Raw genomic sequence first — 109237 nt, forward strand, 5'->3', positions numbered from 1 at the left:
TATAGAAAATGAGATTCAGATTCTTTCCACATAGCCTATGGAGCATCAGAAAGGATTATGGACAATCCTTTCTTCATTTCCCCCAATCCCACAGCAGTTCTGTAGTTCCCCTTTTTAGCTCCAGCCTTCTGCAGATGTTGTGAGGTCTCAGTGGATCCAGAAATGTGAAACTGAAGATAACTGCATCTTCAACCTGCAATATGGAAAAAAGTATTTGAGATGTGAAGGTTATTGAAATAAGGAGAAAAATAAGGTTAATAACTGATATTTAATTTGATACAATCTCTTTTTCAGTTTGTCTTTTCAGTTAGTGAACTACTTGGCTATAAGCTTAGTGGAAAGTGGTGCGGGCAATTAGCTCAAAAATTTCAGCAACCTTAAAGCAGCAAAAGTTTTTTAAATGGTTTGCTTTTGATCAAACTTACTAGCATGAAGTCATCTTTGCCAAGAATAGCAGCTGGAAGTTTTAGATTAAAGGGAATTTTCTTCAGACTGGAGGATATGCATAGGTCAAACTAAGGCTTCAGAACAGAACAGGTTCTTTCAGTGCATTGACAACAACTTCCTGACACAGGTCATTGAGGAGCCAACAAGAAGGTGTGTGGCTGTCCTGATACCTATAATACCAGACGAAATGAGTGGGCATGTGAAGGCCTTCACTGCAGTGGTCATGAGATGGTGGAGTTTAGACTATTGAGGGGAGGGAAAAGGGCAAAAAGTGCTACCAAAGTTAGCAGAGCAGACTAATCTCTTCAGACACCTACTTGGAAGAACCCCATGGGTTATGGCCTTGAAGAGAAGATGATTCCAGGACAGCTATTTGATTTTCAAGGATCACATCCTGCAAGCTCAGGAAGGGCTCATCCTGACACACAGCACAATCAAACAAAGGCAGCAGGAGGCCTGCATGGATGACCAAGATGATCCTGACTAAACTCAGGTATGAACAGGAAGTGTATGATAAGTGGAAGCAGGGACAGGTGACCCAGGAGGAATATAGAGACACTGTCCAATCATGCAAGGATAAGATTAGGAAAGCCAAAGCCCCTCTGGAGTTGAATCTGGTGAGGAATGTGAAGGGCAACAAGAAAAGTTTCTACAGGTACATTAGATGAAAGAAGACATGGAAAAGGCTGAGGTGCTCAATGCTTTCATTGCCTACATCTTTAACAGTAAAACCAGCCTTCAGGAATCCAGGTCCTTGAGACCAGAGGAAAAGTCTAGAGCAAGAAAGACTTATCCTGGGTGGAGCAGGATCAGGTTAGGGAGCCCTTAAACAAACTGAACATACACAAGCCCATGGGATGACTTGGGATGCATGCACAGTGCTGAAGAAGCTGGGCCATGCTATTGCAAGGCCACCCTCCCTTATCTTTGACAGACTGTGGTGACTGGGAGAGGTTCCTGAGGACTAGAAGAGAGCAAATGTCACTCCTGTCTTCAGCTAAAGGAGGATCTGAGGAGTTACAGGCTGATCAGCCTTATCAGTCTCTGGGGAAGTCATGGAGCAAGTAATCCTGGAAACCCTTGCCAAATCCATGAAGGACAAGAAGGTGAGTGGTAGAGTCAGCATGAATTTATGAAGGGGAAATGATGCTTGACCAACTTGATGACATTCCACAATGAGATGACTGGCTCAGAGGATGAGGGGAGAGCAGTGGATGGTGTTTGCCTCGACTTTAATAAGGCTTGTGACGCCACCTCCCATAACATCCTCATAGACAAGATAACAAAATATGGTTTAGATAAGTGGACAGTGAGGTGGATTGAAAAGTGGCTGAACAGCCAGGCCCAGAGAGCCGTGATCACTGCCACAAAGTCCAGCTGGAGGCCAGTCACAAGCAGTGTGCCCCAGGGGTCAATACTGCAGCCAATACTGTTTAACACCATCTTTAATAATCTGGATGTTGGGCCAGAGTGCACCCTCAGCAGTTTTGCAGAAGATACAATATAGGAAGGAGCAGCTGACACATCAGAGGGTTTTGCTGTCATTCAGAGGGACCTGGATGAGATGGAAAAATGAGCCGATAGGAACCTCATGAAGCAAAGGGAGATGCAAAGTTCTGCCCCTGGGGAGAAATAAACCAGGCACAAATACATCCTGGCGCCAGTGGGCTGGAAAGCAGCTTCCCAGAGAAGCACTTCGGGGTCACATGCTGAACGAGAGGTTGACGACTTACCAGCAACTTACCTGCATAGCAAAGATGGCCAATGGCATCCTGGGCTGCATTAGGAAAATGTCACCAGCAGGTGGAGGCAGGTGATCCTTCTCCTCTGCTCAGCACTGCTGAGATGCATCTGGAGTGCTGGGTCCAGGTCTGGGCTCCCCAGTACAAAAGAGACATGGACATACCAGAGTACCTCCAGCAAAGGGCCACAAAGATCAAGGTACTGGAGCATTTGTCATATGACGAGAAGCTGAGAGACCTGGATGTATTTAGCCTGGAGAAGAGAAGGCTCAGGAGGGATCTTACTGATTTCTGTAAATACCTGATGGAGGAGAAAGAAGAGGACAGAGCCAGGGTCTTCTCAGTGGTGCCCAGTGACAGGACAAGAGGCAATGGGTACAAACTGAAACACATGAAATTCCATCTGAACACTCAAGAAAGTTGTGGGGTTTTGTTTTACTGTGGGAGTGGTCAAACACTTGAAGAGTTTGCCCAGAGAGGTTTTAGAGTCTCCACCCTTGGAGATAATAAAAATCCAGCTGGACATGGTCCTAGGCAACCTCCTCTACCTGACCCTGCTTGGAGCTGGGGGATGGACAAGGTCATTCTAGTCCTCATGGACTAGATGGTCCCTTCCAACCCCAGGGGTTCTGTGATCCCATGGTTCAGGTGAGTACTACTGCCTTCCAAATTGTCTCTGAACACAATGTGCTTCCATCCAGCCACTAACTCTCTTACAGAAGGGCACTTCTCCCAAGGGAAGATGTAATAATTATTTAGCTGTGCTGGCAGGTGAATTTGCTGGTATTTTATGACTTAACTCAAACCATTTGATGGTGAGGGGCAGATGCTTGAAGCCTGTGTGGTAAAAAGCCACACCCATGCTCCCCAATGAGACTACACCAAATATTGCTTCTAGTCACATTGGCTCTACACAGTTCTACAGTTTTCAGTAATCCAGTCTCAGCTACTGTGTTTTTGTGAACTGTTAAAGTTATGTCATAGTCACTAATTCATACTGCTCCAAATTTGCCCTGATTTCCCCCTAGTGTAGACTATTATTTATCTTAGACCATGAGAGCAGTTACTACAATATACTGCCGTTAAACAGATGAGATTATAGAGTTTTCTTTATTATTGAACATTATTAAATCATTCTTAGACTAAGCTCCCTTCCCACCTTTAATTCATTTTTCTCTCTGTCCCTTTCTCAAATCCACTGTTGTGCTATTAGTATTCTTTTATCACAACTCTCTCTTTCCAGCTGAATCCAGCAGTTTGTCCTCTCCTAATCCCCTCCACCACCTGCTGCCTCTTGGTCTGTTCTTGGGACTCACCAAGCTCTGCTTTGGTCAGCCCTCTGCTAATCTATCTTAAACTTGTTCTCTCTCTCACTGGTGTCTCTGAATTCCTCTTTCTCCTTTTCCTCCAGTGTGCTGGGAGTATATCTTTGTATTGTTGGTTACAGAAAAATCTAGGGTTTTGGGAAACAGAATTACTGTCCAAGTAAATGTTAGTGCAATCACAGCGGAACAACACAGGAATCTTGCAATTTTCAGACTTGATAAAACTGCTAATCAAATAATAGCCACAGAAGGGTCTGTGTCGCTGTCATAGCACCTAGACACTGTGATAAGACAAACAGTATTAATTAGTTTTTCCTCTTCTAGATGTATGGTCTGTTTTTAGAAGACTTGCATCTTTGTGTGAGTTCATACATGTTCATCTTTTCCAAGCAATCATCTCTCATGTTAATAAGTAAAAGTCCTCAGGAAATGAAGCACACTTTATGACATTATGTCTCAGTCTTTCCCCAAACACATCAGACATATATAAAGATATACATTGTACTTCAGCCTTACAAAGTTCTATTCATCTTCTACCAGCTGGAGTGCATGGAGCTGTGCCTGGGGATGGATGAGGAGCCGACTGAGAGATTGTGGGTCAGGATTAAAGGGAGGTCAGGGACAGATGTCATAGTGGGGGTCTGCTACAGGCCACCCAACCAGGAAGACTGAGCAGATGAGGCCCTCTTTGACTGATAGGAGCAGTCTCACGTTCACAAGCCCTGGTCCTCATGGGGGACTTCAACCACACCAATATCTGTTGGAGGGACAGCACAACAGGGCATAAACAATCCAGGAGGTTCCTGGAATGCACTGATGATAACTTCCTTCTCCAAGTGACAGAGGAGCCAACGAAGAGAGGTACTATGCTGGACCTTGTTCTCACCAACAAGGATGGGCTGGTGGGGAATGTGAAGCTCAAGGACAGCCTTGGCTGCAGTGACCATCAAATGGTGGAGTTCAGGATCCTTAGGGCAGCAAGGAGAGTGCACAGCAAGCTCACGACCCTGGACTTCAGGAGAGCAGGCTATAGCCTCTTCAGGGATCTGCTAGGCAGAATAGCATGGGATAAAGCCCTGGAAGGAAGAGTCAGCCCAAGACAGCTGGTTAATATTCAGGGATCACTTGCTCCAAGCTCAGGAGTGATGCATCCCGACAAAGAGGGAGTCAGGTAAAAACACCAGGAGGCCTGCATAGATGAACAAGGAGCTCCTGGACAAACTCAAACACAAAAAGGAAGCCTACAGAGAGTGGAAACAAGGACAGATATCCTGAGACGAGTAAATTGTCTGAGCAGCCAGGGATCAGATTAAGAAGGCCAAAGCCCTGATAGAATTAAATCTGGCCAGGGACATCAAGGGCAACTAGAAAAGCTTCTATAGTACATTGGTGATAAAAGGAAGATGAGGAAAAATGTAGGCCCTCTGTGGAAGGGAACTGGAGACCTGATTACCCAGGATATGGAGAAAGCTGAGGTAACTCAACAATTTTTTTGGCTAAATCTTCCCCAGCAAGGGCTCCAGCCACACTGCCCAACATGCAGAGGCAAAGGTGGGGACTGGGAGAATGTAGAACCATTCACTGTAGGAGAAGGACAGGTCTGAGACCATCTAAGGAACCTGAAGGTGCACAAATCCATAGGACCTGATGAGATGCATCCACAGTTCCTGAGGAAATGGGCAGATGAAGTAGCTAAGCCACTATCCATCGTATCTGAGAAGCTGTGGCAGTCTGGTGAAGCTCCCTCTGACTGGAAAAGAGGAAACAGAACCCCCATTTTTAAAAAGGGAAAAAAGGAAGGCCAAGGGAACTACAGGCCAGTCAGTCTCACTTGTGTGTCTGGCGAGATCATGGAGCAGATCCTCCTAGAAAACATGCTAGGGCACACGGGGAATAGGGAGGTGATTGGTGACAGCCAACTTGGATTCACTAAGGGGAAATCGTGCCTGACAAATTGGGTGGTGTCCTATGATGGGGTTACAGCACTGGTGGATAAGTGAAGATGTCATCTACCTGGACTTGTGCAAAGCCTTTGACACTGTCCCACACAACATCCTTGTCTCTAAATTGGATGGATGGACTACTCGATGGATAAGGAATTGGCTGGATGGTTGCACTCAAATAGTTGTGGTGAAAGGCTCAATGTCCGGCTGGAAAGCAGTGACAAGTGCCGTTCCTCAGGGGTTGGTGTTGGGACCAGTGCTATTTAACATCATTGTTGGCGACATGGACAGTGGCATTGAGTGCACCCTCAGCAAATCTGCTGACGACACCAAGATGTGTGGTGTGGTCAACATGCTGGAGGGAAGGGATGGCATTCAGAGAGACCTGGACAGGCTTGAGACGTGGGCCTGTGAGAACCTCATGAAGCTCAACAAGGCCAAGTGCAAGGTCCTGAACATGGGTCAGGGCAATCCCAAGCACAAACACAGGCTGGGCGATGATGAGTGGATTGAGAGCAGCCCTGCGGAGAAGGACTTGGGGTTGTTAGTGGATGGAAAACTGTGAGCCCAACCATGTCCCAGGCTGCCTCAAGAGAAGTGTGGCCAGTGGGTAGAGGGAGGTGATTCTCCCCCTCTGCTCCACTCTCATGAGACCCCACCTGCAGTGCTGTGTCCAGCTCTGGGGCCCCCAACATAAGAAGGACGTGGACCTGCTTCAGTGGGTCTGGAGGAGGGTCACAGAGATGATCAGGGGGCTGGAGCACCTCCCCTATGAGGACAGGCTCAGAGAGTTGAGATTGTCCAGCCTGGAGAAGAGAAGGCTCCAGGGGGACCTTATAGTGGCCTTCCAGGACTTAAAGGGGGCTACAGGAAAGATGGGGAGGGACTCTTTATCAGGGAGTGTAGTGATAGGACAAGGAGTAACGGTTTTAAACTGAAAGAGGTAGATTTATATGATTTATAAGGAAGAAATTCTTTCCCGTGAGGGTGGTGAGGCACTGGAACAGGTTGCCCAGAGAAGCTGTGGCTGCCCCCTCCCTGGCAGTGTTCAAGGCCAGGTTGGACGGGGCTTTGAGCAACCTGATCTAGTGGAAGGTGTCCCTGCCCATGGCAGGGGGGTTGGAACTAGATGATCTTTAAGGTCTCTTCCAATCCAAACAGTTCTATGATTCTTGCAGAGAAAAGCAATTAACTGGTGGAAAATACCAGTTGTTACATTTTATCAGGATCACCTGTGATCACAAAAAAGGGATAGTGAGTGTATTTGGGATTAGGCTAGTTCTGAAGTCTGCTGTTTGACAGCTAGCCAAAACCACACACAAAGAGCCCTTCTTTCTGAAGGCCAGGACAAAGTCAGTAGTGAGATTTTAAAACATAGCCTTTGTTCACAAGGACTGCCTTCATGAAAGCAGTCTGTCATCTACTGCAACTAGTGCTCTAGTGACTTTCTGATAAAAGCACAATTATGCATCTTCACAGTCCTGATTTGTTCCTCATGAGTCTTCCCACACATCTGGAGGGACACCTGGCTTCAGTACATCTTACTTTTCAAAGTGCAAGTCCCAGTCCCAGAAGCTTGGTAAACGGGATACTTGGTACTGTAACTAGCTAGTTCACCATGTGAACAAAAATTATTTAATTGTCAGAGAACGTGTAAGAGATTTTAGAAGTTCTGGGACCGTCTTTCAGAACGTTCTTTCATGCAGCCCAGTAATTCAAACTAAGTGTCATAATCCAGAGTATGTCTATGCTTGACCATGTGTGAACACTAGTTTTTAGCTTACTATTTTGCACTTGGAGGAGTTTGATCTATAAGGAAAATTAAAGATTAGATAAATGAGGTTTCTGTAAAGATGAACATTCTTATATCCAAAAGTAGATGTCCAAACTCTGTAAGAATGCCATGGTTGTCTCCAAAAAAAATCTTAATAAAAAGAACTAAAGCCTTAAAATCTCTTTTGGCTTATGGGAATACTTACTGATACAGTAGAATACTATGTGAGAACATTAGTACCTCAATTGTTTAGAGTCAATTAAGTAGATAATGTAATTGTATTAAAGGCAGTTTTATTAGGATGCTCGAAAGTGCAGTGTGTCTTGTCCACAACTACATATTAAGACAGAAATACAGCATTATTCTTTATTGTGTACTTAGTGCCATAACAATTTTTTGACAGAAGTGTTGAAAGAAATCAAAACAATTTCCTTTGCTGCAATATTATATAAATTGCACTAAAATTTGACAACCACAATGAATTGAAACACACTGCAAAGAGGCAAGTTTCACAAATCCACCTTGACAAATGATACACGTGACCACACTGTTCCCAAGGAAACAAAGCTTTCAAACAAGTCACATGCATAAAGTGTTTGTGTTTTTCTTCAGAGCACAGTATTGTAGCTAGAACTGCAGTATCATTTCACAAGCAGAAAAATGCTGATGTCCATATCCCCAGTATCCTTCTCAGATCTATGCCGGGATGTCTCTTCTCCCTTTGCACTCCCTGATTTTTCATTCATGATCCACTGTTACAAAGAATCTAACAGAAATTGTGTCCAGCTGGTGAATCAGACAAGTATTTCTATTTAATTCATTAGCGTTTGTTTTCATTTCCTGTTCACTGCTTCACTTACCACTTTGTGGTAAGTGGAGCACGAGTATTCTAAAGACTTAAAAACTTCCATAATAACTCCTTCATGAAAAATTGCTGAACTTGTAGTGATTACCTTTCAAAGACAGTAATGAGGAATATTGCAAAAGACAGCCAGATTCCACACCCGACATATTGCTGGAAGGACACAATCAGCTTCTATAGCACAAATGCCTCCCTTTGGAGGGGGAAAAAAAAAAAAAGTCAAAAAATCAGGAAAATCTAAAGGCACAAGTCACATTGATATGCTTTAAAAGCAGGGGTAAAAACAATATGGGATAACCCCTTCTTTGGGAGCATGTGCAAGTGTGTATACAACACTGCTGCCAGCGTGCACCTGTGAGCAATGGGAGACAGGAGAGGAGGAGTGGTGTCAGGTGAGAAAATACACCCTTTGCAAAGCTTAGTATACAGTCCCTGTGCCTCAGACATGCTCTGTATGTCTCTTCATAAACCAACAAGAAGGTGACAAAGATCCCAAAAAATATTCACCAAGCATGTCTTTGCTTTGCAACTCTTCCCCCTCTCTCCCTAACTGAAATTTCCCCAACCTTTATCACAGCGTTCAAAAACAAGCAGTTTTCCTTTCCTGTCAGATTGCTGACAACATTTGAAGGTTAAGGCCTCTTTCTTCGGTTATACTGTTATCTGAAATTAAGATATTGCAAGTAAAACAAGTCAATACACTACTGTATTTGGAGAGCAATGCAAACGAATATGCTCAATATTATATCAAATTTTTCTTCCCACCCTAGCTCTATCCCCAAGAAAACATTTGAAATCATACAAGGCACAAATGGCTAACATGTTTCAGCAAGGTACTGTCTCTTCCTTGCTGTTCCTCTTTTGGCCCTGGTTTAACAATCTTCCGTGGCTTCAGGTGATGACAGTGGGTCCCTTTCGCCCTGTCCTCTCATGAATCTGAGATATTTTCAGTGCGATTGCTATAAGAGGACTCAGCACAGCCTAAAGAGGAAGAAATACACTGAATTACATAAAGCAGCAATATCAACAGACATATTTATAAATGCCCCTTTTAATTGTAGTACTATATGATAGTAAAGAATTTAATAATAATAAACACTGACACGGCTACAGTGTCTACATTGTCATATTTGATACAATGAAGTACCATGTTGAGCATGTTTTGTGAAGTGTTACACTGGGTATACCTAAGCTATGCAGAAAATAGAAACCAGTAAATATACTATTCTGATAATCTCTCTATGTAACAGGAATTATGGAGCTCTTGTGAAATCTGCTGTACAAAACAACCTAGAAATCACAAAAGTAGAATTATTTCTATTCTGATGAGTGGAAGCCATGTAGATGAGATTTTCTTCCTATACACGCTTAACCTGTGAAGTTTAAGGTCAGAAGGTACTGTAACACCTTAACAGAAATCATGAAAGTGTGTTTTAAGTAATACCACCTATAATTGTATTAAATAGGATAAATTCCAACCGAAGCAGCATGAACTCTCAAGTTTCAGACTAGAGACCTTAGTGAATGGCCATATGTATGAAACTATCCAGATGGGTGAGTGCAGATAACAACTATGATAGTACAATATGAAAACCAAGTAAAATACATTTTTTCAAACGGCAACTGAATCTTCTCTCAGTTAATTAAATGATATGCAAAGATAAACTGGCAGAGCTGAGTTTTGTGTGAAAACCTTCTTTTTGGAGAATCATATATTTGATTACCGGACTAGTAAGGTAATTTTCTGAACCTCAAAGATTTTGCTCTGCTGCCTCTTTCAAATAAACTACATTCTAGCTTTACTCCTGTCAGGTTTAAAAATCAAATCAAACAAACCAGTAATTCTGGAGAGCTTAAATTTACAGATATCTTTTTTATAAGCTTAATATAATCAATACTTTGAATCTGTTTCAGCCACCTAATGGTTTCTGACAGTGTGAGGTGTTTGCTTTATTTATACAAATGGTCAGATGGTTAAATCAAAAGATTAAGGAGACAAACTGTGCAAGCAGAGTCCTGGAGTAACACCATGAGTGCCGCTGATGTCAAGTTTATGATCAAATTTCATTATGTACAAAGTGTGACCAGTGTGACATGCTATTATTCAAAAGCCTCCATATTTGTAGATGTCTGTTTACTGGATAATCATTGAATACAAGACCATTAAAGTCAAACATGCTTAGAGAAGATTAATATACAGAGCACAAATTTGGATCTGTGGGTAAATGCTGCAAAAGTAAATATTATAATGTGCCAATTGATAAGCTCTGGACCATATCACTCCTTCCCTCCAGCAACACGGATTAAGGAGAACTGAAAGAATATGGAAGCATCTGAAGTGCCTCTGGCACTTTCCTGAGAAACCTCTTTCTTATTTAATCTAAAAAGCACAGGAAAATTTTAAAAGCAACCCTACTGACCACCTTTGCTTGACTCTGCTTTCTTAAGCAACAAATGCACTCTGAAGAAAAAAAAACAAAACCAAACAAAACTCTACACAATGCTTTCAACAAAACACAAAATCAAATGAGTTTGTGACATCCATTTACATAAACAATTCAGCTGCTGCTCTTTTGCCAAGCCATTCCAGTTACTACTAAATATTCTTCTTGTAACAACCATGCTTCTCAGCAGAGGAAGTCCTATTTTAGTTTTGTCCTCTCACACTTCAATGTAACTACAACTTTCTTCATTCTGCGGATATTAAAAAACCCAGTAGTGCATCCTCTTTGGAATGGCAAGAGCAGGACAGAATAACAAGGAACTTGAGCTGTATATGCGTTTTTAAAACTCCTTTATCTCTGCACTGAACAGTTTACATTTCAGTTGCAAAAGATAAATTCCAGCCAGCAACCATTTATAGTTAATATGACTCTATAACTTAAAGAGATCTTGGTTTTAAAATATTTTTCAAATGGTTCTTTCGACTTAAGAAATTGTAAAACTTTACTATTGACATGTCAACTCAAAATGGCAATTGCAATCACTCTGTCAGTTAATAATATTTATCTCTTGGAAACTGAGAGATATGGCATGTTATCCTTCAGCTAAAATTTAAGAATTGAAAATTAACAGAATTGACTTAAATCAGAATTTTGCTTTAGTAATAACAGATAGAAGTTATACCTCTAAAAAAATAACTGGTAGGAATGATTATTCATACTAGGAAATACATCAAACAAGCAGATATGTAACATAAGGCAAATAAAGATCAAAAGCCCTTTGCTTGGGAATAATCTGTATCAGAGCTGTCAGAGTTATTATTCCTGCTTGGCTCACGTAGCATTTTTTCTCTATGATCTTGCAAGAAAATTCTGTACAACTCCCCTTCTTCTAGTCAAGTTCTCCGATAAGATTTGCCCCATGATAGATTCAGTTCATCAAAGGCTCAGGCAGGGCTGAAATGTACCTGCTTGCAGTTGAAAAGCTCAGCAGTGTCTTGAGTTTGGCTTTAGAAAATATTTTTCTCAGAATAGGTGGACAAATGTGACTTGTATGTCAAGAAATGCCTTGTGAAAACCCACTATGGGCAGCACTTATGCTAAAACTTGCCAACTTGCATGCAGTTCTGATGCAAAATCATCTGTCCAGACTTTGCCTCGAAAGCTTGTGAATCTTTTCTCTTCAGTCTCTCCCTCAGCCTGCACTGAATTTCCCTCTTGTTAGGAAAACCAAAAGTAGGTGAGTTTTACACAGTCTAGCATGGACATTTTCCATAGGTCCCAAATTCACTTTTCCCAGTCCAATATAAGTCTCAAAACCAAGTTGCCCCATCAGTCTCATCAGTAAAAAGAATTCTGAAGAATATATCCAGGAAAAATAAAACAAAAAAAAGCTCGGAGAATGGCAATACCCTCAAATAGGATCCAAATATTTTAGAGAACACCAACTAACTACAACTCTATTTTACAGTTCTCAAACTTTCGCTCTGTCTTCTCTCACTGTGCTGATCTGCATTTTGCATTCAGCAACACGTCCACCAGTGTTATTTTGGGCTCTCTCAGCTTTACATATACCCATGGAACACTAGGAACACAGGGTCAATTATTTGTATTTATGTCAGTATTTGCAAACACTAAACCATTTGCTCCCTGTATTCTGGGATCACAGGAAGAGGTAATGGAAGGCCATCTGAATTAGCCAGTCTTAAAACAATGTCATACTGGCGACAAAGATCCAGCATCAATCAACTAAACCTTGTGTGACTGTTAAAAAGGCATTTAGATACCTGAATTACTAATAATCAAAATGACAGTAATTACTTCAGAACACACGTTCAGACCTTGCAACAGATTTCTAAGCAGAGCTGGCACAGTGCTACATGTTCCAGAAGAATTCATGTCCCTGGAACAATTGTTAATGCTTCAAAATTAAAGAGAGATAAACAAGTGGGTTAGTACAGCATGGAATCATCAAAGAAGGGCTAGAGTTTAACTTTTGGAGCTCTGTAAAGATAGATGTGCCAAGTGTTTTGCATCTCTGCATCTTCCCACTCTAAAAACTGCTGTCAAACCCCAAATCCTACCTCTTCAGCTGCTTATCTATCAGATTTAGTAACAATTAAAGTAGTTCTATAGTTTGCAAAAGTAGCCTTGAGAAAAACATGCTTGCAGAATACTTTGAAGTCACCAAAAGCTGTAGTTGCTGGGTGGTGTTATTATTATTGTATAAATTACAATAAGCCTTGACGTTTCAGGCATGAAATCCTTTCCTCTCCTAACACTTAAATTCATTTTCAGTCATTCTCTTTTTATCATTTAAACATTACACAGAAGGTTGCTCAAAGAGGTCAGGGTAACTGAGACAACTATAAGTCCTGGAACAAGGACACAATTGAGAAATAACTCCATCCTTTCTTACCTCCTCCTGCTCCCATGTCATTTTCCCTTGCTTTATGTGACTGCTTAAAGCTGCTTTGTAGCCTGGGCAACAGAATCACTATCACATGAAATAAGGGAAAGAAAAACAAAGGCAGAAGAGAGGGGCAAATCCCCCAAAAAACATGTCTTGGTAGCCTTACCTATTAGAAGGAGCTTTTCCTTTGGCTATAATGTACTTTAAAAGTCAAACCAATACACAACAAAGCAAGACTAAAGTGATGGAAGAGACACAAAGAATGGACTAAAACAACTACGAAGTGAGCTCAGCACTAAGATCACACAGCCTGGCACCACAGCTGTACCTCCTGCAGGGCTTCTGCCATAAGGGCTCAACAAACAGCTCCGCTTAGCGTGCCTGCTCTGGTCTTACATTCCAAAAAACAGAAGTCTTTGGAAAGGTTTATGCTACAGCCACCCATCCTTGAAGATCGAAGCAATGTGGATAGCCTGGTTCATCATGGAACAAATTGGATTGGCTCTGTAACATCCACAACACTGGTAGCATTCACTTCATTACCAAAAAGCAGCACACTCACCATGGGAAAAAGGAAACTGACCTCTCTACTCTTGTGCATGGTCTGTCTGCTAACTCAAATAAAATTACAGTAAAGGTCAGGAGGCCAGCTGTTCTGCCCCCAGCAATAGAGAAGGGCAGGCATGAGGGGTGAAAATACAGGAGGAAAATGTAAACTGAGTGATGTATGGAAAGATCTATGTTTGCAACAGATTAGTTCTTTTCTAGTGTATCCAAAGTGCTTTGAGTGAAGATTAGGTTTAATGAACTCATTTCCTTGATTCATGAACTATTTTATAATTACTGTCACATGAGGTATTTTTCCTATGCTCCTTTCCAGATCCAGCTGATTTAAAATTTGTTCATTGTACGGCTTTAGGCAGAATCAGGAGCTAAATTATCTTAAGAGCACAAACATGCTATGTTACCTAAGAGTGTGATCAAACAAATCTCTATATCCAACATCCCCTTAAAGAAAATCTTATGGATTCTAATAGTAAAGGCAGAACTTCATATGATTTCTCTGAACCATAGTATGTTTTAATAGCCAACCAGAGCCATGCTAAAAGACCCAATGCTTCAAAAGTAAATGAAAAGGCAATAATTCTCTAGCAAACTGCACTTGTGCTTTTAAGTGTCTTGACAGAACCATACAGAAACCTTTAATTTTATCCTGAAAATCAGGGTTTTTTTCCTCTGCTACTTGCCATTCAAAAAGTGTTTCAGAAATTCAGTCTTTGATGATCAAGACACTTTCTATCCCAATTATTTTTCTTTTGATTGGCTTGCCCTTTTGGACAGAAGCACAAAGAAACAACTCTTGCCCCAAAATCTTTGCTTGGCCGCTGTTAATCTAATGATTCTGTAGCTCACCAGCACACAGTTCACTAGACTTTGGCAAAAGTAATTGCAGCATTTGTGATTCACTGCATCCCATTTAAAGAGTGCCTGATATGGACTGCATTAAGTCTATGACAATGCCTGTTTATTGCTGTTGCAATTCACACAGTGAATAACAACATATTGTAAACAGATCTAGTTAGTCCATATTCAGAACAGATTACTCACTACACTATTCCCAGGGCACTTACCCTGCAACAGCAGCACAACTATGTTGTTGAAGGATTTTCAAATAAAACCATTCAAAACAACTCTGCATAATGAGTCATTTCTTTGTATATGAAACCCTGTTTGAACCCAAGTTCAATAATATATCTAGGTGGCTAGACAAAGGACAAGAAGATATTAATCATGTGTCAGGATCTGCAAATAATGAATAATGAGCTGATCTATAAAATGAGGCTATAAATGAGCCTAAAGGTCAATAAACTTTTATTTTAGTACTTCATGCCCATTTAACACATCTCTAGACCTTCCATCTGTGTTAAATTTAGGACAGCTAATAACTCTATTAAGTCTAGAAAAAAAAACCATACTAATGCATAAAGGTCCAAGATTTCAGAGAGAAGTCTGTCGTTTGTTATAATGAACTGAACTTCCTGAAACTGCTAGTTGGATGCCTATTTGACTGGTTAAAATTAAAGATACTGTCTTTTAGGGAAATGTTCCAAGTCAGCTGGAAAGGAGTTTTCGCAGGAATTCACAATGATGAGGGGCATCACCACTGACAAGGAGTATCAACAGAGTGGTCTTCCATTCTAAGGGGAACATTTCAGTTTTAGAAAAGCATTGAGCATTGTTTTCAAGACTTTGTTTTGGAACTAGATTGTGTCACCACTATAAATTATGCAATTTTAAAATGCTCACATTGAATTGTTTTTAATATACTTTGCAGACAGCATGGTGGTCATTTTTCCTTATTGCTCCTGGTTTTCATTCCTATTGATACTGGCTTATAGGAAGAACTGAACTACTCACACAAAAAAAGTAGCCACTCCTTATCTACCAGGTGACCATGAAGCCACTTCTGTCAATTTCCTTCAACAGATCGTTCAACAGCCAGAAGCCACTGCTCTTCACATTTATCTATGACCTCGGACTTCTAACTATTGGCATATTTTACTACTTTCCCTTGGACTCCTGTGTTGTTGATCAAGCAGTTGTCTATGCTGAATTTATTCTAGGTGGAAAGTATTACCAATTAATTGTATGAAAGACACTACTAAAATAAGATTTGGGTGACCCTCACATTCATTAACAGCTACTGTTTGACCTACATATAAATTGGAACAAAAGGTCCTTCCGAGCCTTGCTTCAGTCTGGTTACAAGAATGCTCTTACTGAAGCTCTAATGTTTCTGAAGGAAAACATACACTTAAAGGCAATAAGGCCTGAAAATCAGCTCTTCCTCTAAGGCTCATGCAGAGTTACCTGCAGTTACACAGTACTGAAGCACAACAAAGTATGAGGAGAGCTTCACTTGAGCACCACTCACTTGAATGGCTCCCTGGGGCAAAAATTAAAAGGCACAGCTTCGAGCAGTCTCAGTAGTGCTTCAAAGTATGTTAGGCTTTCTGTTGGGTATCAAACCAAAGTAGGGCCTACAGTTAGCACTCTCACAGTAGCTGAACGTGGATGATATTGAGCACTGTTACAGATCTTTGTCCAAATTTTATTGTGAGCAAGGGTTCCTCAGAGAACAGCCCAGGTTACAACGGATGTCAAAAAATCACCTGGTCCAATATTTTGTGGGAAAGGAGTTATGGTCATCCACAGAAGTACAGCACCTCTAATGTGAATGATTAATTCTGTCCACCTCAAGTGAACAGTTCTTTTTAAAAGAAATGTATATATTGTCTTTACAGTAAGTCTCAGTTAACACAATGCATATTGGAAGGTGTGGTTCAGATTTCTGCTTATCTGTGGAAGATTCACCATCAGCAGTTCACTGTCAAAGAGAACAGAAGCAAATTAGAAAAACTGAAAACTGCTGACAAATTGACTGATTAATTTTGGAAAAGGCTTTACACAACTTCTTTAGGTTAGTGCTCTTTAAATAACCAGTCACTTATGAATACACTGACTGTGTCCCTATTACTGAAAGTAAATAGGAAACAAAGTACTTAAAATTTAAAATCTGTCACAGCTCTTCTAGATGTTAATGTGTCAGTATGAATCTCAAAGCAAACTAAACAATAAAGGAATTACAGTGTCAAGAAAATTATGCCACCTCTCCCCGGCAATGCTGTTTTCTGAAAAAGGAGTTTGCTATTCACTTTTCAAACTTTTCACTTATTCAAATGTTCAGAAATTTTCAGTTATTTTTGTACTAACATGAGGATCTCCTGAAATCAAGTTTACTTACTCCCTTGAAATCCACCACCTGCTTGTGGGAAAAAACCTATGACCTTGCAGGTCCTAATGCCCTCACGTTGCTGGCAATGTATCCAGCCAGGGCAAGGAAAAAGGAGCCGTGGGAACTGTGCAATACTATACTAAAGAATTTATTGCATTAATTGAGATGAAACTGCTATTTGTCCCAGGTTTTGTGCACATGGCAAGAGATGAGGAGGCTGTTTACAGTATTACATATTTCCTGAGGCAGTCTGAATGTTAAAATGTCTATCTGCACTGCATGAATGCAGGGAAGTGCCTGCAACAAGTTTAAAGGCAATGATGTTTCTACCCCTGGAATTATCTGTTCACTAGTGAGTATCCTGTAAAACAGCCAACAGTGTAACAATCTGACAGGTTCTGGTACATGTATAGGAAAACACCTTCCAGCCTTCTGTCCCTGGGAATAACAGAACTTTTTGGTGTCTAGAATAAAAGACCAGACACTGAAAGCCCTGAGGGCAGTGACAAACCCTACTGGCCCTGCCGAGTCTCCCCTGAGGACTGTCCCCTGCACCCTGTCCATGGGCTAACATTTCGGTCTGCCCCAGTGGGATTAGTTCCTGTCTGAGCTATGCCATAGGAGTGCCTGTCTCCAGACTCATCTGTGGCTCTGCTGCCCAAGTGGACCTCAGACCTGTGCTATAGGTAGCTTTTTTCCTGAGGACTCCTTGGATGTACATTGTAGCTTGTCTCCAGTTCTTACTTTGACCCTGTCTCCTGGATGGACCCACACTGTTGCCTTGTCTCCAGCCCTGTCTCTGGGCCCATCTCCTGCCGTTCCAGATGGACCCTGAACCTGACCTATAACTTGTCTTGTCTGGGATGGTCAATGAAGCTTGTTACCAGAGCCTTACTCTGTCCACTCCACTTGCCTGCTGTGGGACTGTCCCCCAGACAATGAGGGCATTGCCTGTGGTCTAGCTGCTCTGGGTGCCTGGCTCCTGTCACCTCATGCAGTCCCATTCTTGCTGCTCCCTGGACAGAGTCTGTGTTGCTAGTGAGGTCACAACATCTTGCAGTGGACTTTATGCACCTCTCTCAAGCAAATCCATGCAGAACAGAGATGAAATGTAACAGTAGGGCAGCACATTCCCCATTTTCTGAGGATAACCTCTGCTCCTTCAATCTAGTCTCTTCACAGGTGGAAAATTCACGGAGAATATTTGCTATTTTCCACTCATTTAAAAAAACAAGTGTTAAATACTGGGCATTGATTGTAGGTTACCTTAGGAGACACACAAGCCTAAACTTTGCCAGCATGTCACTTCTCTCACATTGCATACCTTGTAACAAGTAGAACAATCCATTGATGCAAAAAAGATTCAATTTTAAAAGGCATGTTCTCATTTAGCTAGATGAATGCTGCAAGTATATGCTTTACTGTTTTCCAGTATTGTTTGTTAGGATTCATTAGACAGGAAACATGTTCAGATCACACTTGTTGTGACACATACCAAAAAGCTACTGTAAGTCCACTGCAAACCCCTAAAATGAACTCTTACGTCTGTCTCTTACCATGACTTATTTTCATTTCATCTGCGCCTTGCCTACATAGCACAAAGAACCATACTTAAAATGGTCAGCTTAATTGCAACTGATAAACAATCTGTGCTGTAACAAAGTTTGCCATAGCTGTGGTGCACTGACCTTGGCTACCTGCCAGGTGCCCACCCAGACACTCTATCACTCCTCTATTCTTCACTGACCTCCGTGTCTGCACAGTTGTTTCTTCCACATAATTCTCACTCCTCCCTCCCTGCTGCTGTTGTACAGCTTTTTTCACCCTTCTTAAATATGTTATCACAGAGGGGCTACCAACATCACTGATTGGCTCAGCTTCAGTCAGTGATGGGTCCATCTAGGAGCCATCTGGAACCGCCTCTGTTCGACATGGGGGCAGCTTCTGGTGTCTTCTCACAGAAGCCAATCCTGCAGTTCCTCCAATACCAAAACCTTGCCACATACATCCAATACAGTAGCAAGTGCAAATGGGGTTGTAGAGTGTTCTTCCTTGGTCAAAATGTATTTATGACCCTGCTGGCTGACTAAACCTGGATACACAGAAAAATGGTAAAATTGCTAAAAAACGGTCCTTTACTCTGCCGGAGGCTTAACATTATAAGTATTCTATCCAAGGAGTTACTGACGATGCAAACTGTTACTTTAAGAAAAAGCAAATAAAATTAATAGATCATATCTGCAGGAATGGAGTCTGCAACATTTCTGGAAAAACTGAAGCACTCTTCATGACTGATAGACAATTGTTTAATAGCATAAGAAACTTCACAGAATCACAGAATCATCAAAGTTGGAAAAGACCTTGAGGATCATCTAGTCCAACTATTGTTGCCAAGTTTATTGGGGGAATCTGGTGAAAAAACAAAGTCAAACATTTACCTAGGGTTCAAATGTGTTTGACAGCTTTTATGTTTTGGGAAATTTGCATTTGCATTCCAGTCATGAATACACAACTACATGGGACTTCAAAGTACAGGTGTTTGATTTACTGTGAGCCAAATGCTTATCCTCTCTTCCATGAAACATCCTTAGTCCTTTCTTGTTGTGTATCACAGCATGAGGTGTTTTACTGAGAAAAATCTGAGAGTTTGAAATGTGACTTATTAATTGAAGGCATCTGCTGGACTATATGGCAACTTGCTCTCAACATTCACTCTTCTCAGGAAAGAGTCTGGTTATGATATGAGAATTCTCAGACAGCTGCAAGTCTCTCCCTTACAAGGAATCCCTACATTGTTTAGACTCTGACATCCATATTTCCTAACTATACTCTCATCACGAGGAATCTCTGGGATGCTGTAACTAAGTGATCCCCAGATAACCTGCTTGAAAAATAATTATCTTTTTAAAAATATTTTTCTATAACTCAAGATTACAACACTTGCAAAAAATGAGCGAAAAATTTAAATTAGCATGGCTTCTCTTAATAGACTAAAAGTCTTTGCCCAGCATTTATCACCAGGCACCTCAGCCCCTGATATTCCTGTTGTGTTAGATATTACACAAACACATATTAAAACTGCCGGTCCTGCCTCAAAGCATGTACATTCACATGGCTAGGAAAATCATCCACAAACACAGTAAACAGGTCAAAGTGGTGAGTGAGCGTTCCTTCTGATTAAAGATGAAAACCTGCAGTCATTGGTGCACAGAGAAATGCATTACTTATTGACTTATTACAACACTATTCCATTACCTGTGGTTCCTTATTGTGTTGGCTAGGATCCTTTTCATAACTCTCTGCATAGATTCGTAGGGTAGCTCTCACATGGCTAGAAGCACTCATTCTGAAGATGAGCCTGGAAGCATCTGAAAAAATAATCCGCAGCCCCTATGGAAGAAGAAGGAGCAGCATAAATGTAAGGTGAAAGTACCTTTGCAAATCACAGTTCATTGCTTTAAAATAAAAAGTGAAAAGAATCACAGTATCACAGAATCATCAAGGTTGGAAAAGACCTTAAAGATCATCCAGTCCAAACATCAACGCAACATTAACAGTTCCCAACTACACCATATCCCTCAGCACTATGTCGACCCGACTCTTAAACACCTCCAGGGATGGGGACTCCACCACCTCCCTGGGCAGCTCATTCCAACACCTAACAACCCCTTCTGGAAAGAAATGCTTCCTAATATCCAGTCTAAATCTTCCCTGGTGCAACTTGAGGCCATTCCCTCTTGTCCTATCGCTTGTTACTTGGTTGAAGAAACTCATCCCCAGTTCTCTGCAACCTCCTTTCACGTAGTTGTAGAGGGCGATGAGGTCTCCCCTCAGCCTCCTCTTCTCCAGACTAAACAACCCCAGTTCCCTCAGCCACTCCTCGTACGACATGTGCTCCAGACCCTTCACCAGCTTCGTTGCCCTTCTCTGGACACGCTCGAGTAATTCAATGTCCTTTTTGTAGTGAGGGGCCCAAAACTGAACACAGTCATCGAGGTGCGGCCTCACCAGTGCCGAGTACAGGGGTAAGATCATTTCCCTGTCCCTGCTGGCCACGCTATTGCTGATACAAGCCAGGATGCCATTGGCCTTCTTGGCCACCTGGGCACACTGCTGGCTCATGTTCAGCCGGCTGTCAATCAACACCCCCAGGTCCCTCTCTGACTGGCAGCTCTCCAGCCACTCCTCCCCAAGCCTGTAGCGCTGCTGGGGGTTGTTGTAGCCCAAGTGCAGCACCCGGCATTTGGATTTACTGAAGCTCATCCAGTTGGCCTTAGCCCATCGCTCCAGCCTGTCCAGGTCTCTCTGCAGAGCCTCCCTACCCTCGAGCAGATGAACACTCCCACCCAACTTGGTGTCATCTGCAAACTTACTGAGGGTGCACTCGATCCCCTCGTCTAGATCATCAATAAAGATGTTAAACAGGAGTGGCCCCAAAACCGAACCCTGGGGGACACCACTCGTGACCAGCCACCAACTGGATTTAACTCCGTTCACCACAACTCTTTGGGCCCGGCCATCCAGCCAGTTTTTTCCCAGCAAAGCGTGTGCCCATCCAAGCCACGAGCAGCCAGTTTCGCTAGGAGAATGCTGTGGGAAATGGTGTCAAAGGCCTTACTAAAGTCAAGGTAGACAACATCCACAGCCTTTCCCTCATCCAATAAGCAGGTCGTCCTGTCATAGAGGGAGACCAGGTTTGTCAAGCAGGACCTGCCTTTCATAAACCCATGCTGACTGGGCCTGATCATCTGGTTGTCCTGCATGTGTTGTATGATGGCTCCCAGGATGAGCTGCTCCATCAGCTTCCCGGGCACCGAAGTCAAGGTGACAGGCCTGTAATTTCCCAGATCATCCTTCTGACCCTTCTTATATATGGGTATCACACTGGCCAAAAGAAGAATCATTTGGATGCAATTCCTCTTTCCCTGTAACTTTGGACAACTCATTTACTACTCTTTTTCTGCCCTCTAAAGACTAGAAATGATCTTGTGTATTCCCTCCCACTCCTCACAGAAGGACTCTCTTAATGCTGTTTTTATTTTCTTTAACTGATTTGTTCTTGTTCCGCGTGGCAGAGCACAAAATCAATGGCCTGAGAAATAGTTACAGATCAGCAAGGATCAGTGGCCTAAGAAATAGCTACAGGATCCCAGGATCAAAAATCAGTTGTCAGCAGTGAATACAAAAGACAGGATCAATTGCTACCCCTCACAGATCGTGCACCAATATCTGATTACAAGAATTTCAACAAGGATGTGTAGTACAACTTGGGAAACCTAACTTAAGGTGTTAATTAATTTCAACTAGACTAATTAATGCATATTATCTATGTGTAGAATAAAAAGTATTGATTATTAACTGTGAATTTGCTCTTCGTTCTCATCTTCACCTCTCTTTTTCCTTCCTCCTCCCCGCTTTTGTACTGTATATATGAACACATTCTTCTACAGACCACAGACCATATACCTGAATCCATAGTCAAAAGACTTTCTGTACAGGAAGGCCATTAAGGCTAAAGGACTAAATTGCACAGTCAGTAGTTGTAGTGTTTCAATGCTCTACCTATTCTGCACTAACATGCAGTCTAGTTCCCTTTCTGTAAAAGGTACCCTTAGGCTAAGTGCTGCCTCTGCTGCATGTCACTTTTAGTCGTGCTGTTGGCAAATGCTTAGTGCATAAAGTGAGATCCTTGCTACTTTTGTTGAAGGGGCAGTAAACAATTTAAAAATGAGAGAAGAAAATTAAGAGAGAAGCATTTTATTCTTCCAGTTTTATCAGCAGCTTGAGAAGACACTGATGTTAGCAATACAGTGCTTCAATATTCTAAAGTATACGTAGAAATACTTGTTTCCTCAGGCATATGCCAAAACATCTTCAGGACCATGTAAACCATTGTTTGGTTGATAATCACAGAACCATAAGTTTGGGTTGGAAGGGACCTTAAAGATCATCTAGTTCCAAAACCTCCTGCCATGGGCAGGGACATCTTCCACTAGACGAGGTTGCTCAAAGCCCCGTCCAACCTGGCCTTGAACATTTCCAGTGATGGGGCATTCACAACTTCACTGGGCAACCTGCTCCAGTGTTTCACCACCCCCATCATAAAAAATTTCTTCCTTATATCCAGCCTGAATCCACCCTCCTTTAGTATAAAACCATTACTCCTTGTCCTATCACCACAGGACCTGCTAAAAAGTTTGTCCACATCTTTCTTACAAGCCCCCTTTAAGCACTGAAAGGCTACATTAAGGTCCTCCCAGAGCCTTCTCTTCTCCAGGCTGAACAACTTCCACTCTCTCAGCCTGTCCTCATAGGAGAGGTGTTTCATCCCTCTGATCATTTTCGTGGCCCTCCTCTGGACCCGCTCGAACAGGTCCATGTCTTCCCTGTGTAATGCCCATCAAGACTAGGAAATATACAACAGGAAAACATCCCACATGGATAAAGGGTTGGAGTAGACAGCCAAAGAGATATTTTCCATCTCCAACTTTGGCGATGCCATGAAACTTTTTTTAGCTGCTAGTATGGTTTATATCTTAACATTTATCAACAACATAAATCTAGTAGTCTCAATAGGTACAGTGTAACGGACAAACAAAAATAGTTTACAATTCGGAGACTGAGCTTTAGAGCCTGTTTTTCCAATATTTGCTGTTAAGCCAACTTTGGAATGGGATGGCTGTAATTGATGCTGATGGGAGTTTTGCCATTGATTTCAGTGGAATCAAGATTTCATCTTGGATACCTAGAATTATACAGGCAGTTTGTTACGATCTGATCCTGTGAGCAAGGGTTGTACCCTGCTGATTGCTCATTACACTTTATGACAGTGAAAATAAAGGAGATAAATTGAAGAGTTTCACAGTTCTGGGTATATTTGAACAGTTGTGAAACCCAGGATCACCATCTCAAAGTACTGAACATCAATGTCAAACAGCTTTAAGAGAGAAGGCAGGGAGTCTAAAATACCTGCACAAAATGAAAGCATGAACATCAGAGCATGTGTCTTCCTCTCCAAAGACTAAATGGGCATTTTACATGCTCCTACCAGGCTTAGCAACTCCCACAATGACATGACCAGCAAGACCACTTGAATACTCTTCCCAATACTCCATGTTTTTCTGGCAATAACAGCAACAACAACACATTGTTACTTGGTTTAGCACATCTGAAGTCTCACCACTCATTAAATTACGGTCTTTGGAATCAAACGGATTTATAAACACTTCCCATAACTCTTCCCATAAATTTATGACACAAAAATGCTTCACCAAACTACAGCACCTGTAGCCAGTTTGATGTTACACTTAATGGCACTTGGGATGTTTATGCAATGCATATAAACACACAACCAGCATTCAGACAGTCCACTGCACTATTTCTGAGCTTACTATTTTATGCATTTTGCATTTCTCAGGGACAAAAAACTGACAGTAGTGATTTTTAAACATGTATGATGACAGCTAATATTTGTCTGTAAGATTAGGATTCCTGCCATAGAGCTGAAAATACTCTGTAAAAGGGAATTACAGAGACACAGTGGCTGTACTCCTTAAAAACAATAATCCTAAGTGCAGGGAAAAATCATATGCTAAGGAAACAATGGCTTTTAAAGCTGGACTGTCAAAGTCAACTTGTAAAATCACAGTATTTGTACCTGGAGATTTAGTTTAACTAATTTTTCAAGAGCCCAGCAGCAAAACACCTGATTTTTGACTCTCCCTTGGAAACAGTGGTTTAAGCACTAGCAAAGCTCTTCACTCAGGAAGGCCACAGAAATTAATGAGAGATATTAAATTTTCATATTCCTCACTGTTTCCTGGAAATTATACCTAAAAGCCATGAGTTACAAAAAAATCCAGCCCAAAACACTGCTACCAAATAAATATGAAAAAGCATTGCCTGGAGAATGTGTAAAAGACAAAATCAAACAGGTTTTCCCTGCTTGCTACAGAAAGCCCAGTCTAACATAAGAAAATTTTACTTTTGGACATTTTTGAGCTTTTGGGGTCTGCAAGGTCAAAGCAAGCTGGTGAAGTTGCAATTAGCCTACTTACTGTTTGTCACAATGGTATTTTTATGCCTGACATAAGCTCTGTTAATTTAAAGCCACATATTTGCTATGTATTATATAGAAGGTGTTAGCTCCATGAAACATAAAATTTTATATGCACAACTTAGAAACAAATCCAAGTGGAAAAGAAAGAAGAGTAACACACTGAAAAGCCCAGAGGACAGAATAACTTCCAGTTTTAATAAAATAGGATGCACTATTTGTCACTAGAAAGAATTATGCTTTCTTATGGGAACAGATTCATTTTTTTTTCTGGGAAGAGCAGATGAAAAGGTTCTGTACAGCTCCCACACTGAGCATCTGCAGATATTTATTTTAGGCAAATTGGGCCTGCTAATGGACATTAATGAGCTGTGTGGAAACTGAAACAAAATTAGGTTCCATGATTGACCCACTGGCTTTGAACCTGATATGATGGAGATGGAGCTTCACAGGGATTTCTCTTTATACATTACAATCCAGTTAATTGTACTAGTATCTATGAAGCACTCAGAAAACTAAACCTACTACATATCGTACTAAGTAGTTTGGTTCCCAGTGGTTTAAGATTTTTTTAGTTACTAATTTCGTAATTAAATAAATAATAATACATTAGCATAATAAGTTAGCATGAACAAGACTAAAAAGCAAAATACCTTAGTATTTTGAAAATCATTATTAAGGTATAACGGCAGGGAGTAACACCAGTAGAAAATCTACCTAGCAGCAATATATTAGACATAGAGACATATACATAAATTAGGAGCATGTAAAATGGCTACTCTTCTACTTCAAATACTGGCATTATCACAATTTTTATTTGCTCCTCTATGGATCCTTGAGTTTCCCCTTGGCATAGCAGTTTACACTCGCTACTCTGACAGGAAATACCTTATTGCTGATACTCAACTGAAATATCATTCTGAACAGAGAATAATTTTTCCCTTATCTCTAGAGAGTTATCTGAAATAACTTTTTTCCAACTTTTCCAATTCCTGTTTCTTGACTCTTGCTCAAACTGAAATGCAAAAAAACCAAGACTACATGCAGAGCCCTTTGCATCCCAAATCTAACAAAGGAGCAAGAAAACATTAACAAACTTCTAATAACAAAACTCCAGAGTTCTATTCTGTGAATCTCAGAATGTAAGAACACATCATTAAAGAGCTCAAAGTTAACTGTTATAATGGGCAATTGTCAACCTTCTAATTCAAATTTCACGCAAAAATGCAACTGGTCCCATTTCTGGCTTACAGGATCCTCAGGAGCAGCACTGTTAATGTGCTCATGTGCCCAAAGGCTAACACAATAGGACTTTAAAAATTAAAACAGTCTTCAAGAACAGCAGAACATTTAATTTAGTTTTATGCCTCTTACTGCACTGTGAAAAACAATATTCATGGATTTCAATAGAATTAATTAGAAGCTACAGATTGGGCATATTGTTTGCTGCCTATTTTGTTATTGTTGCATTTGCTTTCTGAACCTGCTGTTTATTTAACACTGATTAATTAACATGTAACCAGCTTCTCATTCATAAGACATAGTGCGGTTAGTTACACTGAATATAAATCTCTCTTCCCTACCTACTGGGGAACAAAACTTTGAACAGGTTCCTGAAAGCATAGCTGGAAAATCTGCATGAAGCTTATGACAGTCACAAACAGGCATCTGCATTTACATGAAGAGCAAGCTACCTGAGGAAAATGACAGCAGGGAACTGTTGTTTCATTTGCATGGATCAATGTCCTCTCTTATTTTATTCTGCTTGGAGAAACCCACTGAGGCTGCAGACACATGAAGCTAGGAATGTGTCCTTGCCAAAAGACAAACTGGTTAAACTGTACTCTCAATAAATACATGCTTCTCCCTATGAAAAGACATGCTTTCTGGTTTTATGGGCTCACTTTCAGAGTCCATCCAAAAACAGGCCAAGTCACGTTTCTTTGTTCATGTTACATAATGATATGATTAGCAATTATATTCCAATTTAGGACAAGGGCTTTGGATGAAAATTAAGGGAAAGAAAAGTGCACTGAGAATTCTCAAGTTGTTTTTTAAAAGTACAAAGGTCACAAGTCTGCCATGCCTGTAATTTTCCAGTGGACTTGGATATGACAATATCCTCATATCTTGTTTCAGTAGTAATATGCACAAAGGGAGTAGCTTAGTGGCAGGTGGGCTGCTTATATTTTCTGGATGCAATGATGAATAGAAACTACAAAGACTGAGCAGAATGGCATGACAATAGTTTTAATGGCCTGTAGTATCATTTGCTAGGGTCTGGTCAGGTCAAGTAATTTACAAACCAGAGAAACTAGGACAATAAAAATAAACAGCATAAAATCAGAACACGTTTTACTATGAGTCACAGCTCATATTCAAGATGTTTGAATATACATTTACACCTGGCAAAAGTACATGGTTAGTTTTGAGCACATCATGAGTTTCAAAACACTGAAGGATCAGTTTGAACTGCAGTTCTTGGTAGCTAAGGAATCTTATTACAGACACAGCCAAAGAACACAGAACCAGTCATGTGGGCTTGATAAGTCAAATGTGCCCACATATGGTGCAATCCACTAAAGTCTTCTGTATGTTATCGGCTACAACAGATATAGTGCCTTAATCATGCAAATCCCATGGGTCACCAAGAGCAAGAAAATTTTAACTTTTTTTTGTAATAGCAAGTGGAGATTTCAGATTGAAAATAGAAAAAGACTGTCTTTCTACATGATATTTTGCACTGTTCAGGAAAAGAAAACCCTCCCTATACACGCATCGCTGTCAACACGGACTCCATCCCCTCCTACATTCTCTGTGACACTACTGCCTCCAGTTATGCACAGCAAGTGCAGGCTAAACCAGAGGTGTATTATCTTATCCAGATCAAGCTAATCTTAAGTAGGAAATGCAGTACCTATCAGAGCAAAGAAAACACCATCCTACAAATAAATGGAGAGGCTTGACAGATGAATGTTAGAAACAACACTGTTAGAGACAATGTGACAGTTGCAAAACTTTGGTACATGATCACTACAGCCATACCTGTCTTTTGGTCACAGTGCCATCCACAGGATCTATGTACTCAAAGCTGTCTGTTCTTTCCACACTGTAGATATTGTTACCCACAGCAAACTGCTGATGGCTGAACGATTTCTCAGTGATCAAAGCTTCCAGGTCTCTCATTATGAAATATGCTGTTCTGGGTTCCAGTGCTTCATAATCAAACCTTGCACATATATAAAAAAAGTAGAACCAAGAAGTAAGTCTTGAGAAAACAATTTCCTAAAACTTAATACACTCACAATTAGCAATTTATTGCTTACTTCAGAAATCACAGGTAGACCACTGAAGTACTGATGGCAAATTAAAACAGCACACGCATACAAGTCCTGTGCAATGTGACCATTACATGTGTGTACCACACTACACTGGCCACCTAACTCTGAGTCAACAGAAATCACTTAGAAGATGCATAGTTTCTGAAGTAGCATAGAAAACATCATCGATACACAGCTAGCTTTCCAAGATTAAGGACACAACCAGTGCAGTGCTCAACAGCCGAGTGAAATAGAGGAAACTTTGCTACAAGTTTCAAGGAACAGCTGTGTGCAAAAGACCTTACAGATATGTGAACTCCTCTGGATTAAATGTATTCTGAGAGAAAGAGAGAGGCAGAAGCTAAGATGTAAATGACAGTTAGAATTCACCCTTTTGAGACCCTAATAAAAAAGAGTAACTGTTCAGATCTTTGGAGGAGTTCTCCTAAATTAAAAGTAGGCATAGTTCCAAGTCTCACTAAAACACTGTCACTCGTAAGCACATACAGGAATAAATGCAGGAGTAAATCTTGCCGGGATCTTGATTTTTTTTTTTTTAACACCATGCAACAAGCTATGCCTACAGATTTCACAAGTAAATAATTCAAATCTTTCTGCCATTCAAGATCAGAAAATACAATTACTCATATACTAGAAGTGACATATAAATGCTGCTCCTTCAGTAAGTAAATAACTTCTGCTGCCACTTACTCATCAGAAAACACCTGCCTACAGAACAGTGGCAATCTGTGACAGATTTTCATTCTGTGGACTCAGCAAATGCACACCTAAATGTAGCTGAACACAGCTAAACAAGTCATGGCAGTAGCAGAACTGTCCTACCAACCGCCTAAATTCCTGTGCCTCTTCCTCATTTTTCTCACCTGCAGTAGTAGTGCCGGCCAAATTTTGCCCAGTGATCCCGGACAATCTCTTCCACGCTCTGCTTTCGAGCTCCTAGGATCGAAAGCCAAACTAGCACAGCCCATAGTCCATCTTTCTCTCGAAGGTGATCAGACCCTAAAGGGACATACATAAAGCAAATTACTTGCCATCACTGCAAATCAGAAAACAAGGTAAAAAGGCTGAGCAAATGTCTCATTTAACTTTGTATGTCACATAATGGTAATCAACAATACTAACCTCAGCAACTCTGGTATCCTTCAGATGGACAACCAGAACTAATGTTTAATATGTGATTTATTTATATATGTCAAAGTCCGTACTCCTAAGGTTAAATAAAAAGATGTACAATTATTTGAATAGAAAAAGCAGTAGTAGGAAAACATTTTTAGTCATGATTCCTACTCCCTGAAACACAGGGTGTTTTCACACTTCTGGTGCTGTCTCCCACAACTGGGCTAGATATGCAAACCCCTAGCCATGAACCAGAATGTTCTGGGTTATGTGAGTCTAATTGAACAGCATGTCCTTATCTCTGCAGATGTCAAGTTGCAGAGAAAGAATTTTCCCATTCCATGAAAAATGAAGATTTCCAGAATGTTCATGGCCTCCCATCAGGATGAAAAACAAGAGCCTGAAAAAGTGTTTCTGGGACAAAAAACCCCAACAAATCAGAAAAGAGTACTTTTTCTCCTTTCTGTATTTCTCCATACCTCTCAGTGGTAAAGCTGTTTGGATGCTCAGATCTAAATCCCTTCCTAGGTTTATATTTATGAAGAGAGAAATCAATCCAACAATGGAGACTATGAACAATTTTGGAATACTCCACAGAATTTAGCACATACTCTCAGATATGTGAGGCACAAGTTCAAGTCTATTATCTGAATTTAAAAGAGCACAGACTTGATCTTGGACTTCTCATGTCCAAAGCCAAAATGCCAACTTAGAGTAATAGGTCGCTCTGCAATAGACGTGCAATGTATCTTAAACAGAAATATTTCTATGAAGCTAAACTCTACCTGTTAAAACTGGAATGTATCTATAAGAAAAAAGTTTCAATAACACCAGTATTTTCTAACAAAACACTGTTTCATGGGAAGGTTCTTGGTCATTGAACCAAAATGGTACAGTGAAACATGGATAGAAGAATTTTTGGAAAGCTCTCTGTTGTGCTCTGAGACTTGTTCTGGCATGGCTTAAGCTTCTAAATCTCTCTGAAGAGGGATGAGTGTATACATGTATCATTCTTCTAATCCATTTAGCAGCTTTAGCATATGCTGTGTCCTTGAGTGTCCTTCAGGAGGAAAAATAGATTGTTGCTTCCCTGGAAGGAGAAAGCATTGGAAGAAAGTAAGCCAGATGCAAAAGTCAGGATGGAGAAGCTGGAAACAACCCAACTGTTCCAGAATCAAAAGTCACCAATTAAAAATGTTAGCCTGATATGAGTCAAGAAAAATAATCCTGTGCACCCAAGAAGCATCTCAGTTCATCATTCTTAATCCAAGGAAAACTGACAACAGGGATTTCTCAGAATTTGTTTATTCCACCTTTTTTATTTCACCAGCATATCCATCAACTGGGTTACTATATGCACATATGTTGTTCTATATATTGCCCTTCTTTCTTCTAGCAAATTAAAATCTGTTACTGCAACTTGGTCAACTCTGGTTTTCATCTACTGTACCATAGGTGTCTTTGGTGTCTGTAGGTGTCTTTGCTCTCTCTCTCGCTCACTTATTCCTACTGCCCAGCTGACATGGTAGAAACACTAGGGAGGGAGCTTGTTCTGCTGCCCCAGTTCAGCTAACACCATTCTTCTTTGCTTTATAGATCCACTACCTGCTGCTGTGAATCTGCAAGAGGCAGAGCTGCCCTACGCAAAGTGATCAAGTTAAAGGTGCCTCGCAACTATGCATATCTGAGACTGCAATAATAATAGTCCTCCTGGCCTGCTGAGAGCTCTCAGCAATCCCAGGATAATTCTCAGTGACACTTTTAATTGAAATATCCAAGGCATTAACGAATTCCAGACTGTTGAAGGAGCTGAAGCAGAAAGAGACAACAGAACAGAGGAGTCAACAAATATTTTTCTGATTATCCCATTATATTTAATTTGCCATTGGTAAGGGAAATTATAATAACTGCAACTACTCTGACAACTTATTTTTTAGTTTATTTGTCACATATTTCTCCATAACAGTAGCAAAAAGTTATTTTTTACTACTGCAACAGTCAATTGCTGTGGCCGAACTCAGAGTAAACAATCTGGGTAAAACTCTCAAAAGTATGTTCCCATTCATAAGGAAGTACTCAGCTTAAACAGGCTTAAACTGAAGTAAATTCTTGAGAGACATAGCCTGAGAAGCAAAGTAAGATCATGCAAAATGTGCATATTATGATTGTTCTGATATTGTAAAGCTGTTGGGCATGCAGACTGTCTTCTACACGTCTAACTTATTCTGTATCTGACATTTCCAATTCCGATACAGACAGTGAGTCCTGACAGTCATATGCTTGAAGAAAATGTAATTGTTTTTCCCCAAATTAGTTATCTCTGTCTGTGTTCTGTAAATGTGATTTTAAAACAAAAATGTGACTGAAGTGACTATACAAACTGACGGTAAATCACTTTGCACGCACTTTGAGTCTTACAAGCTTATCATCCAGCAAACTGAAACTTGATGATATTTTAGGCAAATGGAGATTTAGGGGCATTCTGATCTGTTCATTTATTCAAGTTAATGAGATTATTTTAGATTTGTGTTACTGTAACAGATACCACCACAGAGCTCTTTTAAGGCTTTCATTCATTTCAGCAGCAACACATCTTTATATTCTCCACTAGTTCGTCTTCTTACATAATCTTGCAGGAGAAGGCAGACGTTGTTAATAGCATCTGGAAATTTAGAGATGAAGCATACAAATTTATGAAAGATGTAGCAATTACTGAAGTGGCTTAAACTGCAGAAAGATAAATCAGCCACATAGCGTTCCTAATCCTGATTAATAGTTTGCTGATGAAATTTAGAAACTAATTGCTGCCGCTGACGCCCTTCTCTGAACTGTGTCCTGGGCATTCGTCATGTAACCAGAAAGCTACTAACCTCATCTGACAAGCTCCCCACACTGCTACAAAAATGGAAGAAGTTTTTAAAGCACTGGTTGAGCTCCAAGATCAGCTGCCAGAAAACAAGTCTGGGAAACACAGCCCTATGGGATGTTTTCAAAATCTTTTGTCCTTTTATAGCAGAAAATTTGGTTTTATTTACTTGCCAGAGCAAAATCCCTTATGTTATAAAACCAGGGCTCTGTATTATTTGGAAAATCCAGCTGGACTGGATCACCTGGGTACACAAGCGATCAGTCTCCAGTGCTGTTCGGTTAGTTTGACAATAGAATGTGGATCTGTAAAACTCCTTTCTCTTGCACAGAACAGCAAGTTTCCTACTCCGATCAGCTATGTGGTACATTTCTTTCAATATTCCAAGCTGAAAGCTAAAGAGGTGCCAAGTTTCAGTTCCCTAAATAGATATGATCGTGGGGAAAGCTGTAAAATTTATTCAAATGCCCAATACTGGCAGAAACTTGTGAGGGTCACACAGTTTAGGACATTACTAAAAGATTTGCAATAAGGTAAATATTTATTGCTAAAAACAGCTCGCATCACTGAAGTATTGGTCATCTACAGACCAGACTGCGTTTTACAAATAAACCTCCTGGCATATGAGATATTTTCAGACAGCTGCATTGAATTGAAAGATGATAAGGAAACTGAGGCAGGGAGAAAAACAAACTTTAGGCATCATAGTCATTGCATAATTGCCCTATAGGCACTGTCATGATTCATTTACACAGCAACTACACACATGCTAAGGAATTTAAACCCAATGCTCAAGTTGTCTGGATGCCCATGGGATTGAATCTTCAGGGTTCATATTAGCCTTTAGATGGCATTGGCTAAAATGGGAGGTCAGGAGGCTTTCTCCACTGAAGTGCTGCAAGTACAATAAAGCTCATCTGACCAGAGCATGCTGGGATGGACAAATTAAGCACTGCTGCAGAGCAGCTCTCCACGATGTCTGGCAAAATGTTGCTCAAGCACCCTTAGAATTCACAAGGGACAGAATTTATCAGGAGTCTCAGGAATTAATGATAGGACAGGAGAAGCAGATTAAGACAGGAATGCAGAGGGTACTACGAATGCAGAGACTGGTCTGAGGTCAAGAGATACGAGCTGCAAAATCGGAACAGAGACTACAGTACAAAATGCAATTGGTTTAGGGCCCTACAGAAGGACACAAGCGAAGGAAAAAAATGAAAAGTAAGAACAAAGAGAAGTTAGAGGAATTATCTTGCCTACCTAGAAGAACAGACAAACTCCAGAGGCCCTTCCTTGACCTCTGTGAGACACCTGTCCCTCTTTCCCAACTTCAACAACCATCTGATACTCAGGGTACTAAAGTCAGGCCAACACAGGTTACAATGCCCTCGGTATTTCAGTATTTCAAGCCATGAAACCACTCCTCTTGATTGTTATATAACTGATCTACAGGGCTAAAAGTCCACCAATGCTTAGGACAGTCTGCTTAGCAAGACCTGAACATGCCTTTTCAATGTGCCAGGGAAATTTGATGTTTGGCTTTTTTTATAACTGCACCATAAAATTTTAATGACAAATATCCTCAAATGAGACAAGGCTTCTTCTAAGTGACCAAAGATTCTTCCCTTCTCCCTGAGACAGAAAGCATCTGCAGGAGTTGTACTCAACATCACCAGATGAAGATGGTCTAGGAGCCTTACTTCCCAAGCAGAAACAGGCCTGAGGCAGTGGTTTGTCATGGCATATGGCACACAGAGGCCACCCCTGCCTGCTTTACACACAGGAGCTGCTGCACTCCGTGGGCTAAGATATCTAGACATACTTCAGCCTATGGGAACTCACCATCAAACTCCTACATGCTCCTTCCAGTCAAAACCCACACTTTGCTTTCTTCAACATAATGATGAAGGCAAGAACTTTTTCCAAATAATTTGGGTGTTAATGAGGTCATACAGATGTCTCAAGACCCACCCAAGTTTCATGGAAATATTTGGTTTTGGATGAGCAGGAGGAACCAATATTTAGAGGGTAGGGATACAGAACTGGCTTAGTGAAAAAAGCATGAAAAAGCAGTGAGAGTTGAAAACTCCCCAGTTCAAACCTCTCATGGGCAGATGAAAAACACACCACAACAAATGGCAGTACATTCTGAAAGGTACAAGATCCTCCTGCCCCTCTCTCCAAGTTAGAACTCACTCAATGACCTTGCAGAACACCCTTGGAAAACATCTGTTCAAAAGATGCATTCAAGGCCATACAAATCTGTACCAGCCACATCAATTAAGCCAACGTGTCCAGGTTGCTAATCATGAGACATTGGTTCCCATTAACAACAGAAGGAAAATAAACATTTGTTATTAATTTAAATTCTCTTATTTTCTACAGATAGACACCCAAAGAAATTTAACACATTTTTGGTTCTTCCATCATAGTCCATTCAGACACTTACAGACAGTTAATGACAGGCTAACATATAAACTGGCATGTCTATGGCTTAAAGGTATCCTCATTTTTAAAAAAGCAGCATTCTGCTCTAATTGACCTTAACCAACAAACTTCATACTGGACTTAATCAAAGCAAAATGAAATTTGTAACCAAGTTTTACTTCATGATAAATTCTTTTCTATGAAAAGCTGTAGCCAATGTATTATACACCAAAATAAAGAACTCCATGGAACTCACATCAAAATATACAATAACTTATTAGCCAGGCAAATGGTTAAGTTATTCTGATATGTCCTCATTCAAGAACACTTCTAACATAACCCTACTAATAAATAAAAATAAGAAAGAATTTCTGTGCCAGAATCCAGGAAAGAAAAAAAAAAAAAAAACCCCACTGTGAAATTTATTCAGTTTTTCTCATAAACCAAACCCACATTTGTACAGATTTTCAGACTACCTATTTTAATTGTTTGCTCTAATGCTTCCTGTCAGTACTGAATTCATGAGGGCTCAAACTTGTCTTTCATTCTGCATTCTATTGTTTGACTGGTTCTCGGGACAGGTGAGGGAGAAATACTTAGTAAAAACATAGATGCCAACATATAACTGAATTTCTTCTAATGGTGATTTTACCTAAGTTATGGTAATTGTGATGTTCCAAAAGGGATGCCTGCAACAGGTCTGGTTAGACATACCATTATCTCCTACTTTGTACACTGAATCACAATACAGACAAAACCCCTCCAAATGCTGTTGCAGTCTGAAAACACTGTTACAGTGGAACCAGTGAGACCTTCCTGCATTATGTTCAAGTCAAAAGAGAGTGCCAGGCACCTCCAAAAGCTGTCTGGGCAGTGATAAGATTGCCTATGGCTTCTGAATGTTCATCTTCCACATTTTTCATACCTCAACATACTGGACACCAGAGTTGTAGGAAGACCCTCAAGATGGAAACAACTGACTTCTCTGTTCCAGTACAAGACAGTGTTAATTTGCTGATTCTTTTGGCTTTGACTTGAGGCACCCAGGAAAATGAAGAGTTGTCATTCAAAGTCTGTGGAAATCTTTTGATTATGTATTACTTACCAGTTCCAAAGCTTTCCTCTCCACAAAGCGAGCAACGTCCAGAGTCCATGAGATTGGAAAAATATCTCCATCCTGCTGGTGTCTCATACACAGGAACCTTCATTGCTTTTGCCACTCTGGAAAAGACACAACAAAACATCACATGAAAAGACACTACTTTTTTTACATATGGCCCGAGATCAGTCGAGAAATCTAGGTCTTGCTACACATCTCCTGACAGCTGGGCTATAAGTGGAAAAAAAAACAACAGAACAGTTAAACAGCACCATTCAAAACTGATCCTTGTCTTAGAACTGACTTCAGTCAGAACACAGGTATGTTTATACACTAAGTGTAGTATTTTGGAAAATGTAGGACCTCAGCTCAACAGGCTTTACCAGTATTTTCCTCTCATTATTGGGCAAGAAACAATTATAACTAGAGACACAGAGTTTTGTTACACTAATATTTTAATGAAAGTTAAAGAATCATGTTGAAGTACCTTCCTTTACAAAACACAGGTGGCCAACACCAATACGCTTGAAAGATACTTCTGTTCGTACATTCAAAGCCAAGACAATACAGGAATGTTTCCATGATGTTTCCATCTCCTCTAAAAAAGCTTTTGCAGTCTCAACCTGAGTCTGAACTTACTTTCCCCGTCTCCTCTGACACACCTATATGAAATACTCCCACTAGCTGGCTGACCTGCCAGTATTTTCAAGAACCAAAATAAACCACCATATAAGCTGGATGTGCTTTCCCTTCTCCAGGTTGTTAACTGGTAACTAACTATTACTGTTATGAAAAAAATCCTTTCCTGGACTGAAAAACAAGAAAGAAGAAAAAACCACAAATCCTCTAAGGAACCCAAGCTGGGATTTATGCAGAATTAATATCACTATTCTTCTTGTTCCTAATTATATTACTTGTTTTCATTGTGTGCCTAGGATTTTCAGAGCCAGCTTTTTTAATATGAAAAACAACACTTGACATATAGTCAATCAATCTGACTGACTAAAAAGGACCTTACAATCTCCCTAGGACTGCTGCAGCAATCACACCCAACAAACATTTCCTGAATTCCACTCCCACAGAAGAATACTTGACATGAGACGATTTACATAATTTTAACTGCAGTCAAGCCCAGGCAAAGCAGTTCAACCAAAGCAGGATTCAACACGCTTAATACAATCCACCTAGAAGTTACATGTCAAGGCGAATGCAGTCCCCTCTCTGATCAACAGACACACCTGTTTTCAGACAGTCCATCACTCTGTTTTTAAGTAGACATGTAAGGTAAATGGGATGAACTGTCAAATATGCAAATACTGACCCTTTCAAAACCTGGTACATAAATGTACCTAAATGACAGTTCAGCCCTTAAGTACTCTCTCTGAAATCTTTAAATTGTTAATAAGCACTGGTATTATGTCTCCAAATCCACTTTTATTTTTATGCAATAAACATCTGTTGCTAAGTCTCCTTCTATCCAGCCTAGGTGTTCATTTGTGTACTTATACATTACATTACCTTTTTTGAATAAGATAGAGTAAGAATTGCTGATGCTTATTTGAAAAGAGCTAAAGACGTACCCGGAGAAAAAAATATTATCAAAATGTTTAATCCTAAATTCAGTTTTCATGTCTCTAGTTTAGAGGCAGAGGCAAGTGTATAGTTCCATGTGTTTATACAGCACTACCTGTATCATTGGCCCTTAGAAATGCTGCCGCGTAAAGGAGGTGTCCTGGTTTAACCAGGATAGGGTTAAGTTTCCCCAGCAGTGGGGGGGAAGCTCTAGCCGGGTTATTCAGATACCATGCAGATGTCACATCCTGGCGCGAGCGCGGGACAAGGGGTTACCGCGTGTACTGTGGGATTTGCTCTGTTCCCACTGCTATATTGGTAGATATTTTGCTCTGTTCATTGTTATCATTGTTACTGTTATTGTTATTGTTGTTGTTTGTTGTGTTGCTATTGCACTCTTGTATTAAACCTGTCCTTATCTCAGCCCCGGGGCTTTGTATTTCACTCCCTTTGTGGGGGAGGGGCAGCGGCCGCGTGGTCTCAGACCCCGGCAGGGGCTAAACCATTACAACTTTGGCGCTCAATGTGGGGCTGGAGAAGGCTGAGATAAGGACAAAAGGAGGTGTGTTAGAGCAATCTGTTACGTGTAATTTTTTTTCTGTTTCTATTTGCATTTGTTTGATAAGAAACGTCTGCAATGCTGACCAACTTGCTCGCATGGTGAGGCTGGATTAATCCTCATATCCACTCTGTGCTCCTAGTACTGGTGTTTGTTCTCGGTGGAAAATGTATCAAGGGTCTTGTTCTGCTCTACTGGTTACTGTCTGCTTATAATGGGCTCGTATCGCTGCTTGTGGGGTTGAACCAATACCTGTTTGCTGCCTGGGCTTTTGTTTGGGGTCTCACCCCCTCTATGGGTGAGCCAGGGGAAGAGATTCTCTCGGTTTCTGAGAGTTTCAGCTATCCCTGGAGCACCCAGGTCACTGTGTTCGTGGTACAATGCTTTCTGAATGCCTGCCAGATCTTGTTTTGGGCCATGCGGTATTTCTCCAACAATAGCACCACCCGGAATCCTGCCCTGAGGACAGATAGTTATAAATGGCTAGGTATGTGGGAGAAGATGGGCAAGTGCCTGAGTCAGTGGTCACCCCCAATGCTTTGGGATTTCACTCCCGAACAAATGCAGAGTCCTGATAAACTGGTGGAGTGTTTGGAAAAGGTGTGCTGCCAATCTGACAAACCCCGGGAGATGCAGCTCGCTGCGATGTGCTGGGGGCTTGCCCATGCTTACCGCATCGCCCTTAACACTGATCACTGACCTCAAGGGGGAGAAAGGGCTGCAGGGTCTGAAAGTGAACCTACTGGTACAGCAGCTGGGCCAGAGGGACAGGCAGTCCCAATATCAGTCACCCCGATACGGACAACCAAATATACCAAAAAATCCCCTCGCAGTGTACGGGGTGATAATGAACCAGGCCCATCACGAGAGCAGGAGGAAGAGCCGGAGGTAATCATCCGATCTCTATCCCTGAGTGAATTGCAAGATATGCAGAAGGATTTTAGCCGCATTGCAGGTGAGCAAATTTGCACCTGGCTGCTCCAATGCTGGGATAGTGGAGCTGCTGGTTTTGAATTGGAGGGGAGAGAGGCCAAGCAGCTGGGACCTTTAGCCAAGCAGGCTGGTATTGACAAGGCAATAGGGAAACAGGCTCAAACCCTCAGCCTTTGGAAGCGACTCCTGCTCGCTGTGAGGGAGAGGTACCCCTACAAGGATGATTCTCTATGTCGGTTAGGCAAGTGGACCGACATGGAGAAAGGCATCCAAAACCTCAGGGAAATGGCTGTGATTGATATGATCTATGGTGATCTGAATGATGAGCGGTCACCAATGGATCCAGATCAGGCCCCTTGCACACAGTTGATGTGGCGGAAGTTCCTGCAAAGTGCACCAGAGGGACATTCCAAAGCATTAGCAGTAGCGTCCTGGTGGCGAGACACCCAGACTCAAACAGTGGACGAAGTGATTATCCAGCTCTGACAATATGAGGGAAGTCTCCCTTCCTCCCAACATGCTTTGGTTTCAGCTGTAGAGGAACTGTCTCAGAGGCTCCAGAAAGTGGAAGTGTCCTATGTTCCACCTGCATGGGCCAATGTCTCAGCTATTAGAAGCAGGCGCTTCCCCACCCAAGAGAAGGGCAGTGGAAGGCACACACCACAGGGCACCCTGTGGTTTTTCCTCCGTGACCATGGGGAAAACATGAGAAGGTGGCATGGACAGCCCACTCCCGCCCTAGCTGCATGAGTACAGCAATTGAAAGGGGAGTACACCATGAAAGGGGAGTCTTCCAAGAGAGACACAGCTCCAGTGTCCATTCGGAAATCCCCCAGACAGAATAGAATGGCCAACTCTATGCTTGACCCTCTTGAGGGGACCAGGAAGTCATTCTTGCAGGAGTCACTCTTAGATCAAGTGAGTGATGGTGAGCAGGATTAGAGGGGCCCTGCCTCCAGCCAGGTGGAGGAAAGGGATAATCGGATTTACTGTAAGGTGTGGATCCGATGGCCTGGCACACCAGAACCACAAGAATGTAAGGCCTTGGTAGACACTGGCGCACAGTGCACCCTGATGCCATCAAGCCACAGTGGGGTTGAATCCATCTGCATCTCCGGAGTGACAGGGGGGTTCCAACAGCTGACCCTATTAGAAGCTGAAGTAAGCTTAACTGGGAAGGACTGGCATAAGCACCCCATTGTGACTGGCCCAGATGCCCCATGCATCCTAGGTATAGACTACCTCAGGAGAGGGTACTTTAAAGACCCAAAAGGGTACCGGTGGGCCTTTGGTATAGCTGCCCTGGAGGAGACTGAGCAACTGTCCACCTTACCCGGCCTCTCAGAGGACCCCTCGCTGGTGGGGTCGCTTAAGGTTGAAGAGCAGCGAGTGCCAATTGCTACCAAGACGGTGCACCAGCGGCAGTACCGCACTAACCGAGATTCCCTGGTCCCCATCCATCAGCTGATCCGTCGACTAGAAAGCCAGAAGGTGATCAGCAAGACTCATTCACCTTTCAACAGCCCTATATGGTCAGTGAGAAAACCTAATGGTGAATGGAGACTGACCGTGGACAACCGTGGCCTGAATGAAGTTACGCCAGCGATGAGTGCTGCAGTGCCAGACATGCTAGAGCTCCAGTATGAGCTGGAGTCGAAGGCAGCCAAGTGGTACGCCACGATTGACATCGCTAACACGTTCTTACATTCTTGCATTCACTTGGAGGGGTATCCAGTACACCTGGAATCGATTGCCCCAGGGGTGGAAACACAGCTCCACCATTTGCCATAGACTGGTCCATACTGCACTGGAGAAAGGTGGGGCTCCAGAACACCTGCAGTTCATTGATGATATCATTGTATGGGGGGACACAGCTGAGGAAAGTCTTTGAGAAAGGAAAGAAGGTAATTGAAATCCTCCTGAAGGATGGTCTTGCCATCAAGCGACAGAAAGTTAAGGGGCCTGGAAGGGAGATTCAGTTCCTAGGAATAAAATGGCAAGATGGGCATCGCCACTGGAGGTGATAAACAAGATAACAGCCATGGCCCCAGCAACCACTAAAAAGGAGACTCAATCTTTCCTGGGTGCTGTGGGGTTCTGGAGGATGCACATCCCAAACTACAGCCTGATTGTGAGCCCTCTCTACCACGTAACCCGCAAGAAGAACGATTTTAAATGGGGCCCTGAGCAACAACAAGCCTTTGAACAAATTAAGCAGGAGATTACCCAGGCAGTGGCCCTCAGGCCAGTCCGGACAGGGCAGGAGATTAAGAACGTGCTCTACACCGCAGCCGGGGAGAATGGCCCTTCCTGGAGCCTTTGGCAGAGAGCAGATGGGGAATCCCGAGGCCGACCTCTAGGCTTTTGGAGCCGGCGATACAAAGGCTCTGAAGCTAACTATACCCTGACTGAGAAGGAGATACTGGCAGCGTATGAAGGAATTCGAGCTGCCTCAGAAGTGGTCGGCACTGAGACACAGCTCCTCCTGGCACCTCGACTGCCGGTGCTGGGATGGATGTTCAAAGGAAAGGCTCCCTCCACACATCATGCAACAGATGCCACGTGGAGTAAATGGGTTGCGTTGATAACACAACGGGCTCAAATAGGGAACCTCGACCCCCCAGGATCAGTAGAAATGATCATAAACTGACCAGAGAGCAAAGATGCTGGGATGTCACCAGAACAAGAGGTGACACGTGCTGAGGAGGCCCCACCATATAACGAGCTGCCAGAGGAGGAGAAGCGATATGCCCTGTTCACTAATGGGTCTTGCCGCATTGTGGAAAAACTTCGACGATGGAAGGCTGCGGTGTGGCATCCCACACGAGAAACCACTGAAGCTGTTGAGGGACAAGGTGAATCGAGCCAGTTCGCAGAGGTGAAAGCCATCCAATTGGCTTTGGATATTGCTGAGCGAGAAAAGTGGCCGAGGCTCTATCTCTACACTGACTCATGGGTGGTGGCAAGTGCCCTGTGGATGTGGTTGCAGCAATGGAAACAGAACAACTGGCAACGCAAGGGCAGACCCATCTGAGCCGCTGAAGTATGGCAGGACATTGCAGCCCGGGTGGAGAACCTCGTTGTGAAGGTGCGCCGTGTGGACGCCCATATACCCAAGAGTCGGGTCACTGATGAACATCAACACAACCAGCAGGCAGACCAAGCTGCTAAGATTGAGGTGGCTCAGGTGGACTTGGACTGGCAGCGTAAAGGTGAACTGTTCATAGCCCGGTGGGCCCATGAGACCTCGGGCCACCAAGGCAGAGATGCAACATACAGGTGGGCTCGAGATCGAGGGGTGGATCTCACCATTGACACCATCACAGAGATCATCCACGGATGTGAGATATGTGTTGCAATCAAACAAGCCAAACGGGTGAAGCCCCAGCAGAATGAAGATCGATGGATGAAATATAAATATGGAGAGGCCTGGCAGATCGACTACATCACACTGCCACAGACCCGCCGAGGCAAGCGCCACGTGCTCACAATGGTGGAAGCAACCACTGGGTGGCTTGAAACTTATCCAGTGTCCCACGCCACCGCCCGAAATACCATCCTGGGCCTTGAAGAGTGAGTCCTGTAGCGACACGGCACCCCAGAGAGGATTGAGTCGGACAACGGGACTCACTTCCGAAATAACCTCAGAGATGCCTGGGCAGAAGAACACGGCATCGAGTGGGTCTACCACATCCCCTACCACGCACCAGCCTCTGGGAAGATCGAGCGCTACAATGGACTGTTAAAAACTACATTGAGAGCAATGGGGGGGTGGAACTTTCAAACACTGGGACACACATCTGACAAAGGCCACTTGGTTAGTGAACACAAGAGGATCTGCCAATCGAGCTGGCCCAGCTCAGTCAAAACTTCCACGTGTTGTAGATGGGGATAAAGTCCCTGTGGTGCGCATGAGGGACCTGCTGGGAAAAATGGTCTGGGTTAGTCCTGCACCGGGCAAAGGCAAACCCATCCACGGGATTGTTTTTGTTCAAGGACCTGGGTGCACCTGGTGGGTGATGCAGAAGGACGGAGAGGTCTGATGCGTACCACAAGGGGACTTGATTGTGGGTGAAAACACACCGTGAATTATACTGTGCTTTTGTTAATTTTTCTTTGTTAATGCTAGTTGCTAAACGGCAGCTGGATGTGATGCACATGGTATAGAATAAAGAGGTGGATTATGTCCTGGTTTAGCCAGGATAGGGTTAAGTTTCCCCAGCAGTAGGGGGGAGCTCTAGCCGGGTTATTCAGATACCATGCAGACATCACATCCTGGCGCCGAAGCGGGACAAGGGGTTACCACATGTACTGTGGGATTTGCTCTGTTCTCACTGCTGTATTGGTAGATATTTTGCTCTGTTAATTGTTATTACTGTTATTGTTATTGTTTGTTGTGTTGCTGTTGCACTGTTGTATTAAACCTGTCCTTATCTCAGCCCAGGGCTTTGTATTTCACTCCCTTTGTGGGGGAGAGGCAGCAGCCGCGTGGTCTCAGACCCCACCAGGGACTAAACCACCACAGGAGGTTATACAGTGCAGAGCTGAACGTGGTTTTGGCTGGCTTTGCAAAAAAATTAAGAACATAAAAGGATTTAATCTCTGTGTGACAGTAACCACAGGCTGGGAACAGGACAGAAACTAGAAAACAATCAACCAGAAAACAATGGCTAACATGTTGAAGAGCAAAGCCAATTCTCTTGAGGTAGCCTAACAGTACAGCAGAACTATCTCTGCTTGCAGAAATGTTCCCATATCCTGGTACTGGTTTTGCAGAAGGAAAACCTTTCTCTTTCACTTTTCTGTATTTCTCTAGTGTGGGGATAAACAGCCTTGGACAGACCCATCTCGACCAGCACCAAAAGCTTCTAGAGGCCGTAATGGTTTTCAAAGGTTTCTGTGCATTAGGTTAGCACTGGAAATATTGATTGTGTCAGCATTCTGCTTACTTTAAAATAAGCTTTTCAAACAAACAAAATATAATATAAACATATACATACAAAGTATATAGTGAAATATCACAGATTGTTCCTTGCAATATTTTTTTGTTCTTGACTCTTAAGACTTTAACAAAGTAAGTAAGTAGAAGTACACTGAAAATTAACCATACTCTTTTTTAATTGTCATTTTACTGAACTAAAGAATCATCACTGGAAGTCTCAATAAATGCAGAATGTGTCTTTATGCAAACTATAGACATTTAAGGTGAATGATCACACCAAGAAACACGAGCGCGGTTCCCACAGGAAGATGCAAAAAATTCTCAAAGCTGCAGACTCAGAGAAATAATGCGCTGCATTGGATCAAACAAGTAACAATGCAAACTACAGGAAAATAGACTCAGAGGAAGGAAACTAATGTTCTGTAACTGGGAAATTACTACATCTTCAAAGGGAAAACAGATATTAAATGCAGGAAGCGGGAGGGATTTTTAATGTTCCTACATCTACATCTTTCTAAACAAGAAATACGACTGGTATGACGTCAGTGCAGAGAAAGTTTAAAAAAAAAAAGTATCTTTATTTACCAAAACTTTTTTTTCACTTTACATTCACCAATCTGCTTTCTTACAGACAAAATTACAAAATCAGAGCTTTCAGTCACTGCTACACCAAGTAGACAGATGTTTATATAAAAAAAGTGCCAGATGAGACAAAAGGGTAGCATCCCTTGTGGACCAAAATTTGGAAATGAGTTTCTACGTACCACTGAAGATTTCCAGCACTACCTAATGCAGCATATGACCTCATGACAAGCTTGAAAGATACTAAGGTAATATTTTCTTCAGCTAGGCAAATAAATGCTTAGGATGAGGGTTTATGGAACTTGTAATTCTGCAAGGACAATTGCTGGTGAGTCACAATAAAGGTTTTTGTTTTATCTATAACAGATCACCATTAATTACAATCTATGATGTTTTTAGTGATGTACCTTCACAGGGCAGTTCAAACAAGTATATACAGAGAGAGCTTTTTAAGTTGTTTTTTTTTTTCCTGTACATTTACACCGCAGTCCCTAAATTTGGGGAGTTAGAAATGGAAAGTCAAGTGGTTACCACAAAGATTTTGTTTTCTATATGAGATCTCTTGGTCAGACAGGATACTTCTTCTCTCAGAAAGTGAGTTTTGGAACTGATGCTACAAAGAGCTTATATCTTGCAGAGGTCTCACTCATAAGAGTAAAGTTTGTATGTCCTTATATATATGTATAGCACATCATCACCAAGATACTGATGCAGTAGTGCTCCTATAAGGGCAATACCTCAGTCTCTGAGTTCACTGGGTGAAGGTGTTAGCTGTCAAAGGGCTCAACCTTGTGGATGGAATATACTTCCAGAGCAATTCAAAACAAAAACTGGAAAAAAATATGCCATATGAATAGGTTCATTCTCCTAGTCTATTTGAAGTAAAGGCATTCTATTTATGTCTAACCACACAGTTGATATAGCTGTGTTTATATGTTCCATGAGTATGAACTATGTAGAAGGAATACAAAAGAACGTGGACATTCTGGTTCTTGTCACCTCAGACATTTAATGGGATTGACTTCAAACGGTATTATTACTTGCCTTCTTTCAGCGTAAGTGCTCACTACATCAACGAGATTACACAATAAAGTTTCTTCTGTCTGTGTGTAGCACTCATTAGCTCTTGGTAGACTAGGAAATGGGGTATTTACACTTGAAGCTAAACTGATGAAAATCACCTTAGTTATTCTGCCCATATCAGAGCTAAGGGTATTTATGTTCCCAGTATGCTCAAATACTAATTAAGGAGAACAAAAATAAATCAGAGTGAACTGTACTTTTTGCAATTACACACATTATTTAAATTTAATTATTATTTTGCAAACTTTTAAAAAAGCAGGAGCAGCTTTTTCTAAATGGGGAGATAATAAAGTGAGTTAAAATAAAAATATACATTACTGTAAGGTTATATAGTTAAATTTAACTTCCTGCTGGACAACTTCACTCTCATTTTTATTTTGAAGAGCTAGTCTCACACTACCTATACTGACTGCACACTTTTTATTAAAACATAAGGAGAACACACACAATGCAACCATGAGAAACAGTTTGAGTTCTTTCATCACCAGAAAACAGAATTATTGGCAAGTTTAGTACCAACACAGAAATGATAAGACAATTCTTGCACGCTACAATAAGTCTGACCAAAGAATGAGCTGGCCAGTTCATACTAAAGGTAATAATTAACATAATAATAATCTCCATAATGAAGATCAGAATTTTTGAAAATTTCCTGTCAAAAAAAAGATATTAATTCCAAAATTGCTCCTGAAAGCCTTAACAGATTAATGTGGAAAACTTACCTGTTAGGCACCAGGCAACTGGACTACTCATTGTATAGCTGCACATCTGAATATCCCAGATCTTTTTCCTTATACTTTATAGCCATATGTGTGTAACCCAACTAGGGAAACAGAGGGTACAGGACTCTTGATAGCCTAAGTGATCTTCCTTGCAATTATAGTAAAAATATCATCCTGCTTAAACTGTGTAAAAAAGAAAGCTTTCCTTTGAAAAAAAGTTCTTTTATTTAACAGGGTTAAAGGAATATCCTTGTGATACCTTTCTTTCAGTTCTCCACCCAGTGGAGACAACAGATTATTTTTCATAGATGAGCTAATAAAGCAAAGTGGTCCCAGAGGGTATCTCCCAGTCACTGCGATTTTGGACTAGCAAAACACCACTGACTTCAGTAGAATTACCCTGACTTACATTAACAAGAGCCAGACGGAAGTCTGCTCCAACTTGTTCTCTACAGTGCCACAAAAAGTCCTGATGAATACACATCATTCAGATACAACAAATGGCCTGCAGCAAGCTGACTTTCTTGTGCCCAGCAAAACTTTTACAATTTCTGAGAATAGATTGGCCAATAAAACAAAACTATCCTGACAAAGTCATGATGCCTGTTCACCACAAAGATAAAGGCCACAATGTTGGGGAAAGGGCTTTCTTTGACAGATCTCATGAACTTCTGCATTGTAGGTGAAATGATGGCTACGGTAAACTGCAGCATCACATCCATTCTGGAGTTTTAACTTGGAGGTACAAAGAGATATTAATGAAAGAATCACTAAAGAAGTGGCTGTTGCATGTCCTTGTCTTTCTTCTCTTTATCACCTGCAGGTATCAGCTGCATGTGTGAAAGATGCTCACGGACACCTGGGTGAGCAGGCTTCAAAACACAGACTGGTGTTTCATGGACACATATTTTTTCAATGCTACTCCTCTCTGTGGAGCCAGTGCCGAGGTAGACAAGGTGCTGTAATTTAGAGAGCAAAGAGCCTGATTCTTCAGAAGACTAAGACTCTTGGGCCCTAACAAACAGGAATTGAAGGAATCTGTGGGACAGACATGTGGGCCACTGAAGGATAGTGTGTGGTAGCAGCATTTCACAAGAGATCAAACCTCTGTAATTGTTTCTTTCAGAGTTACTGGCTATAGAAGAAAAATGTTTCACACCGGGTCTTCTAAATCTCTACTTAGCCACTGAAGTAGACTGTGTTATCTAATCTCTAGCTGCTAAAAGCCTCATTTGATTAAAATAAAATATGCTTCAGGCCTTAAAAGACAAGACTACGGCTTGACTGAAACTAAGAAAATCACTTTTCTTCCCACTTGTGTAGTCTTTCTTCACACAAAGAATGAAAAATCTTTCAAGTAAGAATCCGCATCTGATTTACCAAGAAAATAATTTCTCTAGCTGAAAATAAGAGTCTCCAAACAGACTAGCCTTGGCATACAAATGTGTTTTATTTGATATCTTACTGCCTGAGATGCTTCAAAATTTTTGTAACACTCTGGACACTTCTCTGGTCAAAACAACTGACCTAATGATTGCCTATGTCAATTTTTCCATCCCTTTATTGGAGATCCTGGTTTTGCTATTCTCTAACCATATAGTACAGTCTATGCCTTGATGGACTTACTTAAGTGTACTTGAAACCAGACCTAAAATTTCATGGGTTCACTCTTCTGGAGTACTAAGATGACATCCAGAATTGAACCCCTATCATGCTGCCACAGTTTCTTTTACATCCAAGCATTCGCATTAGTTATCTCATTCCCTTTCCAACATTCACATTTCTTTTGTAAAGAATTTTTTTTTTAAACTTTATTGAAAATTTAGACACAATGTTCATTGCCTTTTTAGTCACTGAGTCCCTATCCCATTCTCACTGCATGATGTTTCCACTTGCTCTTTCTGTGGTCTCTTCTTGCTGATGCTGAAGAGCTCTTTGCTACTTTATTTCTCAACTTAGGAAGTCTAATTCAGCTCACCTTTGGTCAGTTCCCTCTTCATTCTAATTATTTCTCAAGATGCAGGAGCCATGAGCTAAATGGTTTTAACTTTTTTCTTCAGTCTCATCTGTAAGTCTCTCCTTTTTAGCTATGCAACTCCAACAGCCTGTGAGAAATTCACAGCAGTAGCAATAACAGCACCCAGCACTGGCACCAACTATAACGTGAAATGGATGTTCTGCTTCTGGTTGTTTTCACTCCGTCTGCACCACCTTCCCTTAAAAGGCTTCGACTGCATTTTGTGCAAGGAGCAGAACTAAAACAACAGCCACCCCCCTTATATGGTCAAGTATTACAGTGTTACTCCTTCTCAGTCTTTAATTTATTAAGCAAAAAGCAATGGAATGCTAAGACCTCACACACAACACACATAGCCAGGACATATCACTAAGATAAGATGTAAACAGCCATGGCTGGCAAAGAGGCTGTCAGGAGCACAAGGCAGAAAAAAAAAACAGTGGACAAGTTCCATTTCTTTCTGCTTTCTCATACGCTGCATCTCACAGAGAAAGATCATACTAACAGAAATCAATAAACAAAAAGCATCTGAAGCCACTTGAGTTACAAAGGATCTAAAAACATATGGCTTTTTTGGTTTTGCTAATTCCTCATCCCTACAAAGTTTTAATTCTAAAACACTTCTGCAAGTGGACTAAAGGTACCAGTGTTCAGGAGTAGTTTCTGTCTTGAAAACTGGTAACTTCAGGTGGATTTTTTTGGCTGACAATAGTTCTGAGGATTATGGTGGCTAATAACTGCAGAAATAATCTCCTTGTTAAAATCTATTCAGGACAATTTGAGTTCCCTTTCTATCAATGGAGACTCCTGGCACTCATGCAATGTAACTGCAGTGCCAACTAACTTTTCCAATATTCTCTCCTGCCTCTCAGTCTCACATCGGCCTTTCCCTGTGTTTGAAATCTTTCAACAGCAAAACCTAAAAATTATCCCAGCAGAAAGGCAAAGTCCTACAAACACAACCTACCTTGCTCATGCCTTGTAACACACAGCAACATACATACTAGAAACTTACTTGAGCTATATGGAACACATTCACGTTCAGCACAATCACCACTGTACTCCAAGAACGTGAACTACTGTGTTGAAGGTCAGCCCCTTGGCTTTAAATTTCTAAACCAAACAAATTTAAAACTTAGTATCTCCCTTTGGGCTGTTCAAGTTCATTGGACTTCTGTCTCCTGTAGGAGCAGACTTGAAAAGGCTTGCACCATCACAAGGATAGTTAAAACGCTCACCAGGGAACCCAGGCACATACACGCAGTGAGGCCTTGCAGTTATTCACATTCCTTGTTGACACCTATAGGCCATGGTGTGAACACACAGCTCAACATTTCATACCATCAAGTTTTCTTGCACGCAGACTCTGCACTATCTCAGTCAAATGTTACAAGCACCGTAAGCAGCATACCAAAAAGACAGCACTTTTTGAAGTACTTGAGACACTTTACAAAATAATGGTAAACTAATTTGTGTCCCAATACCAACAGGCAACTTTCTGATTCAATCCTGGGGCTAAAGCAAATTCACACGCCTAACTTCATAGCCAGCTACAGATACAGAGGAGCACTGCAGAACTGAAACACATTTGTAAGTAAGCCAACAGCTGCAGCACAGCTCTGCCTCAGATCTCTGACAAAGGGCTGCAGAATGCCTCTGCCTCTTCCTTGCTCTTCAGAGAGTAAGTGGTCAAAGTAAAAATAGCCAGCACTGCTCACTGCCGAGTCTGCCTTCGCCTTCAAAACTAATGTGATAATCCTGTCCACTATGGGCAGGAGGAGCAAGGATACTGTACTTTACCCTAGTCTTCCTAATTTGCTGTGGAGCGAACTGCCACTGATGTAGAAATCACGGGTGAACAGGGACAGTAAATGCACCTTTAACAAATAGACAAAGCAGATGGCATGCAAAGCTGTAATTTTTCACCCCATATTTACAGGTGCTGCAAGTAGGTAATTGTCATAGTGATCAAGATATGAAATTACTGCCAATGTTAAAACCATCAATATTATGCATGTTACTTACGTATTATCACAGTGACATTGTTACCATACCCAATTTATGGGCACTATGAGGCGTTAAAGAATCTTTTTCTGAGAATTTAAATCAGTTTTAAGAAGTTGCGCTGGAGAAGACCTCATACACAGGCTTAGGTTTTAAGGCCTTGAGTACAGCTTTGGCTTATAAGTTCCTCTCTGAAGACTGATGATAACACAGAGTCCTATCAATGAGATTCCATGGGAGAAAAAAAGCTCTGAAGAGCTAAGTGCTTAATTCAATTTAATTAAAGTTTGTACGAATGGAAACTAAGAACTTTTCAAGGAAATACAGCATTAAAGAAATTCCACCATGAAAAAGTGGCTTTATCAGAAGCCTCTCCTTCAGACAGGAAAGTGGCCACTGAGCCTACAACATCTGTTTCTGCTCAGCCAGACTATCATGGTATGGACAGTGCTGTCAGCATGAAGCACTGTAGCTAAGACTACAAAACACACAATTCTTTGCAGTCTCCAGGAAAAAAAATTAAATGCCCTGTCAGCTTTTAAAAACATCTCAGCACTTTGACAGACTTTAGCATGAAGCCCATGTTCAGAAAAGAATCAGAAAAGGAACTCAGCTGCTAGACTCTAATCTTTTGCATAATAATAGTAAAATTAAATTGAGTAAATACTGACTCAGTCGTGTTTGCTACGAGTAGAGCTACTAAAAAGCATTTTCTTGAAATTGCTTTTAATATTAGAATTCACCTCTAATAAATACATAGCAGCTCAAGAGAAAAAAAATTCTTCCTGTTGTTTTTTAAAAGAAAAATTAATTTAATCTTAATGAGAAACCTTTAATTCCAGAAATAATTGTGCTCTTATTACAGGCAGTTGGAATCAGATCTTAACATCAAGTCACATCTAACTGCTAGAAATGATTTTGATACTTTTTACTAGGAATTAGTTGAGTGTAAAACTGTTTCCAAACTATTAATAATTTTACCCTTTTGAACTCCTCACATGGCCAACACTTCTTTTTTCTTTCTCTCCCATTGAATGATACAAGTCAGAATGAATCCGCTGTGTTTAATGCAGACTGTCACCCTGAATGCCTGTATCTGGATGGAGTTTGCTAAGAGCAAGACTTTATTCTATACAGTTATTTGTAATATTGTCCTTTTCTGCTGTGTGTGAGGGAAAACACACACATGATGGGATGAGACAAGGAGCAAGTCTGCATCAATTCTCAGGTGCAGCTCCACAAAATCTGTAGACCAAATTTTTGTAGGAGGAGAGGACTAGAGTGATTTAAGTCCTGCTGAACACTCACCAACATTTGGCAGCTCCGAAGGTGCAAAGGACAGTAAAACATACACCATACTGTGCAGCTAAGCATGGTTCAGGGATCTATAACCGCACAGGGAAGAAGCTATCTGTTAAGCAGGAAGCAGTCCGGTCCTATCAGCGTGGCACTGTGCCCCATTGGTTTGTCTCCTTCCGAGGCTGGGTTTGGTGCTTTGCTAGCACAAACACACAGGCAGCGGGACTCTAAACAAGATCTCCACACTGCTCTGTACTGTACGATGTAGATATAGGGGTTTATCCAGGCTTCCATGAAAAACACTGCACTGCGTGAAGTAGGCATGTTTCAGGCTTTGCTGAAATACTGGCCTGTATTTTCCTTAGCTGAAGCAGAGTTCAGAATGTTCACAAGCTTTATATGATTTCAAACTACAGTACCGTCTGTGGACACACAACCCAGTCTTCTGAGTTGTGCTCCTTCTATTCCTTTCACCTCCATGTCTTCTGTCTTTCATCCCTGCTCCTGCATGCCACCCATGCTGAGAGTTACAAAGAGAAGAAACTTAGAAGGTTTGTGCTAGGGGTGGCTGACTCAGTCACAACACAACTTCAGTTTCTCCTTTACAGGACAACAAGTATTTTATACAAGGGCTTAGTGCCAACAAGTAATGAGGATAGTACATAATAAAATGGGGGAAAAGATAAAACATTGAAGTAATGGAAAAACTAGTACGTTGCGCAAAATCTCTTTTTTCTGTATTCTATACTCATTTTTTAAAATAAACTTTTACAAAAGGCTTTCGTATTTCTATTCAAATCTCAGGGGATTCTCATGAGTCCAAAAAGTTAAGTGTACTTAAGTATTTCACTGAACTAGTGCCAAGAGGCAAAAGTCAACTATTTTGCTTTATTGACTATTAAACATCCATTATAAAGCAAGACTAGTTATCTGTACTGTAAGACCCGTTCCCAAGAAATCTGCTCACAAATCCAGTACCTTGCAGACAGAAATACTGCTTCTTATGAAGAGAAAAAAAATTGATGCCAAGGTGGATAGGTCTGTGTAAATAAAGATAAATTGGAAGGTTTGTTGTTTTAAAGGGAGGGAAGAAGTAATTTCAAAGTGCAAAAATGGATGTGTTCATCCTCTTGCTTCTGACTTCTCCTCATTGTGTACATCCATATCGAAAAACAGGATGCTGTGGACACACCCTATAAAGCCCAACCTTTCTTTAGTGTAACTAAAGCTAGCTGAGATGTTTGTCTGTGCTGACACTATAAATTGCATGTGTTGCTCCTGCCTAGCCTCTGCAGACCCCTCTAACCAGAAGTACCAACAGGAAAAGCCTGTCCTTCATATGACTTTATTTGATCTTGTACTCAAGGCTCATCAAACACATTAGCTTGACCAGGTATCAGTCATCACTAATAAATGAACTGTAGCTGAGATGGACTCCAAAGCTCACGGGAGGAAGGCCAGTTTGTCAGACCCACATAGGGGAAGAAAACCTTCTAGAATAAACAGTTACTGAATGTTAGAAAATTATGACTCACGGTGGCTTTCCAACAGTCTCCGAAGTCACAGAGTGATGTTTAAAAGATCCGAAAGACAGCTGGTTAAATAAGGAGCGTGTAAAACAGCTCTCCTGAAGTTGGGGCGTGAGCAACAGGCACAGGAGGAACTTAGTAGACTCCTTGCCCACTTTATCTCAGGTATGGGAATACTCTTAGGCATGCTACAGCATTGCCAAGACTCTCATCCATTCATTAGTAGCAAACTTTTAATGTGCTGAATGATCCATTTGAAGCATTTTCAAAAACGTATTGTCAGGCTTTCCACAAGTCTTTCCACTGAAACAAAGAACTGACTTATCTGGTACAAATAACACAGTGCTTTGAAAACATGACATGCATAGCTTGATTCATCCTGCATTTGATGGTGGCTGTAAGGATAGAAAAGGAAGGGTCTGATTGTTAGTTTAAGCTACAGTTAAATATTATTACAGTAAACTCATCAGGACATTCTATCAATACTTCATTTCAGTGAGTTACAAAACCCTAAATTCACTCTCTAATTATGCTGGCTAAGCGATACCCACCATAAAGACAATTTCTGCAAAGGACCAAAGTCAGATTTCAACTGGATGAGGAGTACACAGCTCACAGACTGGTAACAATGTCAGTAAGATACTAGAATTGCAAAAGCAAGCATGAATCAGACCTCTTAAGCATTTCTAAATGATAGGAGCAAAAATAAACCATGTTTGTACAGAGCTTTCCCAAAAAGAAGCTAAGAGACCTTTAGGTGTACCCGAGAGGGAGCTGATTCGTTTGAACAAGAGGAAGTAACCTTACAGATCTATTGGCTCACAGTAGGCCTCCTCAGAACGTACAGACTCATCTGATTTTAGACCACAATTTCTTGTGTTTCTGAAGAACTATCTAAACAAGATTCAGGTAACTATGAGGGGTGTAGAATTAGCTCTTGATTCTGGAAGACTCAAGAGTTGGTGCACAAGGGCTGACAACCAATGCTGCCTGGCCCACAGAGGAGCTATACCTTATGATCACATCATGCCCAGTCTTCCCTAAGAAATCAATCTTCACATGGGAAGAAAAATACTGAGAAAAATATGACACTGAATGATTGCAGAGGTAAAACAATTCAGCAGACTACCCCAGCAGTGAGTGATCAGCCAGTCAGGAGCAGCTGCTAAAGAATTTAATTCTACAATTTCCAAATAGATCCATGACTAAGTTAATTTCCTAACACAACCCAGCAGTAAGCGTATGGAGGCATTTTCTATGCCTACATTATTCCTCTCTGGAATCACAGAAAGATTCTGTAGGCCAGCCAAATCACCTGTAGTGACTGCACATTGACATTAAGTAAGGAGGGTCTCTAGCATACTACAGGAGACTCACAGCATGCTGTGAATCTACCCTCAGAGGAACAGTAAGAGTTACTGTAGAAAAAGAGATAGGAAGTGGCATCTTTAGCATGCCAACCTAGGACTCTATCCATAGGTACAAGTTCTGTCAATCTTGGGATGGGGAAAGCAAATTTTGCCACAGTATTGTGGTGTTTGGTGGTAGAAAATAGTCAAAGCATAGGGTTCCTCTCTCACTCTTCCTACATAGAAAGTACACAGTAAAAGTTAAAAGGAAATGTGAAAAACTTGAACAAAATGGAAACAAGGAGTAAACAACAGCCAGGGAACTGAAAACCCCTTAAGTGATATGAATTACAATGATTATGGATGCCTCTTAACCTAGACTACCTATAATTATTAGTAATGTTTTGACATTTCAATAAAAGGACATACTGAGTACCAGGAACATACTGCTGAACTTTGGTAGTTAAGAGATGGAAATAAATACCTTCTAGAGCACACAGAGCACAGGTTTCCATGGTGCTGTAGTCCTACTCATACCACACCTGAGATCCATACTACCAAACAAAATAAACAAAAAAGAGCAATCCTTTAAGGAAATTTACAGGCTGTGGCTTCATCCACACTGTAACATTTTGGCAACCTCACGACATTGTTTTAGTAGTAATAAATGCTACTTGGACAGCAAAACCCCAATGAGTTTCATCAACAACAAAGTCCATACTTCCCAGAAACTCAAATCAGTGGTATAACTGATATAAGTGACAAAAACATGAAAACTCTTACGGGTCTCCCAGTCATATAAGCTAGGGTGAAAAAAACTATTTATGCATTACAGTTGCAAGCTATATATATGGGAAATTACTCTTCTTCAATATAAATACCACACACACATCCTGTGTATAATACGCAAGTTCATGAAAATGCCATCCCTGTCTCTGAACTGTACATTTCCAGGAACCCAAACTTACAAGTTTGAAAACTTCTAACAAAAAGTATTGCAGTAACTAATGTTGTTTTCAACTGTTTCTCTGGGTTACAAATGTATTGGAAAGCTTTGCATAAGATGCAGTCTGTGTAACTCTTTCTAATTATGGGGTTGTTTTCTTCAGTGTGTGGGATGCTAACAGGTGTACTCATCATGATGTTCCACACCAAATGCTGTTCTCATGTTGCTTTAGTCATCAGTTTGAGATTCAAATCCAAAATGCATAACTTCGCACTCTCTTTTGTAAATGTTTCAAGAGTCAACTCCCAAAGGAAATATAACCTTCAGGACCGAGTGCCTGTGACTCCCTGCCTTGTGTAAACTTCATTGGCCCCTTCACACAAGCTCTAATAGAATGACTAGAAACAGCTGTTGACATATACAGTATATAGATATGGCTGTGCTAAAAGTAAGAATAAAGCAAGAGACAAAAGCTGCTTTGCTAAAGACAACTAGCAAAGACAAGCGTTTCTAGGAGTATACAATGAGAGAGATGTGCTTTGGCAGCAACATAACACAACGGAATTTTGTCTTTCTCATAATAAAACCAGTTGGCATAGTGCTCAGAATCCCTGTGAGGTGAAATTAGAATCATAGAATCACAGAATATCTCAAGTTGGAAGCAATCCATAAGGATCACTGAGTCCAACTCCCTGCTCCTTGTAGGACTACCTAAAACTAAACCATATGTCTAAGAGCATCATCCAGACGTTCCGTGAACTCCGACAGGCTTGGTGCCGTGATCACTTCCCTGGGGAGCCTGTTCCAATGACAAATTGCACACATATGTACTGTAGATCCACACAGAACCTGAGGTTTGATTGCAGAGTTCATAGTATTAATGAAAAGAAGTCCAACCATCTGGCAAGCATGTGGCCATGCTCTCCAGAGGTACTGCAGTAATCCCTAAGGTTATTCATGCCCTTCCTGGCTGAGACACAGGTATCACTTTTCATTACTATTTCAGCATCCGTATGCCTATAGGGTAAGTTAACTCCTCCTTGTCAGTAAATTAAAGGACAAAGGGAATGGATGGCAACCAGAGAGCTGGAGCACCTCCGTTATGAGGACCAGCTCAGAGAGTTGGGGTTGTCCAGCCTAGAAAAGAGAAGGCTCCAGGGAGACCTTATAGTGGCCTTCCAGGACTTAAAGGGGGCTACAGGAAAGATGGGGAGGGACTTTATGAGGGGAGTGTAGTGATAGGACCAGGTATAATGATTTTAAACTGAAAAGAGGGTAGATTTAGATTAGATATAAGGAAGAAATCCTTTCCTGTGAGGGTGGTGAGGCAGTGGAACAGGTTGCCCAGAGAAGCTGTGGCTGCCCCCTGCCTGGAGGTGTTCAAGGCCAGGTTGGACGGGGCTTTGAGCAACCTGGTCTAGTGGAAGGTGTCCTTGTCCATGGCAGGGGGGTTGGACTAGATGATCTTTAAGGTCCCTTCCAATCCAAACCATTCTATGATTCTGTATGATTCTTGACAGCTTCTCTGTAGGTACAGGCAGCTGCTGTTAGGTCCCACCAAAGCCATCCTTCTACAGGGTGAACAAACCCAGTTCCCCAGTCTCTCCTTATAGGGCCTGTGCTCCAGCCCCCATCTGTCTTGGTGATCCTACATTGAACTCACTACACTTTACTGGTATCTTTCCAGACACAGTATCTGGAAGTGGTTTCACAAGTGCTGAGCAGAGAATAATCACTTCCCTCACTCTCTGGGACACATTCATTCATAGAGCCCAGGGTGCTGCTGGCCACCTCCAGTTCCAGGGCACACAACTGGCCTTGCCCAGCTCACTGCCCACTGGGGCCACAGGCTGTTTCTGCAAAGCTGCTCCTCAACCCCTCTGTCCCCAGCCTGCATCACTGTATAGCTCTGCCTTTTTAGGGGCAGGATTCAAGGTTTGTCCTTGCTGAATTTCATCAGATCCTTGTCCATCCACTCCTTCCAACTGTCCAGGTTCCCCTGACTGGCAGCTCTGCCCTCCAGCATACCAACCGGTAGCCCCCCAATCTGGTGTCATCTGCAAACTTGGTTAGAGTGCCCTCCATCCCCTCCTCCGAACCACTGATCAAGATGTTGAACAGGACAGGTCACAGAACAGACCCCCTGCAGTACCCTGCTTTTCATCAGCTCATTAACTGATGGGCCTTTAGCCTGACCACCAAACCAGATTTTTACCCATCTAGTTGTCCACCCATCCAAATCATAAAGTCCTGAGCTGGATACAAGAATAATGTGGGACACAGTGTCAAAAGCCTTGCTAAAATAGCAGTAAATGACATGTGCTGCCCTAACCTCATCAACAGATTCAATTGTTTTATCAGGCAGGCAATCAAGTTGGTTAGACATGATTTATTCTAGTAGCTCCCTAATGATGCCATGTAGATTCGGATTTCCTTCCTTACACTAGTTCTGCTTTTCCCCTCCTGCAAACTGTTCTGTGGATTTTAGAGAGTGAGAATTAGTAAGTGGTCTTTGTGGTTGTGATACTTGGCTGGGAAGGGAAAGGAAGAAAGCAGTTTCACAACTTTATGATAGTGTTGGTAGAAACAGAGAAAATTTAAAAAGAAGAAGAAGAAACTATAATATGCCATAGGAATACATTGTTACTACAGAATCACAGAGTGGTTGAGGGTGGAAAGATCTTAGGCCTCTTTCACTTCCCCACGAACAGAAACTCCTCCAAAATTTATCTGACAATTTAAGTGACTAAGAGTTAAAGCAAGATCTGTTCTAACAGGACACTCAAACGTCTTCAAATGTTAAGTACCCTGGCTTTGTCACAGTCTTACAGAGATCTTCTTCAAAATATCCAGAATGTAAAGAAAATTTCCTGTCTGCTTAACTGGTAAACAATCTAAGTAACTTAGCAGAAGATTATAGTTTAATACACATAAGAAGTAGAATTTTAAACACACTGTTTTGAAATTCTGTGCCAGAAGTTTTCTTTGAAATCAGCAGGAAGCCTTCTCCATGAGGGTCACCCATTTACAAAAAATCCTTTGATGGGAGAGGTTGCTCTTGGGCTAATACCAGCTGTGCTGGCCAGCACAGGCAAAATGTGTTCAGACACACTAATCCACATGGGAGCCTTTCTAGGTTGAAGCATAAAATACGACTGCGTGAGTCCTTGAAAGAAAAGGGGCCTTTATTTTAAACTTTCTTTTGGTAGTCACCAAGCTTTCTGTAACTGACTTGCTATAAACTTCCTCAGATTAATTAAAATGCTTTTGGACTTTTTTATCAGGACATTTGTAGGAATTCCTGTTATTTATTCATAACTGAGTACTTTGAGATACAAGACAGATGCAGCACTAAGAAAAGAGTGAACTTCCTGTTACCAAACATCTGTCTATTGCACAGTGCAAGGCCTGCTCAGAATGTTTTGGAAAAAGTTTATTTTTCTCAGGTAGTTTTTCACATGTGTAATATTAAGCCCAGACAAAAGTCTGTTTGTGAGAACTACCAATATATGTATTTCTTACCAAGAGACAATCAAGTTTACAGAAAAATATGTCCCACCAAGCACCAAATCTTGCCCTCTCTAATTCTGATGGACAAACAGACTGCATTTACAGCCATTTAAGCTGGAAACAGAGCACTGAATAGTTTTCAACTCATCTTTTCTTTTTAAATGAAGAGAGCTTTCAATACACCTTTCTGTACTCAGTTCTGGAAGTTGCATATTGCACGAACAATGAACATTCTCATTTTAGGCTAAGCAGCCATACTGTCTGCTCCAGGCACAGGCCAGAATACAACTATGAATGAGAGTAAGAGTCATACGTTGTGTAAGGCTGCTCTGCAGCCTGCCATTCTTAACAGGGATCAGTTGCCTTCAGGCTCAGAACCAGCCAGTGAATCCCTCTCAGACACAGAAACTAAGTTGTATGCCAAGTAAGGTACTTGGTAAGCCAGAGGACTGCCTAGCCTCTCTTGCCATTCATCCATAAACAACAACACAGAGTTTTCTACTGATATTTCACAGGACACTGACATGTCTTCTGCCCTCTTCCTCATAAGCAATGAAATGCAGCCACTGAAGAAGACAAGATACAGTTATCAATTAATTCTGTCCTGGAAAGTTCAAAAGTATGTAATATATTGAGAGAGGTTAACTGTCATCTTCGGCTGAGAAAGTCTCTGAGAGTCTGACTGCTGCTGTCCTGAAAAGTGTTCAGAATAAACACTCAACCCACAAACATTCAGAATGTGGCCTGGCATGACCACAGTGGGCAGCATGTTTTCATCAGTGCAGGCTAGGATAATGAAACACTGGATAACCAAGAATACAGCAGGCTTGCAACAGTCAAATATGCCACACTATACTAAAGCATATCAAATCCAGCATCAAAGAAAACACAAAGAAGACAAAGGCAGCTCCTTAGAGATATCCTTGAAAGTATCTGCAATGCTAAATCACTTCCACTACTTAAAAAACATTCAGGGATGAAAGGATAACAGCTAGATTACAAACACATTGTAGAAATAAAACTAAGAGGCATAGCTAATGAAAGGACATCAATGTCTTGTAATGACATTTTTTTTTTTCCACAAATCTTTTCAAGCATGTCATATCCATATAAGTAAAACAATTAGCTGCATAACATATTTGAAAGCTGATACTGAGAAACTACCCTTCTTCATTAGACATACAAGTATACAGAGGACATACATGGCTATTTTTAATATTGCAATGTTATTTAAAGTTACAAATCCTGAACAATTTTGCTATCACAGTGCTCAACAACTTTGTGTTACACTTCAAATATGTTAAATTATATTCATGGTTTTAATCAATTGTCCTTCTGCAGCATCCCAGAACAGAACTTGTCCTTCTGCTCCATCTAATTTAAAAACTGCTTGTACGTGACATGGACTCCATTTGACAGAGGTGTCTTAAAAAATTCACAGCAAGCCTGTTCCAGGTAAGAGAAAGTGAGACTGATTTATTCTACTGAAGGAAGATAAAAATCGTGAGGTTTTAACTGGCATAACTTGAACAAATCACAGAGTGAATGCAGTATCAACCATGTAGAAGGATGTATTTATAATCTGGACAAGTCTTTATGTTGGAAGAATCCCTTACAATTCAACAGTGAAGGATGACCACATAGAGAAAGAAATGCACAGCCACCTATCCTGCTGCTGGCACAAACTTCTTCATTAAAACAGATAATCAACAATACAGAAGAAAAGCAGATAGTTGCAAAGAAACAGTAAGCTAGATTCACAAGACAAGACAGACAAAAAAATCCATGTAGAATTTCTAAGTGAAGAATTCAAGGAAATAATCACAAAGTCACAAGTGGAATGTGGTATGCTGTTTTCCACAGCCAGAGGTATATGTTTCTGTAACTGCTACTGCCCGTTAAACAGCAATAAAATGCCTCATCCATTAGTTCATGCAAAAACTTTTTTCAGTGTTTACAGAGGAAAGACTAAGCTCTACAGGAAGGAGGAACAGAAACACACTGGACAATTCACCCCTCAACAAAAACATATAGGAAGGGTCCAGTGCTTCAAGAGTAAAAAAGATCTCCTTGGGTCTGCATTCCCTAGTTGAGACCTGCATTTAGACCACTGACTCCCAAGAGCATTGCCCTTGCTGGTACCAGGCCCTGAGAACGACTGGCAGAGGAACACTCAGCCCTTCTTTCTTCACTTTCCCGCCAACCTGCATCAATTTTTCTGCATAGCTTGACTTTGACATAATGCAGTACACACTAGCCCATCATTCAAGCTTCATTATGCCCTTGTGGTTTCCTTCTGTAGTAACTGTGGTTTCAATGTCAAAGAGAAATATTCATTATCTGTTAGTGGAGATAATTAGCTCCTCTAGTGCTTCCAGGTAGGAGTGAGAGACAAAAGCAAACTAACCTAAGCTGAGAATGAAGAGAGGACCTCTTCTTGGGCAATTTCTCTGAAACAGCCAACTCTCTCTTTGTTTCCTAATTCTCACAATGAGGTAAAAACTCCTGGAGCAGTGTTGCTCCTCTCTAAGCAGTAAGACAGAGCAACTCACCTGATAATGATGTTTAAACAGAAATCCAGCCTTTACCGTAACTGGGCAAGCTTTGCCAGGTAGCTGGGCACAATAATTGTAACAAGACAGTTAGTTGAATTAATACTTTTCATTCTGTCTTTGTGTCATTCACTGCTGCTTATAATGTTTGGGGCTCCTGTCCTAAAGAAATGAGCATACAGAGGTACACAGAAGGTAAAGGAGGAGGAGGCAACAGGGGGGAACAGGAAGATCAAGAGAGGCAAAAGGAGGCAAGAGGAGGAGGAGGAGGAGATGGCAACAGGAGGCAACAGCAGGAGAAGTAGGAGAAGGCAACAGGAGACAAGAGAAGGACAAGATAATGGGAGGCAAGGATAGAAGGAAGAGTAGGTGGAAGAGTTTGAAGAAAAGGAGGAGAAACTGGATGAGAAGGAGACAGGAAGAGAGGAATGGGGGAAGAACACAGGAAGGTGAAAGATAAAAAAGAATGAAGATTAACAAAATCAGGAGGAAGTGTTTAGCAAAAGAATAGAAGAAATGAAAGCTGGAAGAAAAAGAGAAAGAGAAGGAAAAAGGGAAAAAGGAGTAGGAGAAGGGACAGGAAGACCAGGGTAAGTAGCTGGACTCGATGATCTTAAGGGTCTTTTCCAACCTAAATGATTCTATGATTTAAGCAAAGCTTCCTGCTGTGCTTCAGACAAAATGGACGCCACTCTAAACCAGCATTGTGAATTTACAAGTTTCTTGCTGTGTGGGTCAGCCTTCTTCCTACACCCAAGACAGCTTATTTAGAGCTCATCAAATCTCTGCCCTTCACTGCATGAAAACATTTATTTAACAAGTCAAAACAGTCACCATCACTGTAGGCCCCCTTAAAACCTGCCTCTAGCTGACCAGATAGCAAATGGACAATCAGCTGACAGAACACTGATGTGTCAAAGTTGCATTAAAAGATGGGCTACCAGATGTAAAGTGGCAGGGTGCGGCACAGTAAGGTGCTTAGATTTGCTCAGGGTAAGTATAATCAGAGCACACACATGATGTTGAAATGACCTAGCTGTAGAAACGAGGTATCAGATAATGCTAGCCACAGCAGTATTCTCTCAACAACCCTCTTTTCCCATACCAACTTGACTGCTATTTTCCACACCCACCCAGCTTTATAATTCCTACAGAAACAGTTTTTACAAAATGAGAATGACAAGGGGTGAGTAGACCATTAGCTAACATCTCAGTACCTCCTCTCCTTTCCTTTTGTGCCAACATCAGATAAATCAGAATGCAAGAATATGAAAAAGAATAGTTTGTTGAACAGGTACACAGCTTTTCTTTCCCCGCAAGAAAAAGAACACCAACCTAAGAGTACATATCAGCAGAGAACTGAAGTTTGGAGACGTACTGCCACAATCCTGTTGATGTTGGAGCACATTAAAGCAGATGTTTCCTGTCAGATGTTACACCCTCCCTACAGTACATACTAGTATATTCCAGCAGTCACTTCAAGCAAATACACGTAAATGTTAAACATCTTGAGTGAATTCTCTTGTAATCCACTGCTCCATTTGTTTAATGCTGTATTCCTAAGCAACATTTAAGAGTCCTCTAAATTATTACTTCCTTCTGTTTAACAATGCACTGTGAAAAATTACTAAACAACACATCATCATGCACAAAAGTGAAATCAGGTTTTCTAAATCCTTTATTTCAAGTACTATGTATGGTGGGGTTTTTTAATAGCTAAGAAAAAGCTCTAGTTCAATGATTTAGGCTAAACTGTGGCCACACAATATGGATTAGCACAGACTTCAGGGTAGAGAGGCGCATGACCTCAGCAGATAGTAGCCAAGTGGACAGGAATTGATCCAATTCCCTCACGTAACAGCTACTCTTATTACCAAGGTCCAGAAGAGGGCCAAAAGAGACAGTTGGATATACTACAATAACAAGATTCATTTTGTAGACACAAGTCAAATTCCACCTTTCAGACAACAGCGCTGCTCTGATGACTAGAGAAGTGTCACCGCAGAGGCACTGTGGTTAACACCATCAAATACAATGAAGTATTTCTAGCAGAATTCATTTTTCTCTCAAGAAAAAAAATTAAGGATGTTCACATGTAAGATTCTTTTGACCACCATTATCTCTGTTTCCCTACTCTGGTAACATCTGTTGGGAAGAGATTTCCAAGTGTTTTAATTTTTTATGGAGCAGTGACTGCATTATTAAATCCTGGTTGATGTGCTTGAAGTCAGCATTTCCTAACTTCTTCAGGAAGACTAACAAATAGAATGTAAGTTTTCTTTTCTTTTCCTAGGCACTATTTCTGCTATCCTACTGCACCTACAATTACAAATGTTGCCATGTCCTTTTCAATCATCTTTAACACAGTTTCTCTATTTCTAGTCTTGGAACAACAAAATACAGAAAATAAGGAATATCAGCACTCAATAGCACAGTAGAAATATTTTTTTAAATGGTCTGTTTATTAGGTGTGCTTTTCCTTCCCTTGTTAATCAAGGGTTGTTCTTATTCTTGTCCATAATATTACATGACGTAGATACCAGCTGGCCTGAAAGTCCTTTTCCTTTATTTATTTCTTCTAATTCACTAACAAAATAGACTTTCTAAAGTATTTTTAAACAACAATTCCCATGGAACTAAACGGTACTGCACATGCATTAAAGGCCAAATTATGACTAACTTACACTGTCATACTTCAAGATTAAATCTAGCGAGGTAAGTGGGACATGTCTAAGAAACCCATGGATGTAGACTGGTATGAATAAGAACAAAACCACTTAATCTCTGTCTGTAAGACAGTCTGCTAAGCATCTACTACCTCAAATGGAATAAATACTAACTTGAATGAATGACAATCTAGATATGAGAAATATTTAAGTATTTCAGGGATTTGTTTTAGATGTTGTACTGGGTGTACGTGGCAGGGTTTGCTGGGGTGAGCTGCAGGGGTGGCCTCTGTGAGAAGAGGCTGGAGCCGCCCCTGTGCTGGGCACCAACCGGTTCCAGATGGCTCCAACAGACACACCATAGGGCACAGCTGAGCCCAGCAGCCAAGCCAGTGGCCCCTCCAGGAAAACATACTTAAAAAGGGCAAAAAGCTGCCCAGCAGTGAGGACTGAGGAAGAAACAGCCCTGTGAACACCAAGGTCAGAGAAGAGAAAGGGGGAGGAAGAGCTTGCTCAAGGTGCTGGATTACCCTGCAACCCGTGGAGAGAACCACAGTGGGGCAGAAGGATATTTCCGGACAGGAAATGCAGCTGGTGGAGAGCTCACACTGGACCAAATTTTTCCCTGAGGAACAGCAGCACATGAGGAAAGCCCACATGATGGAGCAGGAGAACAGTGTGAGGAGGAAGGAGCAGCAGAGGAGAGCTGTTATGGACTGACCCCAACCCCATTCCCCATCCACCTGCACCACTTAGGGAGGAGGACGTAGAAGAATGAGGGAGTGAAGTAGAGCCTTGGGAAAAAGGACTGGGGAGAAGGTGTTGGTTTAATTTGTGAGTTTTCTGTTTCTCACTATCCAAAACTATTTTAATTGGCAATAAATTATTTTTTCTTGAGTATTTTGCCCATGACAGTAACTGGCAAGTAATCTCCCTGTCTTTTGCTCAACCCATGAGCTTTTTCATCCTATTTTCTCCCCCTGTCCTGTTGAGGAGGGGGAGTGAAAGAGTGGGTGAGTGGTGGCAGCCAGCCAGCCAACGTCATCCCACCATAAATATTTGGATGCGTATTTTGATGTTCATTTTAGAAGCTTCCAACATAGAAGCTTATAACTTAGACGCTTCTAAGCATTGGTATAACTACAAATAGTTAATAGTTGCAAAGATGGCAAAAGCCAAGCAGTTCTGGAAAGTTATGCAAACAGGACAGATTACAGCTAATACCAGATGATGATCTGTAATGTTTCACTCAAAACATTTTACTTATTTCATGAAAATCACTATTTGGAAGTTCACTAGGATTTATTTCATTAAGTCCCTTTTGACCAATACCCACAAGCTTTCACTGTCAGATGTTTCACTCACATTAACAATTCATACTTTCTACTATAACTAGCACTATGTAACACAAGAGTCTTCTAATGACAAGAGTGAGGTGAGGGATGAGTGGAAGTCTTAAGCAAGGAAGACCCACCCTCAGTAGAGAAGGAACACCTTGGGGAACACTTAAGTAAACCAGACATACACACGTCCATGAGGTCTCAGATGCTGAGAGTCATTTCAAGGCCATTCTGTGTTATCTTCAAAAGGTTGTGGCAGTTGAGGGAGCATTCTGAGGACTGAAAACAAGCAAACATCACTCTTACCTTCAAGGGTGCCAAGAAAGAACATCTAGAGAACTATAAACCAGGCAGTCTCACCTTAATCCCTGGGAAGGTCATGGACAGACTAATCTGGAAATCATTTCCAAACTCATGGAAGACAAGCAGGTCCTCCATGAGTAGTCAGCATGGATTTATGAAGCACAACTCATGACTGACCGATCTGATAGCCTTCTACAATGAGGTGACTGGCTCAGAGGATAAGAACAGAGCAGTCTATCTTGACTTTATCAAGGCTTCCAACTCTCTCTCCCATTACATCCTCACAGACAAAATGACAAGACATAGAATAGATAAATCAACAGTGAGGTGGATTGAAAAGTGGCTGAATTCCAATGTTCAAACGGTTGTGATCAGCAGCACAAAATCCAGCTGGAGGCCAGTCACCAGGGGTGCCCCTCATAGGGACATACTGTGGCCAATACTGTTTAACAATCTTCATTAACGATCTGGATGATACGAGTAGAGTGAACCCTTAGCAAGTTTACACATGATACAACACTGGTAGGAGTAATATAGCAGAAGACTGTGCTCAGATGGACCTCAACAGCCTGGAGAAACTAGCAAACAGGAACCTCATGAAAGTCAATAAAGGGCAATGTTGCCAAGCCCTGCATATGGGGAGGAATAATCCCTGGCATCAGTACATACTGGGGGCCAAACAGCTGGGTATCAGCTCTGCAGAAAAGGACTTGACGTCCTCATGGACCAGGAATTGACCATAAATCAGCAATAAGGCCTTATGGCAAAGGCCAGCAACATCCTGGGTAGTATTAGAAGAGCATTGCCAGCAGGTGGAGGGCATTCAGCCTTCCTCACTACTCAGCACTGGCAAGACAAAATGTGGGGTCCTGAGTCCAGTTCTGAACCTACTGAAGCAGTTCTGGAAAAGGCCCACTAAGTTGACTAAGGGATCAGTGAATCTGCCAATACTCAGAGAGGCTGAGATGGGATTGCTAAACCTCAAAGCAAGAAGGTTCGGGGAGGAAATCTTGTCAATGTGCATAAATACCCAGGGGGGGTGGGGGCAGTAATGAAGATAGAGCCAGACTCTTCTAACAGTGCCCAGTAACATGACAAGACCCAATGGGCACAAACTGAAATTCAGGAAATTTTGTTTCTACTTACAAAAAAACTTTTTTACTCTGAGAGTGGTGAAATACTGGCAGAGGTTGCCCAGGAAGACTGAGGTCTCTCCATCCTTGAAGATACTCAAAACCCAAGAGGACATGGCTCTTAGCAACTCACTCTAGTTGACCCTGCCTTGAACCAACCAGGGTGTTGGACTAGATAACATCCAAGCATCCTTTCCAGCCTCTACTATTTTGAGATTATTTCCTTCTTTTCTGCCAGAATTAGTCATAGTACAGTTTTTAAATTATTTTTTATGTTTTCTTTCTAGTGCATGAGCTTGAAGCATGAGCTTTATAGGTAGATATACAAAAGGGTTCTGTGACAGTTGTCTCTGGAACACATAAAACCATCCATTAGAAGGAAATAAAAGGGATCAAGAAAGAAAAAAAGCAACAGATTTAAAGCATACACTAGTAAGCTGTAACCTGAAATCAATTGCAGGACTTAAGCAAGCAGTGTTATCCATTCTTTTCTACTCAGAGCACAAAATATTTTTCTTCCTGATTTTGTTATATTGGAAGTGAGACATGCAGCAGCAAACACAGCAAGGATGCTGCCCCTCACACTAAACATGCTGTCTGGTATCAGACATCACATTTTAGAAGAAAGGATTTTCCTTCCTATTGCAAAGTATAGATTGAGGTTTCAGAATTTTAATACTAAACATTACACTGGTGTGCTAATTCTACATAGAATTGTTCAATTTTTCTTTTTTCTTCTTGCATCATTGTATTGGGAATATTCTTGTCCTTCCAAAAGGCTTTCTTTTTTTTCCTTGCAAGCTCACTAGTCAGTCCATGAGAATGGAATCATGAATGCCTTACGCATATTCTTTTATACCCACTGTCCCAGTGTAAGATTTCATTGACACTAGTGGAACTGTTCCTTATGTTTATAGATACATGAAATTGGAATTCAGTTCAACATAAAACCTATTCTGAGAATCAGCCTCTCCATTAGTCACTCCTTCAAGCAATATATTGGATTTCAGACAATGACATTCTACAATTTTACTGAAAAATACCTCTTATAGACAACCATCTTTCCTGGAAGTTCAGCAGTTCCTTATGGTGGGCTTCACTGGGAATCCTGGAAGATACGATGGCTCAGTAATTCATGCAGTGAACCTCTGAGAAAGGTGTTTATGATACTCCTTACTGTGTTCCAATCCGTGTAGCCAGCCAACACGTAGGAAAAGTGACTTGCTTAAGATGAACTACTGACTGTGATTTCAGGTCTAAGCTGGGTTCTACAATGAGTGAGTTCAGCACTGACACTCATAAGTTAAGCAGGTTATACAATTTTGGCTACCAAAGCATGAGAATCTCTGGACAACATTATGGCATTTTCACAGAAAATTAGAATTCAGGTAGTCTGGATTGTCATGCATGTAAATGAGTCACAAAAGTGACCAACTTTGAAAACATGTAACTTAAATCTTCAGGAAAACAAAGAGAACCACAAAACAAACAAACAAAAAAATATCATGTGCTCTGGATACAGATTGCAAACTTCATAATAATAAATATTTTTAAGAATGGCTGGAAAAATATTTACATCCTTCCATCATTATCAATTGCTCATGTTTATTTAATAGTGAGTCTTAGCTCCACAGAACTAAATAAGGCAGTAATCATGAGACCATCTGTGCTCCAGAAGGTCAAGTAAACATTGTCAAGAACATAATTCAAATAGTCAGAGTGTTATTGAAGGGGAGTTCAGTACATTTGTACTTTGACATATTTATGGAACTTTAAGAAAAGAAGACAGACAAACATATTTAAATGTCAGTGTTTCTTCAGGTCTTACAGGAATGCAGATATCCTGGGGTTTATATCCAAAATGAAGGTCTATTTATGTTATATAGTAAAACAAATATAGAATGTCTACTTATTTTATATAGTATTTCAATATAATGGTAGCTTTCACTTAAACAATAAGATTTCTAGATCTCTAAACAGAATAAACAAAATACAGAAAACCCTGACCTAACAGTATTTCCTTAAACTAGACCATCTACCTACAAGTAAGAAATATTCCCCTGAAGATTCTGTCAAGCATTAGAGGAAGCTGCTAGCTCTGAATTTAGTAACTTTCAGAAATTTCCTGAATAGGGAAGCACCCTAATATCCTTGCTTCTCAAAGAGCAATCAACCTCTTCAGACAAGCTACATTTCACTTTAAAATTACTGTTTCCTGATTAGACACATTTAACAGGGGCAGCAGATCATTCCTGTGCTAGTAAAGCTATGTAACCAGATCAACACTGAGACGCAATTGACTCAGTGAATGCTCTTTCTACACAGAATGTGTAAGGCAATAATATTTAGCTTAATCCTCTTATGCCAGAAAATTTTACAGAAAATTTAGGCCTGGATGGGACTTGTTCAAAATTCAGCTGCTATCACAAGATGAATATCCAGCAAATCTTTTAAGAGCAGATACGACTTGTCAGAAATAGCTTTAGGTATACTTTTAACCTGCTTTGAAACTGGGAATGGCTTTCATAACTGCCTTCAGTCTGTTGTGGGACATTTTTTATCGTAACAGATTACATATTTCAACAGCTTAAAAGAACAGGGGGGTTTTGTCTGGGTTTTTTTTTAATGCTTGTTTACTACTGAATTACTAATTTATCCGTTTTAAACTTCCATGACTTTCATAAGAAGGGCTGCCAGATTAGGCTGTAACCCGTTATTTACTAAGAAAAAGAGTAAAGTTATTTGGAAAGGAAATACCAATTAAGTGTGTCTACTCTCAAAAAGATTTAACCTATTTATTTCTTTTCCAGGCTGAATTAAAATATTTTCATCCAAGTCAGGTTTGGTAAAATTAGTCTAGATAAGATCAAAATATCGTTGAAACTAGTTAAAACAATAAATCACATAAAGACTGTGAAAATTAGAAGCTCTTATCAAAAGACTTCACAGTTTTGGAATTGCTGTGTAGTACAAAATAGAGAGATAACTAGTATAATGACCAAGGTGATACAAATAAATGTCTCATCTTACTTGTCCAGGGCTGTGCTGGTAGGCATGCTCCTGCCAAATCCTCGGACACCCATCTGACAGAAGTATGGAATGCAAGACAGATTGGCCGCAATTATAGCCAATGAATCTGACGCATTAACAAAGAAACCATTTTGGCCAAGGATCATGTAGCGGTCCTGGAGAAGAAAAGAAATTCAAAAAAGCATCTTAAATTCCATGTTTTGGGGAGTGGTAATTTCTTTTATTAGATCCACTGTAGGTAGAGAAAAAAAGAACACACTTTGGGTTGCTCGCACCCCTCTTTGAGCAGAATAATGAATTGGCATCATCCTGGCACATTTATAATCTTGCTATCACACCATCACTCCCTCCAGCCTTGCAAATCAAAGCTCCATCCAGATGTCCCTAGCTTCAGCCTCCTACATGACACTTCAGTAGGTCTGTTTCTGCCAGGGAATGCTTGTGTAGGAGAATCTTTTTGCAAATGGCACACACTATACAGTGAGTAGGAGGGTGTTTTGTGTTTACTGACAACACAAAATAGCTTCTGTTCTTCAGAACCTTTTCATCTTTCTCCCACTCTGTTAGGACAGAAAATTGTTTCTGTAGTCCTTTGTTGTTTATAATGCTGATAATATGACATGAAAAAATTAAAACAAACAGAGATTATGATTCAGTGCTTTATTTTGCTAAAAATCCCTCAATTTATGATGTTAACCAAAAAGGACTTAACTAGTTAAGTTACCTCCTACTGTGACAAGTCCTACTATCTATATATGCTGTTTCTTTCTAACCAGGGAATAAAAGTGTTACACCAGTATAAGATAAAATCAGCCTAATATTTAAAGAATTCTAATTCTACATTCAAATCCTGCTCAATTTGCAGTCATCTGCAGAGATGGATTACAACATATGTGTCTGATTTATGGGTTGCAAATGCTATTATCTGTACCTGAAAGTAGTATCACTTTCAGCTTAAAGGGTTTACTGAAAAGCAAATAAATTATACTTATATGTCCCATATCTGACCCCAGACAAACAACTATGGTGAAACTTCCAGAGAGATCAAAATACTTACTCCGTCAGCATCAAAAGCGGCTCCAAATCCATACTCGCCACCTCTCATGGCCTCCAGCAAGGCAGTTGCATACGTTAAATTGGGATCAGGAGGCTGTCCACCAAAATCCTCAAGAGGAATACAGTTTATGGCAGAATTTGCAGGAGCTCCCAATTCATCACACAGGATTCTTCTCACATAAGGTCCCATAACTGTAAAAACAGAAATCTGCCATGTAATCAGAAAAGCATATGCTTGACATTCAAATTTTTCACAGCACCATGGAAACATACTTCCAGCAATTCTATACATCTGTCCTAGCAACAAAACCCAAACTATTATTTCACAGAGGAGTATGTGATTGTCCCTCCAGTAAATAATCAATTGGCAATTCAGCATTAAAAACAGAGTTCTGCACTAGTGGAAGTGAAAAAGTAATCACTGAATGTTGAAAGAAGCAAGTTTTGTTTACCTATTATTAAGTAAAGAAATTACCATACACATAGAGGATTTTTTTCTCACTAGAATAAAAGTAAGATGCTATTCTGCATGTCCTGGAATGCAAACAACAGTTTATCACATAATAGCGAGGAATGTAAATAGTAAGGGAATACAAATAGGAAATAAACTTACCGCAACATTCCAATTCATGTTAAAATTGTGACATGTTTGTCCACCAAAGAATTTTACCACATTTTAGTTACTAACATGTAGACAATAAATAAAAACTCTCTCAAAACTAACTCCAAAGTAACTTCTTATATGGTCAACTAAGATCCCAGTTCATGCTATTAGATATCGTAATTATTATATGCATTCAGCTGCTGAATGGACACTAACAACTGACTGAACCCTCTGCAGCCCTGAGACAGGTGTGAACAGGTCCCTCAGAGGTAAAAAATTCATGATTGATTGCTCGCTCTCTCATACTCTCTCTTACTCCCAAATCTTGCCTAACTGGAGCAACTGTAATCCAAGGTAAAACTATGTGAGAAACTTGTGTTCAATAAAATCTAGACACTAATTCTGTAAAATATACAGTAAACAATGATTCAGGTTCTTATCAAGAGTGGACTCCTGACAAATTACTCTTTTCCATGCTAATGTTAAACTGTCAATGTCTACAGGCATAAAAGCATATTCCAGCGGTGCAGAACTAAAACAAACTTTGGAAGGCAGTTTGTCCAAGTACACATGTGGTCATCTCTAACGTTCACTATATTGTGGCTAGTGACTCACTTTTGGCTAACGCATCTCATCCAGAAAGTCTTTTGATCTGATGCCATCAAGAGAAGGACAAATCCCAACTATCTTTGGTAGATTACTCCAGTGGTTACTCACTGTTACCCATAAACATGTGAGCTACATTTCAGTTTGAATTTGTCTGGACTCAACTTCTCACTACTGATTCTTTTTGGTATTTTTGGGAATTTAAGACTGAGAAATAATTTTTCTGCAGAAAAAAAATAAAAACTTTTTCTGTTGTATAAACAAATATTCTTGTATACACTTATTGTATGTGTACTATTATAGTATGGCTACTTCTCCTCCAAGATAGAAAGTCATAAAGCCAATTCTCTATCACCTTGTAAATAATGTAAACAAACTCAGTCCTTTAAAATTTTTGGGATACATCGGGTTTTCTAACCCTGTACCAGAGTATGCATCTTTTTGACCACATGTAAAACTTCTCAGCCTTCAGTTATAGATCTGGAGATCAGAGCTCTACTAACTAGTTGAGTAACAATCTCTCCAGTACTGGACATGACAGGAGACAGTACCTTCCTCACTGTTCCTCTACACTGTTCAAGGACACCATCTGCCCTTTTGCCACAGCCTTGCAAAAGTGGGTGTTCACACTGACTGTAAGTCCACCATAATCTTTTGAACAGTGACTATCACAGTGTACTAGATAGTTTACAAAAGCTTTGTAAGTCTATCCAGCTCCTTTATCAGTCTGGTTTTGTAATCCTGTTGAAGAACGAAACCTGGTTGGTTTGATGGAATTGGTTTTCCATAAGATAATGTGGAACAGCATTACCTACATTCTTATCCTTCAAGTCACAATCCATAGAAATCTTTATTTGTATTTTCACGATGTAGCCTAAGATAGATCTCATACTGATCTATGTTTCTCCAGGCGACACAGCTTATAATTTTGTAATATTATCACTAACTTGGTCCCCTTGCTGTCTTTTATGACACTTACTTTCATCTTGCCCCCAGTACACTGAAATTTTTTAAGTTAACATTAGTGAGACAGAAGTCCCAGGCAACTCTTTAAGGACTCTTGGGTGCAACTTATTCAGCCTTAAATAATTTTATACCGAATTTACTCTTAGTAGAGGCTGCTCTGTAACCTCCCTGGTTACTGCACACTGCAAGATACTTCATCATCCTCTCATGGCAAGATTACCTCATCCTGCTTGCTTCCAAATGCAGGAAGAAAATATTTACTGGACACAGTATCTTCACTTCTTTATCAAGAAAGATAAACCTCTTTACCTAATAAGGGACTTAACACACTGTTAAGATTGCCTTTGTTACTAGTATAACGTTCCAATTCTTTCTTATTACTCTTAACCTTACTAAAAAGTCTGACTTTTATATGCTGTACCTTTACTGGGAAACTAATGCAGTGTACCATCTTTACTGGGAAGCTATTGCAGTGTACCTACAATTTTGTCCTGATAGCAACTTAAGTTCATACCTCCATTCATGGCATCAATCCTTATTTTAATCTGGTTGGGTCCGGTCAGCAAATTTCTGATCGCATTGAAGTCAAAGATACTTCGAAGGAGATTGAGGTAGATATCCACAGAATCTACAATTTCCACTAGAAAAATTGAGTAGAAAAAAATTACTACAGTTCACACATGGGAAAACATCTCTTTCAGCAAACTTCAACCAGCCATGCACCTCACCTAAAATGAGAGCATGCAACCTCTACATAATATGAATTTGCTCTGAAGCCCACAGAGGCAAAGTCAAAGACTTACACTGATTTCAGTGTGCTTACCATCAACTTTTAAGCCTTGCAAAGATCAACAGTTTTGCCTGCTAGAAGACTGCAGAGATCATGTAAGTTAACAGTTCCTATTTCACTGAGAACATTCATTAGAGTACAGTATATCAAAGTAAAATCTTATTTATCATTCACTAAATCACTGAACAACTTTTCAAGCTGAACATGTTTATTCTCAGAGGATGGAAGATGTCCATACTGAGCTGAAGTCACACGTTCTATTCTTCTAACAGTATTTATCTGCATTACTCCATCAGGAGAGACATACAGCCTTTTCTCCTCAGTTTCAGCAGCTGGAATATTTGTCTTCAGTTTGCTGTCAATCTACCACTATACTTTTGCATTTTATATCTCACTGATTTAGGAAAGTCAGGCTCAGATACCACATCCAGTTTTCGCTAAGGTCTTGCTAATTTGAATTCTAAATTCATAAAAGCAGAAAGCTACAATTTTTCTAGTTCTTTTGGATGTAAAACATTAAAATGAATTAATGAAAGCAAGTCTGTTGTAATGAAAGCTGTTACCAAACAACTGTCAAAAGCCTAGCTTCTAAAGTCATCTTGGAACGTATTACTTTCCCTGATTAAATCAAAAAGCATATGTTACACAAATGTCTTTTTATCAGGTTAAATTAGTATCTTGAAATATTTTAGTTACAATTTAAATTATTACTCAGAATATCAGCCAGTTTTTCTCAGAAACAGTGACACCCTAATGGTCTTCTTTAGGATAACATTAAAATGACACGGACATTTTTTGAGCCTGAGAAAAACGATTAGAATAGATTGCGACAATACACTTGAACAGAGAAACAAAATAAAGATTCACAAGGCTGAAAAACAACCTGTAAAATGTATTTGAAAGTGAGTTAATTCTATGGTATATGTCAGAAGTCTCAAGGATTCACTAAAGTTACATTACTGCATATCTTCTATGCAGTGTTCTTAACAATGTTTAAGTAAGCTCTAAGCTTTACACATATGAACAAATGCCTCAAATTCAGTGGAGCTGCTCACACATGTTAAGATGAAGTGCATGTATGATTGAAGTCTAAAAATTATTTTATCTCCTGCCAAACTCCACTGGTTTACTCTCAGTTGCTTCAACACCTCTGTAGCCTTGATTCACATGAGTTAGTTCATACAACTGAAAAAGTAGAAGCTTTAAACACATTTTCATTTAGAAAAATATAATTTGGAGAAATTTAGAAGTTGAAAAAGCAAAATCTAAAACTGTGACAGTCATATGATTCCAGAGTGGTGCTGGAGCTGAATTTCCTTTGCTTTTTGTTTGCCTAAAAAGCTGAGCAAGTTCTTTGCAATCAAAAAAATGTCATAATTTAAGATTTTTAGATTTTTTTTTTTAAATCAAAAGCTTTATTTATCAGAATGTACTTTGTCTCAAAATGTAATTTTCTGGTGGAAAATAAACTGGTTTTAATTCTAGGACATCAGGAACAAGAAAGAGTTCTTGAGGCCACACAGGCTTTTACAGTATTTGAAATACTGCCTGGACCCCTTTTTTTGCTTTCTGACTCCTTCAGGACAAAATGGCTGTGCTAGCTCATTTTAAATCAAGTGTAGGAATAAAAATATTCACATGCATAAAACTGAGCATGTGCTTAAGCACTCCCTTTACATTTGGAGTCACTGGCTGTATAGTGCCTTACACATCCCCCAACATTTCAGAAAGCGTGAGCAAAGAATGAATAAACTGAGAATCTCATGAACTTTTTTATCAGTTAGACTTCCATGAGCAAACTATTTGTAGTTCAAAAATGTTTGATTTGGTGTTTATCTACTAGCAAGCCTAAGCACATATATCTGGCAAAGGTATTTGGCTAAATGATAAGGCCTGATGCACTTAAAAGTCCGTAAGTCACCTTCCTTATGTGCAAAACAAACCCAACACTTATCTATACTGCCTAATATTTTGAGAACTTGTAGTAAGGCATTTTGAAGAGTTAAAGTTCTGTTTAAATAATTACCCATTACCATTCTGCAGCAATTCTAATATTTACAATCAATGGATGTAGCATGCATGAAAGAACACATTGATACCTCGGAAAGGTTTGAATTTGTTCTCCAGATCAAATTCTTGTCTTCCTAGGCGTGATAAATCAACTCTGAGATCAGGACAAATGGCATATTCCTCCAAGGTTTTGCTGATTTGATAGATTTTATCTGAAACTATATCTGGAGCAGGTCCTGTAAGAAAACAGAATGTGCTGGGTCATTTTTTTTTAAATCAAGGTTCCCTACTTAAAAAGTGAGTGCTCTAGCAAACATTTTTCTGAATATATTGGAGTTATTAAGGAATAAACGCAAACAAAGAACTATAGTAAGTGAAGTCTGTTCTTTCAGTGTAACACAGGTTTAAAACATTTTTTGAAAAAATATAGCATGGAAATACAGTGTGTTACTCGCAACACTTCGATTCACATAGAGTATTTAAATGAATCATTATCCACGACAGGAGGGATGAGGGAACCAAAAAACCCACCGCCATCTTTCTTTGGGTTTATTGCTCAAAAACTGCCATTTTTTTACTCTACACGGAATCTCAACATGTATAGTAAAGGAAAGTCTGTCCTTCAGCAGTGTTTCTGGTGTTTCATAGGGCTTTCTGTAAATGCACACTTGTGAAGGTGACATAGCTTTGTGTTTCAAATCATTTCATTAGACATAATTATCATTGTAAAAAGTCTTAGCAGTTTGACAGTGATGTTCTCTTGCTGTTTTCCTCCAATGGCTTAATGAAACGTATCTTTGTTAGAATTCAAAATACCTTAATTACTTAACAAGCAATTACGACCTGGAACTGTTATGTCATTCAGAAACAGAAATCACATCTTACTTGTGCATTACTTTTAGTGCTAAATCCTGAAGATTGGCTCTATTTTTAAAGATTTACTTTAATCAAATAACAGTTGTAGGCATGATGCAAAAATTACCAGATGAGCTATGCCATATGTAGTGCAAGAGTTGAGTCTGAGTTACAACAACAGTCCTTTCAGGCTTATCTGACTCTTCATTGCTTATATTAAAGCTACACTCCCACTCTGAAAAATACTTCCTTTATTCCCTTTTATGTGCTCCCCCTCCTAATCCAAAGCTTCTGTCTTTTCAGTGCTAACTTCCCACTACTCTAGCAATGCTGCAATATTCAGTGAATCTTTGCCATGTAAATTAGTGTGTTCCATCTCAGATGCAGTGTACCAGATGGTCCAAGGCAATACGCTAAGCAACAATCACTTAACTCTTCATTTGGCTTAGAAAATGACTTCTTACTCATGTAATCTAAACCCATCCATGGGTTTACATGTGAGGACAGGTTTCATCAGTTCCAGATCATCCTTGATAGATGGATGTATTGTCTACTGACACTTCCAGCTAAGGATATCCCACAGCATCGCTCTGCGTTCTCTCCTACAGCTAAAGAAACAAACTGCTTCTGCCTGACCTGGATGTGCAAAACAGACTAATCGAGAATGCAGAGCAACAACAGCCTTCCCTAGGAGGTTGTCATGGTGCCTAACCACTCAGTTCAGAAGCCTTGCCTAATCCTTAACCCACATTTTCTCAGCTGCAACTGAAAGCAACTACTTTTCATTTCGTCTCCGTTGATTATCATAAATAACAGAACCTTGTGACCTGTGCTTGAGTGTTTCATATTTAAAGCTTAATAACCTGTTTCAATTTTCTTTTAAAAAGCAAAGCACACTAAAAAGAATGCCCCACCAACTGGTACCCATTTATCAAACAGATTTTAGGTGTACGTGGTATAGTAAAGTTTACAGAGTGCTAATGCATCTAATGGTTTGGCTCTGGTATGTTTGTGCTGTGACCCTGGCTTTCTCACTGCCTGACCTTACACAGTCTCTTTAATCTCTCTTGGATTCAAGCCTATTCAGTTTATAAAATCACACCGGTTTAACCATGCACGTTTTTCAATTAAACAAGGGAGAGACATTTCCTCCTCAAGTTCTCCCACCTTCAAAATGGGGAAGGAAACATGATTTTAAAAGCACTTCACTTTTTTCAGATGGAAGGCACTCCACATGTGTGAGGTATACAAGGTGTCAGCAATTGTCACCATGATGTTTTATGTGTGTACACAGATCTATAACATAAAACATACGTAATGTATAACACACCTACATGTGTTAACTTGCCAATTTTGGAAAACAAGACATTAGCTATATACACAAATTCCATTATTCAACAGCAAAATTGCAATAGTTAAAACGGTACAACCCTCTCCCTGGATAAGAGCAGTTATTTCCTGGGTAAACATAAGAAGTGCTTTCTTCCATACAAGACAATGAGTTATACTGCTTACAGCACTTCTGAAATTCCATGCTTTAAAGTAAATGCCAAGACAAGCAACACAGAAATATGACCAAAACAGAGCTCCTTCACAGGCATCTTTATAAAAGGATCAGAACTGTTACAATGATCTGGCAGACTACATAAAATGATATAAAAATGGGATGGCAAACCTCTTGTTTACAGAAATCTTACAGCTACCACAGGGACTTCAGTGAACATTTAACACCTATTGTACAGACCCATGTAAATAAATACAATCCTATTACTGGAAAAAAAAAAAGCATATGTTCTTCATAGTTTTAACAGAATAAATGAAAAACACATAGTTAAAGTCAGCTAGTCATCCTCGTCAGAATATTTTCATCATATCAAGATGCAATGTTGTAATGTGTTACTAAAAAAACCTACCTCCATTGGCAACCTCAAACTTGACTCCAAACTCTCCTCCAGGTCCCCCAGGACTGTGGCTAGCTGTTAGAATAATTCCACCAGCTGCTTTGATCTTTCGGATGATACATGAAACAGCAGGTGTGGATAAGATACCATTCTGTCCAATAACCAATCTGCCAATCTAGGTGGAAAAAGAAGTCAAAGCACTCTGAGTGGTACTAAACTTCTGAAAATTAATAAGCAAATACACACACATATAGGTATACATGTATAGGATAGAAATTGTGAAGTGCTAGTATGTACTTACATGTAACCTATGTAAGTATATTTCTCTGCAAAATAATGAGTTGGTGGCACACTAATCTGGAGTGCTGACAAAAAAGTTTGTACCCTGGCACATTTAACTCCGGTGGCCTGTGTACTGACAGTAAAGCAAGAACACAGCCAGAGTAGTGATTTGCAAAGCTCCCAAGCATAGCACTGGGCTATGATCCTGCAATCAAAGCTTTTCAGGTATCCCCACAAACCAGCAAATCCCCTCAATATCAATACAGTTGAGGGCTGACTGTGTGGATGAAGTTTGCAGGGTTGGGTCTTTAACTAGCGTAAAAGAGAACAGCAAGCAAATTGCCTTTCGTGGAGCAGCCTTTCAGTGCAATCACAAATTATCACTACGTACAGGACCTGTCGAGTCACATCTCTATTACCAATACACTCCTGGATGTCCTGCCCTATAGAAAGCATTGCTCTTTCTTCAGCCATCAGTGACTCCTTGGCTATTGCAGATGAAGAGGGTATGTTTCCCAGGGCACAGCTGAGCATGGGAAGTTCCCACCAACCTTAAAGTAAAAAAAGCTTTCAGGTGGTGTTATTAAACACTGACTCAATGTGTTTGGTATTATGTGCAGCTCCACTATAAGGTTCCAACTTCAAACTTGTCCTCATCTCCTACACAGATACTACAGTTTCAGCTCAACATAAACAATCTAGGCGCCAACCAGAAATGTATTTACAAAGAAATATGAAGGAGTTCCAGTTCCTAGGAAACAGGCAGATACACAAAAAAGCAGGGGAGAAAGGGAGGTTAGTGTCACAGATGAGAACTGAGGCAGCTGCATATGGAGCTTAAAAGGATAGTGCCAAAGTTTGGGGTTTTTTTAATATCCTCACTTAAAAAAACAAACAGAAACACACACACACACACCCCACTATTGAATAGTAGTTTGGGAAGGAGTGGGGCAGGAGGGAGAGGCAGAATACTGAATCCTTCCCACTCCCCATCTAAAGACTGGGAGTTCAACCTCAGACTTCCTTCTCTAGTTTGAGGGAGACTTGACAGCTCTACTCTGTGTGGCAAAGCAACAGCAAGGAGGTGTTACTGCCTGCCTCCTTTCTGTAAAGAGCTGTTCCTTCAAATACAGATGACTTTCTTCTGGGTCCAGAGCTTGTGTGAGGCCCTTACTGGTTATTTAGAAGTGGGGTTCCCAATAATTTCAGAAAAGCAAAGAAAGGATTGATAGATGACTTATTTAGCCTGTTTTTGTGAACTGTTTTAATAAAAAAAAGAAAATTTCTACATTGAAATGATCAACTTCTAAAGTAAGCACAAGTTACTTTTTTGCTAACCCTCACAAAGCACGAACTATGGCTAAGCATTTCTCTTTCACTGAGAATTACAAGATCTGCTTTCAAATTTAAAAAAAATGTGCAGAACAATGCGTTCTGTTAACTGCGATTTCTACCTCAAGATCTGATGATAGGATGATTGTCTACCTGGATCTCTTTTCAGTTTTTGCAGATGATTTTGAAGCCTATGGTTTGTTGCTAGAAAACAGGAAAGCTATCAAAATTGTAAGTAGAGTTCATAGAAAATTTTCAAGGTTCATTTGACTTGCTCCTGCTACTACTGGGAAAATGTTTTGTTTCACTGTCTTCTCCCAGGATGGAACAATTTTGAAGGAAATGAAAAAAATAAAAAGAAACAAAAAAATTTTAATTTCTCATTTTTCTACTGTAATGAAAGTATTTTCCAGGGAAAACAAGTATCCTTTCCGGTAGAAAAAATGCAAATCAGCAGAATCCACATTTTCTGTTTCAAGATATTAGTTTAAAGGAGCCCTTCCACTGACATGGCCAGTTGGTGAGGGTGGAGTGTATATACGGTTAACACATATACCACACAGCTGAACCTCATTTCTGCTCATTTCAGTGGTATTAAACAATTTTATTTCCTACTTAAGCCTAACAATATGGTTTCATTAACCTACAACTGAATGATTAAGAGCAATACCATCTTCCTTGTTATAGAACCTGACATCAACTATAACATAAATACCTTTGATTATGTATGTGGAACAAAAGCATACCAGTGAATACAGTTTGCCTTGAAGAAAAGATCAAATGTTACACTTGTGCACTGTGACAGCATTTACTTGTGAGGCTCTGTATCACTTTCTGACTTGATGTCTCTCATGCCATCCCACTCTTGCTTCTCCCTGAAGGTTAAACTAAGCAGTAATTTATAGCACATGTATTTGTAAATCTCTCAATTAGTCATAATTTACAGACCTTAGGAGCAAAAATAAGGGTATATTTCTTCCACTCCTAGCTCCAAGCCAAGTGAAGCAGTTGATTAAATGTTGTTTCACTGATTACAGAACAAAACTGGTATCTCTCTTACTGATCACACTTCTTCACAATTATGCAATGTTCTTCCCATCTTTTACAATTCCTTTAAATCTCCAAATGTTACATTTACATTTTATTTACTCAACTCTTTTGAATACTAAACTACTTCAAAAATACTTTCTATACAATGCTACTTGTTACAACAGAAATGCAATTCCTACACTGTGGAACAAAGAAGACTTTTTTTTTTCTTTCTTTTTTTTTTTTTTATACGCAGGAGTGTTTCCAGTTGTTGTGGGCTGACAATTGACAGACACACTTTTACCTCAGAAAATGGGTAGGGTAAAACTCCATCCATCAGCAGAGGCACTGAAATCACTAGAAGCTCTAGCACGTGCTTTGCACACTTTTAGCATCAAGCTCAAGAAAGAAATCTTTCCATTAGCTACATTTACTGTTTTATTTAAACTAGTGTGTGTAAATAATTTGAAAGAGAAATAGAGATTTTTTTCTGAATTTGAGTGCGTCCTTTTATGGCTTCTTTTCAGTCCATGAAGCAGCTTTTGGACAACATGCCATGTCTTGCAAGACTGTTGTATTTATGCTGTCATTTAATCACTACTGCCAGTTGAACTGAAGCATTAGAAAAAACACAAAACATTGGGAAATAAACTTTAACAAACTCTCTTCCAGTCTATAAAGCAGTCTATCCATGTACCTTTATTATGGAAAGAAAAGCATGATGAAAATAAATACTGAAAATATTTGTTTCAAATATTGTCTCTGCCTTTTTTAAACTATGAAGCATGTAGAAAGCTAAAGCAATGACTCAATCTTCCAAATACAGCTGTCAGAAATGGGTGCCAGCTCTCGGAACAGTATTGTGTATGGGTAAGTAAAAGGAAGATGACAGAAATCACATTTTGTAAAATGCTTGAAAACAACAACATTGAATCTATCTTGAGGTACTCAAGAATAAATGTATTTATACTTGCTTACAGGCTTATCATGAGCATGTGTTCTCTGTACTTCTAAACCTGAACGAGCGAGGTTTAGATTTTTGCCTTCATGAACACCAAAACTTTTTTTTTAAGTAAGTAGAATACTTAGATTATTAAGAATGCACAAATTACCTGGCACTATCTCTTCACCATGTTTTTACTCTTTTCCTGTTCAACAGACGTTGCACAAACCAGCTTTCCCATTTTTCTGGATGCTCAGTATTAATATGAACAGGAGTAATTTGATTTGCCTTCAGCATTTGTCACAAGGCTATTATTTCTATACTACCTAGAAATTAGTATGATAAATAATACTTCTATACTGTAGAAATACTGCAATATTTAGTATTCTAAATGAAGGATGTTGAAAGTGAAATTACATGAATGATACACAGACATTTCATTTGTAGTCACTAGTGCAAAGAGCTTCACCTTATACGAAGGTCTTCAGTGGTTCTACGAAACTCCCCAAGGACAGTGCAGACCTTAGATGTGTACACATGCTACCAATCTTTCTCTGCGCTCTGCATTTCAATGACAAGAATGCACAGCCTCAGCCTCTCTTGGCCCAGAAGCTGTTCATATTTTCTCTGAACCAAACACTGAACTGACATTTAATTAAGTTTAAGTAATGAACACTCAGATTTACAGACTTCTCACAATCTGGGCTAAAACAGTAAGCAAATAATGTCCATGTACTGACTTGCAATTAACGTTCCAGTGATATCCTTCTGAAAGTCTTGGACAGTTTCTAGCATGGAAAGATTACCTTTGGAATTCAAAAACTTGCATGGCTACGAGATCACAGGCATGTAATGTTTCCTAATACTGTGCCCCTACGCCACGTTCTATTTTGTCACTGCTTTTAGTAGCAATAGCAGAAACAAAGACCGTGATCCTCAGCAAACTGTAACATCTCAAAGAATAGTCACCCTAACAAGTACTTTAGAAGAACATTTTTATGCAATGTTACCACTTGCAGCTGTGCATTTTCGGACGACTCAGTTGATTATCATGGAGTCACTTAATACTTTTTTTTTTAATTAGTTTTCCCAGTAATCTCTCACATGCCTCAGTCAATTAAAACTTGAAAGAATATGAAGCAAGCAGATTATCTTGGACAGCATGGGGCTGTGCCTTCCTATCTTTTACTATAGTATCCTAAAGACGACAGAGCACTACACTCAGCATAGAAGCAAATATATCAGTCACACAGGTCCAGGGAGGGAGGGCAAGATTTGCATGGAAGACCATGGAAAATAAAAACAACATGGTATTATAAAGCAGACAACTGGAAAACTCTTTCATCATCTCAAACTTCTACAGCATTAATAGCAATACTCTGTGATCTCTCTCAGACGTTGCTACGACTTTCCATATTCAGAGTACGATCATCAGCTTCTGATCTGCCACTGAAACTCACACATAGCAGCTTCTCACTTAAACCAATCCTAAGCTTTGCAACAAAAATAAGACAACACATCCCCTTGATGGGTCTAATGGAACACTTACATTTAATTTGTAGGACACTACTACTGACAGGACACAGGCGAAAAGTGAAATAGAACATCAGACACTTTCCTACCAACCCACTTCACAAAAATGCTTGTTGCAACCTGAAATGGTATAGGACCTGTATCTGGCTTTCCTCACACTCCCTCATTCTCCCATGACATGCAGTCCCTTAACCAAATGTGTTTGCTACAGCCCCAGCTGTGTGACCCATTGAAGGGTGACCCTGGGTAGCCACCTACAGGAGCTGAACAAAAAGATTTGGTGGAGCATGTGCTGGTTACAGCTGCACAGCATGGACTAGCCTGTAGCTGTTGCCACCAGTGGAAGCCCACACAGCCTATAGCTGTGGACTGTGTACCTGCAACCCCAAGCTGGAGGGCTGAGTCAGAGGGACTGAAGATGAGAAGGCGGCAGGGCAAGCACTGGCAGCTGACTGGGCAGGGGGCCTCATCTCATTCCATGTACTGGGGCCTATGCCAACTGTGTTAGGCTGTTAACACAGGGGGAATGCGGGGTGAGTCACCAATTTAGAACAAGGGGAACCTAGCAACTCTAAAGGGCAATACATTTACAGTTGATAATAGAAAATCCCTTTTATTTTTGTACTCAGCAGGCACAATTAACCATAACACTCGGTATGTGTCTTCCAGGAAGGAGACTCAAGTTCAGTTTATCAGCACTATGTGGCTATCCCTCTCCTGGCACTCTGGGGTGGCTAAAGGTTTTGAATGCAACTTCAAGGCTTCCTCACGTTTCATCCGATCCTGCCTACACCAGCTCACTTCTTTCCTTGTGATACTGGCTACATGCCTTCTAATGACATTAACCTCATCCAAAGAGAGAGCTCTCTGCCCTCAGGAGTATTCCCTTCCTCTCCACTTACACAGCACAGCACTAAACAATGCCTTCAGAGAGCTTTTGATATTTTCTCAGACATATTTTAACAGCCGCAGAATAAAACAGACAAACACTATTCACTAAGTAAATGTGAGGCTTATGCAGAAACCGGGGTGAGGCTAAGCAGCTTGAGTATGGTAAAGAGAGAATGGAGCATTAGCACACGGAAATGGGAAACCTTTTCAGTATCAGTAGCACCTCACCAGCTGGCCTGCTGAATTTGTGAGGACTGTCGTTAGTCATTAGTGTCATGGTTGAATTCAGGTATTTGCAGGAACTGTAAGCAGAAAAGCTTGGGTTTTGGCTTCAGAAAACACTAAGGAGAAAATGTGTTTCCAAGAACTTGCAGTAACTTCAGAAAAGGGAAGCACTACTACAGGAAGGTACCAGAAACATGTCAAACTGGAAATCTCCTGAGGTCAAAAACACCTGATCTTCAAGGGAAACAGAGCAAAATGGGGAACAAGACAGATGCAGCAGGAAAGAGGCAAGCTGACAGAAAAAATTAGTCAGGAAGGAGTCCTGAATGTAGCACAACCAGGCTGACAAGCCCCCAGTCCTCTAAACCCTAAACTTGTCTTCCTCAGCACCTCAGTCCTTGTGGCCGTAACCCACTCTGTAGCTCCTACCAGCGTGCAAGGGCAGGCAAGCACCTCAGCCTTGGCAGGGCAGCTCTTGCTTTAGCTGTTGCTGCGCTTTATCCCTCCTGGTCAACAGGTACAATTCCAGCATCGAGGCTTTCTCCACGAAGCTACATGGGGGAAGGGGTCGGAGTGCATCACACCTCCAGGCCCTGTCCTACCTTCCTTGTAATGCCCCACACACCAGCCTGCTCCCGCTGCTCTGCGTTCGCTCCCTGCACGCTCGCTGCTGCAGATGAAACACCACCACTACCCTCACCAGCATTCCCCTCACCAGCCGTCCTCATGCCCTGGGCCACATAAGCCCTGGCCTCTACCAAGGCCCTGTACGAACAGTGAGTTTGAAAGGCAGCCAGCCCGTAACACAGCCAGTCTCTACGAAATCTCAGGTATCATCTGCTTGACAGTATCAGCATGGTGAGAATGTACTTTAGAAATAAATTTAAAATAACTCATTATTTATACCAGGCTGGCGAATCCATATAGCTTGTATGTGATGATAAATCAGCAGTGAAAATTCAAACACATATGGAGATTTGTTTCAAAGTTGAAAGATCTCCTGGTTATAAAACCGCACTGCATTTAAAGAATGAAGCTTTTGAAAAAAATAAGAAAAAGCAAATTCACCACAAAAAAACACCCTTATAGAATTATGTCACTTCTTTTACCAGATCTAGAGAATTAATTTAGCCATCATAATGAGAGACAGCAGCTTCAGCTCTGCTTTGAGGTAGAGACTTCAAGCCTACACGAGGTACTATCTCCAGCTTTCTGTACATACACACTGACACATGAATGCGCATCTATCAGAAGACACCAGTTTTTTTCCAGAGTTCTTCCGTTTTCAAAACCACACAAGAAAAGCTGTAACCCATCTGATCACAGAGGTATCTGCCACTGGTTTCTTCTTGCATTTCATAATTTGCTCACAAGTGAAAAATAGAGAACAATTATTTTCTTAAGACGCAGCCAAAATGCCGAATTCCTCTTGCTCCAATAACACCATTTTCCTTAAATATTTTTAAAGGATCCCGAGCATTACATACAAGTCTGACACCTTCGTTTCCCACATACTTATTTTTAATACTGCTACATTTCCTCCTGCAGAGCCAACCGCGGTTTTAGCTCCCACTCCTGCCCCAGACTAAAATAGGCGTGAAGCAGGGCGGCGGGGCCAGCAGCCTCCTGGGGTTACCACGACCGCCGCCGTTACACCTAGGCAGCACCCGCCACGCCAGCGTCCAGCCGCTCCGCCTGAAGGACGGGCGAGCCGGCGCCGGGCGGGCTGGGGGGGCTCCGGGCGCACCGGAACACCGACCCTCGCCTCGCTTCCACCGGCCCGTTCAGCGCTGCCCGCCTTACGGCGCCGAACCGCTCCCGGGGAGGCGAGGGGGCACCGCGGCCCGCGGCGGGGCGGGGGCGGCCGCGGGGGCCCGGCCTGCGGGAAGGCCGCCCCGGGGGGATGGCGGGAGGGCGAGGGGGCCCGCTTACCCCGTTGGCCGCGGCCATTTGGACGACGATCTCGATGGCCGTCTTGCTGAAGTACCTGCCGTCGCTGCCCACCACCATGGTGCAGCCCTGGCGGTCGCGGAGGTCGACGGAGGAGAGGAGGCTCTGCACGAAGTTGGGCAGGTAGTTGCGCTGGCTCTCGAAGAGCCCCGTGGGCCGCCGCAGCCCCCCGCCGCCCGTCGGCCGCTGGTCCTCGTAGGGCGCCGTCTGCACCGTCAGCACTGGGATGGGGGTCCTCTCCATGGCCGCTGCCGCCCGCCCGGCTGCAGCTCCGCTGGGGAGCGGCGGCGCCTCGCGCACGCTGCTGCCGCGGCGGCGGCGGGGAGCGGAGCGGCGGCGGGGAGCGGAGCGGAGCGGAGAGGCGTCTCCCTGCGGCGGGCTGCCGCGGGGCCGGGCTCCCTCACGGCAGGCCCCCGCCCCGCGGGGCCGGAGGCGGGCCGGCGCAGCCCCCGGCGGCCCGCCGGCTGGAGGCCGGGGCCGCGGGGCAGCTGGGGCGGGCACGGGGGGATGCACCGCCCCTTCCCCCGCCCCCCGGCCCCCCGCCGGCGCCTCGCCGCCAGCAAGGCTGCCCGGGGCTGGGCAGTCCGCAGCCGTTCAGCGTGCGGCGGCCCCGGCCAAAAATAACCCTGGAGGGCGAAGCCGAGTGTCGCGGTCTCCTGCCAGGGATGTAACCGGAGGCGGGGGGCAGAGGGCGAGCCAGCGCGGCACACTTGCGCGGGGGGATCACGCTCTGTCAGCGCCGCAGCCGCCCCGCCGGCCCCCGCCCCCGCCGCTGCCGCCCTCCCGCAGTCGCGGACCCCGAGCGGCGTGAGGGACAGCCGGCGGCCTCTGCTCCGCGCCGCACCGCCAGCGCGGGGACGGGGCAGCACCCGCGCGTAGCAGAGAGTCGGTACGCGGGCTGGAGTGAGACCGGGAGGTGGCCCTGTCCGGTTTTGCAGGCGAGGGGACAGGAGAACGGGCAGTTAAAGAGCGAGCGAAGTCTTTCACTACTGAGCCTCAAGCGAGGGGAATCGATTGTGGGCCTGTTTGGGGGTTTCTTCTGTACTGTGTTGCTCGAAAGCAAGTTTTTTTGTGCGGTGAGCAAGCTTACAGAGAGGGCTCGATTTTGTTTTTTTCTCACAGCAGGAGCTGAGTACTACAGGTAGGGTCTGGTCTGATTATAGGACAACTGATCATGCTGGTGTCTGTCCAAGCTTACTCCCTGGAAGACCAAGCAACCCTCTGAAAGTGTCTTTCCCTTTGAAAAACTGTAATGATGTGGGGAGACAGAGTTCATTGACATATGTGTTCATTCTGCTTAAATTAAATGTAGAGGTGATGGCACTGGCAGTTGCGAAGATGCCTGATTTCCCAGTATAAAAGCTGTGTTTACAGATGCCTGTGACTGTCAGGCATCAGCTGAAACCTTCCATCCAAATGCTTGTTTTGCACTGGGCCCACAACAATATTTTGCTGGAACAACTCTGTTGACTGGAGAGTTGGAAAAAGTAGTCGTGTAACCTAGATGTCATTCTTGTGCTTAAGAAATCCCTGGTATAGACCTGCACCTGAGCAGACAAAAATTTTGTATGGCATTCCTGAGGTCTCTACGAAGGAATCTGCTCATAAACTGCTCAGAAGCACGATGGAGCGTCACGGCTCAACAAGACAACGCGCTGGGAGGTGGCCAGGCAAACATGGGGTAAAATGCTTTTGTCTGTTACATAGAGCAAGAGCTCCTTAAGAATCAGAGTCATCCAATGAATGGTAGCCAGAGGAACTCGGTTACTCGGGGTTTTGGGCCCTATTTCTGGATACTCTGTAGTGGACCGTAGCATACAGAGTATGACAGTTTAAGATACAGTTGTCTGCTACTCATTTATCCCTTTGGCAGTGACTTCTGCCTTCGCAGTAGAACACTATACATGCTATGGTAGGGAAGGCCCAACACTTCAGTTTAAATAAACTAATCCACTGAAGCAGATACAAGAATTCTAGCTCTCTTGAAGGAATACCTGTATACTGGGCCATATACTCAGGCAGAGGGCCAGAGCAGATACAGGGAAGCAGTAATACCTTCTGTCTCTTTTCTTAGACCTCCTAGTCAGTAGTCTCATTTGTGGCTTCCTGTACTGATTCAGAATGCATTTTAAATAGCAAAAGGAAAAATTCTGCAGTATGCAAATGCCAGTTCTCACATCCCTAATGTAAACATCTATAGATGAGGGTGTTACACCTTAAATAATTTTGGGCATTGCCAGTAATGACGCCACAACATATAGTCTGCATTAGTGAAAACTGAAATGGAATCAGATAACTGGTATCTACCACAGCAAGTATCCAATAATGAAACAGCAACAAGGTTGAGAACATTAGAAAGAACGGATGGTAAGTTCCAAATACCAAATAAAGGAAAACACATGACCTGAGTAAGAAGCAAAGTGATAGTCTTCAAAAGAGACAATTGACTGCATTTTTCATATGGATAGGGGAAATGTGTTTAGCCTTTGGAAAAAAATATATCTGTTTGAATCAGTTTTAAAAACCCTGCAAACACTGACATTCCCAGAATGTACATTTAAGAGGGACATCAGTGACAGTTTTCCAGAAGTGTTTGTCTTCACCCCTATCATTTACATAAACAGTGCTGAAGAATAAAGAAAAAGTCTGTTTTGCAGTCTTTTCAAGCATCACCTTGACACCAGGGGTGTAATGGGTTGTAAAGAGCACTGTAAATTTTTTTATCTCAAACTCAGGCTCTGCTTGAGGTAAGTCCAAGCAAAAGGTTACGTGACTCCTCTTTTACTGTGATTCCTGTAATAATTTGCAAAACTTGGGTTCCCAAAGTCATGTTATTTCATTAAAAGCTCAGGTTTTGTTTTAAAAAAAAAAAAAGAGAAACCATGAAAATTTACTAGCCTTCACTGTAGCAGCACAAAGCATGAAAAAGTTAATGTAGAGAGCCTGAACATTCTAGGACAAAAGAAACAATTTTTGACCTTTTTTTTAATAAATGCTTCAATTTTCCAGTTCCTGGATTCACATTACGTTGATACATTTATACATGGGGAAGCGTTTCAAATTCCCTTTCACAGCAACACAAGTCCCAAAGGCAGTTCTGCTCTCAGCAGATTTCATTGCAAAGTGGAAGTCTTTGTATATGGTCAATATTGCAATGCATTAAGTGATTACTGCTATCTAACAAAGGAATAATTATCGATATGGGATGATATTAAAAGCCTGGAATGCCTTCTTGGAAAACACAGCTAAATATATTCTTAGTATTACCATAGTGTGTTGTGAGTTAGTTTTTAAAGGGCTGTTAAAATAAAAAAAAAAAAGTGATAGGATACACGTTAAATTTGTTCCATTTCCAAGTAAAACAATTAGCTTTCTGACTGCCAGTTTTGCAAGCTTGGTTTGACATATGCTGTCTAGTTCAGGAACATTTTCAACCCTTACTTTGATTATTAGAGCTTTTTAATTCCTGAGCCTTAAGATGTTTACCATAACTCATTTGTCTTGTGCAGCTGACTGAGGCAATATTAATTACTTTAAGAGCCATCATTTTTGTGTTTCCTCAGCTTTTTTTTCCTTGTACTGGTGCCTTTCTTTGTCCATTTAGGTCCAGTTTTTTCATTCACTGAGCTGGGCATTGGGTTGTTGTCTGTGTTGACTCAAAGGAAAGAAATCTGTCCCACAGCAACAGAAGCCCTCTGTAGCCACACAATTACTCCTGATTCAGTTGACCTGGTGACCAGAAGTGTTCCCTCTGCAAGATGGCAGAAACTACTGATGGATCTTCTTAAAGATGGATTATGGAAGACCAGACCAGCTCTGATTTGATACTAATATACAAGAAATTGCTGTAGACCTGAAGCTGACTTTCTGTTAAGGAAAAATCTTTTGTATTGGCTTGCAAATGTTGCGGCACAACTGTACCAGCACCATTAACTAAGCAAGTTTTGCTCCTTCAGTTGCACTACTAAGTTAACAATTCAGTGCCAGTATAATATCTGAGTGTTAGACAGAAACATATTTTTACAGTTGTTTCATACATTATGTGTTTGTGATAGAAATGTGGATACTCAAAATTAATTCAGCCATTCCCCATGGTGCCATGTTTTGCATTTCAAATTCTTGTTCTGCCACTGAACTGGATTTTCCAATTTCTCTTATAGTGCAGTTATCATTTGAAGAATGGTGTACAGTAGTGCTATTATAAGATGAAGATTGTTAACCAGAGCTATTGAAAAAAGCAGTTTACAAAAAGTTCTAAAAATAAAATGTTAGCTTACTAAAACCACTCAAAGAAAATAGCTAATATCAATTAATGTATTGTTTTGCTAATAAAACCAAAATACTTTTAAATCCCAGTGCTTCCAACTCAGACATTTCCTACTTGTGAGTACTTTGTCTTGCAATGACTTTGTTTCAAAATGTAAATTACTTAGGAGTTTAAAAAATTAAAAGAGAAAATAAAATTGAAAATTTTGTAGATACTTTGACTGACTTGATTTGTCTTGTCTTTCAGTTCACAAATGAAATATTTTCTATGAAAGATGTTCTATGTAAGCCTTGCTACAACGTTTAGAAAAGGCAGAGAAAGTGTGTTTTATACTCTTACAGGAAAAATCATTCCCTTGTAGCAGAGCTTATTGAGAAGTAGTATTTATGATCTGGTGGATACCACAACCCAATGAGGTTGTTTTCTGGAAATTACACTTAATCACTAGAAAAGGTTATATTTCACTAGAGCTGTAAGTCTCTAATTACTGTGAAACGGGGTGATTGTTCTAAGGAACATTTTCACACAAACTTACATGCAAATTGATATACAAAACCCAAACAGAAAAATTCCCTGAAAGCATAATTCTCATAATTGACAACTGATTTACTGCTATGTCAGCAAATTGTGATGTTGTATAAGTCAGGTCTGACTTACAAAACTGCCTGTTACTATCCATCACATTAGGAGAACAAGGAAGGAAGGGACTGAGGAAGGGAGGAAGGAAGATCACCAATCATTAACCTAACAGAGAAAGCAACTTTTGTAAAATGAGCATCCCCCAAAATGCCCAAAGAGTCAGTTGCAGAAAGTTTATTCAAATAGTGCATAGCAGAGAAAATCAAGATAAATATGCATTTCAAAACTCTAACAATATGCCTACTGACATTAGTGCTTTGGTTATCTTGGAATCACCAGCAACTTTTCATTTTCCAGCGTTACTGTCAGACCAGTCCCATCATTCTTGTTTTCAACAGGTAGAAATACTCAGGCAAGCACATTGAATGCTAGACCACGAGGTGTTATGCAAAGGTATGAGCAACAGATCCATCATGTGATGGTTCTTGCCAGTGTGGGGAAGAAGGAGAATCTGAGCATGGACCCAAGCAACCGTCTTTGCCCCCTGCTCTAGTCCTGCCACAGTTAGTTCAGCAGCTCCATTGCTGGTCTAGCTTCGGCTGCCAGGACTGGAACGAGCAGGAGAAGCAGCTGACACTTTAATTCTCCTATCGCCTTAACAGCAGCTTGGAATGTGACTCACCAGCACGGGAGAGGAAACAAAATGTAATTCCTGGGAGTCGAAGTAAGCCCTCTCTCTGGCCCTGCAAGGGGGTATGCAATTCTTCTCCTCTCAGTATGTTGCCTCACTAGCGAGAGCACCATTCTACTTATTTACACAGCTTTTTCAGATCCGTCACCTGTTATGCACTCCTGTAGATTGAGGGAAATAATAACAGATGTGTTAAAGTCTTACTCCACATGCTAGGTTTGCTAAATGGCTGTGTAGACCAAAACAGCCACGGCTGTGCAATGGCTTCTGCTGGATGTCTGAAATCCGGGATAGAGTGGATATGCTTCTACACAATTTACAGCTTCTCATTAGGCAGCCTGTCTGGATTGGTACAGGGTGAAAAAGGGGTGGAATAAATGTTGTATTGTTAAAAAGGCTGTAATTAATATATGGTTCAAGTTTTTCCGGTATTGTTCACTAACCCTTGTTTAACAGCTGCTAGATTCAATCATTCCAATAAGCTGTAAAATTTGTGCGATTCTTTGGACATATGCTAACCACCAATATTAGAGGAGTTAGGGCATCTGCAGAGTGCATCTTCTGGGAAGAAAGTCTGTATTTTTCACTTGAGTTCATGTTGCAATTTATGTACAGATGTAAGATTTTTTTTTTCTGTGTGGGAATTAAAAATAAATTAATACCAGAAAGTTCAAGATAGAACGATGAGCCATCAGCACATGCAATGTTTGTTGCTGTCATTTAATTAAGGACAGATTGGGAAGTAACATGATTCAAGGGTGGAAAGAACTATGATGGGGATGAGGAAAGGAAAGGCTAGGGACAGGAAAGACCTACACAGTCTAGTGGTCTCCTCTCTCATGGGAGGAGAAGGCAGTTGGAGAGGACACTCTGCAGTATGAATCTCTGCTGCTACCCCATAAAAATGACAGCTTCGATGTAGTTAATGCCCAGAAGGAATGTAGCAGAGATGCAATCCCAAAAAAGCAAAGATATCTGACATCGATCCCATGTGAGTCCTTCACAAAATCTGGAAAAATACTTAAGACATCTGAAATACTAACATTCTCAAATATTAACATTTTGTAATTAACTAGTTAAATTCCTGCTCAAGAAGTGACAGATTCTCTGAGTACAACACAAGCTCTGTCTAGAAGTGCTGAATATGGAAGGATGCTTCACACCCTTAGTTTTGCCTGCTGTCAAGATATTCATACTCTTTTTCTAACTGCAAATAAGTAAGTTAATTAATGTTACTGTACATAAAATTACGTGTGCAGTTACCAGAGTCTTGCTAGACTGTGTGATGGAAATAGACATACTCTGTTTAAGAAGTTGTTTGTACTGCCAAGTAAGCACCATGTCATCAAGGCCTGATTTAGCAGGAGCTTATTCCATATACACTATGGAAGCCTTACACTTCCATTTATGACTATTTACCAATTATGTCATGAGTTAAGAGTGGAAACTTTATCCCTATGATTGGCATACTGGCACATGATATGCAAAGAATAAAACAACCTACGAACTGGTCCTACTGACACAGAGCTGCAGATTTCACATCTGATTTTCAGAGGTGTGTGAAATAGGTACTACCACTGCATCCAATGAGAGTGACACAAGACTAGGCCCTCCAGGCTGTAATGCTCAGATAACATCATGTTCTATAACCATGACAAAATATGCCTTACAGATACTGCCAACTGCATGGCCTCTCCCACGTGATCACCCACTTGTGCGCTGCGGAATCCTGGCAGACGAAATACTTCATGATCTGAAGTCCACTCCTTACAAGGTAGCACGTTCTCTATGTATGCTCATCCTTTTCAGTGGTGGAATTACTTAGTAAAATGAAAATCTCAACTGAGGCACGATGGTCTGATCCTGGGAGCTGGGCAGTGGTGATACAGAAGTGAATCATACATTCCAAAATATATCCTGGCGATCTATCTACCAGCCCTAGGGATGCTAGCTAGTAAAGGTAACAGAGAAAATGCTGGTTTTCTTGCTGTATTAACAAAGTGGTGCATGAAGCAGAAACTGAATTTATAGTTCAGATCTACTGCCCATCCATTTAAAAAGCCTGGGATTTTTATCATTAAGTCAAAGCATATATACAAGGTTTAAAAATGCAGAGCAGGGAATGTTCCTCTGACACCCCTTCTGATAAATAAACACATCTGAAGGAAGATACACACTCGGCATAATGATTGTTTGGTACAGGGATTCTTTGTCTTATCTATACCAGCTTCTACAACAATGTATCAAAGTAGGAAAAGCAAACTGTCATCACCCCTGCTCTGAGTCACAGTGTCTCTGACAAGGACTCAAGACTAAAACCATTCAGGGCAAAAATGGAAGAAGAAAACAACATGGAAAAACAACCTGGAATGTGGAAAAAAAAAAAAGATATTAATACCAGTTTTCTTTCCGAGTTTTTGGGGAAGTCACAATATATTTAAGTCCCTCAGTTCACCAGCCAAGTTCACTGGCCTTTTAGAAAGCACTTTGAGACCTAGGGATTAAAAAGCCCTATTTTAAGAAAGTGTCCCAGACAGAATTCCAGTGATTCCTTAATAAGTGTCAAAGCACTTGGGATTTTTCTCTTTTTAAGAGTTCCCCTCTCTCATGTCAAGGGTCAAGTCATTTTTCAGCATACATACTCTAAATTCTAGCTGACAAATTGATTTTGCCAGGAGACTTATTTTGTCCTCTGACTATAGCTGATGAAAAGAAGTAAAATTTCTTACAGCAATATATTGTGTCTGCTAAACAACATCCCGGCATTCAAGTGGCTCTGATTGTTTCTCTGGCCATCAGTGAGCTTAGATACACACAAAAACGGTACCTTAAATTGATAAAAATAATCCAGAAAGAACCATTGACTTTAAGATTCAGACAAAAATGAGTCAAAGCTATAATTTCAAAATGCCTCAAGACATCTGCAGCTGAGTCCTGATTTGCGGGTGAGAAGCCCACCAACTGCAGGTGCCTCCAGCGATGCAGAAAGTAGTCGAGCAGCGCCTCCTTCTGTGGGCATGTCTGATCTAGCTTTAACCAGCAGAGTCTGCTCTTTGAGGGTCTGTCCACAGGGATACTATGATTTATTTTTCTCTTCCATAACCTGCCATATCCTCTGGCTCATCTCTGAGAAGTTCGCTCTCAGTTCTCACGACTTGCAAGCCAGAAAGCATGCTTAATTAGGGATAGCCATTTGGATGTATGTCTTTGGGCACTTGCAGTCAAACCACCCTTTCGGTTTTGGTGTGTCTTCTGCTCCTGGTCTTGTCTGACCTTTCATCTGGCCTCAGATAAATCCAGGATAACTTCAGATTTTCTTATTTAGATTCCATGAAAGTGTAAGTGGAACAAAAATTTGATGCACTCTGGAAAATGAGTGTAGCTGTACTTGGCAATTGCAATAGAAAGTTAGCTAAAATAAAATAAAGTACCAATTGCAGATGTAAAGTAGGGCATTTCCTTAAGATTGCCAGAGACACTGAGTTAATGTATCCATAATGTATACCTGCAGCCCACATCTGGGTTGAAGTCTTTAGACCGTACTGCTACAGAAATTAACCCATCATGGAACTGGCTTGAACAAGTCTATCTTATTTATACCACAATGCTTTTAGAGAAGTAACATGCTGCTTTATTTTACAAGTTCTTTTTCCCAGGAGATTCCCCTTGCACAGAAGTGGAGGGCTGTTTCTACCTACCACTTTTACCAAGGGTGCTGATTAGACTTGTTATTGTTGGCCTTTGTCTGTTGCATTTTACTTTGAATCAGATTATGTCAATGATGCCACTTTCCTTCCAGACTCTCCCACAGCCACATGATTAACCAGCAGCCACCCTACAAAAGCGATGGTTTCCTGGGGTTTCTGGACCTTTATTTTTGTTTTTCTCCAGTGTTGAAGCTAGCCCTGTCTTAATACAGAACAATTCTGGAGTGATCTTGGTCCAAAGTTTACAAGCTTGTCTTCCAGCCTTCCTAAGATCACATTCAGGTGGGAAGTGCTGGAAACATTCTTGAAAAAGTATGACAATTTAACTTTCTCCTTTATATTACACATTGTTATAATACAGATAGTTAAAAAAAGGTTTACATAAACTTGGTAGTGCATTTTTGTGGACCCCACATCACTTTTTCTTAGTGTTATCTCTTAATCAAGGGTGTATTATGGCATAGCCTCATTTCTTATCCATCCTACCTTTTCCCAGAAGTGCTGTAGGCATCCTTTCTGCACACCAACCCTTGGGCAGAATGCAGCATCTCAGGTTTAACGTTTGTGGTTTTCCGCTGCATTATTGGACAGTCCTGTCCACAGCATGTACCATCTAACAGCGGTCAGTGTAACTGCCTTTAAATGATGCAAAGCGGGAGTGCCTTATTTGACAGTTTTTCAAGGAGTATAAATTGATGCAGCTTTATTGATATCTACAGAGCTAAACCAAGCAATAGGAGCTGTAACTCAGCACATCATGCATATAGTATATTACAGATGTGAATGATACAATGTGAATAATACCTCAAGATTTCATGTGTCACTGTCCGACACACTGTAGCACCAAGAATACCTGTGGGGGGTAAAAAAAACCCCAAAACCTATAAAGATAACACTCTCTCCACTGTGTTTGAAGAAGATGATTAAAGTTATGGCTCTTCCTCTGGTGGTGGGGGTGGAAAGCTAAAACTTATCTTCTCAGGGACCTTTGACGTCATCATTCAATCTTGCAATCATGTCACCAAAGTCCTTCATCAAAAAAATGAAGTCAGAAGTCTTGCAGTTTTAGAAGAAAGTGGAAAGCATTTGACAGGAAAAAATCTCAGTATGATTTTAGACTGAACCATCAGTAAAAGGATATAGGCTTTTTATTCTTCCTAAATCCTCTCCTTTGCTATCTGGAAAAGAGTATAAAACCAAAATCAGTTATAGAATTTCCTAGGAGAAAACTAAAACTGCATTGTTGCAGAGCTAACAATTGCTAAAATAAATGTTACCACTAGATGACAGCAAATACTCATTTTCTGTGACATTTTCTTTCACGTGAGTGGCTCAATTACTGGAAGGCAAAAATAAGAAAAGAAATCCTGTGTTAAGAAACAAATTCTTTTCCCCCTGGAGATGACAGTAAAGTTCTTCATTGAGTAAAATTCACTTACTGGGCTGTAAAGTTTTTGTTTCAGTCCAGTAGCATGCTTCTTCGTAGACCTTGTCCTCTGAGATATTAGGCTTTCTGATGTTCTTGTTTGCAAACCAGAACTCCAGCAACTGTGTCAGTTTTGATTTTTGCTCACCTTCCTTCAATTCCTTTAAGGCAGATGCTGATCCCACAGGGATTTTTTCAGGAACAAGAAACAGAATTTTTACAAAGCAAATAAAAATATTATGATTAATACATTTTGTTTATTCAACCTATTATTTATAAGAAACCTGATTTAGTTGAAGATGTTCCTGCTCACTGTAGGGGGGTTGGACTAGATGTCCTTTAAATGTCCTTTCCAACCCAAACTATTCTATGATTCTATGATTATGATTTGACCCTTCTGGAAAACACAGCCTTAATGTCATATCAACATAGCCTTTGTTCAAATAACACCCAATACACTGCTGGCAGCTGTATCGGTGTAAGGAAGGCGTCAGAGTTTCTCAAAAAACAAGCAACCTTAAATGGGAAACAGGACTCTACTTCAGCTAATTAGCCTTTCTTTGTATTAGGTAAGGAAACACCACAAAAAGTATATGTAGAAGAAAGGCTTTCTGAAGAAAAAAACTGTAGAAGAAGGGCTTATTGTAAGGCAGACACAGTTTTGGCAACTAGAAGAGTCAGCCACAAAGATGCAGCCTTCTCTACTTGCCTTCTGCAAAAAAGAGGTGTTCTTAGCAGAGGGAAGTCAGCCCATAAGGCAATTTATATATAGGATAAAGTAAAGTTAATTCTTAGGAAAGCAGAGCAAATTAACCCAAGCAGATTTGCCTCACACTTGGATTTCTAAAGAATAGTTTTCTAATAAAACTGAACATAAAAACGGGTGCTTTTAAAGTTTTTAAATTCAGATTTCCCCCCTCCTCAAAGTCTGCTGTCACATATGAGGTTATTCATTCCTCAGCCCTGTAAACTAATCAGTTCGACAGCAGCTAAACTAAGGAACTCATGAATATCAACACTCAGATAACTTTAAAAGGTACTGTATAACATATATGACTTTCATGGAAAATATCATAGAGGAAAATGTGGAAATGTGTAAGTGAAATTGTTTGAAACCTCAAGGACTTCATTCCATAAAACCCAGAAATACTTCAGAATTAGCAATGAATGTGGACAGTCATAAAATAGGGTGACACAGTGAGTGTTGCCAGGGATGAAGCAAGGGCAGAAGAAAGTGCTGGAGGCAGAAATGATGCCTGCTTCTGAGTGCTAGCACAATATTTATAATGATATGCTGATACTGGTCCTAGCTTACTCCCTAAAAAGCAAAAGAGGCAACTGTGCTGCTGAAAGTGCTAAACTCTGCTGGCTACTGCCCTTGGCCGAGGCTCACTGCCCCAGGAAGGGAAAAGCCCTATTCTGGCAATGGGATGACTGCTCTTTTTACTCAGTGCAAAATCCACATCCTGCATGAGTTGTTGTGGATGTTATTACGCTGGACATTACTATAACATGTATTGTCCCTCTGGACTTCTGGAGAAAGAATTTTTGGAGGTATTTAATAATGTAAATCAAAGAGAATAAATGCAAACACCATGGGTTTACAACTTGATTTTTAGTTCTCTGCTGCTTCTCTTGCACTTGAGGTTCCCAAACTGTTTTACAAAACCATTGTACACAACTAGTAATCTGACAACAGTTGTCAGCAATTCCTAACTGGTGGGTAATTCACAGAATCACAGAACTGTCTAGGTTGGAAAAGACCTTGAAGATCATCCAGTCCAACCATCAGCCCAACATTAACTGTTCCCAACTACACTATATCCCCCAGCGCTAAGTCAACCCTACAATCACATTAGACTCAGGACTAAAAATGCCCCCTTGGGAAACACTCAGCCTTGCAGCACACCACAGCACAATCTCTTCTCCTATCAAAGGACTTGGGATGCCAGGAACAGCTCTCACAACAAGAGATTCCCTGTCCCAAGACACACAGCTGTGTTCTGGCCTTCAAAGAAAAATATTTGACTGCCATTACATTGCACAACCGTTGGCACATCGCCTGAATAATAAACACTAATTTGTAATGGGCAGAGGTTTAGCTGCCCCCTCAGCTGATGGTGAGTGAGATACAGGGATAGTCTCCTTCCTCCTCTGGAGAAAAAGGAACAAATTGCTTTACTAGAAAAAGTAGTGCAACTACAAGACTTAAGATCTTAATGAAACTGTCACATAATTTTATGTTTAGAAAGTCTGAGAGTCCGTTTCAAGTAAGTACAGAAAAGAAGTGCAAGCGCTTTCTTTTCCCTGTGATGTGCCGTCCCTTGCATATCCATAAGTCTTACAGCTCAACTGAAGTTTTGCATTCGGAAAAGACTCAGACCCCGGGGAGACAGCACAAGATACAGACAAATTTATTAGGTATCAGTCTTATCCAGACATGGGATCTTGGAGCAAGTGTGAAATACGTATGGGGCATGCATCTCAGGTGTGAAACATGAGACAGGTGAGGGAGATGTGCCTGTGGGAGAGCACTGTGTGCTCTGGAAGGAGAGGAAGAAGTAAATATGGAAGGTAACATGGTGTGTAAAATGCAGTGCACCCAAGTAAAAGACAGCAGGTGCTTACAACCAGCATTTCATCCTGGTGTCACAGCCGATGCCTGGCCGCTTAGGGATGACTGTTACCATCTACTCCAACAGGCTCTGAGTACACAGCTGCAGGGAAGGCTCTGAACTTGTAAACAGACCCCTTGCTCACCTCCACCACCACAGACATCCCAGGCAGCCAGCTGGGACAGGCAGACCCCCCACCCTAACCCATGGCAGGGCCATGCACCCCCCAGCCTGGGGTAAGTGCAGAGATGCTGCTTGCTTCACCATTGTGTGAAATGTCAGGCTCCAAGGTAAAGTCTGGGATCATGCCGGTGTGGTGCCCCCTCGAAGTCAGCACCAGTTAACCCTCTCTGTGGGCAAAAAAGCCCTTCAGGTAGAGCGCCTGACAGACATGACCACGTTGGGTTGAAATACTGAGGTTAGTGAGGCAGAAATGTGTGGTCTGCCAGCTGAGTGCTGAGACAGCCCCAGGAGAAACTCAGGAATGGAGAGGAGGACCCACCGTCTCCCCCTGCATCCCACAGTTAGGGGGTATCACCCACGGCAGCTGAACACTGCAGTGGTTGAAGTGAAGGGGGAAGCCAGCACCACTCACAGCCAGGGTGTGGAGATGAAGGATAAATCTCCTTCATGGAAACAAGGGTTTTCAGGAATAGGTACCGATCATGCAATTAACACTCAGTTACATGAGCTAAATTAATGTTCTGCAGTAGGTGGACCTTATGCCCCTTGTTATTGGGCAAAATGAGTATCCTGGGAATGGGTACTCTGAAAGGACAATCTTGGGTAGCTAGCTGGAGAAAATGGGAAATCGGTAGGCCTCCCATTACAGGAAAGATGATTTGCCACATGATTAAGCCTACAAATATAGTACAAATAACTCCACCCCTGCCTAATAGCTAATATTATCCATTAATACTCATCAGTATAAGCTACTTGCTCCTGCTATAAAAACCTGTGACAGAATTAACCATAAAACCAAAGCAACAGGGTATTATAGAAAAAAAAGAAACATTCACCATATGATAGCCTAGGATGGGCCGTTAAAAAACCTATTGATTATCAGGGTTGATATAAAAAAGCTGCCCTTTCCACTGCCTCTGTTGCCAGCATTGTCGATATAGTCAACACAGTAAATTGACATGCTTTTCTGTGGATGGGAGTGCCAGGTATAAAACATATGTTCTTTATGATACAAGAGCAAGACAAAACAAAGTCTGCTTTTACCCAGGGTGCAATATAATACACCTTTAACCGCCTGTCCCGAGGCTTTAAACGCAGCCCTGCCATTGCCCTTAGTGTGTTTGCTAAACAGCTGGAATCCACCATCCTCCCACCTGAAGTAACCATTTCTCAATATACAGTTGATATCTTAATTGAAGGTCCAGATAAGGAAATAGTTTGCCAAACTGTTTTTACGTACCTGATGTACAGGAGGGCAGAAAACTGTCAGGATCTGTTTCAGCAGAGATACAGAATATTCTGGCACGTTCTGATAAAGGTGTTTTGGACTTTACCCAGGTCCTGCAGGTTTTGGAGTCACACATGTCAGGTGTCCATATTCCTGCAAGACCCCTGTGCGATTTGCTGAAGAAAAACACAGTGTAGAATTGGGAACAAAAGCATTGTGAAGCATCCAGTGCTTCAGAAGATTACATTTTTACTTACCAGTCTACAGGGCCCATCTTCTCTACCCGCCCCTTTACACTACTGGATATCAATGAAAGTGATGGCAACCAGAAGGGCAATGTAAAAAGGATTGCCCTACTACCGCTGACTGTAAATCCTGGCCAGGCTCCCTCTGGGAAAATGTTGCTGGTGCTGTAGGCAGGGCTGCTGCACTGGGCTGGTCACTTGAGAAAGAGGAATCAAGCTCTGTCCACCCACTGCTGATGATTTTAACCGGTGAGATGTTTCTCCTGGGGCAGCACAGAAATCTACCATGCAGCTGTATGGGGGAAACACTGGGAAAGGATTTGTGCTATAGGGAAATCTGGGAACATATCCATAGGACATCTACATGCCCACACAAACAAACAAACAAAAACCTCAGAGGAAAGTGATATCAGACGATTGATGGTTTGGATGAAATAAATGGTGGGGCAGCTTGGCTAGAAAGGGGCTACCTGGATGCCAGTATGCTGCTTCTACTCCCTCCCAAGAAACACACTCTGTCAACAGGTCACAGTTTAAGAACAAAGAAGTGCAAACCTAGTGTGGCTGGGACGGAGTGCATGGATTTTCCACCTGCAGTGGAAAGCAGACAACAGTGGGAGGGACTCTAGTCCCACTTCCCAGTGGGAATCCCACCATGGGGAGTCATATGCCAGCTAAACCAGTGACAAAACCCTGTGAGAAGTCCCATGCACAGGGTTCATGTCAACAGCAGTACAAAATCCTGTTAAAGCTGAGGTAACCCCCCTTACACACCCCTGAAGCTCTGGAGCTGAGGTTGTGGTTAAACATGCAACTTGAGGTCCCCCAGGTGACCCTTGTTTCACAGTGGAAAAAGGCGGGATGCTGCTGACACCAAAGGCACTAGGTCAGCCATAACTTGGGCTTGCATTATGCCCAAGACCTCCATGTCCTATGTCCAAGTTTTATTCTCTTGCAGGAAAATGTGGAGATACCTGATCACTGTGGGAACATGGTGGTTCAGGCATAGCCCTGAAACCAGTCTCCTGCGGGTTCACCTTGCCCGTAGAGCAGCTCAGGAATTGAAAATTAACCACAACCCAACTTCACAGACACAGTTAGACTCTGCTCTGTTACTGGTGTCTGACAACATGTCTGTGGTAAGACATGAGTATATGACAATGGTTTGCAGGCAGACTATCCACCTTCAATACTATTTGCTTCAAAGGCAATATACATTTTGGACCTGGCAGCATTTGTCATTGTAATGTGATGTGTTTTTGACAAAAATACCAGAAGAGTTAGTCAACCTCTCACACGACTGAGCAGAAGGTCATATTTTGCACCATTTAAAACCTCAATAACAATTGGAGTAATCTTCACTATCATAGAATCATAGAATAGTTTGGATTGGAAGGGACCTTTGAAGATCCTCTAGTCCATCCCCTCAATATGCTATATATATGCTATATATGCTATATAACTCTCTCAAACTAAATAGCAAGGTTACTCAACATCTGTCTGAAATTGAAAAATGCTTTGGGGAAAGAGAACTAAAAATTAGTATTACACTGATTCAGTTAGCAGGGTGGAAACTACCCTTATTCAGCATCATCAATATGATGGTGTGGTGGTACAACCCCCACCTCCTGGGCTGCTCGGTGATCGGTGTGATCCCCCCCGCCCCAGGCCGCACACCAACCCAAGATGGATTGCAAAAGGCAGCGGACCAGAGCGTTAAGGCCCTCCCTTAACGTACCTGGCTCCTGCTTCCCCTATCTCTTGGGAATGGTAATGACAATCAATCACCTCCTGACAGCCTGGTACAGGGGTCATGGCCCAACGGGAGTGATACCAGAACTTCAAAATCTAACAAGTTCTGGGCCTGCGCAGCTGGTGGAAGTACCAGAGTATTTCCTCATCAGAGTTGAGCTGAAATGGAAAATTACCTGATAAAAGTCAGTTATCTCGGACCCTATAAACAGCGACCCTAAGTGAGACCCTTTGAGCTCTCCTGGATCACAACAGGCTGCGACCAGCACCTCCCCTGCGCTGGGACACCGCTCAGGCTTCTCCAGGTTTGAATATCATCTGCGCACAAAGGTGACAGAAGGCCAGGGTGAAGTCAGACTTCTTGACTCTCAATTACCGCCTGCTGAGAAATAGCAGTGCATTGCGAGTATTTGCTCCAAACTTGAGAAGAGGGAAATCTTAACTATAGGCTAGCCTCTTCCATCCACCTCTCTACCCATCTATGTGTTTAACTACGCACATTTACCTTTACAAGTGTGGATATTAATACATATTTAATTGGATATCCAAATATTTGCCTGCTGTTTGTATCTGTGTGTGTATGTCTTGTGTTTTACATATATACATACATACTTTGACTCAGAATACCCGGTAGTAAGTTAGTGTGAATCTTGGCATTGTTGAATCTGCAGTCAAGTCGCTATTTTAATCATATTTTACCAAATGACTTTGTTAATCTTTAAATCAATCAATCATTAAGTGCTGCTAAAATTTAACCTTTGATTTACCTCACACCATTAATGAAACTTAAATTGTTATTAAATCATAACTATGTGAGATACCTTCATCTGCAACAGATGGCTGGTCACCAAATGCTACAACTGTACTGCAATGGATGTTATAACTATGTTAATAATCATTGTATTGTTATCTGTAGTAACTTTATTACTGATTTGTTATCTTAAGGCTCAGATAGTACATATGAATGAAATACTAATTCACATTAAATCACACACCAAAGTATTGTAAATTTCAATGTTTTCCATTATACATATGCTCACTCTCACAGTGCACAGGCAAGAGGGCTGGTCATTCACACAACAGATTAATGAATGAAGCTCACAGTGCAAAAATAGTTAACAATGGCTAAATGTTGGTCTGAGCTGAGAGACCAAGGGATCAGTGAGCCTCTGCAAAAGCAGGGCCAGGTAAAGGCCAGGCAGGGTCTGGGCAGAGGCTCCATGCTCCTGAAGCTCAAGGAAGAGTGGATGAGTGACTAGATGTGGCTGTTGCAAAGGAAGCTCTATGTAAAGGACCCAGAGCATGGTCTTGGGTCTTGATAAACAGCTCATCAGAGGCTACTGGACTTGGACAAATAGTTTGCTTTATTTTTGGATCTACATCTTCTAAAAAGTATGTTGCTAAAGTATGTGGAAAGCCTCGCCCACCACAGAGGTGTGTTTCACCTGCAAACATGGTGGACTATCCTTAACCTGCCAGGCAATTAGTTGAAAGTCAGCTTCCAAGGCAGTATGAAGCACAATCCTCCAGGGACTGCCACAAGTGTTGTTTGGTGGTTACCCTGGTAAACGGAAGCAGTCCTTCAGCTCACAAACTCCATACCACAGATACTCCTAAAGCATGCAAGAAGATTTAAAAGATTTTGAAATTTGCAATATTTATCCTGAATTAGCTGCTGTGAATAATGGGCATTTTTATGATAAAATCAGTAATTGATTTTGTATCTAAAAAAATCATCTTGCTGCAACAGAATAGATGACCATAGACACATTGCAGAATACTACTGTCAGATACTCCATGAACATGTCAACATCTTACTTTCAGATTTATTTTACTTTATTTATAATAAAAAAATATACAATCAACCCTGTGAATTCATTTTAAAAATTACTGACTTGATAGGCAAAAAACTTGACAGGAAAAAAAAGGAAAGTCATAGGTTCTTAGGTCAAAAAAAAAAAGCAGTTATATGATAGCTGATCTGACTTTCCTGCACATTACAGTAAAACAACCTGTCCTATCTCTTCCAGTAGCTCCAGGAATATGATGCCAAGGAATACAATCCATGAAGTATATTCTAGAAGGATAACCTCTTTGATTTAAGGACGTCAGGTAACTGAGACTCCAGGTTGCTTCAAATAGTTAAAAATCTGAAAGAAAAATTCAGCTTTCCACTGCTCTGAATGTGTCTAGATCCAGCTGTAGCCTTCAGCTCTGGTTGTGACCTCTCCTGCTAGACTAAGAACACTTTAATCTGTGAGAAGTCTTTCACAGTGGTGATTAAAATAAGTGACAAATGATACAGGGGGAAAAAAAAAAAAAAAGCAAACCCAAAAAGAATAGCATTAAAAGGGGAAAGCAAACTAAATATAGAAAGTGCAAGCCTTTGGGTGATTCTGATAGCTAAAGGCTACTTCTAGAGCTGTGACTTAATCTTAGTTCCTAGCAGAAAAAACAGACACCAGCAATCTCAAGGGGCGAAAAAATATCTCATTTCTTCAGCAAATTGAAGAGTTTTCCAAAGTATATTTTAGCACCAACAGACAGGAGGAATTTTAATCTACTTTCACATGTTCCCTTTGATAAGTCTAAGTTTTTGTGCTCTCTTCTGACAGAGAGGTTCCAGAAGACAAGCTGGTTTTAAAAAATGGCACCTGCTAACAATGCCACTAAGACAATTGTGCATTACAGTGAATTAAGCTATTGTAATGCAGACCATTCCTTTCAGCTAGCACAGTTAAAAATATTATCTTTTTCAGCCAAGTATTACCATTCATCAGCTGAGGTTAATGCTCTTATCAGTCAATGCAAACATGATTTTCTCCACTGCAGTGTCAGACCAGTCTGATGTTCAGGACGACCTGACCTAACCGTTTTGACCTGGCACTGAAATCCTTTAGGCAGCACTGGCTGGAGCCCTTCTGCAGGCAAGATGGGCATCTCCAGGAGAGGAGCAGTAACTATTCACACCATGACAGCTTTTTTCTTTTTCCCAGAATGACTGTGTCAGTGCATGTTAAGAAAATGTGCTGAGAGAAAAGGAGGAAGAAGGATCAGCTGGGAGAAAAGGGGGAGGAAGGATCACCTGGGAGACTTGCTGGTGCACGTCAGCCCTTCCACCTGAAGGCTGCTCTGCTCTGCTGACACTCACAGGGTTTAGCTGTACAACAACCAGGCCCCTTCACCCTGTTATAACGTTATAATGGCATTACTTTGTTGTACATTGTTAGCAGCTAACTGTAGTGTTGGGTATTTTTAAAAAGCTTTCTCCATAAGGAAAGACTCAGTGCTGTGATTCTGAGCAACCTCTTGTGAAAGAAAACAAACTTCTGCACTGGACAAAACAAGAGAACTGTAGTCTTTCCTGTTGCATTAACTGAAAATGAAATTATAAAAATACCAATATCATAGTAATTTTAAGAGTATAAAAAAGTTATTATTTGCTGCTCATCCCTATTAAAAAGAAGTTTCAAACAAGAACAGTACAGAGAAAGTAATAAAGAAACAAATTCAGAAACTAACTGTGCTTGTAGATAAACAGATTGGAAGGATGAAGTTGAAACAGATGCAACAGATCGAAATCCCGTTAAGAGAGCAATGTGAAACTAGCAGATATTTCAGACTGAGTGAGAACAATAAGATCATTGGGACGCTCCATTATGCTCGAAGACTGGAAGCAGTGCAATAAAACTACATTTTAGACCAATACTTACAAGTAAATACAAGTGGTAAGTGTTTTACTCATCTCTTAACAAGAAGTATATGTCCCAGACTGCTTGATGCCTCATCTGTCACAGCCCAGTTCTTTTCCCAAAATTTCCATGGATGTCCATGGATGCAGGACTGAGACCAAGGTGCACAGGAGCCCCGGCGCCTCGAGGGGGCTGCCTCTCTGAAGCTGCTGGCCCTAACTAGGCTTGGACTTCCTCTTTGCACCGTTTGCCTGTGTGTCCGTGGCTGGAAGAATGGAAGGACTGTATGTAGGGCACTGGGATGGGAACGTAACTATGTCATCCTGCAGTATGGCACTGCCACTGCTAGCAACAAGCCATAAGCTTTGTACTGAGTGTGCAGGGCCTCAGGGCTGACGTTTGTCACACCTGGTCTGGCTGATCTTTTCTTGACCTGCCCGCAGCTCTCTGTTACTTGGTTTACCTGTGACAGCAGTTTCTCTAACTGACCAGGTGTCTATTGCTAATTTGTTTTCCTTTTTTATCCTTGTATGTTACAACCATAGCTTTTTATAGCTAGCAGTAACAAGTCACCATTCTGTGTAGAATGAGAGATTTATGGCTGTAACATGATGCAGAAACACATGCCTGACATAATATCAGTGGCCTTGAGAAGTGGAGACAAGGATGTGGTGTAGAGTACAGGCATGGGGTGATGAGAGATTGGGCACAGGCTTAGCACTGGGACTCACTGCTATAAACAATTCACCCATGGTCAGTTAAAACAGTACAGACCTGGACCTGGATAAAACTGGGTTTAAGGGTAAAAAAAAAAAGAGAACAAATGCATGGTATCTAGGATTTGTGAATGTATATAGTAAATCGGGATACAATGTGGAGCTGTAGAGCAGTAAAGAAAGAGCAAAGCATGGTAGCAAGCATACAAAAATGATGGATGTGAGAGGGAGGAAGAAGAAAAAAATGGACACTGCTCGGGCCGGTGCTCCCAGTAGCAGGGAAGTGCCCTGGGTAGAGGTGCGGATGCCACCGCTGTGGGCTCTGCAGTGTGGCTGGGCTGATGGGGACGGTGTAGTAGCAGGGTGGATCATGGGGACAGCAGGTGGCTGGGATCCCAGCCTAACCTGTCGTGTCATCTCTGGCCACATCCTGCCCAGGGGGGATGGGACGGGACATGAATAACAACCTGCTCCAGTGTGCTGGGGCGGGTGGGGAGGGAGGTCATTATACTTGAGGATCAGAAAGTAAGAATCTGGTGAAAATCTAGCAACTATCAACTGCTTAAATTTTAAAGGGCATAATAAAACAGAAAAATTAAACTCCACCCATCTCCCTAGGTAATTCCTGACAATTAAACATGACGGGTGATATAAACAAATGGTACAATGGAGATCACTTCTGTCAGAGTTTAACAGAGCCTGTAAAAACATGTGGAAAGTAGAATACAGTGGAGAAGATGCTCTTTTGGAAAGACAGTTTCTGTAGACATTTGATGTTCATGAGGGTGCAAAGGTGATCAAATTATTGCAATTTGCCTCTAGGAAAGAAACTCCTCTGACTCTGCTAGGGAAGAAAACGTGTAGGTTTTGTTGATGAGATCGATGGTGAGCACGTACCTAACGCTTAGTGTGGCTTGGAGGCGGGGAGTGAAGCGTCATTATCCTGGCAGTTATTTTAGCTTGGAAGCAGGCCCAGATGTGGATGGCTGTCCCACAGGCACGATGGCCACCATTTCCTCCTGAGAAGGTGCAGCTCGCTCGCCACTGCGCCCTTCTCGGGACCTCTATGGGGAGAAATGCTAATGCTTTTTCTTACTACACCCTCCTCACCCCCTCTGAGCATCCCTTGGCCACCCCACTGCCCACGCCACTGCAACCCCAAGACAGGGCTGAGCAGTGCCTGCCTGCTCCCTCAGGCCTCCCACACAACCTCACTTTAACAACCTCACTTTAGTTCCAGTTCCTTGGAGAAGGCCATCCTTGATATAACTGCCAGTAACATAAATACTGAAAGCATCCAGCTATCAGTTCACCAAGAGCAGATTTTAATGGAGCTCTTGTCATTTACCTTTCATCCTCTTTCCATTTTGGCATGACGCGTCCCAGGCTGGACACACAAGGACAGACCAGAAAAAGTCAGTTATGTAAGTTATGTAAGTCAGTT

At 41.2% G+C, this 109237-nt stretch overlaps 1 protein-coding gene across 1 annotated transcript; it reads right to left on the reverse strand.

Annotated features, from left to right (window-relative positions):
- Positions 1 to 7507: 7507 nt before the first annotated feature.
- Positions 7508 to 87087, reverse strand: PGM5 (phosphoglucomutase 5). The gene is made up of 11 exons (XM_074856716.1): positions 86675 to 87087; positions 78520 to 78682; positions 75841 to 75987; positions 73466 to 73591; positions 70777 to 70967; positions 69720 to 69874; positions 35655 to 35770; positions 29004 to 29139; positions 27845 to 28028; positions 19999 to 20133; positions 7508 to 9074 (listed from the first exon to the last, which is right to left on the reverse strand). Exons 1-11 carry the CDS (start codon positions 86933 to 86935, stop codon positions 8985 to 8987), a joined length of 1704 nt encoding a protein of 567 aa, XP_074712817.1. The 5' UTR covers positions 86936 to 87087; the 3' UTR covers positions 7508 to 8984.
- Positions 87088 to 109237: the final 22150 nt, after the last annotated feature.

The sequence above is a fragment of the Strix uralensis genome, chromosome Z, assembly GCF_047716275.1.
Source record: "Strix uralensis isolate ZFMK-TIS-50842 chromosome Z, bStrUra1, whole genome shotgun sequence".
NCBI lineage: Eukaryota > Metazoa > Chordata > Aves > Strigiformes > Strigidae > Strix > Strix uralensis.

What these genes read in the sequence shown, in the direction of transcription:
- PGM5 (XM_074856716.1), bottom strand. Translation starts at nt 86,935, where the DNA reads ATGGAGAGGACCCCCATCCCAGTGCTGACGGTGCAGACGGCGCCCTAC. An exon ending in AAATGGCCGCGGCCAACGGG is followed by an intron (nt 78,683 to 86,674) that starts GTAAGCGGGCCC and finishes TTTTCCACCTAG; the next exon opens with ATTGGCAGATTGGTTATTGG. An exon ending in GATTGATGCCATGAATGGAG is followed by an intron (nt 70,968 to 73,465) that starts GTATGAACTTAA and finishes CTGTTTTTACAG; the next exon opens with TTATGGGACCTTATGTGAGA.